Genomic DNA, 144,179 nt, shown 5'->3' with positions numbered 1-144,179 from the left:
TTGAATATGGAATTGGAAATTATGTTTGAGCTGCTGTAAAAAAGGGAAAAAAAATGAGATAAAAAGGCTGCTCACACAATCTAATCACACGTCCTGGTGCTTGAAGCTTCTCTGATTTCCTTTTGAGAGTCCCTGTTAATAGCTCTATTCAAAATGGGGGCACAAAAGTGCCTGTTGTGAACTCTGTTTTTGGGTCTACAACTGCATTTCATCTTTTAAACAGTTTGGTAAACTTGGTGTGGAAGGTTGTGCACTAGCTTGTTTTGTACAGCATTTGGCATTGTCCCTTCATAGCAGTACACATGTCAAGGAAGGAAAAGAATCCTTTGGTTGTAGCATATTGCAGATCAGCATGTGAAAAAATATGGCAAGATGTGCCTTATTTCTTTAGCTATATTTTGAGAATTAATGCAAATAAAGAAAACTGCATACTTGTTATTTCCAAAAATGAGTTACTTGGCATGAATATTACTAAAAATGTACTACTTTAGTGAGTTGAAATGATCAAAAAATGCTGTTCTGGTGTTGGGTGCATTTGTTAATTTAAACTCAGACCAGAATACCATCCTGGGAAGATGCTCCATGTTGACTATGATTTGTACAAGGGGAGTAAGATTATTAATAATGACACCCCAAACTAGCCACAGAAATACCCACCTGAAAAAATTAAAAGCAAATTGCACTCTATAATTTCTTCTTACACCACCACTCAGCTCAAACATGGTTTTTCAGGGATGTTTCCTCAGTTCACAAGTTGTCTGCAGGGGTGATGAAGAGAGTGGATAGTAGGAGCAAAGACAGAAATAGCAATAAGCAATTACAAGATTAATCATGCAGTGAACAATAACCATCCTAGTTTTTAAAATGCCATTCCAATCACAATTATAAACCTAATTCTCAATAGCCACTGCCCTCATCTCAGGAGTGCCAAGGATTGGACTGTTCTTTAATGGCTGGTGGATGTGAAGGATTCCTCAATGCTATGTCTGTTAGGTGTGGGCCCAGTAAGTCTTGAAATTAGCCACGGAATTACACAGCAGGTCTTGTTTTTTAAAACCCACGGAGTGGGATTCCCCAACACATCACGTATTAAAGCACGTCAGAGTGTCTACACCAAGTCTCAGGGGGATCTCCAGGTCCCGTAGTACAGCTGATTTCCTTTGCACACAGAAACAAGTGTGAATGGCTTTGTTGAGGAGGTGTGTTCACATACTTCAAAGACTTGAGAAATATGGTTCTCCTTGATCACATCCTCTTATAGCTGAAAGAATTTTATTGCTAATGCTCCTGCCTTGCTGGTTAGTTCATAAGCCACAAAATATTAACTGTTAGAGTTCCCTCACTTGCAACTGCTTCTTTCAATCTTCAGTGGAAGAGTGCAGCTGTAACCTAGAAAAAGAAAACAATATGAACTTCCCTGCAAGTTACCCCTTAGTGATTAAAGTTGTTTAACTGCTTCAGTTTGGTCTCTCTCAGGTGGAGTTTTAACTTCTCTTTCACTAAGTGCTTGCTGCACTGTTCTTGTATTATCCCCCATTTTACAGGGGAGTCTCCTCCATGTAATGTCATGTCTGGAGACAGTGAGGCTGTTTGTGAGAGCTGACAAGCACTTCTACTTGTGATTTAGGGAATGCTTAAACTGGATTGCTTTTAGGGTCAAGATTACCATTCTTCTGCTTCTCACCCAGAAGCCATGAATTAGGCTTCTCATTTTGGCAAATAACACTTGCTCTGTTTACTCTAGTGATTTTTTACTCTGCTGTCCAGGAAGTACACCCAGGTTCTTGGCATTCCACTGCATTTATATTGAATGGATTTGAATCTCACCTGATTTATGGCCAGTCTTGGATGTCTCGGTAGGTGTTTTAGTAGCTGTTTGCTGGCCCTGGTAATAGTTTATGGTTTCAGTTTTAATTAAGCATTAGCATGCTACCTCTTCATCATCAGATGTCAATACAAACGTTACAGTTTGCTCTTTATTAGAACAGACTCATTCACCATCTCTAAGCACCTCCACTGAACACGAAAGGTGTGAGTTACTAGACCTTGTTTCAGAGAACATTACTGTCCCATTACATCCTATGAGATTCTCTCTCTCTCTGTCTCATGCGTACCACAAAGTTCCACCTGGAGATTTTGGACATGATCACGCTTGGCTGCAAGCAGTGCAACACCTGTTTTTGAGCTCAGCAGCAAGCAATGCCTCTGCCTGCAGCTTTTTAAAAATTTTCCTCAATTTACTTAAAGTGCAATTATTTCACCAAATCTTCTAAAGATAGTATTATTTCATGTTCAGATTTCTTGAGTAACCAATTGCTTATTTTCCCAATGTTTTGCCCATACTTTCTGGGAGTGTGAAAGCATGGAGGGAGGGGCATTTGACATTCCCTACTCTTTCCCTCCTGCTGACAGCACAGGCAGGGATCAGGCTTGAATTAATGGCATGGGTCTCTCCAAACATACAACAGTTCTTTGCATGAAGCCCCACTTTCACACAAGCCAGTCTGTCATGGCTGCATTCACTGCCTTCTCCTGTCAGTGTTGTGACTTGGAGTTGGGCTTGCCTTCTGATTCCTGCAGTCAGAACTGCTGCAGCTGGCAGAAGTAAAGTCTTGGATTCATCCTCCCAGAGGTATAGGGAAAAGAGGAAATACTGCTGTATCAGTGCTTTGTACTCCTGAGACAGCTACCTGCAAGAAAAATATTAATACGTTTAGTGCTGTCTGTTCTAAAACTGTTGCCTCTGTAGAGAAAGGGTGGGAAAACCAGGAGTCTACAATCTCAATAAATTATTGTTATTCTAGGGTGGCTTGTTAGTTTGAATGATCCTATTAACAGTGGGCACAAAAAACAGCATTTGGATGTGAGAACATTAAAGTGCTTATTATCTTTTATTGTGCAAAGATTGTGCTGGATAAAATAGTTGTGCTTTGTCTTAGACCTAGGTTAGTGGAGAAAATTCAGTCAAAATTTCATAACAATGTAAGGAGGTGTTCAGGTCCTGTGGGGGCAGAAGTGAGAGAGACTGAACTTTACTATTTTTGTAAGCCTAACAATGAATTTGTGGGGATGTGAGGCTGTATGCAAACTCATGGTGTCTGGGATTCTATCACATATTCAGTTCTATTGTCTGTTTCAGAGACCCAAAACTCCTTCAAACTTTATTTTGGAGGACAGAAACTGCACACATTGGTCCACCTTCCCCCTCTGGCTATGGAAGAGGGAAAAGAGGAGAGTTTTATGTGGTCACTTCTATAGTTTTGTATTAGATCTCCCTCTGCAAACATAGCTCTTCTCTAATTCATAATTTGACCTGCCTGGTGCTGAGTGATCCCAGAGGTGGGAAAAGTGGCCAAATATTTCAAGACTCCTTTTATAACACCCTGCATTCTACTATATACCAAATATACTGAGTACTTCTTGTGATCTGGATCAAGCTGTCTTGTCCAGATCTGGTAACTCATTTTAGTATATGCAAACATAATTTCTTTCAGTTGCTGGGGAAATCCCACCAAAAAATCAAAATTCTTTGGTGGCAGAGCTTTCAAACCCATCTGTGGAAATACTAGGGGTTTGTTTATGTGTTTTTATTTCCTGAGAGTGAGTTGATATTCCTTGAGGTACAGAAGAAATGCAAAAAATAATGGCTTTGCTTGGAAGCTGCAACACACCCCTGGTTGCAGATGTGCAGCATTTGAGAAAGGACTTGTTAAACTGTAGGAAATGATGCTTCCTGTACTTATCTCTTGGCAAAACTGGTTAAGAGCACTGGAGATATTAGAGCAGACATAGTTATTGAAAAAGGTTTGTGCTTGAAATTTATTAACTGTTGAAACATTTTTTTATTTTTTTAATCAATGGTTATTTTTTTTCATTAACTTTGTTTCAAACTCTGAAGAGACCAGCCACAATGTATGTAAGGAAATGCAGTTAAAACTGAATTGCTTTGAACAGGAAAAAAGCCAGATTCTTGTTTTTCATTGATGACTTTTTTTTTTCCAATTTTCTAGTACACGTTCTTATATAGACTTTCTCACATGGCTTCATAAACTAGTGGCTTTTTAATATATCTATTCAATTCAGTACTCGTAAAAACTTCATGATAGTCTCTCCTGTTTTTATAGAACTCCAACAGCGGATATACTCCAATTTCCCTTCTAAATGCTTTTGGAAGGTTAAATCCATTTTAATATCAGAAGAAAAGAAGGGTTAACATTGGAACAAAATAAGTGAAAAAAAATTCCTCAGAAGGAGCTAGAGTAGCATAAAACTGTTTCAATGGTGTAGGTTAGATGATGCTGTCACAGCCTTGGGTATGAACATTCCAGTCTGTCAAAGTTTCCTGGGAGCCAGCAAAGCTTCCTGTGCTAGAAATCGAGCACAGCCAGAACAACTGTGGGTATTTCTTCTTCTCAAAATTATCCACTTCTTGATACTAGCCTCTAACAGACATAGAATTGTCATTAAATTAATAGTATCTATAAGTTTTATGCTAATTTCCTTGGGTCTGTTGCTCAGAACCATATATGACATATATTAACAAATATGCACTTTGTCTCTTCAGCAAGGAGATGAGGGGCTGGTTTTGAGGAATGGAACGAAGGCTTCTCTGTTCAGAAGCAACCTGTTTACTTTTCCTCAGTGTGTGAGATGCACTCTAAGGACAGAAAGAAAGACAGGAGCCATCTCTGAAGACAGGAGAGCTGAGAAGTATTTTTTGGCAGGAGCTAGATAAAGGAGATAAACTGAACCAAAGTTCTGTTTTCTTGCTATATTTAAGGGCCTTTCTATGGATCCCAGCTTGCAGGAGTCTGTCATACCTGTCTGGCCAGACTTGCTAAGGTGATAGATTATTCCTACAATTTTTGACTGTGCAGGGTGTAACAGTAGTCCTGGTGTGAAATCTACATTTTGTATAGCATTGCTTAAACTGACCATCTGAAACAAAAATAGAGTAACTAGAACAGATGAAGAAACAAAATACATGTCTTTCATCCTCCCTGCCTGTTCTTCCCAATGTTTTTAGCTAAACAGTGCAGATTTGCTTTTCACTTAAATTTGGTCCATCCCAACCCTTTAAATAATGATTTGTCTGGTTTTAAAATACTAACTTGTTAAACATTTTGACTTCTTTTTAAATGCTTCTTGGGTTGTCATAGTTCTTGGATCATTCCTGTGGAAAAGAAAGAGAAAAACTATGAGTTCATAGAGAAAGCTATGAGTTCAAGGAAAATGCTGTGGTTCCAGGGTTTCATACTGCATATTATTCCTTGTGATTCCAGGTTTTCATACTGCATATCATTTCCCTTATTTTAAGGTACACACATGCATATGTATGCGCATAAAAGTTATAGGAGCTGGCCTAATGAGGTAGAGAATTATGTTTCAAATTTAGGTACTAGTGAATTATATCTCTAATTAGGAAATAAGACTAACTGGGGATGGGCGAATCTGTGTCTAAAGTAACATACTGCACTTCAGTGTGATCTCTTTGATTTAAAATAGTACAATGAGTATACACACAAATATACACAGAAAGCACATTTTATAATCACAAAAGCTGGTTAAACTTTTTCTCCTCCATTTTCCTCTGTGTAAGAATAGCATGCATTAACTGCTTGGCATCATATTTCTCAGGCAGTTTCTACTTCCAGAAAATGATTTATTAACTAGAGTTCAGCTGCTTTTTGCTTTTGTTGCTGTTGACAAAAGGCATGTTTAAGCATGTTAAATGGGCTTAATGCAGTGGACAAAAATTATGGCTATGAGTGGCAGAACTTGCTGCCAACACATATTTTTTCTTTGTAACATTTATAAGGAATAGTTAATCTGACCTCAAAGAAAAGAAACATATGCTCCACCAGATAAGGTGCTAGAGATGAATGAATCTGTCTGCTATGGAGCATTTGTTGGAATAAGAGAGGGAATAAAATAAAAGTGGAGCATGAGGGAAGGAAGACTAAGACTAAGACAGCCAAGACCCAGAAGGAAAAAGTGAAGTAAATCTGGGAAGTGACAAAAATAGTGGATTGAAAGAAGAGAAGGTAGATTAATGAGAGAAAGGTAAAGAATCAGGTCTGTTGGCAGTCAGCTCTTCCTTTCCGGCTTCACTTTTTATTTTGTCCTAGGCACTAGTTCAGGACTGTGGCTTGCACACAGTGGATCTTCTTAAGAATTGGGCTAAAACAAAGTGGTGCTTCTTAAGGGGTATACTTTTATAATTGCATAATAATAATAATAAACTGCTCAGTCTGGATCTCCTGCCCCCAGCATTATATACCAATACATGTGCATTTTCTGAAGGGATTATTCATTTTCATTTCACTCCAGTGCCAAATATACAGAAAAAGAGAAAAAATAGCTGCCTGGCTAGAAGCTCGAGATGAAGTGTAGGGTTTTAAAAGGAAGGAAATTAAAAATAAGAGAAGAATAAGCAGAAAAGAAAGAGGAGAAAATGAATCTGAAGCACAAATCAGTGCGGCTGTGTAGAGGCGGCATTTCATATCCAGGCTGCTGACGTCAGTCTCCTTCAAAGGCAGTGGTAAAGATAAAGGAGTAAGATGATAGTGGTGATGGACCTGATATCTGGACCTGATGTTTGGACCTGATGTGAATTTCAGCTTCTTTTAAGCAAACAGCTTAGAGATTTAATCTCTGTCATGTATTTTTGGTATTTCTCCTTATCCCATATATGTGACCAGGGGAGGTAGTGTTATTTGGCCTTAATATATATGACCAAGATTTTGCCTTTTTTCTCTGCATTTTAATTGTTTTCTCTCTTCCTGCTATTACTGTGAACATTCAGTATTTTTAATGCATTCTACTCTGATTGGTTATGTTTTCTCTCCTAATGGTAAATGTTTTTTACCATTAGCTTGTAAATATGATTTGTGAGGTCATTTAAAAATATCACATCTACATACTGAATTTCAGTGATTGATCTTGTTAATGAATTCATTTGCAAAAATTGTTACTCAAAAATAACTTTAAATTAATGTCGAGCTGAAATTGAATATGTAAACTTGCATTTGTACTTTAAAAATCCTGCTGAGTGTTTGTATCTTCACTGTGTTGTTCAGCTTCTGAGTGCACTCTGTGGCCACATGTGATCCCTCAGTCACCTGCATAAGAAATATGAACATAACAGTGCATGTAAGTGACTTCTGCTCTGTATCACAACACATGGTGCTGTCACTAAGAGTGGCAGTGCATGTGTCCTCAGAGTGAGGACAGATGGGTGGCCAGCAGTTCTCCATGGCAAGGCTGACTCCTGGTGCACTGGGAAGGGACTTAGAATACTTCAGTGGTGGTAGGAAGTAAAGCAAATAAAACAGGCTTTCAGTCTACCTATAAAGAGAGCTGGGTGATTTCCATGAAATGGAATCAAGACCTTGCTTTTGAAGCAGGCTATGAAGCAGGCTAGTGAATATTTCCTGGGTAGGAATCTGTCAGTGAAGGGAACTGCACCATAACTGAAGTAGCCCACCCTGGCTGGCTGAGAGTCATCCGCAAATTACGGTCAGTGTGATTATAACAAAAAAATCAATTAAAGCAAAGGAGAAGCAGGGCAATAAAAAGAATGTGTTGATATCAGCACTGAGCTTGGGTCAATCCCTGAGGATAGTGCAGCCTGAGGCTAAGCCAGAATTAAATGTTTTCATGTTTAATAGATTTTCTCTTTCCTTGTTTTCTACTAGAAATGCTGCCATGGTGCATAGTTGGCAGCTGTGACCGGACTGTGGTTAAACAAACTGACATTCAAGGAGAAGAAAAATTGCCCTGGAAGGTAGACACAAGCAGTCAGAGTCCCTGACAGGCAGATGTCACTATAAAACCTCTCACTCAATGATTGGCGTCGGCAGCTGAAGTGCTCAAAGCCAATTGACAAGTGAGAAGGACTAGATAGCAATGTCCATCTGCCAGTTCAGAGCTGCCTGGGCAGGGCAATTCCAACTGACTGCTTGGTTCAGCACTGTGTAGGCAGGAAAAAAGGAGAGGGATCTGCTGACACTAATGTTTAACTTTTACCTGTTTTTTATGAAAAAAATAATGTTGGTAATTAAGTCATTAGAAGAATTGTTAAGATTGGTACTGGAAATGTGAATTTGAAGAATAGATAATTTCACACAAATGGTATTTCTTTCAAGTTCAGATTGGCAAATTCAAATTTGCATTCAGCTGTGAAAGTAGCAGCAAATACTACAACGTGTAATGTGCCAGAACTTCAGGCTGATCTTATGTAAGGGAAACTTTTTCTATTTGTGACTATTGGCAGGTATGATGCTTTGAAAATTGCAAATATATACAGTGCATTGTGTCTGCAGACAATTACTCTGGCATCCCAGTGACAACATTTTCTGTGTCAAAAAGCATTTTCTTGTTCAAAAGCATGGTCTAAATTTAGTAAAGTCTGTGTTAATATGTAAAATATAGATTAGTTCCAGTTGGAGGGGAAACTGATATGAATGTTCCACTATTTGACTTTTCATTTATGTGGTTGTGTGGTGCCACAAAATTTTTATATGAGACCAGTTGTTGCAATTGGAGTTGTGGGATAGTTGGAAATAGGAAGAAGAAAATAAAAGCAGTAATTTGCTCTAAATTGACTTGGCACTGTTAACTCAAAGTGTTTGTGCCTTTTCTTTACTAAATTGTCTGTATAGACATCTCAGTTTTAAGTAGTGAGGCAAATCATGCACTTTAAGCAGAAGCGGCATTGACTGAGACACCATTAGCTGAAGCTCCTGTGACTCCCAAGTTCTGTAGCTGCAGAGCCTGACTGTGGGAGGACAGTTTTAAAACTTTGTTTTTGAGGAAAATCAATCTTGTTTTGTACAGCTTCTTCACTATTTTGAAGTGAAGAAATAATGGGGTTGTCTCCAACTCTATCAAACAGTGAGAGAGCTGCATCCCAAGTTCTCTCTGCTCTCCCAGACAGCATAAATATAATGCAGAAATTTATGAGTGTGGACTTATTTTCATAATTATAGAAAGTCTTGAAATAAAATTATTTTATTGTTTTTAAGGAAAAGATAAAATAAATGTCCCATGCTTTCCCACTTTGGAATGTGGGAAGACATCTGATGCAAATGTCTTGCACCAGTCCTTAGGGATCTGAATCTTCCCTTTGAGGAAAGGCTTGGTTTCCTTGCACTATTTTTCAGCAGGGGTAAAAGACAGGCAGATTTGTAAAACAGCACAAAGACCTATTTGCCTTGCTGTGTCCCTTCCTATCTATAGAAGGTCTGCCTATATCTTTAGTAGATTTCAGTAGACACTGAATTGTTCAATTGCACTGATTTGTTCTCGGTCTGTTGGGTGTTTTTTCCTCCATGTACCTTTGGTGTTTTGGCTTTTGTGGCAATAAGACCTTTCTTAAAAACAAAACAACCCCCTCCAACATGGGAACTCTGATGAGGAATGCCTTTTCCGAAGCCTTTGAATAAATACCTACTTTATTCCTTTAACACTGTCTAGCCTCTGTTCTAGGTAGCCTCTCAAGGCATCATTCTCTTCCTTGCTCCCTCCTTTCTCCCTCCTCCCAGTTTCCCAGCTGGCAGACCTGGCATGGTGACATCTTGTGTCAGGTTGCATCAGTCATGTTGTCTTCTGTGACATTCTGGCTCAGAAGGAGATGTGACTGATGAGAGGTGATAGTGTCACATCACAACCGAGGCCTCAGCTGGAGAAGTCTGAGCAATTTTCCCATCCATCATTAAAAGGGACACGGGATGGAGCAGCAGAGCTCTGCCTTACATCCCTTCTGTGCTCTCTGGTCCCCTTCACACAGCATGTTTTGCTGTGCTGCCCAAGTTAGCTTGGATCGAGAGTTGTTCTTGCTGAGGAAGTTTTGAAGGCATGTAAAAAGGAGTTCTATGACATCTGTGCTGGTGGCATAAATTTATCCGTGGGCAGCTGCAGTTGCTCTGTGTCTGATGAACCTTGTCAGCATGTCCTCCGTACTGTCCTGACTAATCACAGCCATCATGTTGTGAGCTATTCCCTGCAATCAGGGAAATGAATTAAAAAGCTCACGAGCTTCCCTTAGGCACTGTCAGAGGTCCGCAGCTCAATAACGCTGCTAAATAACAACAGGCAGTTCCTGCTTGTTCCTGTGTAAAAGGAGCAGAGGTACATGTTGCAAGGCTGGAAAAGGGACTGTCTGAAACAATGATAGCCCTTGTTAACCTTCCAATTATGTCTTGAATAAATAGCAGAGGTTCCCTCCCTGTCTGCAGTATCTCACCTGCAGCAGCTGTAGGAAGTGCTCTCCCTACTGCATATCACACATATATTTTCTGTAAGAGGGTGTCAGTAGGCTTCTGAGCCAGACTGGGCAGGATAAGTTTCTCTGCTTAGATGAGTTCCACTTTTTCAGATGAGTAGTTGCTTTTCAAACTATGTTTTTCAGCTGCTTTTCAGATTGACAGCAATACAGCGCTCATTGGTGAGCTGCCCATGTTGTAAAAAACATTATTCTGCAAATCACCTAATAAAGCTGTGGATTTTTTCCTAATATGTGACTGGTAAATAAGGCAATTTTGAGAAAATGAAGGCAGCATACTGCTTGTTACTGCTAGGAGAAACTAGATGAATCATTATTTATCTTTTCCTGAATCATGACCCTGGCTGAAAAATTCTCACCACTCTCAACTCCAAACACCACTATTTTTTCCTCCTCTTTTTAGCTCATTTTCTTATGCCAATAAAATAAAACACTTCCCATTTTCTACCCCTTTCTTATTTTTGTTGCTTTTCTAGACCATGATTTTGGATTTGGGGCTTATGTTTTTTCAGTATAAAATGTCCTAAATTTTTCCCCTCTTTTCACATACCTTTTTGTTTGACCATCTTGGAATAGGGTCTTCCTTTCTTGTGACCACGGTATCCTTCCTTAAATTAATTGCTCTTTTTCTGTCTCCAATTCTACTTCTTCAGCTCTCCCTCACCACTTTTCTTCCATCTTCACCAGTTATTGTTTATCTCTGTATTGTGGAAAGAGTCAAGCTGTCATTTTTTTTTTTTTTCCCCATATTTTCCAAATACCTTCCCATTTATGAAAAGAAAGTTAGTCATCACTTCTGCCTCTCTGCCTTAGGTTATACTGACTATGCACAGTCTGGAGACACAGAGAGAGGTGTTTCCTAATGGAAGCACTCGTAGGAGCTGGTGGATCTGTGTGACACCCACTCTGCCAGCTAAGCTACTGTGAGGATGGATTTATTGAATTACACTGTCAAATTGCTGCAGCAGGTTCAGCTGACAAAGACTTCATCGTTCAGAAGCTCCTCTAAACACTACTTGCAGCATTCAGTGCTGCTGGTCTTGATGTTTTCTCTTAGACTAACCGTGGGACACCCTTTGGCATTGGCAGCTCTCATGTAGGAATCTGCCTGGTATAAATGGGTTTGCTGTGCTTGCAGGGAGCAAGCAAGCTGAAACAGGAGTGTTTGTCTTTCTTTTAAGAAAATGAAAGGCCCATATGTTGCTTTTCATGTTTTTCTTTCCTCATCTCCTCCATAAGTGTTGTTTTTCATTTTTCCCGGACTTGGAATTTATTTTCCTGGAAAAACATGCTTTATATCTTCTTGGGCACTGCAGAGTCTCAGAGCTTGTAGAGCAGAACAGTGGAAGACATGCCAGCGTTCTCCAGTGCTAGTTTTTTATTTTGCCCTGCTTTTTCATGTCCTCACATATTCATGAGCCTGTGTTACAGATACTGGCAGGCTCCACTGTTGAGAGCTGGATTTTCTTTGCTCTCTTCTCTGGGAAGCATACCAGGAATATGGGCAAGGATGGGGTGTGAGGCAGTGCTGAGGCTTGTTGGGCTGGAGACATGGCTGGGCTGTAGAATAGGCGAGCAGGTTGGAGAGTGAGGGTCCATACACAGGATATCAGTCTCTCTCCCCAGTCTGCAGCTTCTGTTTTCTGCTTGGCTGCACTCAGTGCCTTCCTACTGCCCCCTGGGAATTGCCCTCTTATTACCACAATTACAATCTGTACACATTTCATTAAACTAATATCGCTTCGCGCAGACTTTCTCCACCAAAGTGCACAGCTGGAGGCCCATTTCTTTTCCTCAGCTTAAACACTTTGACAGGTTAAGAAAGCTATTATGCCTGAATAACAGGTGTTGCAAAACAATGTGCATTTGATGTTTAAATGAGAGAGCTTCTTTATTGACTGCCTTTATTGCAGCAAAGACTCTCCTTTTTCAAGATGACTGGATTTTTATTGGTTTTACTGCTTTTTAAAGTGTATTCTGTTGTTTCAGAATAGGTCCAGAGTGACTGTCTGCCATTATTTGTTATTCTGATGTCTTTTGTTATTTGCGCATCTTTGCTGCCTTATCCAGGTGTGGGATACTGGTGCTAAGTAGAACAATTTTATTTTGTCTCTGCCTAACGCCAGTCCTAAGTGCTTCTTGTTGCTGGGCAGCTCCCAATGGAGCTATAAGCATTCTGCATCATTACTTGCTTATTATTTCAAACCAGACTTGATTCACATCCCACCTATTTCATATAGCACCATTTAAATATATATATATAAATGTAAAATATACATCATAGTTTACAGATTTAAGTTAAAGCTGGGCTTTAGAATGGTTTGCAAAAATTTTCAGAATGTTGCAGAAGACTTGGGCATACACTGGCTCAAGTAAATCTCATTTGTTTGGGAATCTCATAATTTGTTATTACTCTGTGGTGCAGTGCAACTTGATTAATAGAGTGTGTTCAAGATGATCTAAGAATAGCATGGCCCCAAAAAAGGAGTGTGTGACAGTCAGGTATTCAATGCAATATGCTGTTTAATTAAACACAACCAATATATTGTAACTGAAAGAAATATTAAAATGATAGAAAAAGAGGGGGGAAAGTAAGACTTTTTATGTTGGCATTAAAAATAGAAGTACTCTCTTAGAAAAATAAATTCTTTCCTAAGTAATATCGTGATCTTCCCTCTTCATGCCTTCCACCTGGTACTCAGGATGAATTTTAGTAAAGCTTTCTGCAAAGCAGGAGGGACGTTTTCTTTTGTATTCTCACAAGTAGATTTTGCCTAGTGCAAGCAGTTTGGAGAAGGTTCAGGGCAGAAGAAAATATAACTATGTGTAACAGTAGAGTAAGGACATCATGATTCTGATATTATATTTCTTTCCTATTAAATATTTTGTACTCCAAAATTGGAAAAGAATAAATTAATAACGTGACCTTTTAGCAGCCGAAAGTTCAGAGGAGATGAAGTCTTGTATTGAAAATGAAGACAAAATCTGTTCAAGCTAGCTTCATTAATATGAAATTTTTACCCTGCCTGTAACTCCTGCCACAAATCAGGCACGGATGCAAGATCTGGCACACTGAGAAGGGAGAGAGAGTGTCTGTCTGTTTTGAGGGCACCATAGGCAGTACCGAGGAAATCTCATGGGAGGTCTTGCTGGCTGGGCTTATTACACCATTTTTTCTTACATGACTGATGTGAATGCCACATGAATTATGTGCAGCACCAAACTGAAAGTAGAAGGAAAATTGTGTGCAGATGAAGAAGAAGGTGGGAAAGCAACTTGCTTTCACCACCACCATATATTTTTTGCAGTAGGCAATAAATTTATTCTGTGAGCCTCGGAAAAATTACCTGTAATAGAGGAATTAGCTGTTACTCATTATAATGTTGATATTTGGTATATTTAAATTTCTCACTATGCTGAAGAAAAGTGAAATGCTAATTGCTACATTTTTTTCCATAAATGACTCTGTCCATAACTGCAAAAGTCTGTCAGGATGTTGTCAAGAGAAAATTGTGCTGTTTCTTTTGTCGCCTCTTTTCTTCTCCCATGTTTCAAAAGTCAGCCTGTGAATATTAAGTTGCTGTTGCCAGCCTGCCTGTTCAAAAGCTTGTATCTCAATGCATGTGTAGTTATCTTAAGTACGACTAACATATAACCCAGTCTCTACAGTGCAGCGTATGATAACAGAAAGGAAATTTTTTTAATATCTAGTGGAATTGTGCTCCATTTGGAGTAACTGAACACACTGCAACTTATCTGTATAATGGTGTTAGTGAATCTCAGCTGTGTTTCTTCTTCTCTTGTAACAAAACCCAAACAATTTTTTTTCTCTAAGCTTAAGTCATATTTACGGTTTAGCTATTCTTGCTTTCTGAAAATACAACTCCCCTCTGCAGTTATTGGTTGTTCCTTCCATTCATTCCCTATTTGAAAGGGCAAGAGATGGGATCAAGGCACAGTCAGGAGGCCAGTGAGTTTCCAACTACTCCTTCCTCTCTCAACTTCTCCTGTTTGTGCAGTGTAACTTCAAGATAATCAGGGGAGAGGTCAGAGGAAAGGGACGTGGCTCTTCAAAAGAGGGATGCCTGGATTCATGTTCTGATGGAGATGAGACAGTGAGGGTGGAGAAGGTGCCTGTAGGCTGATGGAGACAGCAATATAAGGGAAAGAGAAAAGGCAGGGCTTATATATATGTTTGTATTGCACACAGCTAAGAAAACAAGGGCAGAGTAACAAAAAATTAGGAGGCACGCTCTGACTATGGAAAGAAACCAAAGAAATAGAATTAAAATAGCAGCTAATGAAGAGAAAAAACAGGGAGGGGAAGGATATGTTAATCTATATAGGGAAAAAAGGAAAGACAAAAGGAGAGGAATAGAACAAATTGAATGAAGGTAATGAATTACAAAAGAAGTGTTGTTACTCTGCTTTCATTTGCATTTATTTCTCTCATGACTGACTGAAAAGAACGAATTACAGTAGATGAGGTGATTGGAATGGTAGAAACAAAATGTGGATAAGAAAACCTACATACTGTAAAAGTACTTGTTAACAAAATAAAAAGAATCAAAGTGTCTCAGTAGGAGCTTGGGGAAGAGTTAACAGTGGGAAGGAAAAGAAATAGTAATTCCCAGCTTGTAAAAAGTTTTTGTTTCTTTGTTTTGTTTTTTCTTGTAATACTTACGTCACAATTTTTCTCCAACTTCCCCCCTTCCCCATAAGCAGTTTTTGTTCTGCCACAGTTTTTGGAGATCTCTTTGACCACTAGCCATTTTTCTCTTCAAAACACTTCCTAACTTGGATTACAGCCACTTGCGCTTTGAGGATATATCCAACAGCTTCCAGGAGGTCTGGAAATTGCTCTTTTTGTGGTCACACATGTAACAGAACCTTTTCTGTTGTTCGGACACACTTAGTTCCTTTTTTAACCGCCTTGACCATGTCACTCCCATATGTCTCATCAGGTGCATTCTAGCTTTAGCTGTTTTCTGTGAGAAAACACAGAAGGGCCATGCATACCTGCACCCCTGACTCTTTAAAGAGCTGTTCCCAAGAGTTAGCTGCACCTGCAAGGGCCCACAGACACTGCCCTGGTTTTCGGTGTGGTTTGTTTCCTGTCCCAGAGTGTGCCCTCAGTGCCTTGGGAAGTTCTAGGGTCAGGTTGCTTGTCTTGTGGCTGACAGGATAATAACAGGAGTGTGAGGGCAGGTGGGCTTAGGCTACGTGCAGTTGATGCAGGCATGGGGTGGGTGCAATGAATCAAGGAACATTTCTGTGCCAGGGGCCAGAGCTTCAGAATTTCCTCCACTTGTACCTATTAGCAGCACAGGCTATTTGCAGATACAGGCAAACTCCAGGTAACACACACAGGGGATGAGGCTGTGTTTTTGAGCTGGCTGATTTGACAGTAGTGTCTTGTGTCCAGGCTGATCCATAAATTGTTAAAAGTAGCAACAACCACATGCAGGTGGTGTGGCTCTGAGCTCTGTATCCTGGTATAAATAAAGTGCACAGCTGATGTATTAAAAAAAAGAATCAGATCATGAACTCATAGAGCTGAGAAAAGGAAATCCATTGATTCATTAATGGGAATTTTTGTGTCAGCAGTCTGTGGAGGGACAGAATGTAAGAAAATAAAGATAGTACAGAAGGCAGTCTCACACCTGAGGAGTTACAGCTGCACTAATCACCAAAGATTAGGAACAGGCCTGCCCTTAATAGGCCACAGCTGTGTCCAATAAGAAGGCAAGTGGTACAAAAGAGTGGGTTAGCTGGATGAGGAGAGAGTTGGAGTCTATTGGTTGTGCTGTGAAGAAGGAGTCAGTGCTGTGAGGAGATGCCCATGAGAGATTACCAAGAAAGGATGGGACTTTTGCAATAAGATGACACCAGCACTCCATGACAGGTGTCCTCAGAAGCACAGTTTTTTGTCTTTGGAATGCTGTCCAAAACAAGGATATGCTGATAGCCTCAGTTGCTACCGTGTAGGAATTAAATGTCTTGGGCTCTTTCATAATCATTCCAGTCAAGGCTTGGAAAAAAATTGTTGTTCATAAAAAGAATCTCCTATGGGCCTTCAACATTAATAAACTTGTTAATGGAATTATAAATTCATAAGCATTATAAAACTATAATGGAAAATCCAGAAAAAATTCTGCTTAGAACTGTTTTTCACCTTGTTTGCGTTTTTTTTTTTTTTCTGTAAAAGAGAGAAAACATGATTCTGTGGGGCTTCGGTAGGCGCGTAGATCCCACGTATATCCGGTAGGCTCAGACTGGGATAATTGAGGGGCAGAGAAATGAATACTGGCTGAGAAATTTGGTAAAGGGTTTATGTATTATTTACACTCTAATTTCAAAGGAAGTTTAGTAGCAGTTGCATACAGTTGGGGACCCTGAAGTTTAAAATAGCTTCTTAAATTGTAGAAGATAAAGCACTGTGGAACACATGTGTTTCTCAAATCAGGCTGTAAAATCTTTAATGGTGAATGAAATGTATCAATATAATGTGCTGACATGTTTAATTTCTTAGAACACACTTATTATGCAGATGTTTCTTGCTTGTAATGTAAGGTGTCTTGACTTACTTTTGTGTAGACCAGCAAAATCCAACTTCAGGGTTTTTTTGGAGCTGGCCTTGGGCATATTGCTTTTTTGTTTTACATGGGGCCTGCTGCTCAGAAGATTTAAGGGACGATTCTCTTAGACCACAGGTAGTTTGTGTAAGTTTAGAAAAATCCTGCTCAAAAGCCTTTAAATTAAGCATGCTGGGAAATGAACAATACCCAGAACTGTAGTCACTGACTCTGATCTTCCTTTGTGAATCTCCATCCCAGCAGTGCATAGTGATTCTTTTGGATTCATCATTGTCTTTTGCCTCTGTCTGGTTTAAAAATGTGCATTATCCCACTTACTAAGTGTCCTTCTGGGTTAAAAGAGAAGAATTGATACTGACAGAACACAAGGAAAAGTATTTTAAGCTTCAGGTAATGGTCCTAAAGAAGTTCTGGAGAATGGAAATTCTTTAAATTGTCTGAAATATTCACTGAGATAGAATTTAGGATTTTGGCTGTGGATGATTGTCAGGAAGAAATAAAAGTGCTATGAAAGTCACCTGCTTTTTTAACATTATTTGACATTTATGAAAGGACAAATGAGCTTTGTCATGCAAGTATAGAACTGTTATCAAGTTTTTGGTTCTTCCACAAACTTCCAGTAGAACTTTATAAATGGCTTTAATCTATTTTTTTCCTCCTTTATTAATCTCCTTGCTTCTTTTATCACACTAAAATGGAGAAAATGTTACTTCTATGACACTTGCACACTTCTTCTGAGCTACAAACTTTTAAAATGGGCATTTTCCTCCAATTTGTTGATGTGGTCTTTGTGGACTAGATACAATTTGGATTTATGGCAATGAAAAAGTAATAAAATATTTGCTTAGTTTTGGTTAGTTAAACAGACCAATGACATCTTCTGAACACCACCAAATGCCAAAACGTGGCATTTCAAAAAAGGAATATATTACAGGAATCTGCCATTTTAATACAAGTTTAATTAAAAATAGAAGGGCCTATACATTAAAAGGTGTGGAAAACACCAAGCTCTGCCTTTTATTATAGTGAGATTGAACACCCGTGATGATAAATTGCACATGATAAATTTTTCAGGAAATTAAAACACTGAATAGTGGGCATCAAAGTGCTATCAAAAAGACTCTTCTGTCCAGTGGGAACATTGGCCCTAGTGAGAGGATGCCTGTGATGTTATATAATTTTAATTGAACTGTGTCATGACAGGCTGACCAGATGCCAAAAAAAAAAGCCTAGGAAAAAATAATATAAAAGGAAGGAAAGATAATTACTTTATATATCTTCCTATTTCCTTTAAACTTGCTGACAGTTTTAAATCACTTTGAAATGTGTTCTGTTCTAGATGTGGTTGTTTTGGGGTTTTTGTTGTGATTTATATTCTTTGTTGTTTTTTTTTCAGTGATCAGTACAGGGTCCTCTGGTGAGGAGCTGGGTACAAGTGGACAATGGGTGCAGTGCTCCCATTGAAGAGGAGGTAGGAAGGGCCTGCTGTAGGATTTCCCTGCAAAATCTCCTGTTAAAACCTCAGTGTCATGGGCAACTGTGCAAAGGGATACACAAAATATTGATGCAAAGCTTGAGTTAAAATCCCTTTGTGAAATCACAGTCTTAAGCCAACAAAACAATCCCTTGTGTTATTGTTTCTGGGCTTTGATGGTCTTTGGGGAAAGACAGGGGACCTGGGATGTAAGCATCAGCCTCAGCTGTTATTTCAAATCTGCATGAGGAGGCCTCTGAGGCAGAGTCCCACACCTCAAGGACTAGGGAGCTAAGCCCAACCTAATCTGGTAGGAAGGCTGTGAGAAAATTTTTCAGAGATTGTTTCCTTTTTTTTTTTTTTCTAGTCTCATGACAAAACCACAAACAACTTCCACCTTGTTTCTCTTTTGTGGCCTGTTCTCAACTCATAGATGAGACCCAAAATCTAACTGGTGCATCAAACCTGAGTTCAGAAAAGATTTTCTCATGTTCTGCTTCGTGTGAGCTTGCATCTCTCCTGATGCACATCACTTGGTCAGAAACTGCACAAGAACAAAGAAAAACAAATTTTTCATCTTCTACTTTCACAGAGTGCAAACTAATATCTCCAGCAGAAAGCTGTGTCTATGGTGTACTCCGAATATAATCACTTTATCAAACACTCTACACTGCAAATTGCTGCAGCTCATATCCTGTTCACCAAAATGTGTACTCCTGTGGATTCTAAAGCTTGTGCTTCATTGTTTGTTATGTTGACCCAGGATCAAGTTTTGTGTCTGTAAGATGAGCATAACTTATTTAAAAAGGAGCTCTGCTTTATCAGTTATTGGTGTTGTCTGTAATTTCTGGTGAGGGGTCTTGGTTCTGTTCCAGGTTAGGGGAGTGAACATGTGCATTAGTGTATTGGGAGCTCGTTAAAATAAAATAATTTAAAAAACCTGACCAAAACAGATGTACTGGAGCATCAGAAAATGGAAGTAGTATGGTGTAAATAGAGTTTCTACCATGTGAGCTCTTTTCCAAAATAAAAGATGTCATTTTGGTAGTTATGATATTTTTCATTGATGCCTTCATTTTGTTTCGAGCCTCGATATTAGGCAAAAATAATTTAAGCCCCTTAAAACATCATACTACAATGAGGAGTAATTGAAACAAGGAAAGTCAAACAAATAATAAAGCTTATTTTATTGATGGAAACTCATAAGAAAATTTGCAGATACACTTCTTTAACAACTAGCATACATTTTTTGAAACATCATGAAGTAAATTTGACAATTTGGCCCTAGGGCTTGAAAATATGTCTGTAACAGGGTCAGCTTCCTCCTTCAAAAGTGCATGCGTTATTTGCATTATTTAGAAAAAATCAGTGCTAAAGACAAGGGAAAAGAAATTTCAACTCCTGCAGATCATGGTGTGGCCTGAGGTGGGGAGATGCACTACCACACAGCAAGAGAGCAGAAGCAGGAGGTGTGGGAGTCTACTCTCCTGTACTCTGGCAAAATGGATCTTTGTCTGTAAGAGTATCTAGTCTTTCTCATCAAGCTCCCACTGCTTGGGAATATCTTCTCTTGGCTCTTTATACATTTCCTTCAGTGAGGATGCCATCACCTCTCAGATCACTTGTGTCTCACAGTCAAACTCTGTATGATTATATAGATGTGTATACCTATATATACTTGTATACCTATTTTAGTTTTTTGAAGTTGTATAACTTTCCCCCTTATGCTAATTTCTCCCTGCCAGCCTCCAACATTAATATTTGAGTTTCTGACAATCCTGCCCATTTTGTGCTGCTAGCCACGTTTGGTGAAGTAACTCCTTGACTCCTTGAACATTGGCACTGTTGACTGTTCTGTTGCACTTTCCAGGATCTACAGTGTGATCTGAGCTCTTCAAAAATTCAGGTGAAAAGAGCAAATGTGGCAGTTGGCACATTTGAAATCTGGAGAATATGGAAAAGCTTGTAGGGTGCCTGTGCTCACCTATAGCCACTCCACATTTGTCTGTGGGCTGTGGGTTGCTGTGGGCAAACACTGGGGACGTGGCCTTGTGTTTTATACTTGCACTCAATCTAATTTGAAATTAAGCCAAGATGATTCATAAAGCTCTTTTAGAATGAAAAAGGTATCTCTTTCACTTATTATAGAACACTGCAAAAACCATCCTTAGAATCATTCAATGGAATGGAAAAAGCAAACCAGAGCTGCACAGGAGTGCTTGCTCTTGGTGAAGCAGGTGGGAGAGGTGTGCAGGGTGAGGTGTTCCCTGCCTCCCCCTCAAACGGCACGTGGCAGGTCACCCTTGGTGGCCATGAGCCCGCTGCCACAGCAATTATTTTAAAATGATTGTCTCTCTCAGACCAAAACCTGTGGCACCCTTGTTGGTGCCACATTCAATTAGAAGGACACAGCTGAGGCTCTCAGGGGGCTGCAGGGCCCTGTCTGATCTCATCACTCAGGAGAGTGGCCTCGGGGGCTGGCTCTGCTGCCAGGTGGCTCAAGCGTGTTGCCCATCGCAGGGTGGCTCGGTGGGGTGATCCCTGTGCCAGGGCAGTGTGTGGCAGCAAGGGGTGGCTGTACTGGGGCTGGCAGGTGGCTGCAGTGAGGGGCTCAGCCCGGGCGTGGCTGGCGTAGCGGTGACTCTGATTGCCGCCATGGGTGCGCAGATGTCACTTTCCACACCACCGCTCACAGCGTGTGACAGACACCCAGCGCTGCTGCACAGCCAGGCACGGCTTTAGGAGCGGGGAAACAGCCGGAGGGCTCGTCTGAAATTGGTTCTTCAGCAGAAAACCATGTGTTGGGGATGGTGCACCTGTGGACAAGCAGGGAATGAGCCATCTGACTTTTCTGCTTATTGTTTCTCATGTCTTGCCTTGAATTCAGTTGTTTAGTTTTGTTGGGTTTTTTGCCCCACCAATTAGATCACACTTGTTCAAAACTCACCTCAGAAAGTGGCCATGTGAGCCAAAATGCCTCCTGCTGATACACACAGGAGGGCTAACACTGGTGAGCTGAGCTCTCTCCTGTGATCATTTTTTCATGGCAGGGTAGAAAATTTGAAAGTGAATGGTTACCATTGTGTCAAGTTAGGGTAATTATGATGTCTTAGATGGGGTGAACATGACTGTTATTTTAGAAATTAGTTTGTCATCAAACTGAAATTTGGACCAGAAGTAGACACATGAGTAATTCTTTAAAAGTTTGTCATGAGGAGTGAAAGGAAAAAACTGATGAAAACATTCACAGAATCACAGAACTGTTGATAAGAAGTAGTTTCTCAGTTTCTTAAGCTTTAAAGAGTTGAAAATTGGGTTTAGATGTGAATTTTGGGCTATATCTCAAGCTATTGTGTTGAATAATATGAGTGCCATGATATCTATTACTATTACATGGCAGATTTTTTGGATTATCTCAGGAAAATCTTGCTGAAACTTTTGGATTTTTTTCAAAACTACAGAAAGAAAAAAAAAAAGAAAAAAAAAAGAAAAATCCCAAGCCAAAACAAAAACCAAACCAACCCAAACAAGAAAAAAAACCCAACTCCACTAAGTGTAAAAATAAAACAAAAAAGTACTGCTTTCTGAATTTAGCATAAAGAACAGGCCATTTCCAGAAAAAAAAGAGAGATGTGCTTTCTTTATCTTTTTTTTCTTTTGTAATTTGTCTCGGTCCCTCTGGGAGCCTCTCAGGAGCCCTGGGCCAGTCCCGAGTCGGCAGACACCGGGGGGCTGCCCCGACATGGCCGACAGCGGGGAGACACTGTCTGTGTGTGCCCCGAGGGTGCTGAGGGCACCTGGGCTGGGGGGAGACACTGTCTGTGTGTGCCCCGAGGGTACTGAGGGCACCTGGGCTGGCAGGGAGACACTGTCTGTGTGTGCCCCGAGGGTACTGAGGGCACCTGGGCTGGCAGCAGGGAGACACTGTCTGTGTGTGCCCCGAGGGTACTGAGGGCACCTGGGCTGACAGCAGGGAGACACTGTCTGTGTGTGCCCCGAGGGTGCTGAGGGCACCTGGGCTGGGGGGAGACACTGTCTGTGTGTGCCCCGAGGGTACTGAGGGCACCTGGGCTGACAGCAGGGAGACACTCTCTGTGTGTGCCCCGAGGGTGCTGAGGGCACCTGGGCTGACAGCAGGGAGACACTGTCTGTGTGTGCCCCGAGGGTACTGAGGGCACCTGGGCTGGAGGGGAGACACTGTCTGTGTGTGCCCCGAGGGTGCTGAGGGCACCTGGGCTGGGGGGAGACACTGTCTGTGTGTGCCCCGAGGGTGCTGAGGGCACCTGGGCTGGCAGGGAGACACTCTCTGTGTGTGCCCCGAGGGTGCTGAGGGCACCTGGGCTGGCAGCAGGGAGACACTCTCTGTGTGTGCCCTGAGGGTGCTGAGGGCATCTGGGCTGGCAGGGAGACACTCTCTGTGCCCCGAGGGTGCTGAGGGCACCTGGGCTGGCAGGGAGACACTGTCTGTGCCCCGAGGGTGCTGAGGACACCTGGGCTGGCAGGGAGACACTGTCTGTGCCCCGAGGGTGCTGAGGGCACCTGGGCTGGCAGGGAGACACTGTCTGTGTGTGCCCCGAGGGTACTGAGGACACCTGGGCTGGCAGGGAGACACTCTCTGTGTGTGCCCCGAGGGTACTGAGGGCACCTGGGCTGGCAGGGAGACACTCTCTGTGTGTGCCCCGAGGGTACTGAGGGCACCTGGGCTGGCAGGGAGACACTGTCTGTGTGTGCCCCGAGGGTACTGAGGGCACCGGGCTGGCAGGGAGACACTGTCTGTGTGTGCCCCGAGGGTACTGAGGGCACCTGGGCTGGCAGGGAGACACTCTCTGTGTGTGCCCCGAGGGTACTGAGGGCACCTGGGCTGGAGGGGAGACACTCTCTGTGTGTGCCCCGAGGGTGCTGAGGGCACCTGGGCTGGCAGGGAGACACTGTCTGTGTGTGCCCCAAGGGTGCTGAGGGCACCTGGGCTGGCAGGGAGACACTCTCTGTGTGTGCCCCGAGGGTGCTGAGGGCACCTGGGCTGGGGGGAGACACTCTCTGTGCCCCGAGGGTGCTGAGGGCACCTGGGCTGGTCGCCTTTGCAGCACAAGACACCAGAGACATCGGTAGAAGAGAAAGGGCCGACTCTTAGCTGGGGTTAATCCAAGGTTTTATTAGGATCCCAAAGGAGCTCCTGCACCTCAGGGGGCTTCCTGCCGAGAGCCCCGGGAGATGTGCCAAGGTCACATTTAAAGGGAGGTGGAAACCAAAAGTAGATAACATTTTACCAACCAATGAGTGACCCTAAGGGATGGGTACTGGGGGGATAGACATTTAGGACAGCGTATGGGGCAAGGCCTGGGGGGCTGACCCCTGGCCTCTGGCTCATCACTCAATGACTTGGACTGAAACTTCTGGATAGGGGGGATGGGATGCAGAGTGATTGACAGAGAGCCAGGGTGGGGGTTTGGGGATGATCTCATCCCGGGAGAGGGATAACACAGGTAAAGGGAGGGGGGTACAGTCTGGGATAAACCATTTGGGAAAAATATGGGAATACAAAACAAAACTACTTCAAAGTATTACAAAATATAAAAACGCACTACAACAGTAACTGTTGATTTACAATGATATCTGTGGTTACTTTTGGAAAGGTAAAATGAACACACTGCTGTTTATTACTAGAGCTGGCAACTGAGATTTAGGTTGTATTTCAGATGTCTAATCTGTGTCAGTAACTTGTCAATATTAACACTGTTGGTAGAGCTGACTATTGTGCCTATCAAAAATGCCTATTTTGTTGTCTTTACCTCACTTTTGAATACTCTTAGCTTTGATTGTCATCCTATAAAGTTGATACCTACAAAGGAACAACATTATGGAAGCATTAAAAAGTACTATGTAGGATCTGGAAAACCACATAAAATAAATGTCCATGAAGGGACAATTCTTCTGGATTCATCCAGTGTTCAGCAGAATTTATTGTGTTTATTTAAAATGATTTTTAATTAAATGAACTTGCAATTTCCCATGTATATATAATGTACAATTAGAGTGGTGATATATTTTTAGAATTGACTCTTGTTGGGAAATTGCATAACATAATGTATGACTAACTATTCTGCAACAGAAAAATACAGAAAATTCAACTTCCTTGGATATACCATTATTTTTTTGAAATATTTTTTTTAATGTTTTGTAACATGAAAACATAAGGCACTTACTAGTAATTAAAAAAACAAACAACAAAAAAAAAAATTAAAGGGACTGTGTTAGCTCTTGACCCCAGTAGAGCTGCTACATGAAAAGCATCTTTGGCCACAGTCATTAAAAACAAGGAATTCCAGGCTAGGATAAAAATGAATGTATGTTTGAATCACTTTGTGTTCCTGAAATGTTGTTGCTCTGTCTGTAGATACCTTTTTGCTGTCTCCTACCACTGAGTGTGTTTCAAATGAAGTGGTTTTTTTTTTTTTCTCTCAGCCTGGGAAAATGAGCAGTCCTGGAAGGAAGAATGTGAAAACAAAATCTTTGGGCAAAAAAGTCTAAGAGCAGTTATAGTGTGCTGAAGTCCTGTTTGGGTAACTTAGAGAGTAGGCTTTGAATAAGTCAGTTGCAGAGGAAAATATTTCACTGGAAGTGGTGATGATAGAGTACAGCACTGAGTCAAAATGAGAGCTCTGATTTAGCTGCCATTATAGAATTTTTAAAGCAGAATAATCTTTAATAGTGTGACGTTATTCACATTGTATTCTTCAAAACGGTCCAGTTCAAGAGATGTTTAACACTACATCATTTGACAGTGAAGATGCAGAGCATTTCTGTTGATGCCTTATCAAGGCTGACCTAGAACAGATGCAAGGCAGAGTTAAAGAATAAAGTAGGTGTTTATTAAAAGGCCTCAATGGATACACCTTGGGCAGTACAAGAGCCCAGCCAGGGCTACACCCAGGGTGAACCCAAAATGGTCACAAAATGGATGACCAGTCATGGGGTCTCTCACTTTTATAAGTTCTGGTCCATTAACATATTGGAGTTAATTGTCCAATTACACATTTAGCCCATGAAGTCCCATCCTTCTTGTTTTTCTCTTTTCAGTCCACTGTTGTTTATGCTCTTGGGCCTGAAATTTGGGTAGTTTTCCTGGGTTCCAAGCCAGGAAAGGAATTGTTTTGTGTACCTACTCTGGGAAGAGAACTTACCTACACTAATATGAAGCTCAGAACTACACACTAAAGCAGCACAGAATCTGAAAAATATAAAAAACTAAAACCTAAGGCATCACAGTTATAAAATTGACAGTGCATTTCACTTAAGCACATTTTACATTATGAATACCCTGAGTTTCACAATATGGTGTTACCACCACTGTGGAAACGACCGACTGCTCTGCTTACTTCTATGAGGAGCAGAGAAACCTCCCTCTTGGGTAATGTGACTGCAAATATAGAAAAAGAGGAGGGAAATCAAAACAAAACATCCCCAGAGTCCAACATTCCCTTTCAGTGATTCTAATTTGGGAATGGGCATAAGCACACTTCATGTTTTGACTGATTGTGGGTATGCTGGCTGCCTGTAATGGCTGCTTCCCCAGTATTTGCTGAAATGGTTCAAAAGTGCAAACCCAAATGCCAGAGTCAAGCATCCTTGGCTTGTCCTTAAGACTGTGGAACCTGAAGCTCTGTGCCTTACTTCCCTTCCTGTTGGTAGGATTGTGTCATTTGGGAGAAAACCAAGGGTGGCCAAAATGCATCCTAGGACCAAAAAGTCCAGTCATAAGTGATATTGAATCTTTGCAACTTCCAGCAGAGCCTGCAGTGCCTTCTCCAGTGTATTCACCATTTTACAGCATCAGGCAGCAAATGTGGGTGTATGTGCTGATGTCTACAATGAGAACTTGTTCTTGTGTGATAGGCACAAGGCTGCAGACTCTGCTGTCTGCCTGCCTTCTGCAGAGAAATCTCCTGTATTGGTCAGCAGTCAAAGAAAAAAACAAATGGCAGGCTTACAAAGTACTGAAGTAATAAGGGAACCTAAATAATACAAGTGACTATCATACAGATGCTTTTTTATCTCTCTGGAAAATGTCAAAATGCTGGTTTCACTCTTTTAGTGTTCAAAGTGTTGAAGAAAATTGCAGCATCAGTTTTGTCTCCATTCTTTACAGCTCATGTGCTTCTGTTCTCTCCACCTCCTGACTCCACACTTATCCATCCACACACACATGGTTCCCATGTATCCACCTCTCCCATTTACACATTTTAAGTGTTCTGTTTTAACCCATCACACAACTAATAGGAAAAGTATTAAAAAAACCATATGTACAGCAGAAGCATTTTAGATATCCCACACTACTTCAGAGTATATGAATTTTTCATGCATTTTCAAAGTTTTCTTCTCAGCTGTCAAGATGAATTATATGGGTTTGTTGTACTCCCTGCCGTAGCTGGGGGAGTGGTAGGTGAGGAGCTCTGGTTAATAATCTCTGTTGTTTTCTTAGATTGAAGACAACTTAAATTCATAAGATATCTTGATACTCTTTTTCTAGATGAGAGAATTGAATGTAACACAGTGAAATGCACAGTCTGTATTGCAATGATACTGTATTCCAGCACTGAAATGCCAAGGAGATTCTTCCCACCAGTTTAACACATGGAAGAATTGAGAAACAGAAAATTACAGTGGCATTTCCTCCCTCTGAGGAGGTGAAGGTCAGTTAATAGCTCCCCCACAAAGTGAGAATATTAATCTATAATGTAAAAAATAGTGTGTAGTGGTCAGATGGAGTGCACTAAGGAGAATTTTGGCTTTTTTTGTTCTCTGTTTTTCTGGAGAAAATGATTCTTTAAATAATGGGACTATGTTAAAAACTCACCACAGATGTTGGAAGAATTTGATAGCACACAGAAGGGGAGAGTAGGCAAAGTGCATTATCTAATGCAATATACATTCCTGGAACAGACTGGCAAATGGAAAATTCTGACAGTTTCAGGTCTAGAAATAAGAAACAGAGAATTTGGGACCTTTTTATCTTCTCTGAGGGACCAAGGCATTCCAGGCACAAAACTCAGTATTTTCAGTAGGTGCATGCTAGCTAACCTATAGTCCTTCTCCTTACATGGACAAACAGAGATGCCAGTTCCTGAAGCCATGTAGCTGTGCATGCCCCTGAGCAAAACACTGCAGGAAGCAAAGGGAGTACAAAGTACCAAAGGCAGATGACTGTGAGCTCAGCAAATACAAAAAAGAGGTATTTCTAATCAAGACATAAATATTCAGGAAGTGGCAGAAATTATCAATATGGATGACTGAAAACTACAGGGGGAAATGAAGACCAGGAGAAATGTAGGCAAGATGTTTACATATTTTTTAAAAAAATTGTTTTGACATAAAACCATTCCACTGAGAGCTAACATCTAATTACCAAGTAATCCCTTAGGATAAATCAGAAGTGTTAGGTCTGAAAGAGAAGGTATAGGAGGCAAAAGAAAAAATACAAGGACGTTATCAAAAAATCTGAGATCAAAAGTGGAAGGAGAATTACATAGGATATGAATAACAAATGGCTATACAAATGTAAATTATAAGAAGCAAGAGGTTGATGAGAGAGACTGCAAGCACTGTGGGGCCATAAGGAAACTTTTCACAGAGGATATGATATTTGTATGAAACAAAGGCATTTTAAAGCCGTGTTCACTTGATTGGCAAGGAGGCTTGGAGGCTTTGTGCTTTGAATTATAAACATGATTTTATTTTTGACATGATCTGGCTGTCTTGTCCTTGGAGGTGTTCAAGGCCATGCTGGATGGGGCCCTGAGCAGCTTGGTCTAGTGAAAGTGATCCCTGCCTATGGTAGGGTGGTTGGAATTCCATGACCTTTAAGGTGCCTTCCAACTCAAACTATTCTGTGACTCTATGATTTTATGTGGGTGGTTGGGACAATAGCCTCTTCCACACAGCTTTACATGTTCAAGTATCAGTTGACAAAAACAGAGGACATCATGGAACTTACTGAAAGACTTTTGTCGTCATCCTGCTTCTAAGTAGAAATAGTAATGAGCAAAACTCCAGTTCTGGAAAACGTCTTTGGTCCAGGAGGATTTAAAAGCCTGGCAGAGCACAGGGTAAGGGTATTATAATTTTAATTCAAATGCCTAATTTAGGACAAGTTGGGGGGTTTTTGTTGGGTTTTTTGTTAATTTTAAAAACAGTTTTGGAGCCTGGCTTGAGGAATACTGGATCTGTGAAGCACTGGCTTAAAAATAAAAATAGATTTGATAAAATCTTTATATCAAAGCTTTCAGTACTTGCAATGTTTCTTCTACAGCCATAGTAGCCCAAGACTACAGATGTCTTCCTATTAATCCTATAGGATAGATAAAACCTCAGTAAATCTTCTGGAAATGTCAACTGGATCTCAAGATATAAAAGGACAGTAGAAAACATATAAAACCATAAAATTGAGATGATTTTTAAATGTGATCCAAGTCTAGAAACCTTGGATCAGGACACAGGAAGCTGAAGGAAATTTCCTTTCAAGAAGGGAAACAAAATCTTGCTATTTCAGTGGGGATCAATTTGGTAAGCTTTGGTCCATGTCCCTGCACTTCCTAGCACCCCATGCCTTTTGATTGCTTTCACTCTGGTGAAGATTTTTTTTTCCACTATCCATGCCATGTCACTCATGTCTTCCCCTCAAAGTTATGTCTTCCTCCTTGATTTTTCCCCTGCTTTTGCAACATCTGTGAGGTTAGTTTTGGCCTGTTTTGGTCCTTTGCACTGCACCTCATGTAATCCCAGTCCATTTTCTTGTAGACACTAAATTTCCCAATTTTTTTTTCTTCAATTGCATTTCCTTTGATCATATCTCCTTTCCAGAGTGCTTGTAAGTCTTTCTTTTCTGTTTCACAAGATTTCGTTTCCCTTCCTGAAAGTAAGGGATATTTAAGTTGGTGATTTCAGTACTGAAGTTCACTAAATTTCAGATTTATGTTCCTCAAGTACAATATCCAGAAGCTAATTAGACTTGCTGGTTGTACAGCTTTATAGTAAATGAAGCTGCATTATTAAAGTACCTTAATATAGTTACAGAAGTCAACTTCTGGCAAATGTAATATCAGACTTCTGTCGAGTGTGATTTAATCAAAATATGCTCACTTGGTCTGAACAGTTCTCTCTTTAATCCCTGAAGCTTTGGCCCTCCTGTGTGACACACTGCTGATTTGCTATAGAATCTGAACCCTTGAAAACCTTAAGAGAGATATTGGCCAAGCAGGTAATTTAACTGCCAGCATTGTAACATAATGTAGGCCTGCTGAGAATAATAGATTGATTATCTGCTAATTCAAGATAAATAAGATTTCTTTTAGCTTAAAAAGTGATCCCAGAGTTTAAAGAGAAAGTGGCTTTTTTCCTATTTGTTTTCTTTGCAGAGTGTGTGTGTGTGTTTATGCATAGGAATAGGAAAAGGGAGATACCTTAAGATGTGATCAGTTGCGAAGTCACCATGATGTAAAGATTTTAGCTGGAAAAGGACCACAGGATAAATGAGAAAATGGCATATGTGCACATGTAACCTTTGAATTAGGAAAGATTCAAGCCACTAATTAAAATAAAGTTGGGGAAAAGCTGGACACATACGGGGAGTCAGTGCAGGTTAATGAAAGGAAGGTCATGCTTCACATATCCAATTAACTTCTCTGAGAAGGAGAGATGGTCAATGGGACTTGACAGGGGTAAAGAAAATGATATAAAGTGTTATGGCTTCAGGAAGGCTTTGTGACACAGTACCACCAAAAAGGCAAGTACATTTCATTAGCCAGTATGGGATTGATGGTGGAATTAGTCACTGGATAGAAAGGGGTTTGGGGCCTGGATCATGATGAGCAGCAAACTGCTGTTCACTGGTTTACAAGAAGTGATGAATGAGCTGCTGCAGAACTGGTGTCCAGACTGGGTCAGCTTTCAGCACAAGGAGAGCTCGAAGTAGAGCAGAAAATGAAGCATTAACACTTGTAGTAAACAATAATCTTGGCCTAGAAAATTCTCATCAGTTTGCTAAAGAGTCCTGGCTAGAACTTAATTAAAAGGTAGTTTTCTTTTTCTAACATATTGAATTATAATCTAATGGAAATTTTATGTTAAAAATGAGAGAAAAATAAAAAATTATTTTATTTACATTGCTTCAAGCTACAAGTCCTGCTGCACCTGAAAGTTGTGTTAAAAGAAGATAACAGAGTTGCTGCAGTATTAGAGGTTTTCAGGCCCAATGGACAACAGGTGCTAATGATTATATACCTTGAAATATTGAAAGCAGATTTAATAGATTTCATAGCACTTGGATTCCTGAACTCCAGGAAATACTGAAGAACTGAAAAACATGAAGTGTGAAACAGAGTCATTGCTTTATTTTGAGATTCCCTTAGGGTGTGTGGAGGCACAACAATTATGCTCCTTGTTGGACACTGCACTTCACTTTTGGGAAAGTATGAGGTATTTCTGTCTGCATGGGTTAGTGCTGACCCCTTTTTGGATAAAAAGAAAGGATATTGAAAAATATGGTGCAGAGTAGTGTTCCTTTAAAAGATTACATGTGTTGTCAGCTATGATGCACTGGAAAATCTGTGTGAAACAAGGGATGCCTGTGTTCAACCTGCTGGCTTTCTTCACCAGCAGGTGCTATAGGTTTCTGCAGAAGTTGTATCCTGGACAGGCAACAGGCCTGAGACTTTTATCTGTTTGCCCTGTTGTGATATTGATATTATGCTACCAGCAATACATACAAATTAGGGATGAGACTTTTCTAAGCATTGGCATTTGATTTATCTGTGCTCCTTGCTGAAAGTCAAAGCTAAAATTCTTTTTGGCTTCAATGGGGCAAAAGTACTTTATACTTCTAAAAATTCAGCACTAATGCCTTTTTTCTTGCCTTTGGTGACATATAGAGATGCTAAATCTGTTGTTTGATTTCAGTGATAGTTATCCATAAGTAATCAAGGGCAAAATTGGCTCCAAAACTTATAGAAGTGATACCACAGGTCTGTGGGAATTAGAAACCTCAGCCTGATGTTCTTCTGTGAGTCTTTTATTGAAACCACCAATATTATACAGCTTCCAACAATGTCAACTGCATAAAATGAGGTGTGTAAAGATATATACATCAGGCAGCTGCACACCACAGCTCCTCTCACCACCCCAGGGGAATGGAGAAGACAATTAAAAAAAAATGTAAAATTTGTGAGTTTAAGTATAGGTGATGTAATAGGACAGAAGAGAAAGGGAAATAAATAATAATAACAAGAAAAGCAACAACTATAAAAGAATTAGAATATAGAAAACAAGTGATGCACAATGCAGTTATTCACAACCCACCAACAGATGTCCAGCCAGTTCCTGAGCAGTGCCCCTCAGGCATTTTTCTCCCTACTCTATATACTGAGCAAGGCATGATATGATATAGAATATCCTGTTGATAAGTTTGGGTCAGTTATCCAGGTTGTGTCTCCTCCCAGCACCTTGTTCTCACCCTGACTATTCTCTGGCAGGACAGCATGAAAAGCTGAAGAGTCCTTAATCACTTAGGAACAACCTCAACATCAGTGTGTTACAAATCTCGTTCTCGTATCCCAAATCCAAACCACAACTCTATATATAATCAGGAAAAATATTAACTTTATCCCAGCTGAATACAGGAAAAAAATGTGGTATTTCTGCACTCTGTGCTCTTGTGAAAGCTGCATTCCTAATTGAAACTTCGGCCTAATAAAGTTTTTGTTTTTTTGCGGAGTGATAACATTCCAGTGAATTGTGCTTGGCTTGGCTGGAGGGTTGGCACATTAGTATTGATCTTTGTATAGCCAGAGAAGCCTGTTTTGAGGCTTTGCAAAGTACTTAAGATGATTATCTGTTCTACTATGGTGTAAGCTGACCTTCAGTATAACCTCTCAGTTTGAGAAACTTCTGTTGTGTATTAATTGACTTGTGCTCTGGAGCTTTGAGAAAATTAAATAAAAGAAAACATTATCTTCAGAAAAAGTATCTTATCTTGTCATGGCTTGGTTGCAGAATTTCCAGATGTAGTGAAGTCCAACAAGATCCTGTTACCAGCAGGCATCTCACAGTGTCTGAAAGCAAAACTTGAAGCACTTTAATTGAATCCTACAGAGACCAGCAGCTTCTGTTTCTCAGTTCAGTAACAACATCTTGTTTCTTAAGTGATATTTTCCCACTCAGTAATCAAGTAATTATTAGGCTAGTTGTTATCTCTCTTTTTGTCTCCTTTCCCCTCTTGCTCCTGAGTGCTCTGTTTTCTCATTCAGATCAGTGCTGGTGGTTGGTAAGCAGTGGCTGCTGCTTTGGATAGCTCCAGGCTCTGGAGTTCCCATTTCCTACCGTGCTGGCTATTTCTCCCATCTGTGCCTTCTTGTCTTGTGCTTGCAGCTGGTTCTCTAGCAAGACCTAAATCATGTCCCAAGCCCCGAATATTCAACTTGGCCTCCATTTTAGGAAGCAGATTTTCATGCTTACAGTACTCAGGAACACACAAATTAATACCTGGGTTAAAAGTATAAGCATTATTAATCTGTTCGCTTGGACAGTCAGAGAGAGATGCTTTTATTCAAAACCTGAATAATCTTTAGAGTGTCTGTAAATATTGCCTAAGAGCTTGATTATAGGCGGTGAGCACCAAATGTTAGGACTTTTGTATCCATACTAATAATATATGCAAACCCCCAAAACTGTTGATAACTGTTCAGAAATTGGTCTGACTGTAAGAATAGAATCATTAGCTTTTTGTTCTGTAAAATTACAAGCATCAGCTGGACTACAAAATTTTGCATGGTGTTGATGGTTGTTTTATGATAAATAATACTTTGGCCAGAGAAATTATTTTACAATAAAAACTATTTTGTCTACAGTATTTCTGATGTTAAATCCCACCAATATGAAATGTTGCTTATTTGAGAATCAGATTTCAATCCTCAGTTGCAGTACCCTATGGAAAAGAGGGCTTCTGTCTTCTTTGGTCATAACTGGCTGCAAGTAAATTTAAACAAATAAGAAATAAAATTTTCAGGACTGGAATATCTTTTGTTTTAGGTACAGTGTGTTAAGGAGCAAAACTAAAGATAACTTCACAGGTATTAACATTAAAAATATCTTATATTGATGGTTGCCCCCTCCCTCCCCCCCCACCCTTGCACACTAATGATTTCAAAATTAACTAGGGAAGAGGCAAAATGCCTCAAATAAATGCTCCTGGTTAGACTGATACAGTGTGAGAGCTGAAAAATCTCAGAGTGCTGTATCTATCAAAACCATAATTATTTAATTTAAAGGAAATATGAAGGTATTTAAACTAATTTTGGAGAAAAAATATACTGAATTGCAGCCACACAGTCATAAGACTGTATTTTCAAAAGCAAGGAAATCAGGATAACTGATTGAATTCTTCACTTGCCCACACAGACAAGAATGACTTGACTGCCCAGACTGTACGTTTTGAAGATACCCAGAACACTGCATTAAACTCTGAAAGAAATCCTGTTCAAGTGAAAGAAAGAAATGCACAGGCAAGGACATACTTTCTGTGCCTGGTGAACTGTCTAAAGGTTGAATTTTAAATCTGCTTTGTATCTCTAGATTAGATTTAGGATTCTTAAATACTTAGTAAAAATTATCAGAACTAGTGCATCTCTAAAAGAAGTTTTTCCAGCACCAGTTTGCTTTCAGAGTCCAGTAAAATCCAAATGTACCATTAGATTTCCAGGACAGTTTTGGGAGAAGGCGGTGGTGTAACCTTGGTGAGGATTTCTTAGAAAATACAAGTTTTTGTTGGGGAATAGAGTCAGAGTTCTGACTTTAGGTAGAAAAATTTGAACTGATTAAATTTTACTTTGGAATGGCATTTTTCCATCCAAGATTAATTTTCATCCGTCGAATACATGCCTCCCCCCCACACCTCCTCTCTGAATTTTTCCAGTTGATAACTGGATTATATTTTTGAGTGAAATAGATAACATATATCCAGTTCCAGGGCAGAAAGGAATAATGAATGTGAATATCTCATGGGCAAGTCAAATGTCTTACATCTGAAGCTGGAGGAGGTTACAGAACCTCGCCTACAGAAGGAGGTGTGGGCTTTTGTTTTGATTTGCCTTCTGAAAAACTTCAAAGTGTCCTACATTCTTTCAGAAATCTCTTGCTGAATTTTTTTTACTTTTCATTTTTCTCTAGCTGAATTGTTTCCTGTATAGAGGAGGAAAAGAAGTCAGCAGATGAATTAAGTATCTACGTTCGGTCTTAAAGGTAAATAGCAGCTGGAGGTGGCAGATGAGGAATTAGGCATTTTTTCCTAGCAATGTAATGGTCTTAGCACAAATTTATGCATACGGGAATAGCAATTCATGACTTTGTGAATAATGGAAATCTGACTGTATGGATGTCTTGTGTATTTGTCGTCAATTACTTGTCTGGCCCAAGTCTTCTTTCAGGATGGCTTTTGAATCTTCTGGAAATTTCCAGAGGTTGGCACATAGTCATAGAGAAGACTAGAACTTGGATGGGGCATGAAAGTACAAATAAAAATGTACATGCTACTTTCTATTTTAAGTAATTTGCTAGAGTAAAGAAGGATGATAAATTAATTAGCACTTCTGATTTTTGCTGACTACACTATCCCTAATAACTATTGCTGTCATCAGAGATATTGCTGAAAATTCCAAATTATGGCTTCTATTTCCTTTTTTAACGTATATTTTGCTATAGACGTATCTTGTACTCCTCCCCTCCCTTCCCTTCCTTTCTTTCTTTAGTTAAGGACGTATGGGATACATTGGGTCTGGCATAACTTCTGAGATATCTGACCTTGTGTGCCATGATTTTAGTTTGAATTTTGTCTCTGCCAAAGCCAGCCAGGATGCTCTTTGTCTACAGCACTGCACCCTAGCATCTGCCCATTTTCTGGGAAAAATTTGTGGTTTGTATTTTGGATCGACTCAACTCCTCCAGAGGAGGAGTGCTAATAATAAATAAAATTATTAGCACCAAAAAAAAGCAAGAAAACCTTAAAAACCCAGCATCCTTTATGGAAGAGAAAAACTTTTCTATCAGCACAAAGTCAGCTGTTCTGAATCCCTTTGAACTGGACTTTGGTTAAGTTGTGTGTTTTCTGTTACTGGTTGGAGAACAAAAGCTATGTAGCTACAACTTAGGACCTTCTCAGTAGTAATGGTGTCACAGGATGCTGGAATGGTCAAAGTGTGCTGCTGAATATCAGAGCTTGCCAATGAAATCTGATTAACACAGTAGAAATCTATATAAATTTATTCTTTTATGCAACTGAATTGCTGCTTCAGTGTCCATATTCAAGGGGCCTTCTGGAAACAGTTCCACTCAAAATCATCTATTTCACTGCCTCAGATTAGTCCTCCCTGTTTATAGAGAGGATCTAAAGGGTGTTATCATCTTGGTTCATTCTACCTCTCATTATTTTAGTAGTCATCCTTCTGTACCACTGACTATCAGTAAAAAAAGCCACATTGTTTTGTTAGTTTCTGTGCATATCTCAGCCTGTGTTGTGTTCACATTTTTTCCTATTCAGGAGCAGTCTCTGCTTGCTGTACATCTGTTGCAAAACAAAAGATGACAAAGTGGTTTATGGTTCAGTTTGATTTATAGATAAAGACTTAAATGGTAACATGGTAAAACAGACAAAACCTGCAAGAAAACCTGGCAGATGAGATGCATTAAATGAAAGAATGGCTATAAACAGCTCAGATGACATGTGTGTGTACCAGCGTTGTCATCAGCATGCATGAATTTCACTGCAGAGGCTGCTATAATAAGATGTGTGCAGAGCTGATGACTTGAAGAATTTTTCTTCTTCCTTTTTTCCTCTCCAACAGAGGAGACATTTGCCGGGAGCCTATGAAGTAAAATCTCGGTACGAAATCATAAGAATTTGTTTCTTTTCATGTCTGTGTGATACAAGCAGGGATGTGACAAGGCACACACACACACAGAGCTCCTTAAGAAGACAGTCTGTCTTTGGTGCTTGATGTTGTGGGTACGAGTCTGAGGTTTGGTGAGAAGCCCTGTTTTGTTCTCAAACTTCTCTCTGATGTTGTGAACCACTGATCAAGACCGGCACCTCCAGCTCCCCCATCACACCTGAAGATGTGGCATCTTTTCTTGTCACACAGTAGGGGAGGCTGATGTGGAGCAGTACCCCACTACTCCTCTGTCAAGTGCTGTCTCTGGGCAGCGAGTCTCAGCTGGCAGGGTTGGAAAGGCTATTGAAAGATGTCACAGTGCAGTGCAGGGGCTGTGAGACTGCTGCTACATTCCATCAAAGCCTTTGCTTCTCCATCCTGGACATGTCTGCTTTCCTCAGCCTTCCCTCACACCTGGAAACATCTCACTGGTATTCTGCTGAGCATGTTCCAGTTGTAAGTTCTCTGCCTTCTGGAAACCTGGTGAAGGTGTCCACAACAGGGAGTGCTCTCCTGTGTGCAGTTGGGTGGGTTAGCTGCACAGATCTGACTCAGATGGTCGTCATTTAAATAAAGCCACACCACTTCTTCACAGCTCCTTAATTTTTGCACATGCATTGTGATGGCACAACTTCAGATGAGACCCACACTGGTGTACACTTAGGGGAAAAGCAAGTGGTCCATCTGCACCAGAAACTTTACAAGCACTAACTGAGTATGATTTTCCTGCATCTTTATAAAGCAGGTACTACCTTCCCTTTACAGATGAAGAAACTGGAGATGGATTAAAGATAAATAAGAAGTATCTGCAGAGGCAGTGTGCATCACAGCTGGAATAAGAGCTTGGCCATTCAGTAACCCTACTGTTGTGACTATACTTAATAGACTTCTTTCTCTTAAAAGTTAGTCACATATTATTATTAGTCTTAATTGCTAACTATACAGTAGAATTCCATGACTAAAGAACCAAAGGAGGAAGAGGTGTCAGTCTGATACTTTGAATTTTTTGCCAATATTACATTCCCAGTAAATCCTGTAGGCATGCAGTTTCCTAGCCATTTGCTCCTGTTCTCATGGTGACAAGCAGCTCTGTGCTTGTATCTGAAGGGTCTCAAAGCCTGGTTTTTCTTTTTATTGCATCATCCGTAGTGTAGTCTGGGAGACATCATCTAGCTGTGCCTGTCAAGAGGCATACTTGTGTGTTGAGTTTGGGCTATTTAACCACTGGGATAAGTGTTCTCTCCTGTTGGAACACTGCTAGGGCACTCATTTAGGATGTGAAAGACTGACTGTAAGAGTGTTGGTCACCCAGTCTGAGAGAGGAGGTTTGAACTGAGCTTTCAAAACATTAAGAATATCCAAGCTCCGAAAAGAAGAAGAATTTTTAGGAAAGGTTTTCTTTATTTCTTCTGGAGAAGATTTTCACCGTGTATGAGATCTCACAAAGACAAATATTGTTAATATTTGGAAAAATGGAGGCAAAAATAACCTAGAGAATCAAGTAATTGAGGCAGTCCTGAGTGTACTGATGCTTTATTCTGCCAAGGTGACTCTGCAATGCATGGCACAGGTCCAGCAAGAATTTTTAGCCTCATCTGAAGGGCAAACAGCCCAGATCTGGCCTTGCTCTATGTAGAATTTCTCTGCTTCATCCTGTGTATGATGATGATGATGATCTGTTTCCTGTAGGGCAATGCAGATGTACTTGAGCCGTCTCTGTTGTGCCTCGAGTGAGGTCCAGAGCTCTGACTGCCTTGGGTCACTGCCTGCCAGCAGTTCAGCCATGCTCACACAGTGCCTGCAGGAGCTGATAAATCTGCACATCCAGTGGAGCTATGCCTGGCTTCTCTGCCTTCATCACCTCTCAATAACCTGGAGGGAGAGGCCTTGGTAGAGGTCAGTTGCCTGTATAACAATTAGGCCAGAGGGAAAGAGAGGAATCACCCCATATTGCTGCTGTTAAGACCACTTGTCTGGAAGAAAACAGGATCTCCCCTTTCCAATGAGTGTGGAAGTATTCCCTACTAGGATGTGTAGGAAGAGTGACTAACGCATTTTTTTTTCTTCAGGAAATCAGTTTTGGTGCAAAGGGCTAAACTCTGCAAGTCACAGAATCACTAGGTTGGAAGAGACCTTCAAGGTCATAGTGTCCAACCCATGCCCTAAAACCTCAACTAAACCATGGCATTGAGTGCCACATCCAGTCTTCTTTAAACACATCCAGGGATGGTGACTCCACCACCTCCCGGGGCAGACCATTCCAGTACTTTATCACTCTTTCCGTGAAAAACTCTTTCCTAATATCCAACCTATATTTCCCCTGGCACAGCTTAAGGCTGTGGCCTCTTGTTCTGTCAGTGCTGCCTGGAGAAAGAGACCAACCCCCACCTGACTACAAATACCTTTCAGGGAGTGGCAGAGAGTGATAAGGTCACCTCTGAGTCTCCTTTTCTCCAGGCTAAACACCCCCAGCTCCCTCAGTCATTCCTCACAGGGTTTGTGCTCCAAGCCCCTCACCAGCCTCATTGCCTCCTCTGAACACGCTCCAGCATCTCAATGTCCTTCCCAAACTGAGGGGCCCAGAACTGGTCACAAGGAGGCACATTGTGACCATGTTCACAGGGGTTCTTGGATGAGGGAAGAGATGAGAATGTTGACTCCATGTTCAGAAGGCTTGATTTATTATTTTATGATATATATATATATATATTACAATATAACTGTACTAAAAAGAAAAAGAAGGATAAGGTTTCCTCAGAAGCTAGCTAAGCTAAGAACAGAATAGAAAAGAATGATAACAAAGGCAGCTCTCTCGGACTCTGTCCGAGATAGCTCAGTCCTTGATTGGCCATTAATTATAAACATCCAAGATGGGCCAATCACAGGTGGACCTGTTGCATCCCACAGCAGCAGATAACCATTGTTTACATTCTGTCTCTGAGGCCTCTTAGCTTCTCAGAAGGAAAAATCCTAAAGAAAGGATTTTTAGTGAAAAGATGTCTGCAACAGCACATGGCTGGGAATTTCTCATGGAAGTCAACCTAAAATCTGCATGAGGCATCAGTCCTCTCCATAGCATTTTCTAGTGCTGGTTTAAAATGATTCACCAAATACCTGAATCCTGTTCTCAGGTATTTCTCCTTTTTCCCATCCCTTCTCCCACATGTTGTAATAAGTAGGCTCAGGATGTAGCATCTAAAGCCATCATAATCTTTGCCATTGTACTGCCTGTCTCTTGTGTGGTTCATAAAGTTTCACTGAAGCAAAGTTTGTTTACAGTACTTGGAGGCCTCATCAAATTTGGTAATTTCTTCTGTGAGAGTCTGAGCAGAGCATCTAAAAATGACAAAGTGCAGGAAATCCTCTTTTTATGCAGTCTAGCGAAACAAGGGGGAAGTGGCCCATGGTTTGATAAGAATTTCTTTGTTTACCATTGCAAAATCATCTCTATGGTGAGAAAGCTTCTAAGCTTCTGTTTCACCTGCCTATATTTTCCTCTATAGCTGATAATTTTATTTTGTTTTTTTGTCTAGATGTGGCAGGTGTATGTCCCAAATAAGATTCAAGTCCTAGTGTGCTGTGCCTTGTGTTACTGAATAGTGTGAGAAAGTCTTTGATCTAAACAGCTTAGTTTAGGGACAAGGTTGACACATGGTGAATGGAAGGAAATGAACCCCCCTGCACTCTCCTCTTGCAGGCACACTGTTTATAGAGAGATGGAGATTATTTGAAGAGAATGCCCTCACTGGGGGTTTTGGCCCTGGTATATCAAGCTGAGATATTGTCTTCCTGAAACTCTGAATTGATCATGCAATGCTAGGAATAAAAGCAGTGGTACAGATGGTAACTATCATGCTGGAATTCTAAAGAAGAATAATACTTTATTTTTAAAGGGAAGTGTAAACATGAAAATTCTTTCTTTTTAGTGTTCTACAAGTTTCAGCAGAGAGAGGAAATTTAATTGTGTCTCTAGTCTTTGGTAGTTTTCCCTTAATGGCACATTCCATTGTATTTCTCAGAACTACCACAAAAAGAAACTTCTATTATTTGAAAATATCTTTATTATCTGTTATTTCATACAGAATGCTTTTTAAGAGTAGGTAGAAAATATGACTGTTGAATACATTAAGAAAAGAGACAGGACAAATAGAGGTATTATTCAGTGATTTTAAGGAGATGGTATACTATTCTTTTGTCCTTTTCTCTGTGGAGCATGCTAATCTTAAACAGAGTGAAGAACTGTCTTTTAGTTTTTTATGGATACTTTTGAGTAGTTTTTTTGGGGTTTGTTGGTTGTTTTGGTTTTGAATTCGTCATCACTGTTTCTGCAGAATAAGTATTGTTTCTTAAGTATGATTCTCAGGACTGCTGCCTCACAAACTAACAGTAATTCACACATAAAAATGTGCAAAAACTACCCCCAGTAGCAACCACCAGCAGAAAGAGAAGATTTGTACATAGCAAAACAGCTTTTCCAGCATTGGAAAATGTAAGATAACTGTCTCAAAGATTCTTTAATCTTCATCTTCACCCAGTAGACTTCTATGACTGTCCTCTGAGCACGGGGCTTAGAGGATAACCTAGATTGGAAAGGGCCTCAGAAGATCTCCAGTGTAACCTCAGGTTCAGCTGTGGACTCAGTCCAGGTTGATCACAGGTTTATTCTCCTGGGTTCTGAAAACTTGCGAGCAGAGCACAGCCTGTCTGGGAACCTGTGCACGGGTGTTCTCCCAGAGAAAATGTTTGCTTTCAAACCAGTCCAAATCTCTCTATGCTCAGTTCAAATACCATTGCCCAGAGTGACATTTTGGTGTGACAAATATTTGGTGGCAGAGAGGCTGGAAAGTCACTAGCCTACAGTGTATTTTCCTTTTTTTTCCCTTTTTTCCCTTTTTTTTCCTTTTTTCTCTTCCCCTCCCCCCTTTTTACCCCCTTTTTCCCCTTTTTTTTCCCATTTTTTCCCTTTTCCCCTTTTTTTCTCTTTTTTTCCCTTTTTGCTTTTCTCTTTTCCCTTTCCATCTTTCCCTTCCCTACAATGGGAGTAACAAACTCACTGGTCACAGTAAAATGTAATTAAAAACCTCCTAGATAGGCAGCAGGCAAAGCACCATCTTTAGCCTGATTTTGATTCTCTGTCTATAGCTACACACAGAGTGAATTGAGATTGGTCAGAGAGGAAAGGGGAGGACAAGAAAGTGAGATGTGTAAATTGGGATTGGTCAGAGAGGAAAGGGGAGGACAGGAAAGTGTGATGTGTATAAAGCTCTCTTGCTTTATTTGGAAAACAAAGTCAATGGAGTGCTAATTAGTGCCTATGGTAATTGCATATGGCCTGTCAGATACACCATCACTGTACTTTGCCTGTATTTTCAGTAACTGCAACCTGCAAAGGACGACATTGCTTCAATGTCCCCTCTCTTGCAGGGCCATCCTGACTTGTTAAGCAAGTGATTGGAGTCGTATTTCTCAAAGATGAGAAATTTTGGAAGTACTTTAATTTGGCACCAGCGCAGTGCAGTTGTACAACGTAGGCAGGACTAGAAAGAGACATTAAATTAAGGGAATGACAAAAATATCTGTTTCTTTCAATTGGGTTTTGAGAAAATTTTCAGAACTAATATTTTTGTGTTTCAAATCTGTATGACTTTTGAATCTCAGTGCTGGAAAATAATTTTACAGCCAAGACTGATTCTCTAATGGTTTGAAAATGACCTAATATAAGGGAAAAGATGGGACTAATATCAACATAACTGATCTGTCACTCTACAGGCAGATACGCCTATTAGCATCTGTAAATTACAAATATGTCTTTAATGGAACACTGCAAGGTAATTATTATGAACCATCCAGTGTTACTGATAGCTATGAAACCTGTATTTACTGTTATGAATTATTTTTATATTATTTATTATTATTTTTTTATTATGAAACATAATTATGAGTATTTAATTTCCTATGCTGTGACTTGTCCTAGAGAAATCAGCAAATCTAATCCTAGCAGGTAGAATTAGGCTCATGAATGGGCTTTTTCTGAATCAGGGCCTGCAAGGTGACAGTGAGGCTGGCTCCAGATCTGAGAGCTCTGGAGTCTCTTAGTGCTGAACCTCCACTTCCTTTTTTTTTTACTTTTTTTGGTTTCATGAGGGTGGTGAGACACTGGAACAGATTGTTCTGTGGATGTCCCATGCCTGGAAGTGTTCAAGGCCAGGCTAAATGAGGAGTGTGGTGTTGTGAAAGATGTCCCTGCCCATGGCAGGGGGAGTTGGAACCAGATTATCTTTAAGATCTCTTCCAATACAAACCATTCTATGATTATAAAAAATGTCTTGTTCCCAGCAAGTTACTGCATCTTATGGGCTATTTTCTTGTACCAGAAATGTTATAATGACCCACTGTGCCAAGAGTGTAAATGTGTGTGACTTCTGTGGCACCTATTTCCAGTGCAACAGGAGGAGAGAGGGGATTCTCTCCAGCTTGGGTAGCACTGGCTTCATGCAAGCCAAATACTTGACGTCTCAGAAAGTTTTTACCAATTAATTCCTCTTTTCTGATTCATGGGTTAGAATTAGAGACAGTAAACAGGTGGCTGCGTTTATAATAGAGACAATTTCTTTACACATTGGCAGTATTTCTGCATTTAAAGTGTGTGTGTACTGTATTTATTGCTAATACTAAAATGCTTCCTTAGAAAAACAGCACTCTTTATGGCTGCCTGTTTATTTGAAGCATGCTCTAATATGGTAGGTGTAGAATAGAATAAAGCTATAGTAGAATAAAGTGATATCCTTGGTCATTGAGCTCTAGAATATTTCTTTTTCTCTTGTTTTTTTCCAATTGAAGGATTGAGTCTGCTGTCTTAGTGTTTAGGGGATTTACAGACAGAAGTGTTTTGCGCATGTTCAAAGTGTAAATTATAATTTCCTAGCTCTAAATCTTCATTGATATTTTTGTTTCAGATTGCAGGGTGCAAGGTAGAATCGTGGGAGTTTTTTTCCTATTTAAGATAATTCAACCTTGCTGCACTTTGCTGGCTTTGACTATATTTTACATAATCATCCAGCAGGGCAGTTTAAGCACTTGTGATGCCAAAATTCCACCTGTGAAAAGATAATAGAGAGTACAGAAGTACTAATAGAGAGTTAGAATGCTTCAATCTGTTTCCCCTGTTTACATGACACTGGGTAAAGTCACTTACAGGGTACAATCAGTTCAGATATCAGTTCTGCAGTAAAAAGGAAAAAAAAAAGGCAAAACATATGTGAGAGATTAGAAATACTGAATCAGCCCCATTTCAGATCCTCGTGCTGGGAGAAGAAGATGTATATGGTGAGGGGACAAAAGGAAACATAGGAAGGTGATGATGAAGGCTGGGCAATTATCTGCAATTTTTTCGTTGCCAAGATGTTATAAAATTAACCTGTCAAAGGTTAATAGGGCAGAAGAAAAAATTTTTGCAGGTGGGGCAATGGGAAAGAATAAAGGTGTGGAGAACTCAGGGAGAGACATTTATGGAAGCAATAGTCTCCTATAATCAGCTTTTCATCACTTCTGAAGAGTGGAGATTGTTCAGCATCCTTGTTCCAAGTTCCTGAGAACACCTTAGCTGTGGCTTTTTAGCACCTTCAAATTCACTGTTCATTATAAATGTTAGCCACCTTTGAGCTTTAGTTTGTTCTGCCAAGACATCTTCCAGTGTGAAGGCATGTTCTGGGTGCATCATTGTGTGGTCGTTTTTTAAGGAGTTTTTCAGCTTCTCTCACTTGAAAGTCTCTTAACAGGAAGTTGCTCAATTGTTTTTAGCTGCATTAATTTTTTGCTAATTTTCATCTTTTCTTACTCATCCCTCTAAGATGTAATTATTCTGCTTCTTTCTTTAAATAATTTAAAACATTTTAAAACTCTTGGCCACTTCTCATTTGCAAGTTTGGGGCTGCCTTGTTGCATCTCTGTAAAATGTTATTTGGTGCTTGGAGGTGAGATGATATGAACATAATATCTGTAACATGGAATCTGCAAAATCTGAATCTAAACCAGTAATGTTGTTATTAATGGTCTGTACTATGATATAGATGCTCTTAAATCCAGAGCATGAAATAAATGCTTCTCCCATCCCAGTTCCTTCAACCACACAGTGATTCCCTGTGTTTCAGCTTGGCACAGAGATGTGGTCCATTTTGGATTGTTCGTTAGCTGAAAGAAACATGAATATTCATTGTTTCCTCATTTGTTTGACAGAATAGAATTGGAAGCAGTCTCTGTAGCAGTGTTTCTGTTTAATAAAAATGAAGTCTATGAGGCAATATTATTAGTAAAATTGTACTGAGTCTATAGTTGTGTCAGGTCTGTTCTCCCTGAAAATCTTGATATCAAAAGTGGGCTGATGAAACATCTCTGCCAGTTATTCAAAATTGACTACAGAAATAGATCAGCTCTTTCTGAAGAACAAGAGTGAACTGTACTAGAAAGTAATGACATTGTTTATTTTTCTGAGATACTTGTGGCAGAGCATCAGAAAAGAGAAAGTCAAGTTATATTTGCATTTTTGGTAATGGAAAGCCAACTTCTTTGCATAAAAAGTGAAAAAAGTCTAAAAAAACTGAAATGTTGCCTTTCATTTTTATAGTGAGCAAAATAAAAAAGCAAAGCAGACTTTTACTGATAGCATTTGGCTTATCAATCTCATGAAAATATAAATGTTTCAGAGGAAAATTAACAAGCAGTTCAAACAAGACATTTGGATAACAATGTGTGAAGCACTTGAAAGAAATTTGGAAGTCGTAAGGACAGGCTGTCCCTGAATCTACACTGAAAACAGACTCAAACTTCTTGTAGTTGATGTTATACTTGTGGTTTCCACTGGGATTTGAGTAAGAGGTGTTAATAATACAACAGCACATGCTGCTTTTCCTTACAATTCCCATCCAGTTACACAGCTCTGATGAGTGGTAAATTGTCTGCAGGAAGTTAATGTCTGGTGAGATGCTTGAGGGGGATATGAGAGCGAGACCAGAAAGTTTTCAACTAAAAAAGAGAACCCAAATAGTTTTGAATCTTCTGCCCAAGAGAATACTTTTGCTTCAATCTGCACTTGCTGACTTGACTGAGAATCTGACATGACTGAGGCAGGGCAGAGCGCCAAGTTTCCATACCCGTAAGGAGGGGTGTAACCTAAGGTGTAGCCTCTGAATTGGTGAAGGTGATAGGAATTTCTACTAGCAGAAGAAAGAATTTGTTCTAAATTGATCTATTCTGACATGTAAAGCCATAATTTTTAATAAAAATTATTTCCATCCTTGAAGATCTTGACTGAAAGGAATGTGGTATTTATTTAAATTTCAGTAGGTCTGAACCTGGAATTGTTCAGGAATGGACAACCCGTTACCTGCATGCTCTGATTCTTACAGGACTTTCAGTTTTTGCTTCTTTCTGTGTATTCTTTTTGGTTAATGTGGTTTTTCTGAGTAAAAAAAAAAATCAATTTATGAATTATTTTACTGTTTTCCTTGGAGGATTTATGCAGTGTTGTATACAGCACACAGTAAAGTCTATAGAAAAAAACCCAAGTAGTTCTTGTTTCCTAGTCATGTTTACAGCTCCCAAATAAATTAATAATATGTCAGAGCACAGTCCTGCTAATCTGTACTCAGGAGAAAAACAGCAGGTTTGATTAGTGTGATTTGAAATCTGCCCACCTTGCATAGGGTTTTGGTGTGCAGGAACAGGGAGTTTTTCAACTAGGAAGCTTTTTCTACTGCAAAATGACCTTTTCTCAATCCTGCCAGCCTTCTCTGGACTTCTCTCCTGGAAGCCTGTTAGTGCTTCCACACTAATTATGAAACTGCCAGGGTCTCCTGCCTGCTGCTCCAGCACAAGCAGAAGATTTGCCATGGTTATCATCACTGACCCCACAATGAAAAAACATCTTCCTTCCCAAAGCCATACAGGTGCCTAGATGCAGATGAGAAAGGGTTGTGGAATGTGTTACCAGTTGAGGAAGTTTGAAGCCTTCCTGGAAAACTGGCAACACAGCTGGGAAGCTGATGTGTGACCAAATGCCTGCGCTTTGAGCAGGTTTGCAGAAGCTTAGTTTGTGAGTTGACCTCAATTTTAATGCATTTTCCAAACTGTTTTAAAAAGGCAATAGGCAGGGGAAAATGTTAGGTGTCAGTGAGAGATTACTGAGATTATTATAAAAGGAATGAAATTATGATTGCTTATCTAACCATTGATGAACCCTTTACTATTTATAAAGTTTTATAAAGAGGAAACATGACCCTTTCATTTGATTGGGGGAAAAAAAAAATCCTGCCAGGACCTAGATCAGCTGCATACCACTGATTTGGGGGTTTGTTAGTGATTATGAAATGTAACAAAGACAACAAAGAGAAAATAGCTTTCTCAGTTATAAAAGGACTTTTCCTTCTTACCATGTACTTATATACTGATATACATGCAGCTATGATAAGTTGTGCAAAATTGCCACCATTTCCAAGAAACAAAGCAAAATGAATAATCTGCTTAGATACTGCAATGCTGAGAATCAACAGAACATTCCTTGTGAAGGCTTTCCCTAGGACAGGATTTAATTTTTTCTAGCAGTAGCATTTGAAAAGCTTTGCTGGCTGAATTTCAATTTAGTTAAACTGAGGCTCGGTAGGCGTTGTGCTGTGCTCTCCATTGCCATGAGCTGTTTCCCCATGCTGTCTCACTCTCTGTGGGATGAATTTCTAACAGCTGGGTTGTAAACCTCTTGGGACAAGCACCATAATTTCTGTGTGCCTGTGACCTATCTTACAGGGGTCCTGGTACTGTGTTATAGTCTTTTGGTTATAACCTATAATTTGAGTAGTGTTGCCACTGTTTAGCTACGACAGTTGTAAAGCAACAGTCTTTGTGCAGCATGCTTCCCTCTTATCTGTTGTAAAAACTAGGCTAAAATTACTTTTAATTAAACTCAACAGATGTTTTCTAGTTAGGCTGCTAGTCAGTAATAATCTTACAGTAGAATGCACACATCTACAGAAGAATACATGGTAGTTCTTCCTAAGTCACATACATCACACACCAACAAATTTCAGATGATTTATGGGAGCTGCACATAATAACACTTCTGCAGTCAGTAAGCTTGGGAAAAAATTGGTGAACTTTTGAGGAAGAGTGGGCAGAGATCTAATGATTTATCCCAGAGGACGTCAACAGGGCCCTTTTGGTTTTATAAGAAATATTCATTAGGATACAACAACAGAAGTAAGTTCTAGATGGTATTACTTTTTCAATAGTGCTTTTAAAATTCTTTGTCAGAGAAAAAGGAATTTTTTTTTTCTTAATGAGCAAAATGTCTTAAAAGAGACACACCTTTGAAATGGCACAAAAGTGTGAGGAGACTGAATCACATCCTCTGTTTTTGAGGCTGGTTTGTGAGGAAGATGTAGGAGTTTCTAATCTAATGCTATTAGATTAGGTGTTCCTAACCTGAAGTTATTAGTCCAGCCAACGTGCTGCCCTGTACTGTAACTCTTCCATTTCTGTTAGAAATTGTCATGTCCAAGAATACTTCTTTAGCACAGTAAAACCATCTAAGGAAGACCAGATTTTTAGGAGTTTCATCTCTTTGATTCCTGCCATATGTTTATGTTTTTCTCCACTTTTCAGTTATGAATACATCTGTGTAACCAGCCATGCATACTTCTAGTTTCTTAATGTGTACAAAAAATAGACTTGTTCCCAGTCCTAATGCTTTTGGAGAGATATTAACACAACTCAGGCATACATTGAACTTGCAGCTGCAAAATAAAGAAAATCTGTGCTGTCCCAGCATTTTGTGGGCACAGCTAAAAGCTGAGTAGAAAACTTATTTAAATTGTTGTAATATTTTATTGCTCCAGGAATTTCTTCTTTTTAATGGAGAGTTGCATGGCATTACTTAAAAGAAAGGCTTTTACAGTCAAATATGTGGCTCATGTACGTCAATCTGTCTTAATAGTTTGAAAAACAATCCTTTAAAATAACTGTGTAATTAGACTTTTACAACTCTAAGTACTAGTGATTATCAGCAAATAGCATTGATTTCAATTGGCTGTCAGTTCAAATAATTGTTTTCATTGAAAACAAAATGTTTAAGATGTCTAATTTTTTTGGTTTATTTTCCAATTTGTTAGAATTATCCCGGGTGAAAAAACAAAGCAGCCTGACCACAAAAATTAGATTGACAGGAAGTTGTCCAGTCAGTGTGAAGTATCACTTCTTGTAGATACACACAATTTGTGGTGACTGGGAGTGGGGCTGTGTCCAGCCTCATCCCCAGTGGGCTGCAGCTGTGAGCAGCAGGTGAGCAGCATTGACAGCAATGAGCCATGGAGTGCCCAGGGGCACTGACCCATCACCAAAGGGAGCAGAGGGCACACGGGTGCAATGCATGGACATGAGGGGTATAAAAGGCTGGGCTGAAGAACAAGACAGGGCAGATGCTTGCAGCCTTCTGAAGTGGCATGGTGTTGCTGTTTATGGGTTGAAGCTTTCTGGCATTGTATGGGGACGCTCTGTGTATTGTGGCTGTCTCAACTGTGACGTGTGCTGGGACACCTCCTCGCGCTGCATTGGTCCGGTTAGTTGGGTGCTTCTTTTTTGATTTAACTTTTGCAAGAAACTATATTTTGGAGAAGTTGTCTGCCCCGGATATTCAGTAGAATCCACTGGAATCCCTCTGTGAATACTTTTGAAAATGAGTAGGGCATCAGCTGAGGGAATGAGTACCCCAAGCCCTGTCCTGCAGACCCAGCCTGAGTTTGGGTCACCATTGGGTTGAGTCACCTGAGCTCAGGTGTTTGTACATCATCAAGAGGTCCTTGACAGGAGTAAGATATTTACAGCTGTGTGAGAAACTGGATTGACTCTCTAATGGAAACAAAACTTGCAGGAGTCTGTAAACTACTGGTTTACCTTGGCCAGAAGGCAGATACGCTGCCCATCTGTCAAGTAGCATCAGTGTATTTGGAAAAAGGTGATCCCACACAGGAAATTCAGAGGCACAGCTGTGCTTGGGGTGGCAGTAAGAGCTGAATGATAACACTGTTTCTAACCTGGGTGGTGCTTGTTCAGAATAGCAGTCTGACAAGGAAAGGCTGAGCATTCCAGCAGGCAACTTGCTCTGCTCTGATTACTTTATATTCTCTCACGAGAGTTCAAACTTGCAGCGACTTTGTACTTGAATTCATTTCTCCCTTTGGCATTTTGTGTTTTCTGCCACTGCAGCTGTGAGTGCCTTGAGATTTCTTGCCCCCTTTTATCAGAGCTCTGCACTCAGGCTGACACTTGGCTGCTCTACATGCTATTCTGAAGGCTGTGGCATAATGGATAGGAAAGCTAGCAAGTCTGAAAGTTGTGGAGTAGCAGTCTGCATAAATTATTCTGGAAAGATGTATCTAAAATTATTATTTTGAAATTGTAGTGAATTTTTGAGTTATCAACTTTTTATAGACTATAGATAGCTTAAGTATCCAAGTAAAAATTTGTGTTGAATAGAAAAAAAAAAAGAATGTTTTAAGCCAAGCATAGTATATAATGCAAGTCATCCCACACTCATGAACTCATTCAGTTTTCATGAGTGACGGTTTTAGAGTGAAAAATAGTTATTCATGAAAGCTGTCAGAGTAGCTGTAGAACCAAGCTGGTTTGCAATAATTTAAGCTGAACTCCCAGGCTTGATTGTGGTAAGAGTGGGGCTCCCCTCTTTGCCTAACAAGAACACCAAATATTTTGATTTCATTGTAAATAAAACAAGGAAGAAGGCTTTCATAATTTACCATCACCTGGGCTCTGCCAAGTTTTATATAGCCATAGCATTAGAAGTAGCCAGGTGATGCTTCTGGGGTGTTGGTGTTCTTCCTTATTAGCTGGTAAACCCGAATTGTCTTGGACAAGTAAGTACTCTTGCCCTTCTGATGTTAGCTGTCGCTTGTTATCCACTTTATCTTTCTGGAGTTTCCCTGTTGTTTGCAGTTTTATTTTCTTCTGTCATCTTTTTCCACAGGTTTTTGTTTTGTTTTTTTTTTGAGTAACATTTTCTTCCAATTTCCCTTGCTGCATCTAGTCCCTGTCACAAAGGTGAACATGAATGCTCAATCTCTTAATGATGGCATTGAGCTGTAACTGTTTAATAGTAAAAAGATTTATGTGTTATTAGTGCTCCTGTAGTGTGGAGCTGGGAATGGCATAGTTTAGATAGGAGCATTTTCCATTGAAGATATATTCCCAGAACAGTTGTCTTGCAACAATCAGTCATGTCCTGTCACTATTCACAGCTTTCTTCCTGTCTAAGGACTTGGTATTCACAAAAAAAAAAAAAAAAAAAAAAAAAGGAAGCAAGACAGACATTTTGGATTTTGGAAGGTTTGGCTACATTGTAAGTAGAAATATACACTATTTCCATTACTTTTTTCTTTTTTTTTTTTTTTTTTTTTTTTTAATTAGTGGGTATATGATACAGAAATGCCCTTAGGATGTTATTTACTCTAATGGAGGCAGTTGATATTGTTTCTAAGAATAAGTTGCTATTCTATACCACACCTGTAAAAAAGTTACCATCTATTCTTTGCAACTCTGCATCAAAGGATTTAGTTAACATTAGCTTGTAAAGATCTGCTTCTGCAATGGTGTATGAAACTATGATTCAAGCTTTTATATCTCTAGATTAATTTCTTATTGTCTTCCACAAAGGAGGAAAAATATCTTCTTTTTATAGCTCATTCATTTTTTACATTTCCTTCTGTGTCATACTCCTTTCTATTAGCACAAAGGCTCCTTTTATTTTATATGCTTGTAAAAAGCAGCAGGCTTCTCTCTTAATCAGTGTTGTCTAGGTTCATTGCTGGAGGGCCTAGGTCATTAGTAATAAAGGTCATTACTTGATGTTTCCAACACACAGACTTTCAGATGATCTCTCCCTTCCTCATTTAATCTCCTAGTGACTGGAAAACAGGCCTGGCTTCATGTTATTAAAGTTATTTTATTTTGTTAAATAATAAAATGGGGAACTCCTGGAAACAAAAGCTTTATAATTGTGCTGGTGTGTGCACAATAGATGCAAAGATATGACAGAGCATGCAAGACCTGAAAGCTGAGGCATGGGGAAAGAGAAGGAAGCTCTCAGATTCACTGCAGGTTTCTCCAAGGGGCTCGATCCAATCTTGAAGGAAAATCCCACGGAGCCCTAAGGCTGCCATGTCATGCCTGCCCTCATTACCTTACATCTTATCCTCCTCTGAATCCTAGCATCCTAATTGAAAAGACACTTTGTAGTAAAAAGCTGTGTTTGAATCACTTTGAAAGCCAAGCTCCTCTGGTATTTTTCCCAGCAAATGTTTTTCTCGAATCTTTGAGCTTATTAAACAAAATGATCTTCTGAAGCTTCTTGAAGTGCAGGCCTAACTCTGCTGCCCCTGAATAAGGGCAAACATAGCAAATTCTAAATACAGTGTTTTGTCCAGGGTTTTAATCATCTTGGTTTCTGAAAGTTAACTCATCTCTCTTATTTTTCTTTCCCTTCTTATTTCCTTATCTATTTCCATCGCCTTTGTCTCTCCAGTTAAGCAAATGATATGTATTTAGTGGAGTACTTGGTTTCAGTTTTAGTTACTTGTTTGTTTTTGCTTGTTTGGATGTCTTCTTTTGGGACTTTTTTTACACTAAGAAGAATGTAGTAAACAAAACCCACAAACAACTGCTGTTTAGGTGTTTTGTTTGTAAAGAAAGAGCAACTTTGGAAAACACAATTCTGTCATTAAAGAGTTTTCAGATGCCCTCTCTGGAGGGATAAAGGTATTTGTAGTAGATGAGGATGAAACCCTTTCCTTCAAGTTCTCATTTGGTAAGAGCAAGATGAGAGAAGAGAATGCAAACCTAATTCTTGTTTTAATTCTTCTGCCCTGGCTTCTTCTGTAGGCGACTGGTGAATTGTACAATCTCTACTGCGGTGCGCACCCTCAAAAGTTATTCTGAGAGTTATTAGAATACCTTTGAGGAGCAGTTTGGGAAGGTGGCAATTTAAATGTGCTTAACTTGAGCAAAGGGTCAGATTTAAAGGGCAAAAGGTGACTTGAGGCAAGCATTAGTAGCTCCTTATTTCTGCATGAAATTTTGGAAAAAAATTTATATTTGTTTTGCCACCTGTGTCACTGCTGTGAATTCTTCAGCTTTTTTAATGGCCCCCTTTCCCAAGAGCAACAGAGGAGTCTTGCACAAGCTGATCTTATTCCCTTTTACTTCAACCATTACTTTCCTCAGTGCTAGACTGTGCCAGCCAACCCATGGCACTTTGCTCCTGAGCCAACAGGACAGACCCCATTCTTCAATTCCTCAATTGCTTTTATAATCCAGGTTTTTAAAAAACATTGTAACTGAACATTGCTTGATGGAAAATAACAAAAGGAATTGTCAGATAGACATGTGAAAGGCAGATAAACATCTAACTCTAATGACTTCCAAGAAAATAGATGTTTTGTCAGTTTAAAGCCCCCTTGCTGCTCCCATGGCTGCCTTTTAAAGTATTGCTTCTTAAATTGAATTTCTGGACACACAAGCAATTTCTAAAGATGAGTGATAAATCATAAACAGTCACACTTTGAAGAAAGCTTTCTTTCTTTATTAAGAAACATGGCAGTATTCACAATTGCTCTGTTATTGCTTGGTATATTTAGAGGTTGGCCTCTTGAAGACTTAGAAGTGAAGTTTTCCTTATCAGCATACACTTAGGGACCTTGGAAGGGCTTATAAATGGAAAGCCTCGCAGAGCTGTGCTGAGGTAGTTTGATGTCCTTACTGTGCAGATGGGTCATCTGTGGCAGAGAGATGATAAATTACCTTCTGTTTCATATAGCAATCCAGCTTGCCAATTTACAGTCTTTGCTCATTCCAGATTTCAGTATTTATTTCAATTTTTTAATATTCCAGTTTTGTGGAGGAGAGATGTTAAGTGCTTGGTGGAATGTGAGTCCTGGAAAACTCCCTATCAGTCCAACAAAAACCCCAATACTACTTTTAAATTGTTTGATCCACATAATGTGCAAATATTCAGTACTGATTTGAAGTTAGAGGAATAAAGCAAAGTAAATTAAGTTATTCTTTTGTGTATTTTTTTTTGCATTCCTGAACTTGATATGGAAGATTAACCATTCTCAATGGGAATACAGAGGATATGAATTTTAACAAGTAGATTTCTGAAGGCACTTCAAAACTAAGCATGAAGTCAGTTTCTTTGTCCTAAAACACAGAGGTGCTCATTCATTGCAATTTTACTCTGTTCTGTGGCATGTAATTTCTTTGAATGGAAACACAGTGTAGAACAGCCCTGGGGTATTAATTCTTAAAATCATTGGTAGAATTAGTTTAATTTGAATGATTTCTTATTGTATTACGTTACCACTTCTATTTCTGTGCAATTAGGTTTTGTCTTGTTTTATGGAATGCTTTATTTACTCTATATACTTGGGTTCATTAATGAATAATAAATTCAAAATAAAGTGCAAAATTATGTGGATATTAAAAACAGAATGCATTTTTATCGTCGGCATGCATCCACCAAGCCAGGAAAATTAATAAAATATCAATGCTAAAAGCATCTTTCCTAAACAAGAACTCAAGAGTTCTTTTCAGTTCTTTATAGCAGAGAAATCCTGATTTTATTTTAAAATTATTAATTAATGCACACTTGCTGCAGAAATAAGAGAGTAATAAAAATATGCTATTGAAAGCAGAAATATTTCTAGCTATGCATGGCTTAAAAGAGTCAGTAAATGCATATTTTAGAAAATACTATTTGAAGGTTATTTTTCCTGATTAAAACCAAGCTGACTTTAACCATCCCAAGAAAATCTAGATCTGTTGGAAGAAAAAAAAAATCACTTAAGCAGAGCATGTGCTACTGCCCTTAGGTGAATCTGTAAGTGTTCAGAGAGAAGTTCAGAAGAGGAAGCTGAAGAGGGTAGAATGATGTGGATTAAGGAAGAAAAGTTCCCTTTGACAGGAGCAGCCTCTGTGCACAGGGGCCAATGAGAAACCCACCACCCTGGGTGCAGAATACAGCAAAGCTGTAGCAAACCATATGATGAGGAAAAAAATCCCACACCAGGGGGGTGATCTAACTCTAATGTCTTTTTTTCTTTTTAAAGCAGCATGATGCTCACAGAAAGGTAATTAAGTCCAAAACAACAGGGAACTTACAGTAAGCAATACGTGGAAAAATGAGTATTTAGAATAGCGCAGGATGTGTTTGCTGTGGGCGTAAAACTGGCTGCTCGGGCAGAGCTTTTAACAAGCACTTGTGCCTATTAAATCACATAATGATTTACCTCCAGTGGGTTAGGTCAAACAGGATCCTTCCAGAAAAACTTAAAAGCCAGATGATACATGTCAGGCTGTAGCGCTGCTGAGAATGGGATGAGGGTGTTGTTTTTCAGAAAGCTGCTGGATTTTTTGCTTTTGAAATACACAGGCTGGTGATGCAATACCTCATTAAAGCTGGCTGCTGCAGGAGAGTTCCCAGCATTTACCTAGAGTCTCATGGGGTTTCTTCTGATATGGCTTCTGATTTTTGTGGCTGAAAAGGACAACAAATATAACAAATGTGCCCAAATCACACTAATATTGTCTAACCCAGGGAGGTGAAAAATGCCATGAATGTGCTACAGTTGCATTCATCTTTGTGAGACTGCTTGCATGCAATCAAAGTATTCTGTATTGTAGGAAAGACAGAAATTCTTGACCTAGGAGATATTTAAGGATTTAACCCTGCAGCATATTCCTGACTGATAACTGCTTGTTGGATGCCTATCAGATCAGAAAAATATGCTAATGTACACTGTTGTGGACCATTATCATCATATCTGAGTATTATCATGCAGCTTAGCAGACACTGTGATGCAGGCTGTCAGATCATTTGCACATCTAATTCCCACTGAAATCATAAAAAAAAGACCTTTCATCCAAGTTCATCAGAAGAAAGGATTCTGTGTGGAAAGAGTTGGTACTAAACAAGGGTCGTGTAGTACGCAACACTTCATAATTGATCATGGCCTTAAACCAGATTTTTATGGGAGCTTATATTTATCCAACCTTAGAAACCACCAGCATTGCTGCCAGCTGCTGAGAAGGATCAGAATGAACACCAGGATTTAGAACTGAAATAATCATCTAATCCAACTGGATTTTTGTGTAGGCTTTAGGACTCGATCCAGAACTCCCTGTTCACATTGCTGGAATTTGATTCACATCTGTTACCAGGGGAGGAACAAATGTAAATTTTGAAATGTTTTTCTCCTTCTTTCTCTACTCTCCCTGGCACTTAGAGTTTTGCCCTTATAATGTTATTGATCTACCACACAACTGCTGGGCCATTAACAAGCCCTGGCTCTCAGAGCTAATGAGCAGGGAGGACTTAGAGGGAGAAGTGAAGTAATGAAGATCACATTAATGAAATCCATCTCCAGAGCTGTTATAGATTTCAACCAGAATGTGAATAATGGAAAGTCAGGATTTTGGAGTGTGAGAATCTGTAAAAAAATGCATTATTTCTGTTTTGTTTGGAATTGCTCTGTCCAAATACACAGTTAAGGAAGTACTTTTTTGTTCTGTTGGCATTAGGGAATAACCTGTATAATTACTCACAAACTCTTATTGTGACTGGGGTGTTTTGCTTTGTTCCTTCTAAACCATGTGGCCTTTTGGTAGAATTTCAGCAAAGGGTTTTTTAATATTAAATGTGCATAAAATTATTTTTGAAATCATTGTCTTCAAATTGCACCTGTTGAACATGTGACTGTGATATCCTGCAGAATCCATCATCTATTGAAATATCTTGATAAATTACTAGTGCCTGCCACCTGAGGATGGATGGCATAATTAAAACCAAAATTTAATTGGGAAAACCCTGAACATCTACACACAAAACAAACATAACTCTAGGTCATCAACCTTTTGTTCCCTTACCCGTGGACTATTCCTGTTGTTGCTAGAGCCAGATGAAAGATAATTCTTAAAAAGTTTGTGAAGAAAAGACCACAAGGTTTTAAGTCCATTTTTAAACTTCTTTGAATCTCCTGAAGGGGCACAGAGAGGAGCAAGATTGGTGGGGGCATCTCATGGACTCAAGAGTCACTCACAGCAGGTGGCAGCTGAGGAGGCTTTGGTGGATTGTGGGAAATGGATTTGTAAAGAATTCTCAAAACCTGCCAGAAAGCTCACACAGTCGTGTACATCTGTGTGTAAACACTGAGATAAAGTGTCCTGACTTAGGAAGGCCATGGAATAGAGATGACATTGTTGAGAGAGAGATTGAAATAGAAACAAGATTCACAATATGACTTTGCAAAACGACCGCGTATTTTGAGGAATTTAGAACTGTGAAAGATGCATGTAGTAGAACCATGTGGAGAAAAAATATAGGTGATTGGCGTTAGAAGTAATAGCAACACTGTGTGACAAAAGCTAATAAGCTGAAAAATATTTATAAAGTATTGTAACCAGGAAATAAGTTAGCTTCTGATAGAATGGTGTTGAGATTTACATCTCTTGTGTCTCACTATTCATCGAGACTGATAATAGAATAAAATCCTTTAAAACACCTCTCAGTTGCCCCATCTCTGTAAAGGCTGAGAAAACCAACAGTGGATCACATTTCTAGTTGTGAGTGCTTCCAGGAATATTTGGGCTGAATGGATCAAACTGGCAATGCTGTACCTGTTAATATTGCACACATCAGTACTCCAGTAAATAATTGCATGTAGATGTAAATTGAAAATCCATTGATTAAAAAGCAGGATCAAAATCCAGGTGAATTATCCTAAATGGGCTTTTTGAAAACATTTGATTTAACATAGAATTTTGCAATGTATTGAAGCTTTGTTTTTTCTATGTGAGTGCATGAAGCCATGGTGAACTCAGTGACCAAGACATTAACATTCTGACAGCTTTCTCTTAGGGCTATCTGGCCAGCTATGACTGAAAATAACAGAGAGGATCTAAATTTAATTAGAGCTATAGAAACTTGATGCTCCAGTAAAATGTCATTCTCTCTGACACTGACTGCCTCTCAATTTAAAATAAAGAAAACATTTGCTGACAGGAGGCAGAAGCCAGCTCTGTGTTAAAGATATAATTTGGAAAATAGAAACACATGTATTTCAAAGAAGCAGATGGACTCATTCCCAGTGGGCTTTGTAGCTGGTTTTCATCTCTCCTGTGCTTTTTTTCTGCCTACAGAATTTAGAAGTAGGTATAGTGAAAGGCGTTTTCCTGGTAGATTCCAGACTATGCTGTGGTTGCTTGCTATCTCAGTAGCCACCAACCCAAGGTTTGTACTTTAATTGAATGATAATGAACTTTCTCTCTGTCCATTTACTGTTTCCAAGTTATCTCTCCTGCACTTTTCAGGGTTTATTTTCATTACATTTCCCTAACATGGCAGTAATATAGGACTTAACAAAAGAATTTTCCTTAAATATTTTTGAGGCAGGTACAGAAAGGCAGCTCACACTTTTTGAGGTTTCAGGAATTATATTTGAAATCAATGAAAAGCATAATTCAAAACAAGATTTTATCCGCTTTAAATTTCTGGAGGAACAATAAATATTACTCATAAATAAATAAATAAATATTACTTTCCAGACCCCAGTAAGAATGTGGCATTAGTGTTTAGCTCAGGTTCCAGTAGGGGAAGAGTTTAGCATAAGCTGTAACACAACAAATAGTATTTCTTTCATAGAACATTTAGATTTTTCTGAAATAGGCTCTGGAATTGGTAAAATTCAAATGGCTATATCAGAATGACATCAGGTAGAAATGTGTTTTTCTGGTTTTTTTTTTGACAGAGGGAAGCAGAGGGAAGAAACAAGCAGTTTTTTTTTGTTAATTCAATCAAGCAGTTTGAGTTGTTTCAGGAGAGTTTTGAATGGCAGCCATCTCTTTGCAAATTGTTATTTTTATTATTGTTAGTATTCTACAATTAGTTACTTCTGAAGTGAATGCTACTATGCTTCTATTATACAGGATATATAATAGATGTTTTATTTCAGATCACAACAGTGCACTACTTGAGATTATAATCTCTTGAGAGATGTGATCACAACAGTGCACTACTTGAGATTATAATCTCTTGAGAGATGTGTTTGCTTTGAGAGTAAAGCTGCATATAGCTACAACATTTATTTTATACCATAAGTGTTTGTGTGTCTGTGTTGTGCACAGTAGTTTTCCATATTAAAATGACAGATTCGACCCTCTGTGTTTATTCTATAAAAAAAGCAAGTCTGATATGAAAAACAGTATTTGTCTAGTCAAACCTAAGACTGATTCTCTGTACTTAACTTTTGGTCAGAGCATTGCTGCATTTCCTGTAACAAGGATATTTTCTTATTTTGGTTACAGACTGGTGGCATAAAAGGAAAGGACTGAGGAACAAAAAGCCACTAGGATGCTGAGACAGATATCTTTATTTATTTATTTATTCATTTCCAATACATTGTACTTGGCTCTGGCTACCTGTAGAAGTAGACAGCAGCTCCCAGGGTTCATATGTCAGTCTTGTCAAGCCATGTTGGCATGAGGACTGTAAATGCCATGAAGGAGAGAGCTGGAAATGGTAGAAATATGCTTGAAAGGAATAGAAGGAAAGAAAGGAAACCAAATTAAAAAAAAAAAAAAAACATGAGATAATTGAAGAGAAGCATTATATGTAATATCTACTGATTTTTACATGATGTCTAGTGGGACTAGACTTCCCATGGGAAATGTGTAACAAAACTGAGTGGATCCAGTTATGAGCAAAATAAATTAGTAGCTACATAAAGCTCCTCTCTTAAACATTGTAGTTCCTTGCATTGGGAAGAAATAGAGATGATATGTGAGTATGAAGTAAAAAAGGAATATTCAATGCCAGAATGAAGTGTTCTTTGTGTTAAATGTCTGTAAAGGATATGAAATACAGGACAGTTGGCAGCTGAATAATGTAACAGAGCAGGAAGTCTTGAAATAGCACACATTTCAGAGTCATAAATATGACTGAGATATGCTTAAAGTACCTTTTATAACACTTATCTGCCTCTTTTTTTTCTTAACAAAACATTATTCCTTTTGAAGAGATGAAAATGTTCATGAGAAAGTTCCATTTCCCTCAAGACTATAACTTTACAAACACAAAGAATCTCTCTTGTTCCTGGGAGTTTTTTCCCTTTCCTCTTATAAGAATCAAGCTGCCTGGGAGTAGGAAAAAACTTTAAAAATACAAAAGCAATGGAATTTTTTTGTTTACTCAAAATCCACCTGGGAAGAATATGCATGAAATTAAGTTTTGGTTTAGTTAAAAAGTTTTGGTTTGGTTTCAAATTTGAAGTAGTTTGTTTCCGGCCTCCTTTGAGTATTTTTTTTTTGGGCTTCTTTATGTAGGAAAAGAAAAGGTGATGAAAAATTTTTCTGAGTTATATAGTACATCCATTGCAAGACATGTATTAGTGTTCTTGGAGAAAAAAAAAATAGAAGTAAGGAACAATTACATCCTAATTACCCATGCAGGCAATACTACCCATTCAGTAGCAGAAAGACTCTCTGAATTTAGAAAGACCAAGAGACACAGTTTATATATGTAGATATGAACATAAATTTGCATTCATGAAGTAGTGAATTTTTAGATGTTAAATATTAGGCTGTGCTCCTTCTTTCAGTTACATTTTCCAGCTGATTAGAGGAATCATCACTTATTTATACAGTGGTAGTTTGTTGGAGCATGAGTCATGGACCATGGTCAGACTGCTGGATGAATTATGGGTAGGAAAAAAAGATGACTCGAACATTGTTCTTAGAGTTTAAAATTATTTATGCACATTGGCAGGTTTTTCTTAGGGAGCTGGAAATGTAATGTGATAATTTCTGGGATCAGTTTGCTGGAAATGAAGCCACACAGGCAGATTGCTGTGCCTTTGTAGCCTTTGAATGAAAAGGACTGAACTCAGCAGGTATAAGCACTGGCAAGGATGTAGCTTTTCAGCTAGGACTAAAAACATCTAGTCTGACTAATACTGAGATTATTGTTAATCTTCTTATGAATGAATGTTTGGAGATGCTTACAGCAATAGAAAGGGAGAATTACTTCATAGAAGCATAAAACTGCAGGCTTTCTCAATGGAAACAGGCTAGTTCTTGGAATTTAAATTAGGATGCACACTTATTTTTAAACATTCTGAGCTGTGTGACTGCATAAGAGCCTGCCATGTCAAGTGCACAGGGACAATGTCATGACAGGAGAGGCTGGATTGACCACAGTCTCTAAATAACAAATGTATGCTCTGATTTTCCAGTGCCTTTAGAGCTCTGCTTTCACGCAGCATCACAAAGAGTTTCTTTGACTGCAAACACCAGTTCCAGAATTAAAAAGTAAGGCTGTCAACAGGCACCTCAATATTTTCCTAAATGAGAAAATAAAGGTCAGTAGCAGCAATTGCTGAAAAAATAGCGGGAAAGCTTTGGCAGGGCTCACTGATCTGTGAACTGTTTGGAGAGGTTGGTAGAAATGGAATGAGAAGATGTGAAAAGGATTTAAGTATTTATAACAGCTTTTCCCAAGCTGCATTCTCAGTAGCATGAGGATGGCCTCTGTTTCTGGATGATAAGTGTGTGGGCAATGAGGGTGAGGAGCAGCTCAGAGGCTGCCAGCTGGCCAGTACAGGGTTTTCCCTCACAGAGACAGTGACCCAGAATCATCTGTGGGAGAACAAGCTTCTCCATCCAGCTTGTCCTCCCAGAGCCATGTGTCAGCTCAGAGGGATTATTAGTTCCTGTTGTGACTGTGGTGGGACCCAAAGCTGTTGGCTTGTCACTGCTACCTGTGGTCCCACTGCTTTAGTGCCAGGCTGACAAAGTTTTCCTCAATAATGTTCTACTAATAGAACTGAAAAATTGCCATCTATGAATGACTGATATGCTAAGAGATAAAAAAGTGGGGTTTCCATTGTCTGCCTGGGCTTTTTAGGGTGCCTGACCCACTCAAACCTGACTTCCTCCTGTGTGAAGAGCTGGCTTGAAAGGAGCTCTCCACCAATAATTGTTCGACATTGGTGTGTTCAACTTGCAGAACTGCTCCTGTTTCATCTGTGAGGTCTTCTCTGTCCTCTCTGTACCCATAAGTTTATAGCAGACCTATCACACCAAATTCAGAAAGGCTAAAGAAAGAGAAGAATCTTGGTGTTTGGTAATGCAGCACATGGTAGATGCTTCTCTCTATTGCTTGCAGAAGGAGTTCAAGGACTGAGGGTTGCAAAGACTGATAGATATGGTATAAGCACAGATGACAGGCAAGGAGAAAGCATCACTTACAAAGGACTGCGCTTTTTTTCATAACGTTTGTCACTAAATGCAAGAAACTTCATATTATTTATTAGCTTCCCTCCTCCCCTTTTTGTATTCTCCTTCTGAGGGAAAAAACCCCTGTGATCTGATTATTTTAAGAAGCTGTTGCTTTGAAAAGGATGCTAAGTCCCATGGGCCACATACTCATAGCAAGGGAGTTGTGTGTGCTAGGTGAAAGCCTGACACTAAAATCAAGGATTATTTCATTTTCTTAAGTCTAAAAAGTATTTTTCCAGTGGAAGTTGATGGACTCGAAATAAATTAGTTACCTCTGGCAGTCCTGCAGTTCACCTTGGATGCATATGTGCACTCAGTAGTGTTTAACATTCTCTCCCCTTGCCTTTTGTCCCTCCCTCCTGAGCTCCTCTCCAGCCTTCCTTTGTTGCTGACTTCAGGCCTTGCAGTTCACTAGTTTTATTCCCTTCCAAGGACACTCTGACACAATAAAGACATTGGGCAAAGTTTCTGTAGGGTTAACATTTTTGTCTGGCTTCTTAGAAAGAGGAAGGCTCATAGGAAGTGCATGGAAGTAATTCTTAAACTCAGAGAAAGCTGACCAGACTAATTTACAGGGACTGAAATCTTGAAATGTTGCAGAGGAAACAACGAAATGCAGTGGGTATTGTGCCAGGAGCACTTTGTTTTGCCAGCTCTGGTACCCAGGTGCAGGTGCCTGTTTCCAAGCTCCTGGCCATTAAAGGCTGAATCACCAGCGTGGTGAGAGAGGCAGAGTCTGCAGTCATTGGAGCTACAGCTGCAACACCAACAAAACTCTCCTGCCAGCCAATGCAGGAAACAGCTTGGTTCTCATAAAAGTAAACCTTTTCCAGGTATTTTCTTAAAAACTGGCTTGGAGAAACTAAATCAGTACATACAGTGAAAAAACAGTACTTAAAACGCTAATGAAATAAAAATAATAATAAAAGAGGAGATTTTCTTCTCCAGTATGTTCTAGTTCTGCAAAAGCTGTGATATTCTTCTTCACTGTTCTGCTCAAGAACAGAGGCTGTATAGGAAGCTTGTTAAAAACTGTGTGTGAAGAGGAAAGACCACAAAGAGACAGGCTTTTGTTTTAATTTATTTTCATTCCTCAAGGGATTGTTTATTTATTTTATGTAACACTCCCAATTGAGGATCCTTGAGGAAAAAGGGCTCACCAGCTATGTTTATCTCTTCTGGCTTGCCTGAACTGCTTGGCTTTCAATTTTTTTTATAGAAAATGGACTTATTAAAAAAAAAATATAGCTCAAATTGCCTTTAGCAATTAAACTCCTTATCAGTGGCATAATTGACTTTATGTTTAATGGTGATGATCCTGATGGAGGAAGATGTGGATGGCACTGGATTCTGTGGCAGAAGGGAAGAGTGCAGGTGATTGCTCCCTAGTTCACTTGATTTTTACATGATGATTTACAAGGTATGTAAATGAGCAGACAACCACAGAAGGTACTTTTAATGGCATCTTAATGCATCATGGAATTTACGACAGGGCATGAATAGCTTGTGCACTCAACTGTTGAAAGCAGATGCTGCTATAATTCTACTTAATTCTTAGAAGAAAAATAAAGCATATTGTTTTCTGTACAAATGTTTATGAAACGTTAATAAGAATAACATGCAGCATTCAATGCTGAACATATAATAGGAAATTCTATCTTATAAATATTTATAAGTGTGACATTTTGGTTCACTCTAGATGTTGATTTCAAGTAGCACTTTGGTGATTTTCTGTTTTTTCCCCATCTTAGTCACACTGCTACCCTAAAGAGAAAGGAAAAGTAGAAATAAGTCATTCACATAAATATCTAATATAAAAGCTGATTTCAGTTAGGAAAAGACTTACACTCTATTCTGTAGTAAAATAGAGTGTTCATAAATTTGAAACCAAGACTTTTTACTTGTAATGCAAGTTTTCTGCTTCTGTTATGAGAGGAATTAGTGAGCTTCATTAAATCTGGTGACATGTATATAGAGATCCCAGATCGTTTTGTGATGGTGCAGTTTTCTACAGGTAATTGAAATGTCTGAGTTACTTGTTGACTGTTAATGGTTCTGGGTTTTTCAAGGGGTAAAAAATATTAACAAAAAAAGTCTCTATCCCCTTGATTTATGAATTTGATTTACTGGTTGCAAAAATTTATAGCTTTTCTTTGCCTTTTCACTAGAATGACAAGGCTTTCAGTCACTCAGTCAAGTTATTTTCATTAGGGTGACAACCTCTGATACCTAGCAGCCAAAAATATGTTATTATAACTTTTTCAATCTAAAAGGAAGAGTCAATCTTTAATTCTTCCAATTTATATCTTTCTTAATCACTGAATACACCTTTCTATTTAGGGTCTGGTATTTCAAAATATCCTGAAATTGAGAAAAAAATATTAAGCTTCTGCTAGAAATTGCAGACACATCTTTATTTTCTATTAAGAATTTACTATTGGAACACTTTTAGACTAAATATTAAACTTTAGAAGCATCAAAGTGGTTCACTGAAGTTTGAGGTAGCAGAAGTTGTGGTATTTATGGACTTCAAATGAATCACAACAAAAAAACCTGAGGGTTGAATGAACATTTTACTACAAAGCCTTGGAGAGACATCTCTAGTGATCCTTAAGACATTTCGGCAAGGTAAAAATTCTAGTGGAGTGTCTTGCACTGAGATCTGCTGGGATCCATTCTAAATGTTATAAATCTTGATGATTTGAAGTGTTTGAAAGCCAGGGCTTCTCCTTGGAAATGACTGAACTTCTGGTGAAAAATCAAATCTCAGTATTTTGGTATTAATCTTTAGTATTTGTATTTGGTATTGATGTCATGGTATCTCAGAGGATTCTTATTTTAGTGCCTAATGACTCAATTTATCTGTATCATGTATGCCCCCAATTTACATGTTCCAGAAGAAATCATTGTCTTTCCTTAGAAGACTGAAGGCATGGGGCAATTTGTCTGTAAGTGCTGTGAAGCATTGCAGTGACATGTCTAAATAAAAAAAATAAAAATTGTTTCCTAGTTATTTTTTGATGGAGAATGTGTAAAGCAGACACTTGAATTTAGTTGAACTGACATTTTCCTATGAGGCAGCTTGTTTTTGTGGAAAAGTCTAAAGGTGCTGCTGCTGGCAACATCCCTGCCAAGCTCCAGGTTGGAGAGGGGAGGGCTCAGACTGCATAACTAGTGTTAGTAAATAATCTTTTATTTATGTAAATAACCCAGGAAGGAAATTAAGCCTATGTTTTCTTCCTGGCGGTGTAGAGGTGAAACTGCAAACATACAGAGTATTCCTTGTCTGCTTAGTTCAGTGGAAATGCCACTAAAATTGAAAGTCATAACTCAGCATTACAATACTTAAATTCTCTGCCTTTAGATGTAGTTCCATTAGGGAATCTGCACACTTTTAGCAAAACTGAATATTGACTTAATGATACTTTATAACAAATTTTTGTTTCAGAATGGACAGACTTTTGCACTTCAACTATAATTTATAACTTGGTGTGTTGAGAATTTTTCAAAGGTAAAATTAGGCCCATTTCAAACACACAGCAAGGAAAGCCTTGAAAAAGCAGCTGGGTCATATTTTATATACATTTCCAAGCAGTATTTTTTTACTAGTTTCTTCACTGATTTAATGTTAAATTATTTGTTTGCCACAAGGAGTGTGAAATGCCCTAAACACAAATAATTCCATGCTAGTTATGACAAAACAACATATAACAGAAATTAGGATTTAGAACTCACAGGTCATATAAGAGGGTAGGGAAATTTTCCTAAGATGTTTCCCTCTTTGCTTGTAAAGATTCCATTCTCTGATTTAATGAAGCCCAGCTCCAATATGAGGGTCTTGTGAAGCACTTTTTGAATCAGTCTGCCTCTGATAAAATCTGACTTTTTCCTCTCTCTTTTTTTTTTAAATTTTTTTTAATTATTATTTTCTTTTACCCCTTTCTCGTCTTTTCTCCTGGTAGGAGATGGAAGGAGGGACAAGGCAATATGGGTAGTTAGTTTACTGTAGCCATAATAATGCAAGAGCTGAATTAAATTTAATTAAATAAGTTTAATGACCAAAATGTTAATGCTGTGCCAGTTTTTTATTAAGTTCAAGACTTAATGGGATTATTTTTTCTAATTAATTCTATAAGACTTTAGTTTGCTTGAATATATGGTCAATGGGGCAAATAATCTTGACTACAGAACCCCCTTGAAAATGAAAAATATCTACCAGTGTTTGTGGACATTGCACTGAGTTTCAGCAGAGTTCTTGAATGTAGGATCTGACTTATTCCCACAAAGAGTTAGAACAATTTAGCAAGGAGGAGAAAAGCATTGTATCACATGCTCTTTGTGGGGATTGTGTGTGTGTGTGTGTGTAATAAGAGAAATTCAATTACTTGGTGAGACAGTCAGTTTAGCATTATACTGAATCCAAAACAAAGAACTCCACGTTACAAGAAAGGAATAATAAAGCCCAAAGCAACATTCACTCTCAAATAATTATTGTTCTCATTAACTCTTATTGAATTCTGCAAATGGTATTAACAGGCTGATATGGTAATGCTGTGAAAATATTCCATTAGTGGGATATACCTGCTAAGAAAATTAACACATTCTTGCTGCTAGGAAGACTATTATAATTTCTGTAACTTTCCTGTTAATTTTTTTTTAAAGTGCAATTAAATATTAAAATATTTATTAATTATTAAATAAGGAATAATTTCAAAAGGTACACATTTTTATAGCACTGTGTGTACTTTTTTCTAGTTGACTTGTGTGGTTAAAAACAGGCTGCATTTCTTCATTCAGAAGATATTTAGAAACCGAACCTCTAAATTTACTGTGAGAGTCCCAACAGACACAAATACTGAGAGAGAGAGAGATGTTCAGGATGTTCTATCATACTACTCAGAGTGTTTTTGTATGGGATGTCCCAGAGGAGAAGGATTCCACGGAATCAGGAAGCTGTGGGACAGGAGAGGTACCTGGCAGACAAGTCATGCTGTAAGCAGAAGTACAAACAGCTCCCCCACCTCTGATGGCTCTGGGTTGGGTTTGGTTCTGGTCACTCAGCTTCTGTTCTCTTCTATCTCATCAGTGTCAGTAAAGTACATCTCACACTTCTGACACTCCTATTTTCCTGCTAGCACTGTCATTTTTCTTGTACCATTATACTTCCTACATTTTTTTGGTATATGTTGGCACATTACATAGTGCGAGCAGCAGTTTTCTATGTATGGAGTGTATGCTGCTTTAGAACTGGTTTAATTGAAAAGTCAAAATTAAGGCAACACAGCCTTATAGTGTGGAGTTCAACTTTCTCATTCTTAAATTGTTATATTAGTCTAGGCTGAATAAGTGCCTTAGTCCTTCACAAGAAGAAAACAGATGGCTTGTAACATTTATTATGCCAGTTTGATTTTTAAATTATAATTTAAGTTTTGGAAAATTATCTAATATTTAGCTAGGTCTAGGAGCCTATTCTTTCTCTTTCAAATACCTCTAGGACCCAGAAAATAAGTACTTTAGTGTTATCAGGACACCCCTCTTCCTCCCCAGTCACTCAAGGTCTTGAAGGGACTACAGGTTTCCTCTTGTCTGCCATACAGAGTTGAGTATAATCTTATAATATGTTAGAGCTACAAAATTGGGTTAGAAATCTTCACAGAAAAGACTGGAATATTTTTATAACTCTGAAGCTTTTCTGTTTCTGTTCAGATAAAGAAAGCTAATGTGGCAACAACCCCTGAGGTGAAATATTACAGCTGTGACTTCCAAAGCTATGCTTTAAACTGTAGCATTTAGATTCAAAAGGTTCTGGATTTATGCGTTTCTGTAGCTGTAACCCAAACAATGAAGTTGTGCATCTGCTTATGCACAAATACTGACAGAACACTGGAAAAGGAATATTGTTCAACCCACATGGTATCTGCAGAAAAATTTCTGATCCAGCTGGATCTAGTTTAGGGCAAGATTTTAACTCATTATTTGTCAGATTAAGTTTGATTTTTTAATGACTTATCAGATTACATTTGATTTTTAATCACAATGCAAGTGGACTGAATAAAAAGATGAAGTATGAAAATATGTTCAGAATGTAGATATGCTGCTATCAGGCAAACTGATACCAACCTTGGGTAACAGAATTTTGATCACCTTAGTCTCTTGGTTGAAATTAGAAATTTTTTTTTAACTTTTCCTTGTTTTACTTTTTGTTGTTTTTCTCATCTTAATATTGGTATATCAGAATCTTTGTATTGGGAGCACTACATTATTTTCAAGTAACCCAGCAAGTAGAATTTAGCAGACTGAAGTTTATATCAGGCTCCTCCTTATTCACTGCTTTCTGTAATTGGCAAACAAAATGAAGTAGTTACTGCTGTGAATTTTTGTTCTAATTTTTCTGAAGATTTATGCATACCTTGAATAGAATTTACTAACATTTCTCAAGTTTTTTCAGTTATAGTATGAGACAGTATTCAAGATGTGCATTGTACTGTAAAGTTATAGAATAGTGTAAGAAAGAAAGGAAAAAGAGGAGAAGGCTCTTTTACTCTTGAATTTTTATTTGCATCACCAAAGTGCCAGCATATCCTTTTTCAACTATTCCATGTCAGATCCAAGTGCTTAGGACAACACTGGCATCCAAACTCTTCCAAGGGCTATGAATTTCAGTGCAAATGGGAAATTTGCATAATGGACTTGGCCCCAAGGGAGCTGTAAAAATCTCTTTTATGAGGCAAAGCTAGTATCAATCTGTCTTTAACTGTAAATTCAATATCAGACTACAGTCTACTGGCCTCAGTCAAATAGTTATCCTATATCTGGGGAAGCAAGAGCATATTGTCAGCTTGAGGGAAGAGGTTTTGGCTGTTTGCTTGCTCTTAGGAGGAAATATATAGCTAAACCAGAAGCATGTCCAGTTTAAATGAACTTCTGAAAATAATCTCAGAATATTGAAAGTGTGGCACTTTTTTCAGATGCCTTTCTCTGATCAGTTGATATTTCCATTTGTAATGTCACGCATGGAAGCAGGAAGCTGGCCGTGCCATTTGTAAGGGAGCAGCTAGATTACAAATTTTCAGCTTTCATCTATCTTTAGAAAAATCCTCAGAGCATAAAAAATGTCTCTGGCAGATAAAAGTAAGAGCCAGTGCATGAAATTTTAATCCAAAGGGGACCTATGAGATCATCTGGTTTGATTACCTTCATGATGCAGTCCAGAAAAACTCATCCAGTTATTCGGATTTTTGAAAGAGTTTTGCAATAAAGATAGAAAGTGATCTTAGCACGGATTTGCCTGCATCTGGCAAACACACATTCCACCTGCTAAAGGTCATACAGTTTCAGAGCAAAAGGTACACCTGGGGCTGTGTGGGTCAGTTTTGCTTCTCCCAGGTAGCCAGTTATGTTTTTCATACAGCTAACTTGAGTCTGTCTAAAATATATTGGGGTTTTTGCTTAAGATTTTCTTACAGAAAGATATTGGATCTTGATCTGAATTTGTCATTTTGTCATCACTTCCTCTGGTAATTTGCTGCATTGCTTGATCTTCTCTCATTAAAAGCCTTTGCATAATTTCCAGTGGCATATTGGGATGGGGGTAGGCATGGAAAAGATGCCAATTTTGGTTTTAATCTACTCCCTTCAATTCAGTGTAAATAAGACAAAGAAGGACAATGTCTACAACCTATTGGATAATCCTGGTCTGTAACCATTAAAGCATGTGAAAAAATAGTTCTATTCCCAATCTAATATCGGAGTGATTTTTATTTTTTATATGTATCAACACTTAGAGGAGAGGGTCACTAATCAAGGAGCCTCCAAATTAATGTATAATTTAGGCTAAATACTTCTGTGCAGTCTTGCACACTGTCTTAAAGTTAAATTTTATTTTTTATATATATATATGTATATATGCCCACATACACACATATATATGTTTTTAAAGAATAGTTTAGTAGTTGCACAAAGAGGAGGTGCCTGCATCCTTTCTAGCCTCCTAGGAAATGAGAAATAGTCATTGGGGAAGCCACAAGTGCTCTGGCACCTGTAGTTTCAACATAAAAATTAAAGGTGCCTAGACTTATACAGGTCTAGATGATATTTGACAGTGGAATTTGAAAAGCAGTTTTCTTATTGGGCCATCACAGTAGGACTGGGGTTGTATTTAGGTAACTGTGCCCTTTATGTAGCTGTAGACTGGATAAATTTATGTGGCTCTGTGTGGGGAATTTGAGTCCAAAATTCACGTGATTCTTAATAATAAGACTGAAGAAGGGATAAGGAATATGCTTTATAGTATGTCTATGAGCTAAGAAGCTTTGAAACAACTCTGAGGTATTTTTAAAAGTATCTACTGTCACTATTTGTATCTTCAGATGGGATTATTACATGTATATGTGTTGTGAGATTTCTCTATATGCATTTGTGTATAGTTATCTGATATGAACTCATAAATCTGCACTGGATGCATGAGCAGATATGGAACAACACCAAGCCAGTACTAAGAAATTGTTTTTCCTAAAAATTGACCCCTATGTGTTTCAATTTTAATACAGTGAGGACCTAATTCAAATTTATGTCTGTCAATGGGAAGATTCTCATTGGCTTAAATTGGCTTTTAATGAGACTCACAAATGCCTGGGGAAGAAGTGCTTTAATTTGGTAAAGAAATTTCAGCATCAAGGCCTCACTTAACCACAGGAATTTTATCTTCATTCAGACTCATTACATTGTTCTGTCATTAATAATCACAGTGCAAAGTAATTGAAATCGTGGCAATACCATGTAACAGTATCACATGGGCCTGTGTCTAGTCCAAAGTGTGAGAGCATGACTTTTTCTTTTGGTTTGGTTTGGCTCCCATCACAAGGCACAGGGAGCAGTTTTATTGTGCTGTTTGTCAGAGGGTGATGAATTGCTATTTCCAAACAGGTGAACTGTGACACGCTGGGAATGAATGTGGGGAGGAGCAATGCACATCTCAAATGACATACATACTCTGTTATGGAGATTACAGGTGGTAGGTGGTGAGTCCTACAGAATGGATGGGTTGGTTAAAAATTGTGCCAGTTCTTTGTAATGCACACCAAGAAGAATCATGAGTAAACCTGGGTGCTCTAAGTTTGCAGGGGGTGCTTATAAACTTGCTTTCTCTTAAATTAAAGAAGAAAAATCTGACTGAAAGTATCCAAATGTAAAGAATTACTTACTATCTCCAGTTTGCTGGAAAGGAGAAGGAAATAGATCGTAGTTTTTTGGCTGGTTTTTTATTCCCATTAGTAAACTGGAAAGTTGCATTCTACACTGTATAAACAATCCAAGATAGTTTCACACAAAGCCGGTTTAACAGATACAAGTAATCTAAAAGTGTGTATTTAAATACTTTTATGCGTGTGGGGGTGTGTGCCTATGTATTTATCATTCATTAGGTGACCTTTTAAAAAGCAGAATCTTTAAAAACATTCTGAAGGTGTCCTGAGGAGAATATTGGGATGGGCTTTATGTCAGCAGGAAAATAGATGTCTCTTTAAGAGAAATCCACTTTGTATCTTTTACTATTATTTCTTCCACAGTGTATTTGCTTTTATTTACTTAAAAGCTGCCCTAGTGGAGAGCTTCATGCGATGAGCATCTCTCTAATTTGTAGTCTCAAGAGGGGCTGGCAGCTCAGAGACTTATTTCAACTTGTTTCAGTTGAACCCTTATAATATCAGACATTGTCTTAATTAGTAGATAACAGCAGTGAGTAGCTGCCCACTCAGTACAAGGAATAGGGAAAGTTCTGAGAAACAAGAAACAAAATGTTTCTAGAAATGAAGCAACATTAGTGCATGGTTAGTTAAACTAGCAGCTTGCTCTACCTGCTTGGATGTGTAAACCCCCTGAGTTTTACAATTTGTGTTTACATTTTTCCAGATCAGTAATAAAATTGTTAAGGCTTTATGCACAAAGCTAATGAAATTATCACACAGGGCATGTTTGAAGGCCCTTCCAGCTCTCTGGTATGCTGAGTAAAACTGTGCCCAGTTAATGGCCCATGCCAATGACTTGTGGTTGTACAACAGCCACAAAGAGCAGAAAATTCACACTGGAAGCAGACCTGGGGAAGTGTCAGCATTCCTATGGGAAATGTGCAAAGCATAGCTCATATGATTCTCTTTAGGTCAACACTTCACTATCAAGCCTGCAGAACACCAAATGCTGCAGTAGGCCTGTTCAGCCATTAGTTAGCTAAATTTTGCTGTTGTTTTACTGGTGTAAATTGAAATAACATCAGGATAAAACACAGGGGTATTCTCAATTTACAATGAATGAGGCATATCATGGACGAAAATGATATTTTCAGTAGATAAATTCAGTAAGCAAACATAATGCTAAAGTAATTCGGATATTTCAGTGCTGATTAAACCACACATGCAGGAAGATGAGTGTTATAGCAGGCAGATTGTTCTCTGGCTCCATTCAAATAGTCAAGTGGTCAATAAACAGAGTTGTCTAATTTGGATTCTGCACAAAGTATCAGAGACAACACCAAATTATTTGTTCAGTTGGAGCAGAAAACATTGAATTCAAATATCGGTGCTCTATTTTTCTGGTTTTCCCCTGTATTGCTCTGTGTCTTACTCAAAACGAAAAAATATTACTGAAAATATTTGGTGACTTGTTCCTTCAGAATCTTCTACAGAGATGGAAAAGTGAGCAATGGTATTTTCCTCATGAAATTATGTTTGTCTGGGGAATATCTGTGAAGAAACTTTTATGTATTTCAGTGCAGAATTTAATAATTTTGACTGTAAAAAAATGTAGTGGTAAATATGAAGTGATAGACTATGTCATAAGTTTTCTTTCAAGCAATTATGACACAGCCCAGAGTAATAAAAATATTTTGACCTCTCAGAAAACTTTGTTTCTTGGGTTCTCAGTCAGAAAAACCTGCGCACTGGAAATGAAGATCAATGAGGTCTCAGTGTCAAAACTGGAGGAGGTTGTCTGAATTATGCCTGAGAATGATGGAAGCTGACTCAGTTCAGTTGAACTTTATAATAGAAGCCTAACCAGAGGAGAAAAGCAGGCATCTAGCTGGGAAGCTGGGAATTGAAGGTTTCTATGTTGAGAGGAGAGCTCAGAACAGTGACCTTGCTGCTTTGAGGTCATGCTGCAGTTTTTGATCACTGGGTGTCTTTTGCCAGTCTTACAGGCCTGGTTGAAATAACTCTGCTGTGGATGATCTTTGGTGTGTCAATGGCTTCTGTTTTGTGATAAAGTAGGCTAATGAAAAATTAAAAAAAAAGAAAGGAAGAAGAAAATGTAACTTCTCTGGTAGCTGAGGAATTTAGTGAAGGCCAGCAGGCTGAGGTGATCCTTCCCCTCTACTCTGCTTGATGGGACAGCATCTGGAGTGCTGAGTCCAGTTCTGGGCCCCTCAGCACAAGAGGGACATGGAGCTCCTGGAGCAGGTCCAGCAGAGGCCACAAGGGTGATGAGAGGACTGGAGCATCTCTCACAAGGAAAAGCTGAGGGAGCTGGGCCTGTTCAGCCTCAAGAAGAGATGACAGAGGGGATCTTACCAGTGCATACAAGGATGAATGTCAAAGGGATGGGGCCAGGCTCTTCCTAGTGGTGCCCAGGACAAGGGACAATCAGCACAAATGGAAACTCAAGAAGTTCCATCTGAATATGAGGAAAATCTTCTTTACTTCAAAGGTGGCAGAGCACTGGAACAGGCTGCTCAGAGAGGTTGGAGAGTGTCCTTCTCTGGAAATATTCCAAGCCCACCTGGGCACAATCCCGAGCTACCTGCTGGGGCTGAGCCTGCTCCAGCAGCAGGGCTGGACTAGAGGATCTCCAGAGGTCCCTTCCAACCCCAGCCATTCTGTGAGCATATGTGGGATGCTCTTGTATATAATTGTAAGGGAGGGAAATTCAGCTCTTACTGAAGGCAACAGTGGCATTAATCTAAAAATCTTATTGATCAATCTACAGATCAAAAAATCAAGATAGGATTTCATATTCTATCTTGAAATTACCCAGTATAGCACCACCTGTGACAAATGATGAAGAAATAATATTCAGTTGTTCTTCCCCCTGAGAAGCATGTCCTAATTCAAGAGCTTAGTGTGCAGCTATTAGTATACTTCATCCTCATACTTGGATGAAAAAAATGTGTGTGTTAAATTTGTTATGGGATTTAAAGAGTGAGTACTGAGAAGAAAAAAGAGGAAAGAAACTGTTGGTCTGTGAATAGCAAGGAGTGCTAGCACATTGTGGAGGTGATAATATTCTTAGCAGACAGTACTTACCTCTGGTTTTCTGAACAAGGCCTGATATACTGGTATTACCAGGTAAATCCTGCTTAGGCTTTTGCAGCTGCTTGAAAAAAAAAAAATCCCTTTTTCAGTAATCACCTGCCAGCTGAAAAGGAATTTGATTGTTTTCTTATATCTGGAGACCTCACTTACTGCTTCTTGTATAAGAACTCAGTAGCAGTGCTGGTGAGTTTATGCTGATGAAGTGAGAATTACTGTGGTATGAGCATGAATGGAGGGAACTTCATGGATTCTGCCAGTTTCTCTCCCAAATTAAATCTTCTTAACAGGCATTAGGACCTTGGACAAAGACTCCTGCCTCTACAGAAGTGTTCTCTCTTTGTATCATCTTTGCCAGATGGGAGCTGAGAGCACCTTGGGATGCTGGAGCAGAGTTGGGAGCTGCTCTGAAGTGCTCTTTTTTAGTTGCAGTAACTTCCCAAGCACCTTTAAAAGATGTGATAAAGTACCCTGAGAAAAGTACCTTGCGGAAAAATGGTAGTACTTATGGTGGCAGATTTCTGGTTTTCTTGATAAAGGAAATACTTCTATTTTTATTTGGTTTTACAGTTATTTCCTATTTTGCAGAACCAATATAAGAAATTGTAGGTTAGACAAGTTAACATTCTCTGAAGGGCAAGAAATCATCGTTGAATATATTATAAAAAGCCATAGGATTCAGCCATTCTGGAGGTACATTTTGATGGTGCCCTACAAAACAACTTGAGTGAAGGTCAAGTATAAGCACCAGAGACTTCTGAAACAAGCAGGGAAATTCGAGATGCAAAAAGGAATGAGGAAGAAAAAAGCCAGTCCAGCCAAAAATTAAAACAGTTGTGTGAGTGTAGCCAGCTCCTGTGCTGGCCTGAATTTTGTTGGTGACCCTGCTTCAATTTCATTTGTTTGTGTGATGGAGAAAAAAGGGAGGGATTTGTAGGATATGCTGGTGTGTCTAAGTGTGCAGAGTCATCAGTGAACATGAGGACATAAAGGAACAGTTGTTTTCTGCTATTTTAAGTGTTTTTAGAAGTGCATAGGTGAGTTTATCCAAGGAAAATAAATCTCATTCAGTATCCTTTGATTTGGTTCAGATGACTATGAGATTGAGACGTTGATGGCAAATTCCTGCTTGTAGGGTTTTCCCTGTTTAAACGTGGGGGTCTTTTATCCCCTTATTTTTTCCCTAGGTTTGTTCAGGTTTAAAAAAAATTAAAATCTGTTTCTGTTAGAAAAACCCTTTGAAAGGGTAACCACTTTACTTAGAATTGGTTAAGCTTTTCCATGTTGCTGCAGCAGAGAGAGATTGTATCTTTTGTTTCAAAATCTCCTCATGAAGGAAGAAAATAAAACCAACCAAAACCTGCAGAAAAAAGAAGCACAGCATTGTTGCTGATTCACAACAGCCATGGCAGCAGCAAAAGCCAGAGGATTTTTGCTAAATCCAGTAAAGAAACCATTTGCCAAGTGATACTGGCTCATTTTGTGCTCAGGCTGCTGAGCACAGGTGCCTTTGACAAGGTGTACAATGTCCTTTATTTGACCCTTGCTTGATGTTAGAGAAGTCTGCTTGGTTTTCTTTTATCTCTGAATTTCTGCTTGCAGTGAAAAATAAAAATAAATGATAAAAAGAAAATGAGAAGATTAATTTAAAAAGAAAAAGCAAAGAAAAGCTGAATGAAACCTAATTTCTTCTTTTTCAGCTCTTTGGTTTATTTTGAGCTCCTAAAAACACCCTCCTCCTGTTCAGGATGAGTCCACACAATACTATCTTCCTGGTGGTAGTGTAGGAGGAAGGATCATTTTTAAAAGGACAATCTGTCCTTGCTGAAAAGAAAGATTATAAGCAGAGCTGTATATGAACGACTGAACAAGGGAAAAAATAAGGAAGTAAAATGGCAGATTTTCTTATGATCTTTTTTTCCTCTGAAACTGTTTACTTATTTCATCTTTAAAGAATGCAGCATTTTGACAGCCAGGAGCTAATTTGCAATTTTCCCTCTGAATTCCAGTTTCAAATAAATTTTCCCTGCCCCTCCTCTTCCATTGAAATAAAGTAAATCTCAAGCTGACAAATTTTACTATATGCAGGCACTACAGCTTCTCTCGGATTTGATGGATTTTGGACAAAATGACAAAAAAATTCTGGCATAACAAAGAAATGCTGGTGTATACCAGAATGCTCCATGTAGGACACTTTGGAGTTCTGGATTTGATATATAGTCACAGCCTGTAAATGCTAAATATTTTTCTAATAACATTTTCAATAGCGAAAAGCATAAACAGACTGGAAAAACTAGGCTGCAGCCGAAATAAAACTGCATTTTCTTTGGCAGATGTTGAAGTTAAGGATACATTGGCAAAACAGCTAGGCTTGGCTTGCACAATTTTTCTTCCAAAAAACCCCATTTAGGTAGGAATTGCTATTGTTTTTCTTATCAATTGGTAAAATTGCATGAAAGCTTCATTGTCATTTGCTCCCTTTAGTACCCTTTAGTTTGTTCTGATAGTTAAGACTGTGCTGTTACTAACATTGCCTTCCCAATTTGTTTTGCTTTCAGTTACTTATGAAAGTAAACAGTTCATGAAGTCTAATTTTTTTTTCTCAGAAACAGATGTTAGGTAAGGATAAATCAAGCAGTGCATATCCCTGCATGAAAACAGTTGTAATTTGTTTGGCTGTGCACTTTGTAGGCATTATTTAGAGCTTTGTCATGGAAATTGGGACAATATCTCAGCTAGACTTCGTTGTCATGTTTTTTTGCTTTGTGTGGGTCTTGGGATGAACATCACTGTTTAGTGACTAATGTGATGTTAATGTTAGTTAAGAAATCCCTTCTTTCACCTGGATGCACACTTGACTTTCCCAGTAATAACTGGAGGTTCTTTTAGCTTCTGTGTACTTTAGTTTTCTTTTTGTTGACTTCTGGGCACTTATATAAATGACAAAATGTGGGAGAGAGAAACCTTGAACCAAAGGACTCCAACATTCAATAGAAACAGAGAAGGGAAGTTGTGGTTCTGATTTCTGAATACTGTAAAGGTTTAGTTTTCATTCCAATATGGGATGAAAAAGAAATAAAAAAATCAGAAACTGTCTTGGGGAAAGCTAGCGTTGCCCAAACCATTTGAAAGTGATATTCCACATAGTCAGTAATAGATTTTATGTACAGATATCTAAAATCAAAATATTATAGTACTGGAATGGAAAGACATATACAGATGGTTGTCAGAAAATAGGAAGATACTGCTGTAGCTGCTATATCTATATCTGCCTTGCTTAGTACCTTTGTGAGGGAAACTGAAAATATAGGATTGACATTGCAGATGAATGATTTCTCATATTTTTAGGGCACACTTCCCTAATAAGGATCATTCACAGAGATCCTCTTCCTGTCACAATTTTATTTCTAATCCCAGAGAGTTTAGGGTTGGTTTGTAAACAGAAACATGAGGTCTAACAAGATAAGATTGCAAAATTGTGAATAGTCTTCATGTTGTCCATGTAAGAAAACAACTCTCTTGAATAAGTAGGCACTCTGCTTGCCAACTGACTCGAATTTTATAAGTATTTTTACAGGGAAAAACAAGCCACTTCTTGCATTCATATCAGGGAAAAATTTGAAATGTCATTTTAAAATTCTGGCTACTGTGATCTGATTGATAGCATTTCCTGAGGTTTTTTGGCTTGTAATTTTTCATGCCGTGTTGCTCAGCAAAAACATATAAGTGCCATCTGCCATATGTTGTACGTGCAAATCAATTTCTGGATCTCTCATATTACAAATATCTGGATAACAAAATTATGTGGTGTCCATGTAAATGTGTTCGAGATAGCAGCTCACATTGTGCCTGCCCATGTCAGAGTAGCACAGGTGCTCAGGCAGTAGGACATGGGGGTGTTGCATCTCTCCTGGGCTGTCCCTTTGCACAAAAGTCAGTCCAGTTGCTTTCCTCTTACTCTTGGATCTGAGCTGTTGGTATGTGACCACTGGCGTGTCTTGGAATGATGCCTGGAGGAGTTGTGAACCTCTGAAGTACCACTCATCTGCATTCTTTCTCACCAGAAATGCAAATTTGCCCCTGGATGTTTGTTAGCTTTCATGTAGAGGGCTGGATTGTAAGGTTGTTTGACTCTGCAGTACTTTATGTGTATTTTTATGTCTTTAAAGGGTGAGGAGTAAGGATATTCCTAACCAAAATGAACAGCGGTCTTTCACAGTGTACCAGCAGTTCAGCAGCATGAAGAGTTCTCCCAGTGCTTCCTGGGAGTGGGTTTGATATAGTTAGACCTTATTATCCATTTTGGGACTTGAGCAGCTGTACTTCAGATTTTCCATCATTGAGCAGTAAATTTTCTTTAGGCATCACACTACCAGTTTTCATTCATGATGTTGGGGTAGTAGGGAGAATTAATTCAGTTATCTTTCAGTTATCTTTCAGTCTCTACCTCTAAAAATTAATTAATTATTATCCCCCTTGGATATTGTTCTAAAGCCTTTTAGTGCTACCTGGAATGGTTTTCATGCCCTGTGTTGGGCTCTCTGGGATGGCTGTTTGCTGCTTCAGTTCTTCCGTGGGCACTTTGCAGCCTGCCCCAGTTCTGGGTGCACAGGCTTCCATCTCATCGACCTTGCTGAACAGATGCTCATATTTGCTACCCAGTCAGCATAAGTGGGTTTTTGTGGCTTTTTCCAGTGGGACAGTGCTTGTTGAGCTTGTGGGCCGAGGGTTCTGCTGGAGCACATCATGTTTGGTTACACGTGACCATGTAGGGAAGAAGTCCTCACTACCATTTTGTTCTGAGGATTTTGGAGTCTGTCGTGTACTTGTTCCTTGTTAGCAATTCACTCTGTCTTGCCTTTTTGTGCTGTTTATGCAGCAGCAATGGCTGCTTGGAGATCCACTGAAGTGCAACCACTTCTGCTGCCAGTCCTCTGCATTTCCCTATAAATTACCAAACCCCTGCTGAGATCTGCTGGCTGCCATCAGACTTTAATACAAAGACTGGTACAAAATAAGACTATTTAATGTCACCCTGTGGAATTATTCTGGAGGAGAACCAGTGTTTGTGGAACTTTAATCACTTGTGAGACACCTTTTAAGCAGATATGCTCCAGTGGTCCCTATTCTCACCTTTTTGATGTTAATGTTAAACTGCAAAAATGTTACTGAAATTAATAGAGCGGTTCTGGATTTCCAAGAGTGTCATTTGGAATAAGTTATTCTTCACTTGATTCACTACTATTATTTGTTATTATTTACTTTAATATGAGATCAAAATTAGTCCTTTGTATTCTTATAAAAAGTTTCAGGAATTTATGGTTGGGTATAATCTGTGCCCTTCAGTCAGGCTCTAATGAGAGTCAGAAGAATTCACTTTGCTTCTGGAGCTGTTCCAAAAATATGATTTTTTCTTTTTAATTTAGGCTGTGATCTTGCAGTTGGTGAAATTCTGCCCTGGTTGGAGGTAGGTCTTTTATTTTTCATGGCATAAGAATAAAAAAAGACAAAGTTTATTTTAACAGCAAGTGTAATTAAAAAAAAATTAAAAATTAATGTATAACTAAGAAGAGTTTTCCTATGCTGTACAGCTCAAGAGCTGCTTGTGATGTTATTCCGAAATGACAATTTTGCCTAACAGTGATTAACAGAAGTGAATTTTATTCTCAGAAAACACCAAAGTTGCTAAAGACTGGGCTTCAGTTTTGAAAAATGAAATTACAAAATATAGCTGGCTTTGGTCTTGATTTATAAGTATCTCAAGAGGATAAGGAAAAATACAAAATAATCTACCTGAAGTTTCACTGGGATGCATTTGGATCTTGCTGGGTGTTTTTGTTTGGCCCCAGCAGAAACTAATCCCTACTCAGCTGCATGGTCTCTTCTCCCTTGTTGTGATGGGGGAGAGAACCAGCAGAGTAACAGAGAGAAAACTCCTGTGTTGAGATAAAGGCAGTTTAAAGGAAGAGGAAAACCTATGCACGCAAGCCAAGCAAAACAGGGACTTCATTCACTGCCTCCCATGCCACCCCAGCAGGGACAGCAGGGTTCTGTCACTCAAAATGGTGACTTGGGAAGACAAAGGGAACATTCCCCCCTTTCTTCTTCTTCTTCCCCCAGATTTATATGTTGTCAGCTGTCTTGGCTGTCTCCCCCCAGCCCACCCTCCTTGCTGGTGGGGTGGGATGAGGACCAGAAAAGATCTGTGCAAGCCCTGCTCAGCAATTGGGGAAACATCCATCTGTTATCAACACTGTTTCCAGCACAAATCCCAAACACAGCCCTATACCAGATCCTGTGAAGATAATTAACCATCCTGGACAAAACCAGCACACTGGGTGTGAAAGTTTATCAGCATTTTTTTTTTTTTTTTTTTTTTTAATAAGCGGGGTACTTGCTCTGGCTCCAATAAGAGGAGACTATTTTGGACATCTTTTCATAGCGTTTCATCCTGGCATGCTCTTTGTTCTTTATTGGGACATCATGTTCCAAATATATTGAGTTTTGCTCACTGAGGGCTGCGTCCCTTTGCCTGTGAATGCTCCCTGGAATGTTCCCATGTTACTATCACGTGGTAATTCAAAATGCAGTTAGGAGGGGTCATCTTTGCCGGTTCTTGGCTTCTTTTCTGCCTCTGTCAAGGTCGGGATTGAAGTGCTCAAGATGATATTTCGTATTCAGACTCAGATGTTTATTATTTCTTATCTATATTACAGTCTTACAAGTCATGAATTCTACAGCATTTCACTAACAAGCTACAAAAATGGCACCAAATCTATCTCTACAAGGTCTTTTAAGGAAAAACTATCCAATTAAACAATGACACCTAAATTATTTTCACTTTTAACTCAGTAACTAATCCCTTGAAGTCCGCAATGTGGACTTTTCTGTCCAATTACAAAATAACACCCAAACCTATGAAGAAGAAGGAAGAAGAACCAGCCACCACCCAGGAACCTCCATCTTGCTCCATAGATATTGCTATATTCTAAAACCTTAAACTCTTAAGTTTTCCACCCTGTGACACCACATACTTCCCTTCAAAGTACACACCTGTAATCCCAGTTCTATCAATCAATTTTGGAAACCTTCTCCATGAATTCAGGTTGAATGTAGTGTTCTCTTGAGGGTCTGTGCCTCTCAACATAACTTCTTGTAACAACTAGAATGTTTTGTATATGATTATAATTTAAAAAACTTTGGTGTCTTCTAGTAAAAGGATTTGTGTTTTAATGATGAATATAGACTGCTGCCTGTGAAATCCAGACTAAATGAGAAACAGTAAAAAATTCTTTGTTTACTTCAACCTGTTTTTGTTTAATAGCCAGTTTCTAATATTAAGGAAACATTTTTTTTAGAATTTTGACGGTAAGAATTTCAGAAAAGATATCTCACATGTTTTCAAAGACTATTGTTTTTCTGCTTCTTTTAGGGACTATGCTAGTAAGAACATACAATTATATGTATTTGTTTTCAAATCCGTGTTTTTCTCATAGTTTTTCAATATTTAAATACCTTATAGTTATAAATAAAGAAAAGCTGAAAAAGACTTTTTCAACCAGTCAGCCACAGTTTTATATGTTTAGTTTTAGGATTCCAGGAGGTTAGAATTTGGAGGGGGATTGCACCTTGATTTGGAAGTTACTTCTTCAGAAAACACAAATTTAGGAAAACACAAAGTTCATAATTTCAATGAAATGTCTAAGATGTTTTAAAATCACTTTCTAGTTACTGATATGAAACTCCAATAGTGTTAAGAGCCCAAATATGAATTTAAATACTTGAGTTTGGACTCCACAAAGTATTTAATTGAATTCTATAAAACCAAAAAATGTTTCTTTTTAAAAACAAAACAAAACAAAAAAATCTATCATTCTCAATTTCAGCCATTGTTCAACAATTCTCTTTCAAAATGGCTTTTATTCCTTATTGCCAATTTTCATAGATATTTGCTTTCATTCTTATCAATTATTTAAAAAAAAATATTTATAGGAAACAGTAATTAGCATCCACTAGACGCAGAGACCACTGGTTAATTTCCAGTCCTAGAAAGCTTGTTAGAATGAAAAAAAAAATTAAAAAAAAACCAAAACCAAAAACCAAAATCAAAGGAAAGTGTTTTAGATGTTACACAATGATGATATTCCGCTGAAATAATTTAGAGGGGGAAAAGTTTTGTACATCACCATTATCTTTGAAACCAAAGCCAAGCCCATTTATGACATCAATCGTGTATCTTCTGGAGAAGCTGAAGAATCACTGAGAACATGCCCTGGGGCATGACCTGGTCAGTGATGAGGAAGCAGATAGGACATGTATGCTGTGCAACCTGCACAGTTCAGTCTGCAGTCCAGCATTCCTGTTATTTGTCTCCTAATAAATCCCAAGGATGGTGATAATAACGTCCACTGCTCTAGCCGCACATCAGTAAATTGTAATTGCTTTCGTTTTTATGATTTGGCTGTCAGAAAACGCTCCGGGAAAGTCTGAATGATCCGGAATTTATAAGTGGACTCTTATTAAGCAGGGAGTTTATAGGCATGCTGCAGATGATTACAGCAGTGGAGGAGCTGTATCTCACAGCCTCTAATGTCAAAGGAGTTATCAGCAGTGACAGCCTGAGCATATGTCTGGGTAGTTTGGAAGTTGCGGTGCATGTGGAACATCTATGGATGCAGCTCCCTCTGCCATGGCTTCCTCTCAGGCAGTGGAAGCCAAATACTTATTTCCTGCTGCTAAAATGAGATCAGGTCATAATGATGTGACATTCATTGTTTCAATAATAATGCCAAATATGCCCAGGCTGAAATATAAAATGAACTATTCTAATGTTGCTTTTGGAATTGTAAAAGATGTTTCCTGGTGTGCTGTGCTTAGGAGTGGTAAGATCTTGCTAACACTGCTCATAGTAAAACTTACATTTACTCCAATAAGTGGGATAGGACTGTTGGAATATATCTGGTGGCAAAACTTTGTTAGAATCCCACCACTTAAATGACAGAGGTCTTTTTTAATATGATGATGCATTAAAAAAAAACCAAAACCAAAATCAAGCAAAAAAATTATGTACTTTCAATTTCTAGATTATTACAATAATAACTGAGGGATAGAAGCAACTCCTTTTCCTTCAGGACAACTGTTCCAAGAGTATATTAATACTTTCAGGAATGGATTACCAGATTGGTATCCTAAAGGGAATGAAGGCATTTCTCAGACATCATTAGGGCAGGTGCCTAAGTTCGGGGATTTCTCAAGCACCTGTATGTTTAGTATTTCTTAGTAGCTAGTTCTAGGTAACCATGCACATATTTTTGCTGATTTTTCATGCACTGTAATAGGTTCTTAACCCTAGAGATCAGAGTGTTTTTCACTTTTGAGTTTCTCTGCTATGCTAACCCCTAGAAACTTCCTGAATCTCTCACTGGACTCAATCTGTAGGCAGAGAAAATATCTCTCCCTATCACCTGTACAATGCATGAATATTTTCCCTGTCTGTCTCTTACAAGCTCACACACAAATTAAATTTTAATTATGAATCTCCATCAGGCATTGAATCAAAATGCTAGCTAATAAACCACAGACAACAGCAATAATCCTCCCTGCCTGACAATCCCTGGTCCCCTGTGGACAATTGGACCATTTATTACTCCACTAGTCTAAACAATTGTGCCATAATAGCTGGAGTGAAACATTGCCTCATCACTGAGGGGGCTTGCCTGCTCCAGTGTCTGCAAGGCATTCAGCTCAAGGTGATGTCAAACTTCCTAGCTGGAGTAGAGACATGTGAAAAATGTCAGGGAACTTGCTGTATGCTGAGTGAGGTGCTGAGCAGAAATTAAATCTTGGTATTATGTTGTACAAAATAGACATTAATGCTGAAAGCAATGAGGGCCCAAGAAACAGGGCCAAATTGTTTTATATTATTTTTTTAATACACACCTGGTACAGATTTTTTCTGTGTGCAATTGCACCCTACTCCTCCTCACCTCTTCCACCACTATGTTTACCTCCTGAAATTCTGGGGAATATATCCAGAGGAATTGTGGTAAGAAGAGATAATTTGAATATTGATGATGCTCCATTGATCTGGAGAAAGAGAGGCTTAGTGGACCAGGATCTGATCTTCATTAGAATGACAGGAGAAAAAGAGCAGCTGCTGATTTCAGTGCAGCTATTCTGTGCTGCTACTGATGTACAGAGGAAGCAGAATGAAGCCTAGTCACAATGTTAGGATCTTCATTTCTATGGCACTACTTGGTGTATTTCCAAATTTTCCCCTGGATATAACTGGTGAAGATAAAGTGGGCCAGAAATATTAAGTAATGTCATTTGGAAGAAACTGTTTTTAGGATTCTCCTGAGCACTGATGAGCTGAACATATCACAGAGAAGGAGGAAAAAAAAATAGCTTACAGAGGCAGGATCCAGTGAAAATTGGTTTGAGAATGAGCTATAAAAATGTTTTCACCTTTGTTTTTTCACTTTTTTCCATGCCTATCCTGCCAAGATCTTCCTAGTCTGTCCCTTTTGCACACTCTTTACCAGTGCAAACTTGTTGCTGAGTCCATGAAGGCAGGTAGAGCTTTGTGCAAGGATGCTGCTCTGAATCTGAGGGGGCTGCAAACAAATGGAGGCAAGAAAAGCATTTTAAGTGCAGACTTGCACTAAAATCAAATGCAACAGTACTTTCTAGATGCTTTCTCAGTGAGTGCTGCCCTGAAACTCCAACACTTTGAGCAAAACAGCTAAACAGAATCACCTACTTCCCAAATCTGCCCCTAAGTACATAAGCTGCATTCTCTCCTTCAGCTCCTCTACTCTCCTCCTTTTTGTGTCCCAAGGAATAGGCAAGTCAGGATTCCAGGTGCTTTGGTCTACACCTACCCAGAAAAACATCAAATTATTTAGGTTTTATGTTGCTGCTACTGCCTCTCATCACTGCCGCATTGCTTTTATTTTAGGCATGTTTCCCAAAGGATAACATAAGCTACTCCTTGGAGAACAGGTTCAAGAAGTAACTAATGGTCAGGTTCATTAGGAATTGTGAACTGTGAACACTTTGTAGAAGAAAGGTTTTTCCATAGCCCTTTGCCAGAGCAAATGCATCCTGTGAGTTAAATTTGTGACTTAATTTGAAGTTGAGTTTTGTTCTATCACTATCAGACCATTCCCCCACTTTTTCATTTCCCGTGTTTCTGATAGATTTATGGGAAAAAAGGTTTATTCTCTATTAATGCAAAAAATACAAACATAATAAATGATCTCCTATAAGATGTCTGGTTTATTTCATGGATTTTGTCATGAATATAATGTCATAACTTATTTAAATTTCCCATCTATATTTCCAGCACGTAGTTAATGTCAGCCTGGGAAATATTCCCCTAATAGTTTCTGTGATCAAAAAGTTGATCTATTTATCGCAAGACTCAAGTTCTAATGAAATTAAAATTTCTCTCTTTTTCACTTTTTGGTACTGAAATCCCAGAAACATACTTAATTTTTTCTTTAGGAGGAAAAAATGGGCAGAAAGCCAGCCAGGTCTCTGTGAGTAAGAATAGGGCTTCATGATGAACCAAGCCACTTAGAGTAGGCTTTTTCAAGAGGCTTCTGAAAAAGTGTTCAAATAGGAGCCTTGAATTGACTTTATTTTCCTGATGGTTACTATGCTTTCCAGATTAAAAGATGTTTTCTTTTATTGAAATCGAAAAGTGCCAAACATTGAACTTGCTTTGTAAGACATACATCAAGAGAGAAAATATTTCAGTGCAATGACATGACCTGACATTTTAAAGCAGATAACAAATGACACTTTGTCAATGTCACCAATTTATTTTTCCCTCTCTTGTACCTCTGTGTCGCAGTGGGGTACCACATTCGTTTTAATCATGGGCATGCATTAAACAAATTTTTACCAGAAAAGCATTTAAAACTCCCCTTGTTGCTTCCCATCTCCTGACCTTACAACCATCCCACTGTAACGTATAAAGACAAAGGCTGTGTTAAATTTTTCATTATTTTATCCAATTTCTGATCCAATTACATGAGGCTCTTCCATCACTAACGTGAATGCATATGCTATAATGTCAACTGCTGCACATTAATCAGGCCTTTTTTAATTCAGTGGACACCGGTGCTAAATCATCTCTCTGAAAAAAAAAAAAGAAAATGGGACAAGAAAGAGATGCAAATGAATGAGGAGGAAACTCCTTTTTGAGCAATTAGAGCAGGAGTAGGTGGCTTTCCAATCAAAGCCCCAAAGATCTGGAAATACAGCAGGTTGTTTTATGTCTTTTGTTTTCACCTAATTAAAAAATAATAGATGCTTCTTCTTGTGGCTTCACTTTCCACTACTTCTTGCAAGCCTGCATGAAGAATTTGACCTGTGGTTGGCTGCTAGTCTTAATTCCTTTAACTGAATATGTCACTCAGCTGAAAATGCCTGGTGTTGTTAAGGTTGATTTCTGGACATATTACAGAAAGAAGACTTCTACTGGGATGAGAGCTGCTCTCACCAGAGTTTGGAATGGTTTTTTGGTTATTCTGCAGTTTTATGGGTGAAGGAGGGGTAGGCTTTCAGATGGGAAATACACAATAGTTTCAAAATTTTATATTTATTTCATTGAACTGTAAGAAAAAGATCCCCCATGTGATTTCTCACATATAAGGGACCTGGTCTCAAATTCAGATCAAGAATGTACTTATGACCAGCACTGATAGGCATAAGCACTGCAGAAATTGGATATTTGGGATTTTCCTAGGTCTTCAGTGTCAGATCTAGGGATGTCTTATGTAGAGGAAAACAAAGGTTCAAGAGCACAAAGTCAAACTGGGTTAGGAAGACCCTTGAACTTGCAGCAAAGCCTGGTGTTAGAGGAGGTGTGCATGTTTTCTTAGGTCTTGGTAGAGTTATCCAGCAAGTTGAAAGGTCAGGATTAGTTTGAACAACTCCATAGCTTCAGGAATATAAATATTTGCTGGATTTTACATTATTTGGAGAAGATTGTTGTTTACAGAGGTGTTGTCTTGTCTTTTCCCTTTGATGGTCCATGGATTGAAATTAACACTATTTTATAGTTAGATTTGTGGTGGTTAAGAAGTCTTATGTGTCCAGCATCACCTCAGGAAATCTTTTAACACAGAATGTTATACTACATATCAGGACTACTAAGCTTCCTTGTGGTTTTGATTTTTTTTTCTTTTTTTTTCTTTCATTTTTTGTTGGCTTTTATTCCCTGATTTTAATTTAGCATAAAGTCTGACATAGGAAGGAATACAATTTGCATTGTAAAATCTATGTATCTCCAAATTGCTGGATGCATATTTGAAAACTTTTTCATAATAATGGAAAAAATTATGTGGACATGGCATAGAGTAGAAAATAAGTGTGAGGACTCTCTGGTTTTCAGCCTTGGCAGAGCTTGTGTTCATATTTTTTACATTTGGAAATACCCAAGGAGGTCTTTAATCATAGATATAAAAGCCATTAGACATTTGAATTCACTGAAAGCAGTGCTAGATTTTTAAGAAATGAAATCATTTGGAATTCATGTTTAAATCGTGGAGTTTTATTCATTTATGGATCAGAAACTTTCTGTGTTTAAGACTATCATGGCATTTAAAATGTAGTTTATGATTTCTGTTATTTCTTCTGCATAATTCTGACATCTTGACTGTCACAGTAAATGCAGAATTTTTAAATTTATGTTGTATTCAATTTCAATCAGCTGTGTCACACCACAGCTCTATTACATTGCAGCGCAAGTAAGTATATACACAATATGGCAGCTTACAGTTAAACTACAAATTATAACCGTGCATATAAAACAAAATATAAAATCAAGCAATTGGAATGAAAGGTAGAGTTATGATTTTTTTTTTCTTTTGGCTGAAAGTGAAATCCTGGGTTATTAACTTGGGGGTGGCTTTTCCTTAGGGCCAGGATGGCCCATTTTCACCGGAATTTTGAAGACCTTCCTGCAGCAGTGTTTCATTGTTATCTTGTCTCGAAGGTGACAAGTAGAGGTATCAGATCAGAGGTGACTGCAAACCTCCTGCATTTTGTTGTAACACCTGAGCTACAACATGTAGAATTTTCTTAAAATACATAAGAGGCTGCAAGGACATAATGCTGCATTTTTAAGTAGCAGAATTCTCCTGCTGTCCTGCCCTTCTGCCAGGGCCCTCAGTGGGGTTTTTGCTGGCTACCCCCAGGCTGGCTGCAACAGCTATGGGGCAGTTTGGGTCAAGTGCAAGACACAGCTCAAAGGAGGGATTTACAATTACTTTCCTAATGAAATGATCATTTGCTTGGTTGTTGCTGTTGTTGTTTTCCAGTGTATAGTAACCATATTTTTTTTGTGTTTTAATATTGTCTGAATAAGAAGAAAGCAAGAGCATATATTCCTTAATACCTTCCCTTTAACCCATCAGACATGGTTCCTATGGCATTCTGTGAGTTAAGCATCATTTTGAGAAGGCTTTTATTTTTTGATTCTTCTGAAATGGATGTTATTTCTGAACAAAGAAAAAAAGGGTGTTTCTTAAAGCTGTCTCTGTAAAATAGGACAAAAACATCTTGATCACTTTTAAGCTGGCATGATGGTGTGACAGCAACCAGGAGAGAGGTTTCAAGAATGGAGTAGAGCATCAGATTGGTGTTACCTTTTAGAAGTGACCAGGCATGACTGACTGGTTTAGACTGGTTTAAGATAACTAATATTTAAGAACTAAGCAATCTGTGTCTCTCATTCCTTCAGGTTTGTCGGTTTAGAAGAAATGCTACTGGGTGACAGCAGTGTGGTGTATTTAGTGGGAGGTACACTCAGTGAAAGGGTTAAAAGACTCCACAGCTATAGTGCAAAAATAACACAAGGACACATATAAAAAAAGAATGAGTTGTCTTATAACGAAATAACATTTCTCTAGCTCTGCCGTCCTTAGTGTGCTGGGGACTAATATCTGTGGTACAGATATAATATGGTATATGAGTTTCCCCATTTAGCTAAGCCTTCCACAGAAGTAAATGTCCCTCGTGCAGCTTAGCCTGACCTGCTAAGGGTAAGAATGAGTGAGTGAAATAAATAACTCCTGCTTCTTTAGGAGTAACAACTTTCTGGCAGTCTTGGTAAGAATGCAATCACAAATGTGTGCAGTTTAGGACTTCTCATCACAGAACTGAAATGAAAAGATTAGATGAGGTTCAGGAGAGGACAGCTGAAATGCAGATAAACTAACATGCAATTATGCCTGGTGTTAGAGACAAATGTGGTTACAAGCCACAGTGGTGGGGGTGATAAAAGAGCACTGGAAAGGCAGTGCAAACTTGCTCAATATATGCAGAATTTTGTGGTAATTAAACTTTTATACATTTTGTCAGAGGGAGATTTTCTGTCTTCAGAAGTCTTCGAGCTGAGAATTACTTAATCAAAAGTAGGCAGGATTCATATACCTGTAACATAAGTACCTTTACTAAAGGGCATAAGGAGGACTTGTTTAATAATGGTGACAGAATTAGGAGTAGAAGCTTCAAGAACAATAAGAGGAATAAGAAAGATAATTTTTGTTTATTTTAATAATTGGCAAAACAGAATAGAAATTCAAAATAAAAATGGTTACAAATAAAAGAACTTTTCCTGAAGGCTGCTCCTTTCAGGCAGGATACTGTGGTCTGATTAGCCCTGATGTCAATCCAGGTCCATTTTGCTGAAGCCTGGACTTATCCAGACTGGTAATGGAAAGCAAAATCTGTCCTGAGGAGATTTGTTCTGCACAATAATCAGGATATCAGCTGCATAGTGAGAACTCAGCAGTTTTGTTATGGGAAATTTCTAAAAGATCCAAGGCAAAATCCCACTGATCTTAGCACTAAGGAGAAATCATGGTGGGATACAAAAGTCTGAACTCACTTCAGGGCCCTGGTTTTGATGTCCTCTATAACCTCACCTTTTTTGTGAACTGTGCCTATGTTCTGTTTAACAAATCCACTTTGTGCTTTCTATTTTGTCTTCACATTTAGTCCTTATCAGGTTCCAACAACACTGCTTCACTTGTAGTTTTATCAATTTTCCCAAAGCGTTGTCACTGGAAATATTTGCAGACCTACAGCTTCCAAATTCTCTGCATTCATATTTTGTTATCCTATTAAAACAAATCTATTTTCTGTCATAGCAACATAACCACTTTATAAAAGCAGCCAAAAGTTCCAGAAGATAGGCTGAAATCGATGATTACAACAGAAAAAAGTCAATAGTGTTTATATGATTAATAGCACCCTGTGAAATATGGTAGCCTAGATAGGGAAATGAGGAGGCCAAATAATTTGAGAATTAGAAGCAGCACACCAAATCCTTGAAGTCCAGAGAGGGTACATTCAGGGGCCTGTTATCTCCTGTCAGGCAAATAGATAATGAAATTTTTTTTGTCAACTTTGGTGGCATTTATACTGGCATAAAATCGTGTAAGGAAAGATTTCTCTGTCTGGTTTCTAGAGCTCGAAGGGAAAACAGGAGTTTCCTGTGCCATTTCTGAATGCAGGTCTACCACTCAGAGTGCTCCAGATATCTGCAGCTGAGCTCACACACACACACACAGAGCTTGGGAGGGTGGGAGGTCACCCTTTCTGCAAAGCCTCTTACTGAGGGGATCTTGTTAATCCTTACAGCCCGGTTCCAGCTAATTAGGATGGATATGGGCAGTGTAAAGAGCAAAGCAGACCGCCCGTCCTTGAGGGATCCCCAGGGGTGTGGGAGCACAGGGAGAGCTGTGCCATGGCTGACTGCGAGGAAGGAAATGCCACAGGCTGCTCACAGCCCTGCTCCAGCACCTCCTGGCTCACCTGATGAAAAGCCACAGCTCCCAGCTTTTAAAGGGGAACTGAAAGAGCAAAGCAAAAATTAAACCTAACTAAGCACCAGTTTCTGTGCTGAGCTCTTCCTCTGGAAAGGCAATGTGGGACAGGCAGAAGAAAAAGGGACAAAATAAGCAGCTTATTTGAAAATTATTTTATACACAGAGACTCTGGGTTCTGTTTGCTTTCCTAACAGGTCATCACTCAACAACATAAGCATGCTTTGGGTTTTATTTTTTTTAATTACAGTGAGTATGAATGTAATTTTGACTTCTAGTTATTTTTTACTAAATATACTTCTTCCTTTTTATATATAGAATGAGAAAAAGAGTCATGGCAGTTTATCTAGTCAGTTCTTGCCCCAAATTCTTCTGAGCTGAGTAGGATTTGACCCAAAATTTTCAAAACCAAAGGGTAATTTCATGAACCTTGCATAATTTTCTGAGGGAAGAGATGTTTTAGTTCTCATTAGCCAGTTTTTGATGATGTCCTCTTGTCAAGAAAACTTAAAAACTCCTAATAGCTCAAAACCACAGTTCAATATGAGAAAAAAAAAAATAAATTAGAGAATATCTGCCCTCGGTAGGTCACAGTAAGCATGGGTCTGCAGAGCAGAGCAAAATACACACTTTTTATTGGGCCATTTCTCTGCAGACTTTGAATTCCTCCAAAACTGGAGTTTCCACAGCCTCCCTGGGCAACCTGTGTCAAGTCATCCTAAAAGTGAGTTTCCTGCTGTTCAGAGAGAACCTCTGAAAGGAGTGAGATGCTCCATCCCTGGAAACATTTAAACATCCTGTGCTTCAGTTTGTGCCCATTGCCCCTTGTTCTGTCAATTCAAGAGGGTTTAATATTCCACAGTGAACTAAGAAGAAAATTAATTTATCATTTTGTTTCAGTCACAAACAGAAGCCTGTAGCACAAGGTCATTCCTGGAAATATCATTTTGTTCAGTTATGAGAAAAGCAGACATGAGTCCAGCTCAAACATCCTCAGCACTGTCAGCCACTTGCAGCTGCAGTTTGGCACTGGACAGATTTCACATTCAAAAGATGTGAAATATTATCTTCAGTCCACTCAAAATGCATTTTTCTCCCTGAATTAAACCTCAAAGTCCACAAATCTCAAGAGCAATTGCCATGCAAATCTTTAATATTGGGCAGTGAGTAGGACCCATTTCTCGTAATTCCCTTTTAACCATTGCTGAGCTGGTGTTCCTTAAATTGCTGGTTATTGGGTGCTATTCTCCCCTTTTTACTTTTTAAAACATCTTCTTTATTTAATTTTTTTTTTTAATTGCCTTCTTCTCACTCAGGTGGAAAAAGATAAACAGCTGTGCCACACCGATGTGGCACCGACAGCCCTTGAGATGGCACAGTGGCATTAGAGAGAGCTGCTCCCAGCTTCTGGGCATGGTGTGTCTCTGTCACTGGGAACTGGTGACAGAAGGGGCCCAGGACAGATGTCACCTAGCTGTCAGGGAGATGTGGGATGAACAGCCTTGATCTGAGGAGAGTCCTGTGCAGGCAGGAAGGGGCTCCTCAGGGTGTAAGGTGTCTGCTACAAGTTCTTGTTTCCCTGGTTTTGACATCCTCAGATCTGGAGAGGGACATGGCCGCATCGTGACAAGCTCCTGTCCCCACCCTCCTCCAGCACTCAGCCAGAGCACATTGCAGCTTTCTACAAGGACTGCTATGGGTAAGAAAAAACATATAGTCCCAGTATGCACCATGCCATAGTCCTACAGGCTTTGTGAACAAAGAAAGCTCCACACCACCTGCCTACTCTGCAGCTGTCATTGTTTCATGAAACAAACAAACAAAACATCTCAATGAGAAAAGAAGAGTGCACAGCTCAAATGAAAGTAATATTTTAAATTTTTCACCTTTGTGCAAAGAGTATCCCGGCTTTCCAAGGCTGTTCAGTAGTATATTAAATATTCTAGGTGGTTCAGCACTTTTCTGAAGATCATGGCTTTTTGCTGTGTTGCTGATGAGAAACATAAATTCACTGGTCACCTTTGGAAATCTTGGTCGAAGCCTGAAGAACTAAAAAAATTGTTATAATTTAAAATTTATTTTCTCCCTTTATAGATTTGTCCTTCCTTGTGTTAGCATTTTCCTTAAGAAGGACTTCAAAGCACGTGAACAAAGATGCATGGGGGATCATGCAGGTCACCATGGCAAGTTACAGGTATAAATTTCCTCTGAACCACCTTCAGCTGCACTGTGCTTTAGCATCTCCACTGCTCTAATCTCAGCATTTTGGTGAATATGAGAAATTGATATCCTGACCCCCAGCTGATATAATTTTCACGACTCCTTTAAACTCTTTGCCATTTTATCAGTCTGTGTTGTTTGGACCATAAGGACTTGTGAGTAAGTTATCCAGTAACACTCTCAAAAGCTGTTTTTCTGTCAGCAGTCTGTAGGATCTAATTATCACATGAGCACAGATCATTTGATCAATGGTGCCAGTCAATGAAACCAGTGTACCACAGAGCAGCACAAACCTAAAGAGCTGGAGAAGGCTAGTTCTGCAGAAAGAATGCTTTTCATGTGCAAAGCAGCACATGTCATCTAACAAAAGCTCAGACAGGGACAAGGAGTGGAAGAATATTACATTTATACATTTTACATCTAGATGAGAATGTAGAAAATGTGAGCTCTTTTGAGATTTTTTTTCAAAATCTTACAAGTAATTATTCTGTGTTTTGCATAAGCAAATTCTTGAATATTATGCAAAATGCCACTGCTCGTCTTAGCTGAAGTGTTGATGAAAAGCAAACGCAACAATGTGATTTGAAATCTGAAGTACAAACAGATGTTACTTTTGAATGAACTTCCATTGCTTAACCACTGGCTCTGGTTATTGCCATCTAAAGAGAGAGATGAAGCAACTTTGCATGCTGTGGATGTGGCTGTAAATTTTCAGCATGCAAATGAAATTGTAGCGATTCCTTTAAAGACAGCGCCTCTAAACACGATGGGTGGGCTCAATTTTCAAATGCAGTTTGGCTCCATAGGACATTATACCAACTCCCCATGTTAAAAACAAAAAACATAAGGTGGGATATATATTTTAACACTTGTACTGTGGTTACCTGATATAACTGCCAAAAAATAAACATTTCTTGCTCCATACCTGCTTCCTTCTTAGCACATCTTGTATGTGCCTGCACTGGGCAGGGCATTCTGGCGTAGGACAGGCCTGGGACTGGGACAAGCCTGTGGTGGGTGGACCTTGGCTTGAGCTAAGGACAGAGAGAGATCACTTACCAGTAAGGGCAAAACAAACTTGACCTGGCGAAAATGAAATTAGTTTTTTATCAATCAAATCAGAGTAGGATAATGAGAACTAAACACAAATCTTAAAAACATCTTCTGTCCTCCATCCAGGGCCAGCTTTTAGTCCCAATTCTCTACCTCTTCTCCCCTAGTGATGCAGGGAGATGGGGAATGCACAATATGATTATCAGCTCACCACATGTTGTTTCTGCTCCCTCCTGAGGTAGAGGAGTACTTCCCCTGCTCTAACAAGAGCTCCCTCTCATATGAGACAGCTCTCCACACAGTTCTCCAATGTGAGCTCTTCCCATGAGCTACAGCTCATGAACTGCTCCAAGGTAGGTCCTTTTCCATGGCGTGCAACCTTTCAGGCACAGGCTGCCCAGTGTGGGTTCCCCTTGGGGTCACAAGTCCTGCCAGCAAACCTGTTCCAGCATGGGCTTCTCTCTCTGTGAGTCCACAGGTCCTGCCTACTCCAGTGCGGGCTTCACACGTGGTCCTTCCTTCAGGCATCCACCTGCTCTGGTTAGAGTGCTCCAGGCTGTAGGGGAATCTCAGCTCCAGCACCTGGAGCACCTCATCCCCCTTCTTTTGCACTGACCTTGATGTCTATATAGTTGTTCCCATCCCATTGTCTCACTCTTCTCTTCTCTGGCCGCAACTTGTTTCTCAGCAATAAATTTTTTCTTTTCCCTTTTAACTACATTATCCCAGAGGCAGTGCCACTGCTGGCGATGGTCTTGGCCAGAGGCAGATCCATCTTGGAATCAGCCAGCACTGGCTCTGTCAGACACGCAGAAGATTCTGGCAGTTTCTCAGAGATGCTCTCCCTCACTATCAGAAGTTTTGGGTTGCCACACAAAATGAGTATAAAGCCCTAATTCAGAGTGTAAAAGTAGATAAATAAGAAGATGGAGTGGCTTAAGTGCTGCTGAAATGCCAAGGTCTTTGCTTAGAATAATTGTTTTCTGAAGGCTATTGCAGGCATATCTAAAATTTTAAATTATGCCGAGATGTGGGAGCTCTTAAAGATGACTTTAAGCTGACTTTTTCCGTATTTAACTGCCCTTCTGTTGTGTCAGCAGATCTTGGATGCAATCAGTCATCTGGCCTAAAGTACTTATTTGTAATTAAGTGTCAAAATAAAGTGATAATAGCAGTCTAATTCCAATGGGTCTGTCTACCTGAAATGCAAATCTCTCTCTATTTGAGTAATTAAGCTATGAAATTTAGAGTGCTCAAAGCTTTTGATGTTTTGAAGTAATTAGCAGTATGGAGAAAGATACTGCTCTCTGCAAGTACCAACAGCTGATTTGTAATGAAATCGATGTGTTTGGTTTTCTGTTATTAACTAAGCTATATTACTCATTATTTACCAGTATTTTGCCAGCTGCAAGCATTTGTAAAAATGTTTGTGTAGCCCAAATGCACTGCAAAGATGAGCACAAACTCTTCAAATCATTAATTACCATTTACATGAACAGAACATGTAGGCATTGATCCTCATAAGGCAACAGAGCCCTATCATGCAAGAAGCTGTACAAACCAAACCAAAATTGTTACGAGTTTGATAGCAAGCAATACTGAAAAATGAACAAAGAAAACATTCTGCAGAGAATTTTAAATCCTCTATTCCTATGTTTATGGGACTGTGTTAAAATGCTGCCTGTGCAGAATCACATGGAGCTGTGCAGGCACTCAGTGGCTGCCAGGTAGTTTGCAAGCTGTTGTGTATTGCATTCCTGGGCCTGGGCACAAAGAAAGCACTTGGAGGAAGCAGGCTGGCTTTCTTCACTGACATCACAGTTGTAGGCAGGCTCTGCAGAGTGCTGGGCACAGAGAAAGGGAGCAGAGGTGGTGGGGCTGGAGACAGAGTGTGACATGGTTCCTAGTGAACCAGGTACAGGAGAGGCTTCACCCAGCTGCAGGATTGTGCTCCTTGATGGCCGTTTTACATTTCAGTAAGCTGCATTAAAAAATATTCATTTGTCCAGCCCAAGTGCTCCCTCTGAGTTTTGTCAGGTGCCTGTGGCAAGGTGAGGATCTGTGGGCAGCCACATGCATTGGGAAATACTTAGAACTGTTTCCTTTTGTGCCTTAACTAAAATGCAAACTCCTGGCCTACAGCTCACGTGTATGTTTAAGGATTAATCTTTGAAAGATGCTTCTTCATACCAGCTGGACTGGTATGCTTAAAACTTATTGTTCTCAAGTGGGAGTATAGGAACTGCTGTTTTAACCTCAGAATAGCCGCACTTTCATCTGGAGATTTCCTAAAGAATCATTTGGAAAGATAACTGGCCTGGGAGCATGCATTTCTTGCTTGCGTTTTCCTTGATATAAAGTATCTGTTTCCTGTGGAAGTAGGAATATTCAATTATTTGGTGGTTTTTTTTTTGTTATTCTGATTATTTTATAAACGGTCTCTAGGAATCACAGACCATTATCAGTCTGTAGGCTAAGGGAGCAATACCAACTGTTCAAATCCTGCAAAGGCAACGTGTTGGCCATCATAACTTCATCTTTGTTTAACCTGCTCTTAAAATCTTGCAAAAAAAAATAGACCTTCCACATTTCTCTAGGGGACCTGTCAGGTATTTAGTTACTGTCGCAGACATCTTTCATGAAAAACCCTTTCTTAGGATTTTTCCTTGTGAGAAGCTGCAGTTTCAGGAACCAAAGTAAACAATGGTTATCTGCTGCTGTGGAATGCAACAGGTAGACCCGTGATTGGTCTCCTGTGGGTGTTTGGATTTCTTGACCACTCATGGCAGAGCTGGCTCTTGCTCTGTCTGAGACACACATCTTTGTTATTCATTCTTGTCTATTCTTAGCTTAGCTAGCTGCTGAAGAAACCTTTTCCTTTCTATTGCTTTTTAGTATAGTCTAATGTAACATATATCATAAAATAATAAATCAAGCCTTCTGATCATGGAGTCAACATTCTCGTCTCTTCTTCATCCTGAAAACCCTTGTGACCACAGTCACAAGTTACCATTTCAGGACATAAACTGAGGCTAACAGGCTTGTGTAAAGGCTCAGCTTTTACCTGAACACTAAACTAACCACCAGGCACTGTAACAGGCTCTTCACAGAAGTGATCACAGTCCCAAGCCTGACAGAGTTCAAAAAGTGTGTGCATAACACCCTCAGGCACAGGGTATGATTCTTGTGGTGTCCTCTGCAGGGGCAAGAGCTGGACTTTGGTGATCCTTGTGAGTCCTTTCCAACTCACTTTACTTTCTCTGATTCTACGAAAATATTCAACAAGGTTATTGAAAAGTAAAAGCACAATTATTTTGTCAGTAATGACATTATAAACCAATTTGAAAAGATGTTTAGAAGTGTTCTGAGCTGTTTATGTGTTGTTTTGTAGAATAATTAATTTGAATGTTGATATTGCTATCTACCACTAGAAAGAAGCATGTTTAGGTAGGGATTTGGGCCTGTGAAACATTGTTCTGGTCAATCACAACAAAGCTTAAACTTGTTTGTGAATAACACAAAATGAAGCTGTTTATAATCCTCTTCATGAATCCTGGGAATAGATTAGACTTGAATCACTTACACAGCAATTTATGTTTCTTTTATTTTGCACTTTTTTGCCTTATTTTCAAAACAAAGTCAGAAAATACCAATTTTGCAGAGTTTCGCTCGTGCAAATGGTAGTTTAATTAGCAGTGTAGTGAAGAGATTCTGGGAATAGCATCTGCCCTTTTAGTGTGGCAGGCAGGGATGAGGGAACATGGTTTACACCACAGAGCTCACATACAGTCCTTACTGTGAGCACAAAAGATGGCTGATGGTGATGTCAGTATGCTTAAATCAAGCAGGTGTACAAATTTGTCATCTGTAAATTTAATGAATCAGATTATTCTCTTACTGAGTATTTAAATCCTGCTATGCCTGCAAAATACCCTGATACATTTTTGACATCATACACCCCATGCATGCAGCCCCACTGTGGGACGCACATGGGGCCCACAGGGTTGCAGTAATTGTTACCTTTTGTGACTGCACTGACATAGGTAGGAACAGAATAAAAGGCTTGGAGATACTTCCCAGGATGACAGATAATGAGAAAAGTTTAGATGGAGGTTTACAGATACCAACTAAATCACAGTTTCTTAACTCCCTCCCTGTCTCCTCAGTATCCCAGAATCAAGATCTTCACAGGTTTTAGAGATGGATTTGTTTTGTTGTTTATTTGTTTTTTGGGTTTTTTTAAATTAAAATTTCACATTCATACCCAGGCAAAGCATTTCACACTGGAAACACTGTTTCTGATTATACCTGCAGGTGCAACATTAGTGCATAAAGACTGGTATTTGCATACCCAGCTCCAGAGATACAGATGCAAATCAAGCTCAGTTTATTTGCACACGTTCAATTACCTTACTTATTTCATTATTCTCCTTTAGTTCATGGACCAAGTGCTGTAAACACTATGGCATCTACAGTACTTCTCTGCTGGTTTCTTCCAAGATGAGTGTCTGGCTTGCTGGTATAAAAGCTTGGAGCTCACTGAGAGTCTAAAAGAATCAAACCAATTTGAGAACGGCTGATGAGATACTGGAGGTAAATAAAATTCTTTCATATTATATTTTACTGCCATTCAGGTGAAATTTAGTTACTTTACTTTTGCAAAAAGCGAGTTTTTATTTTGTATCCAAAAAAAACCCTACCGCTGTCTCTGTTGTGGGCAAAGCTCTTGCACGTAGTCTGAGTTTATTTTCAGAGTTGTAAATCTATTGTTTAGATGGGCTGTGTGTTAAAAGATACTAGGTGGCCTGTGAATCCTCAAAGTAAGGAGGAGGCATTTGAGAGGTTTTAAACTCCTGGATGATAAAGAAGAGGTATAAATAGTGGCTTGTAGCAGTATTAAAAAGCCTCACCTACATAGAAACTGGCACAATATTTACTACAAGTAATAAATATTTGTAATTGTTATGTGGTGCTTTTCAAATGATATTTCATGTCTAGTTTTATTTTGAGTTATTTTTTACAACTTCAGTTCTTCATGAAAACAAGTTGTATAGCTTATGGTATTACTCCAGCAAAATGATTTCCATAAATAAAGCAAGAGGCAATAGAAAGGAACATATATAAAGATTAATGCATCAGACTTTTAAGCCTACACTGACTAACAATAATTTCTGAGACTTAAGTTATTGTGAAGGAAATCTCTCATATGGAAACAGGCAACAAATCCAAAGCTACCTGAGCAGTATAGGCAATTTACTTTCCTTCCACTTAAAGAATTGCATTTTTATAGCCATTTTCCCTGAGCTTATTGATTTTGTATGCAATTTTCTTCAGAGACAGAAAGCAGCTAGATTTGGCGCACAAATGGATGCAGGCAGCAATTAATGCTTGTGCTGTTTGTCAGCTGGGGAGTGTTGCTGTGGGGTTCCCTGCACAGGACAGGGGGTGCCCCCTTCCTGTGAAACTGTGTGGGGAGGTGACCATGCAGCTATGGAGGGCACCAGGAAGGCAAGAGTGGATCAGAGAATCGTGTCAAAATAAGAGAGGCATCTACAGAGACAGGCAGTTAATATATCCTTCTTTAAAAAGAGAATAGTCACAACCAAATGCAACTGGAAAGTGACACCTTGCCTTGTGTCATTTCCAAATTAATTTCCACTGAGTCAAGTGTGGAAAAAAATGCGGAGCAAATGTCAGAGAATGTAAAGTCAATTTTCTAATTAAAGGCAGTTAACAACCTTACCTTTAAGTCCTAGATGTTGAGACACAAAAAAAAAAAAAAAAAGCCAATCAAAAAACCTAATATAGCCTGGATCCTAATTAACATCTGTAGCTTGTAGGAGCTAAAACCCATCAGTTTCTTTTAGAAATTGACATTTCATTTCTTAATGCAGTAAAAATAACAAAGTTCATTAGGAATCAGGTTAAACCCACTTTAGACAGAAATGCATGAAGAATAGGGGCCTAAATTACGAATATATTATTATATCATCCTTGAATGATAAGTAATTCAGAGGAAAAATCTAGAAAATTTGTTAAGCTCTTCCTTTAAAAAACAAGGAGAATATTAATTCAGATCTGGAAAAAAATGTACCTCAATTTTTATTTCATTTGAACTTACAGCTCTTCATCACAAAAGACCTATAAAAGAAGACTTGATGTGTTTGGAAGGTACTGCCAGTTAATGATGCAGTTGTATCACCTAAGGTGCATGTTATCAGTGGAGCAAATCTAGAAAATTCTTTGCTACAAACTCATTATGTATGATGCACTCCATAAGTTACTGAGATTCTCTTACTGTACTTAGAATGACAGAGATGTCAATGCTGCAGCTCTGCAGACTGGAAAACACTGGCATCCAGTGCCAGAGCATGAGACACTAATGATCATTCTTTTTTGTTTTCCATCTAAAAAACATGTTCTGTATAGCTGGCAATCAAAACAAGAATCAAAATTGATACCTAAACTTCCAATTATGAACAAGCTACACACATTTTAAAACAGCAGCCTGGAAATACTAGAGGCCAGGTGCAACCTTTCCCCCTCCAGATCTACCCATTTGAAATCCTTTCTTGATTTCTGCTGCCTTTCCATTTCCTCTGTCACTGCATGGTGATCCCTTTCAATGGGCAATAATTCAGTGTGTTTATCTCACAGCCTAAAGAATTATGCCAGATTGGATAGGTACAGTTCCCACACCACATACCTTACTAACTTCAAATGAAACCAACAGGGCAAATTGTGATTAGAAATCCTTACAAAAATGCCTCACACCATGGAGAATCGGGAAATTCAGCTATTCTCTGTGAATTGCAACATTGAAAAAATACATAAATTTAGAACTCCTGGAGAGATGCTTTGACATTCTCAGGAACCTGATTTCCCTTTTGTTCTCCTTGTTTCTGCCAGAGCTGTATCTTCCATTATCTTTGGAACAAGGCATTATGTTTTTTCTGATGGGCTACAGGAAGCCTTCATCTGTGGCTTAGTTTGTTAGAGCCCATGTTTACATTTTGCAGGGAAATGAATTACCATTTTTAAGCACAGAACCTTGGCTTGAGTTGGTGAAAAGGGACTTCACAATTAAAATTCTAAAGCAGGTATATTTTATTTCAGCTGGGATGCATGGGGGATATTCCCACCTTACATGCATACCTGGTGACACAGGTTCCAGGTTTAAATAAACATTGATCCCACAAGCCCCCACATCCCTGCCCACTCTCTGCCTCCTTGTGTTCATATTATAATTAGTCTTTGGTGGCGCCAAGCCTCCTGGGCGGGGGTCTTTGATGAAGTTACATCATCTTCCTTGGTGTTCGGGTTTGGCTTTCTCCCAGCTCAGTTTGCTCTGGCCAAAACCAGGAGCCTGGTTCTTGCTGGCTCCTTAAGCAAAAGGTTCTGCTTTATGGGTTTCAACCATACCTGAGTCTTGCTTTACTGAGTTTTCTTATCTTTATGGCCTTTACCTAGCAACTAAATTCCTATGTGTTCTGTCTGAATTGCATAGAGACAAATTGTCTCTACCTAGCAAGTTACATTCCTGTTACAAACCGTGTTCTGTACTTTTGCAAGCTTGATGAATTAGCTATATATATATATGTGTGTGTGTGTATATATATTTCTATTTTTCTCCATCTGCCTAAGTATATGCTTCTAATGCTTCTAAAATTCCAAATTTTCATAAACATACATGTTTCCCATATCAGGTTCATGTCGCATTAGAGCAAACACATGCTCTGTACAGTGTGTATGACACTCATGCCGCAGAACTGAGCCTGGTGCACGCTTCTTCTCAGGACATCACTGCTTCCCTGTGATGAACAAGGAAGGGAGGAAGGAGACAGAAGTGTTGCAATCAGAGGAGAGTTTTAAATGTGTCTCATGTTGTAAGCAGTGATATTTTAGGACTTTTCTTTCCAACGAGTACAGCATTCCAAGGTCTAAATTTTACAGGGCATCGAGTGCAAAAGGCAAAATGTGGGTAGTTCCTTCTGCTTGAACTGCCTCTAGGTGCCCTAAGGCTCTTCTCATTTATTCAAGGGTCTGTGCAGCCAGCTTTGCCTTCCTGTGTCCCTTCCACACACTCAGGAGCCAACAGTTCCAGAAATGATTTAAATCTTTGCATGTGGAAGGTCACTCTTTGGCCTCACACCTGCACAGAATTGCCCAGGCAGCACTGGTGAGCAGCTCCATGGGGCAGACAGAGCATGTGCCAGCAAAAATCACTGCAACGAGTGAATGCAGCAGCTCAGAAGTTAGACACAGAAAGTTTTTAGTTTACAGTGGAGTCTGATAGAGAAAAGAATTCTTTTGGTAGGGAAAAACTTTCTTTGGCATGGTTTACAGAGACAATTCTCTTATGGCCTGGTGGATACACTTGAAAGAAAATGCTTTGTCTGGCAAGACAGCCACATATACTATTTCCTGCAGAAACTAGTGGTTCTATGAAAAAACACTATTAGATTTGGGACTTCATAGTATAGAAATATCAAAACCAGTTTAAGTGAAAGGTTCTTGTCCTCATCTGGATGTGGCCTATGGAAAGGAAGAGTGTGCTTTATTTGAACTGATATCCAGTACTGCTATTTCAATATTTTATTGTTGTGCATATAGAGTTTCCTTCTAATGAAGGAAACTAGATGCTTATTGTGTCTTTGAAATGTATGTTTTCCTGATAGGAAGGCTCTTGTCACTGTGCTAAAATATGCTTGAAGTAATTCATATGTGATATGTATCAGAATAATAAATTCTGAGGTTTTGATACCCATAATCCTTTTCTAGAAGAAATCAGAGAGCTTTTGCAATTTTTCTATGATAAAGCTCATCAATCATACTTGTATCATCTGTTTAATCTCTCATTATTGCATTGTGAATTTATTTCCTATAGCTCCATTTCTTCCTGGTGTTCTGCAGATGCATTCTTTGTCCCTAGATTTATGAATTTTGGTCTTGACCTTTGCAATAGTTTAATGGGTATTTAAATCAAATTATTTTAAGTAAGCAACAGAAGCCATTTATTGATTGTGAACCCGAAAAGGCAGGAGTTCAGAGGGTTGTAAATTGTATGTATAAGTGATTCACCTATGTGAGCATCAGACTAATGCCCTTCCCAGGTGGGAAAGGAGCATGCCTATCCTATGTGTTCCAGTCCAAGGCATGAGTTTAAGCACACCCAAAATTAGGATTCTCCACAAATCATGGCTTCCTTTAGGCTCAGTTTTGCTCTCTGATACCACTCTTCTACCTTCCCCTACCCAACAGCACAGGGGGATGGACAATGGGCAGCTGTGATCTCCTGATATCTCCTTTTTGCTTCTCCTTCTCTCTCACACTGTTCCCCTGCCCTGGTGTGGGTCCTCCAGGACCTGTTCCACCATGGGCTTTTTCTTCTAAGGAAATATTCCCCTATTCCACCATGGGTCAGGAGCATGGATATCCTCTCCAGTGTGCTCTCTACAGTGATTGCAGGTAGTCTCTGCTTCAGAGGTGTCTGTTGTCAGGAGCTGCACCTTCAAACAGCATTTTACACCAGCCACACAGAAGGAATCCTTGTAGCTGAGCAGGATTTGGCATGGCAGAGCTGTGGGAGCTCAGATGTGGAAGGGATAGCTCTATTCCAGGGTCACTCAGAGCCAGGGTGTATCATTAAAGCAACGGCTCACTTTAGGCAGGAGTAGGACATCTTTAAGCTTTTTATCCCTGCCTCAGTAGAGGTTGAGTTTCTTTGCCTACAGTACAGCCCTCCTTGCAGGTACTTGTTGCAGTTAATTTTGCTGACGCTGCTGAGCTCTGTTTGCAGATTGGCAACATCCTGCCATTAACAGTCGTGCCCTAAAGCCCAGTGCAAACCTTACCAACCTGTCTAAAAATGTGTCCAGCCATCATGCACAAGTCCATTGTGAGGCTGCTTTTGGCATTAGTGCCTGTTTTGCTTTTAATTAAAAGCTATTATTGATAGATTTTTGCACTCTCTAGTTCAGATGATTAGGAAGCACATTCCTAAACTCATGTTCCCTGCCTTATAACACAGTGGGGCTTATGCTTGTTTATGAACCAAGGGATGGATATATGAAAACCCTCTGTATGGATTTGTATGTTTTTATTTGTGGACAGTTTGTAAGATTAAATTACATATCAATATTTGCTTACTCTGCCATTTGATTAATGCACTGCAAGCAGATTTAGAATCTTGTTTTCTGTAGGTTTTTCCAGAGCTGCTTAATATGTTTACTCTTGGAAGTACTTGCCCATTAGACTGAATATACACAAAATAAATCATCCAAACGGTGATTAAAAATAAAGCATATTTGACCATCATATCATTTAGTTAAGACCAAATATTTCTGTAGAACTGCTGGACTATGGCAGATGAAAAGAGCAATTCCTGCCTTAACAGCTCACCAAAGTGCCATCACTGCAGTGAAAGATCAGATGGATATCACCTAGGTAATGTGCCTTGTCAGTTGCTGTGATGTACTGTGTAATGCAGGTGGTTTCAAGAGGTTCTCAATCTTGTTATACCGCTACCAATACACTGAAGTGGTCCTTTCTCAGAAGTGATGGAGGGGCACCTAAAGTCAGCCTGCTGCTGAGGAGCTCTTCATGTTTCCCAAGGACATTAGGGAGAGTGGGACACATACCAAGACCTTACTAGGTTTACACACAAGATTCAGTGAGAATAAAGTCTCAAGGATGAAAATGTGCTGAATGTGTCTGCACTGCAGATCAGAATATCAGTAGTCTTCAAGAAATGATCATTTGTTCCCTGGTGCCATAATGACAAAATTCCAATAGAGCTGGTCAATGCCCATTGTGTCATGCTCTTGCTTGCTCTTGCTTTTTCTTTCTTTTCCCAAAAAAAAGCTGTAAACCTCTAATGTCCTCTTTTACAGAATCCAATTTGTGACCTGCCATAAGGGGCACTATCTCATTAATCAGTGAAAGCAGAAACAACACGCCAAGCCCACAAAGAATTATGGGTGTGCCTTGCTAACAATTGGAGCAGCTCTCCTGACAAATAAGACACACAGTTTGTTCTCAAAGCCTTTGACAAAAAGCCACCTATTGTAATTAGGCACAGCTGCCTTTACACTGTGTTTGAGATGGTGCTGGCTGCACAAAGAATATTTTCTCTGTATTATCAACACAAATAATGTCAGCACACAGAGTGGTTCTTGAAAGGCTTCTCATCTCCACGGCTCAGGTATGGAGGGCAACAGGAAACAGAAGGGTTGTTTGACTTAGACATTCCTTTATTTAGAAATAAGAGCATAGAATGTGGCATACCTAGATCCAGTCAAGAGACAAGTATGCAAAGATAGCAGATCTGACTGTGACACCTTGTGAAGGCTGACCTAGAACAGAGACTAGATGGAGCAAAAGAATAAAGTAGGTATTTTATTAAGAGGCCTCAATAGATCCACCTTGGGCAGCACAACCCAAAATGGATGACTCATCATGGGGTCTCATTCTTTTATAAGTTCTGGTCCATTTGCATATTGGAGTTAATTGTTCACTTATAGCTTTAGCCCATGAAGTCCCACCCTTCTTGTTTTTCCCCCTTCAGTCCACCTACCATTGTTTATGCTCCTGGGCATGAGATCTGGATTGGCTGTCCTTGGTCCCCAGCTAGAAAAGGAATTTTGTCTACCTGCTCTGTGAGGAGAGCTTACTATCCCCTAATATGAAGCCTAGACTTGCACACTAAAGCAGAATAGAATCTGAAAGATATGAAACCTGAGGCATCAGCTGAAGTGTGCAGTGTTTGTACTGGTTTAGGCCACTGATCTTCTTGCTTATCTATTTTTGAAAACTCACACTATATGTGTCTCAGTGGCTCTCCAAGACCCTTTTTGTCACAACCATTTTTATACTGGTTTTTTTTTGAAATTCTCTGGAACACACTGACTTCCCTGATTCATTAGAAGTGAATTCCAGAAAACTCTTCCAAAGGTTGTAAAGTTAAAAATAATCAAGTGAATTGAATTGAAGCTTTCCTACCAACTTTTGGCCAGCTACAAAAGTACCAGATTTCTCCAGCTAGACCTAGAGGTGGCAGAGAGAGACTGGGAGAAGTTTTCAAACAAAATTTGATTCTCCTAATTGTAGGGATTTTTTCTTTTTTTCCATTTATGCCCCTTAAGTCCTCACAGATCTCAGGGAATGCCACACTTGTAAATGTTATTGACTACCATGATTATTCAATTTATGTTTCCAATTTTGCAAGTTTTGTTCCACTTTTTCTTTCCTTTATGTCTCTCACTGTTTATTTGTCACTCTGTTGCTCACAATCTTTTGAAAGTGTTTTGTAGCTCTAAGTCAACTAGAAAATGGTCAAGTGATATAATTTTGAACCTGTTTATCTGAAGACAGCATTTCACCTCCTTTTTTTGTGTGATCTGAAGTAGGTTGTGAAGCTTCTTTGGTACTTCTGTCAATGGGCAGGTCTGCATCATACCTCGGCCACCGCAGAGGGCTTTTGCTTTCCTTAAGTCATGCTGACTATGCTGAAGATCTATGTTTAGATGTCTTATTTGTTTTAAGGGATAAATGTCAATTATTTTAATTCTTCCTGCCCCAATAAATAACCTTAAATGTTCCACAACTATATCATGGCAAGTTGAAAATCATACTCTCCCACCTACCTCCTATGTGATACCTCTCCCCTTTTTCTACAATAGTTAGAAATACAGTGGCTCACATTGGACAACTGAAGAACTGGTATTATCTTTTAGCCAAATAAATTACAAACAATGATTGATAATATTTCTCTGTATCCTTTTAACTTTTTCCTCTATTTCTGCAGAATGTCCCAAAGGCTTTTCTGTGAGAATGAGGAGCTATGAGGCTCACGCTTCTGCTCTTCAAATGAGTCCTTGGAAATTACTGAGTTGGTTTTGCTTGCAAAGTGTGAGATGTCAGCAGTGGACCAAGTGCAGTACAAGAAAACAGTGAAACAAAATTTCCGTTTAGATGGGATAAATGAGACAATTTATTGATATAATAATTAGACAGTGCTCTCGAAGTCGAGGCTTAAGGTGGTGTTCACAACTGGTTCACCTTTTTTTCTCCATTCATTATACTTCACTTTTTAGATTACCTTTCCAAAATGAATATGCTCAGTGCTCAAACTGAGAAGTATGGATAATCCTACGTATTAGGCACTATCTTCTGTACATATCTGAAAGAGATAAATAAAATAAATATAAATAAAAACCTATGCTGCTAGCTCAGCATTTCAGTTCATTTAATGAGACACATGTGACAGCCCCACATGCTTTACAGAGCACATCTAGAAGGGGTATCCTCTTGTCAGCTCAGCAAAAGTATCTGTGTCTTCCACCAATATGAGTCTGCTCCAGCCTGGCAGTATTTTGAAGACTGGAATGTGGGAAAAGATTGTGTTTCTAAACAAAGCACACCTGAAACAATCAGTTCCTTTGAGGTTCTCTTGAGTCAGATTGTGCTGGCACATCAAGCTGTTGACAAAACTTGTTACATCAGATTGTGTCTGCTATGACTGAAAAAAACCCCTTATAAAACATATGGTAAAAGAACTGGATTATGTACCTTTTCTCTTTTTGTTTTTTGTCTTTCTCTTTTTTTCTTTTTCTTTTTGTTTTTCCCCCTAAAAGAGAATGTTCTGTCTTCAAGACCACTGTGTGCTGACTTGTCTAGCTTTCATTCACCTGTAAAACACAGACTCAAGAGTAGTCACACATTCTCAAGGTACTGGGCTTCTGTTTTGTTTATTCATCCTTTCATTCTGAGTATCTACTCATGTTTTCCTTTCTTTTTATTCTTTTTTCTTTGAAGCTTTTATTAAGTAGCAGTACAAAAGATCTGTGACTGAAAGAAAACAAACCCTCTGAGAAGGTACCAGACAGCTCTTGCAGGGTATTTGCAGCGTGAGGCTGACAGAGCATCTCTCCAGGATGCATTGCAAACAGGACTGGGAATCATATTCTGTGGGCATTTTTTAAAGTTGGGGAAGAACCAGGACAGGCATCTAATTCCATTTTTTGCACAATATAAGCCAAAATACCTTTAATATTTTCATATTCAAGAGACTGAATAAACTTTCTTTCATTCCAGATATTCATGCAAATTAAGGACTCCATGTAATGGGGCAACACATCTGTACAATCTGCTGGTAAGTACCTCTTATATACACTTAAAACTGTTGTGCATTTAATTCCTAGCTTAATATCCCCATTACCAACATAATACATTAAAAAGTTGTGGAATTTTTTTTTTCATTCTTGTTCTGTAATTTAGTCTTCAGTGTTCATAGTTGAAATGTATTTTGTCTGAAGCCACTGAGGGATAGAAATAGTTTTGGTTTTTTTTAGTGGAAACACTGATGTTAGAAGTGAAGTAATTGCAGCAGTTGGAGGCTTTATGAAAAATCTCGATATCATGAGACTTGCATTAAAGGTGAAAAAATCTCATCAGTTAAATCACCTGAAATTTATGTAGCTTAGCTTCTGTTCTCATGCACTGACAACACCTTGCAGTGTCATCTTTTGTTAGCTTGAGGAAATACCTGGTGTTCATTTTTTCCCCCCTCTAAATGTTCTTAAAACCAAATAGATCCTTTTTTAATCTTCTTATGGATAAACTAGCTAAATCCAGGATCTGTAGTTTCTAGACTTGTCACTTGGCTGGTATTAAGCAATAGCTGCCTTCAGAATCATTGAAAGCTCTTGCATGTGTGCATTTGCCCCAGTGGTCCCAGGAAACACAAGAACTGATGCAATCACACCCAAAGTGCATAGGCACAGCAACTCTACCTCATTCTGGCTGCCCTCACCTGGCTCAGGTCACTTGGACAGGGCTTCTGACTTGGCAACACCCTGTTTAGAGTTTAGAGGAACTCTTCACATGATCTAGCAAGGTAAAGTACAGGGCCTTTTGTGATTCATCTCTTACAGGTGTTAACCACAAGCTCCCGCCCTTCTGAGGGAGCCATTACGTCCTGTCCTGTAACTCAAGTACAATTTTAATGAAATTCAGCACAGTGCATTTAGTAGTTTCTGTAGTTTTTCGTGTAGCTCATCAGTCTTTCATGTAATCCATTATGGTCAGTTGAGTTAATCATACCAGGTGTTGCTCTTAACAAGCTATTTTTAATTTTTCTTCTTATTTGCAGAGGATTCTGCAGTGTCAGTGTTAAAGCATTCCTTCAACATGGGATAACAATTTGCTGTGCTTCAAAATTCTGTTGCTCCAGTGGGTAATCATGTAATCCTTACCATCTTATCTGTAAGACAGTAATAATTTTGCTGCTATGGGATGGGAGGGAGCATTGTGAGGATAAACCTGTAACTACTTGGAATGTAAAGGGATATTGCAATTAGAGATACTAGGAAAGATCTTACTGATAAAAAGTGGAGAATTCTTCCTGAAGATACAACAATTTAGAGGACTGAGTTCAGATTTGAACAGGACAATGCAAAACAGCTTTGAAAAATGGTTTGGTTTTTGTTTCTTTCTGCTGTGGAAAACTGCATACACAGTAAGGAATAAAATGAATGGTTCATAGCAATAATGTGCACTTCACAGCTCTTTCGACACTGAGCTTTTGTGCAGTTGTTTAAGGGGGTAAATGCAAATTTGGCCTGTGGTAAAACTGTGAACAATGCACAGATTTGTCAAAAGTTTCAAAGAATTTGTTTCCTTAAAGATATTTTTCATTAGTTAAATCAATGTGTCAAACCACAAGATGGGGTTAATGCAGTTTGTCAGAGAGACTTGTGCTTTGTTTTATGCCAGAGTTGTCAAATTCATGTCATAAGAAGATTCCAAGTTAGCAGTGGCAAATATTAATGAAATTTGCAGTAAAATACACTGTGCTAGAAAAGAATGAAATAAAATGTTCTGGTTCAGGAGTTAGTCAGAATGGAATGCACCACATTTGTAAGTAAATGATATATGAGGTGGAGCTGAAATGTCCCAAATATATTTTATTACTCTTTGGAACTGTCTTTGTTTAAAATTCCTAATTTTTGCATAAATGTTTTGTTTCAGAGAGAAAGCTGTAAGATGGGAAATGATGTGACAGGTTTAATTATATTTAAGAGAATACAGAGGAGATCAAAGCCAAAGAGATAAAAGCTGCAACTACTGTGTGGGCTGGAAACTTCTTGTGCATCATAAGCACCCTTAAGTGTAGTGCTTCAGAGGCAGCCGTCCTGAATTCAGGACAGAGGCACAGCTGAAATGGAAATTCTCTTTTTACAGTGTTTTATGACCTGTATTGGCTGCTCTTGGTGAGTCCTGTACTTAGGCAGGCACCAAAATGTCTGGGAACATTCACAAGAAAACAGTAAACCCAACAGTGCCACCTAAGTCAGTGGTTCCAAAATAACCCCCCAGGGGCAGAATTGCTGTGAGCTGTTTGCAGAGATGGCATTTTACTGTGGGCCAAGAAAAATCTTGTATCCACAGAGGTAATCAGAACCCCTATGGCAGTAATGACTCTGTCACAGTTTTCATTAGCTATTAGGAATTTGGAAGGAATGGGCTTCCTCCCCCACCACCTTTTTTATGGGTGCTATATGACCTATCACTAAAGCAAATTTACCAAACTTCTGCATCTCCTTTTTGGAAGACAATACTTAATAAAGGAAGTGTAAGCCAAAACAAGGTCCTGCTAGTATTTCAAGCAAAAATGCATCTCCACAGTTTTACTTCTATTGTTTTACTCTAAATCCACGAATCCTATATCCTTTGCTCTCCTCAAAGCATTGCTGCTGTATTCCCCCTCTTCAGAAGAAAAAAAGCCAGAATCCCTACATTTCTCCCTGGGAAGTTTCTCCCCACTCTGTTCCCCAGCCTCTGCACCCTGATCCTCTAGACCTGAAGATCCTCCAGATCCAGTGTGACTACAACTCAAGAGTCTTGAGGAAATTCCTTCCTTTCTTGTAGACGGGCCTGGCAAGATGTCTGTTGCTTCTGCTACAGAAGAAGAAAAATAGGCATTAGGCTGCCTTGGACATGGGGCATTTGATTGAAAGGAAAGAGCAAGTCTTTTTCTTGGAGGGTGGAAGTCAGGTACCCAGTGAGGTGTTTTGAGGAGCTGGAATCTGTTGTTGGTGCATGTGGTTGAGTAAAGCTGCTTTAGAAACAAATTCGTATTCAACGTTACCAAAGGATTATTGGAAGTAACTCACCTCTGAGCTGCTGTCCAGGGTATTTCTCTTCTCTTCTGCTGCTTTTTAGACATGGAGTAGTTCAGTTGGCTTCTCTGCACATCTGAAAAGCCCAGTCAAGAGTATGAAGTAGAAATGCTCATAATCATCTTAGTTCAGTCCCAAGCTTATAAAAGTCATCACACCAGGAAGCATGGCTGCATGCATTCTATTTTTTTTCTGTTCCTGCTGCTGTTTATTAATGTATGTGTAGAAGAAGATGATAAGGATGAAACACCTTTCCTATGAGGAAAGCCTGAGAGAGTTGACATTGTTCAGACTGGAGAAAACAAATCTGGGGTGACTTTTTCACAGCTTTTCAGTACCTAAAGGAGGCCTACAAGAAAGCAGGAGAGGGACTTCTTATGAGAGTATGCAGTGATAGAACAAGAGGGAATTAATGGCTTTAAACAAAAAACAGGGCAGGATTAGATTGGCTATTAGGAAGAAATTCCTTAATGTGCAGGAGATGAGATTCTGGAAAACGCTGTCCAGAAAAGTTTTACATACTCCAGCTCTAGAAGTGTTCAAGGTCGGATTGGATGTGTCCCTGAGCAGCCTGGTCCACTGGAAGGTGTCCCTGCCCATGGCAGCAGGGAATTGGAATTAAATGACCTTTCATTCCCTTCCAATCCACACCATTCTGTGATTCTATGACAGTGTAAACATACATGTCTGTCACATGTTCTTGCAGTCACTTGAAATGTATACACAAAGACTGAATGTTTCTCTTTTTTTCCCCACACAGCAGACTATACTCAGCAGGAGTAATGGTATTGCTGCAGAGGGAATTCCTGGCTTTCTGGGCACTGGAGGCTTTTAAACTGCAAGTAAAAAAATTCTGGATGCTTCTAGGAATTATTTGCAGCATGTGCAGTGAGAAGAGTGTGTGTGCAGGTACACCAGATCACAAAAACTGCCACGTCGAGGCTAATACACATAGAGCTATTGATCTGTTTTTACAGGTTAGACCAGCTCATCTAAAGTGTAATGAAACTGTGCAGCCTTGAAGCAAACACATTCAGAGTGGTGCCACTGGGGTCTGTGTCAGAATCTACCTCTTGTTTACTCACGTAGCAATAAGCCAATTTCAACACAAACTGGCCAGGGAAAACCCTGGGTAGACTAGAGGACCATAGATGTTATGATTTTGTACTTTTTTCAGATAAAAGAGAGTGATTTAATACATATAAATTTTGGTTAAGGTTTGTCCAACTCTCTGCAAAATTTGGTGCCTGTCCAGAGTGTTCTATGCTGCTGCTCAGAGGCTTCATTTTGTTATTCATGTTTATGCCCAGGGGGACTATCTAATCATTTGAACATTGATAACTGGGCAGGAGAAAAAGGATCAATCTTTGTGATGTTTTTAGTAGTACTTATTTGCAGCAGTCATCCTGGAGAGAGGTTGTTATATGGCATATCAATACCAGTGGTTGTGAAGAATGTGAAAGTGGATGAAAATGAAAGCCCTAGGAATTTTATGAAGTAGAACTGATAGGGATCACTTCCAGTATCAGACAAGAACATTTTTTACACGTGCTCCTGGAAAACATTGAAAAAAACTTCAGAAGCATGTAGTATTTTTAATGTAGCTTTTGCAGACACTGCGAGATAAAAAGTTGTGTGCACAAACTTTGAGTGGCAAAATATGTACTGCAACCATTTCATAGATAAAAGGGGTGTGTGTGTAAACAAGCACAATATATCAAACCACTTTGTTTCCACAAGGAAGGCTGTCCAGGTTTTTATAAGAGGATTTTTTTTTTATCTCTTGTATCTAAACAACTAAAAAAAAGAGTCTTATGAATAGGATAGGGCACACTTCATACACACAGAATATACATTCCTGTGTACATAGAGATGGTACACGTTGAGTCACTTCTGCAGCTCCAAATTTACATAGCAGTGTTCCTAAAGCCATTAGACACAGCTTACAACTTCAAACCAACATTTTAGCATCTCTGAAGCACAAATAGTTTTTCTTAAAGCTGTGTGAAAACCTTCATTTTCACAGTCCCTTTAGGTTAAACCTTCTGGAATCAATAAGAGCTTTTTCCCTGCCTTTCCACTCACTGACAGCATCAAGAAGGCTAAAGCTTTGGCTTTGTGTCAAATTTAGGAAAGACTTATCCTTTTTTTCCCAGAAGGTGTCAGAGGAGATAAAATGATATTTCCAAGTTTTTTTCAAAGCCAAAAGTTCCCTTTCTCAAGTACCTTACTGGCCATAGGGTGGGAGATAAGAGAAAGCTTGGAGTGTGGATCTTCAGAGTAAGTGCCAACAGAACGCTCCATGGGACTACCTGTGCTCAGCATTTGTCATTCCCAAGTCCACTGGGGCATATAGTCCAGTATTAAATCTAAACCTCCTTAAGACTGTCCAGCTGTTTTGCAGGAACAGCCTCAAAGTCATGAAAGTGGTGGTGTAAAATGGGGATTTTAGAGCGAAACCAAGATCCAAGCCTTTGGTGACTTGAATACATGGATATGCTACAGGAGATTTTTAAGAAGCAACACATGCTGCAGAAAACTCTCCTTAATATGAGTAGATATGAATTAATTCTGTGCATCATTGGGTACTTTTTCACCTCTATTATAAGACATCCATAAATTCCATTTCCTAAAAACAAAGGGAGCGCATGGATTTATTATTTTCTCATAAAGGCAAGAACATCTGAAATAATGTGTCACAGCCACAGTCCATTTACTGACAGTGCTAAAATTTCTAGTAAACCTTTTTCCTCCACTCTGTCCTTACAATTTACATAATGGAGCACTACTCCTAATTGTTTAAAATCCATACTCCAAAGGAGCTGAACAAATGAATGTCTGGAAGTATTGAAAATACTTTTTTTTGCCATAAAACAATGCTGTAAAAAAAAAGGTTGTTATATATTTAGGAAAGTGGTTTTAGTTCAGTGACATTTCTCACACAGCAATTGTTTCAACTAAAAGTTTTCAGCCACTGCAAAGGAGTAGGTGAATGCTTAAATTTAAAAAAAAGGGCAAGTCCTCCAATTAGCCAGTGGAATTACAGCTAAAGCAACAAAACTTTTGTTTAAATAATGCTGTCAGAGCAAAAGATCATTAACTATAAAGCATAGTACCTTTTTATTTGCAAATTTTCTCTTAGGTGAAGGGGATGGGGTGGGTGTGTGGTAAGGAAATGCAATACCAGCTCTAGGATGAAATAAAAAACCATATAGTTTTCAAATGTGAAAAATAAAAGCATAATTTTCAGAAGACAACTAAATGCTAGAACAGGACCAGACCCCCAACTTCAGGCAGAGTAGGAGGTGCAGTTATAGGGATGCTGTGCATTATTGGCTAGTCAATGCAATGTAATGTCAGGCAGAGATACCACGGATTTTATTACTGGTGGTGAATGGCACGGCATGCAGTGGGTGGCTCATCACCAATAAGGTTCCCCAAGGCTCGGTACTGGGGCCAGTCCTGCTTGATGTCTCTTTTGATCTGGGTGAGGGGATCGAGTGCAGCCTCAGTAAGTTCACAGATGACACTAAGTGGGGTAGGAATGTTGATCTGCTGGAGGGCAGGAATCTCTGCAGGGGATCTGGACTGGCTGGATCAATGGGCTGAGACCAACAGAATGAGGTTCAACAAGAACAAGTTCTGAGTCCTGCCCTTGGGTCACAGCAGCCCCAGGCAGTGCCACAGGCAGGGGACAGAGTGTCTGGGAAGCTGGCCAGTGGAAAAGGACCTGGGGGTGCTGGTGACAGCAGCTGAACATGAGCCAGGGTGTGCCCAGGGGGCCAAGAAGGCCAAGGGCATCCTGGCCTGTGTCAGCAGTGTTGTAGCCAGCAGGAGCAGTGACTGTCCCCCTGTACTGGGCACTGGTGAGGCCCCGCCTCAAGAGCTGTGTCCAGTTCTGGGCCCCTCACTGCAAGAAGGACATTGAGGTGCTGGAGCGTGTCCAGAGAAGGACAATGAAGCTGAGGTAGGGTCTAGAGGGAAACTCCTGCGAGGAATGGCTGAGAGAGTTGGGGATATTTAGTCAGGAGTCCTTATCCCTGTAAACAACTCCCTGAACAGATGTTCTAGTAAGGTGTGGGTCGATCTCTTTTCCCAAGCAAGTAGTGACAGGATGAGAGGAAATTGCCTCAAGCTACCTTCAGCAGGGGACATTCAGGTTGGATATCAGGAAGAATTTATTCACTGAAAGGACTGTCAATGTTGGGACAGGTTGCTCAGGGAAGTGATGGAGTCACGATCCCTGGAACTGTTCAAGAAAAATCTGGATGTGGCACATAGTGCCATGGCCTAGTTAACATGGTGGTGTTAAATTGAAGATTCGACTTGATGTTCTTGGAGATATTTTCCAACCTTAATGATTTTAGGATTATTAATAATACTTAATTTATATTATGAATTAACTTACTTGTCCATTTTAACCAATATTTAGTACTTACTGCAGTGGGGCAGCCTCACCATGGGTCTTTGTTTCAGCATGGTTTTCTTTCCCTGTGCTGGGAAGGAAATCATGACGACAAAAGTACAGTTCCCTGGTTGGTAATAGTTGGTAAGAGTTGGTATAGTCCTCTTCTAAACAAATGTCCCATCACATCATGGCTCATGGATTTTAAATTTTGTTATTAGGAATATCAGTTCTGGTACTGGTAATGTGCAAGCATTGAGGGATTCTGGTTTGTGTCGATAGGTGTGCTGCCTGCTCTACTTGATCCTAGATCATGGAGTTTTGGAGTATTACAGCCACACATAGGTTCACCCAGGGATAACCCTCATCTGCTAACAAACAGTGTAAATTTTAAATATGCCACTTGATGTCTTTCTAGTAACAAAAGTAATGCTACTTTAAGTGAGAAAAACCAACAAAACTAGCATGAAGTGCAAAGCAGGGAGGTATTTTCTACTTTTCCCAGGAAAATAAGTTTTATCCTGTGTGCTCTGCTGGATCTTTGAGAAAATACAAAGCATTCCTGGTAAATCCTGACAAGCTTACTTAGGCTTTCAGAAGGTCTCTTTGTCTGATAAAGATGCCAACAGTCCTAATATCGGTATAACACAGAAGAAAAAGAGTCTTTGTTCTACCTAAGGACCTGAAGTCTTTAAGATACAAAATCTTTGTAGAGTTCACTTAAAAATAAAGTCTGGCAGCAAGTACATTGTTTGCAGCTTTTTCAGAGTCATTGGGGCCCTTTTGAGTAGATGCTTAGAGCACCTGAGCAGCTTTAGGAATGTGTATTACTTAAGACAGAGGGTAGCCACCGCAGGCTAATGAATAATATCAGTTCTGCTCTAAAAGACAGGTGCTTTTAACCTGTGTTTTTATCCAGCTCTCTGGCCATGCATTTAGAACTGCTGCAGGACTAGGAATGCCCCATTAGTGGCCAGGTGAGGTGGATGGTGACTGTGAGGGCAGCGTGCGTCCAGGGCATCACAGCACTAGGCTGCATCCTGAGAACTGCAAAGGTAAGTTGAACACCTGTCTTAAGGAGCTAGAAAATTTCTGAGTTTTCATGATTGGAGTATCCTGATTTTAATGAAATAACCTGTGTTATTTGTATGATTATGGGAAACCATTATCATCACAAAAAAACCAGAACAGATTTGTTTGTGAGTGTCAGAATTCTCTTTTTTTTCTTAAGAAATCCATTCTTTGGCAGTCCTAGCATCCTCCATGGTTTAATTTTTAAGGAAATTCTTTCTATAGTTCTCCTGCTGTTGCTGTAACAATGTGAAGTAGTGATTAAATAGATATCTCCTGCTGCCTAACACTCCTCTGTGATATGTTCTGGGATTGAATGCTATTGTTTTTAAATGTTGGGCAATTACATAGCAATAAGTTAAATATGAGAAATGCAGTAATGTTAAAATGAAAAAAAATAGTTTTCAAATTGCAGCAGAACAGCTAAAGCAAAAGGGGATTTTTGCACTCTGTAGCAAACAATTTATGGCATTCATTATGAGATAAAAACACATGGATTTTGAATTAGATTATAGGTATCTTCACTTGGCTATTTGTGGTGGACACTGAAAGACACATTTGTGATACTATTCACAGTTCTAGAAGTCTCCTTGAAAAATGTTTTGTTTCTTTAGCTATATTTAAAGCACTGATGTTGAAAGAGTGAAGCAGTACTTGCATAACAATGTCTTTAGGAATAGGTGATACACTCAGTTATCTCACTAGCTCTCAAGTATTCCAGATGAAGAGGAGGCACTGGAGCTGCAAGAAAAAAATTATTATTAATAAGAACGTGTCACAAAATAATCCTTAAAAATGCTGAAAATTCAGAAAACTTCTAGACACACATGACCCAGAAGTATCAGCCATGTTATATAAGTTTTGGACAATAGGATGAAGATTGAATAATGAGGTAGCCATAATAAAGAGGTAAAACACATTCAAGGAGCTCTTCACTTCTCCTAGTGCTGCTGATATGGCATCTTAGCAGGCTAGCACTGAAAAAAAGTGCTATTCTTATTTCATGTCTCAGCATTGCTGGAATGAGAAAATGTATCTATGTGCATGTATTCATACAGAAAAATATATAAATATATATAAAAGAATTAACTGCCTGGAAGAAAATGATGGTGGCATTAGAGTTTTCACTCCCGCAGTGTTGCCCAAGTAATCAGAGGGTTCAGTAGCAATACTGAAATTTCTTCCAGCTCATCATTAACCCTCCTCATTTGACATTCCCAGCAATTAACCCCCATGCCCTGAGACAAAGCATCACAGTGGGTGAGAGAGACACCACTGCCAGCCCTAAGGCTGCTGGTGCCAAGGACTTTGGCAGTGGTGTGCCCCAGCCTGAGCATCGTGGCAGTCAGGGCTTGGGATCCTGGCTCTGTTGTAACCCTTCAGCTCTGCTCCCTGTGCTGGCCTCCCCTTTCCCCCATGTGTCCCTTGCCCATTTAGTGATTTTCTCATGATTTGCTCAGTGATTTGCTCATGGGCACGCTCATGTTGCTGTGCCAGTGACTGTGCTCTCTGTGCTGTCCTACCTCACCCTCCTCCTTTCTTGTAAGAGCCTGCAGCTGGTATTGCAACATGGACTCATGACACCTTTTTCTGAGCTCAACTTTCATTTTCTGAATTATTTAGATTTAGTTATGCATCCGTAAATAGGGTGAAATCTACAATTCAATGCAAGAAAGAAGAAAGAAGTGTGAATTTTTCACTGATGCCTGAAGCTCCACTGTTTGCTCCTTTGGGCTGGGCAGGTGATACCATCCAGCTGGTGCTGGTTGAGCTGGGCACACACTTACCTATGTGGGTAGCTAGGGTGAGGCTTATTGTTCCTTAATTCAGGAAAAGCATCTGCTCTTTAGTCACACAACTTGGGAAGCAAGTGTTCCAAAGAACTTCAACTAAATGTTTGTGAAGGATGATGTGTAGTCTGGGCTCTACTCAAGGACAGTTTGAGTGCTGTGGCAAGGTCTAGGGACAATATGGCAAGGTTTCTCTGCTGTTACAACAGCAACTTGAGCACTGTCAGAGCCAGCAGCAGATATTCAGCCTTCTCTGTTTCCTGATGTGTGTGGCAGAGTCTCATTCAGTCCTGTACAATGCCCGCCGCAGGGCTTCCAAAGAAAGTGCTGTCTAGGAGAACAAGTGTTTTGCCTTCTTGAGAACCTTTCTGTGCTTTATCAAATGATAGTTAGATTTTATATTGTTTTTAATTAATTTTATAAAAGTTTACTGGCTCAAGGGCCGGCAAATAAGAGGATTATGGAAAATGGAAAAATAATTGGTTGTTTCACCTGATTGCCATGAAGGTAAATAAACTGAAGTTATACTTTGAAGCACCTGGAATACAGACTGTGGGTTTTCAGCTTGAGCCCATTAATGCCAAGAGTATGTGAAGAATCAAAACTTGCTCTGGGGCAGCAGTGCTGATACAAATTACCTCCTTTTATTAAAGAACACAACTAATGAAGGTGATTCAGTTACTGTGTTGTTTTGTTAGTGAGCTTTCTATCCAACTAACAATTCTTCATTTATTTTCTGCTTTCAATTCCTTTGTTAAATTGTAAAAAGTTATCTTGTTTCAGTACAAACACAGGAGTATCTATTAAAAAAAGGAAAAAGCTTTCCTTTTCCTTTTTTAATAGATACTCCTGTGTTTGTACTGTTTTAAGGTGTCCCACTGCTCAAAAGCTTTACTTTATTCCTCATAAAGCTCTTAAAGTATAGTGCCCTTTTCTGTTTGATTTTAGTTGAATGTCAATTTAACTTTTCCTCAGTATCATAAATGCATCCCATTTTATTGAAGGTTCCTGGCAACTAAGAGAAAGCCAAGCCAAAGCCATTGGTGAATCTTGCATTCCTCAGATGCAGATTTTGCTTGTTTTGTTAACTGTGACAAATTTGCCATTCTAAGCCATTGGTCTCTACCTTAATGCACATATAAGATTAAAACAAAGTAAAGTAATGTAGGATAAAGCAAAAAGTTATCATGATCATATAAAAACAAGCAGCATTTACAAATTTTAGCACTGCTGACCAGAAGCATTTTGGTTTGGTGCAGTTTTATTGTACTATGAAGAAAACTGCCTAACTGAACCAGGTACATAGAAATGATCCAGGATTAAGCCTACCTAAAACATTCACATAGAGGTTAAGGTATTAAAGGAATCAAGAATGAAAATGATGTGGCTTCTCTTATAGTTTTTATGTTTTTATTGGCTTTGAATTTAATTATCTTTCAGAACATCTGAAACCCTGAATGAGCATGTCTTTGCCACTATTTTTTTTCTCAGCAAAATGACATAAATGCATAGGTAGATCCAGATGGATAAGTAACTATCCATGACAATCCAGGGCATATTTCTGGTACTTGAGCCCACTGTCACTAAACAACATGAGAGAAGGCAGAGCAGTAACTCATAACATTAGCAAACTGCATCTTGAAGAGGTTCAGGGTCTTTGGTTAGAAACAGAACACACACCTTTCTCCAGTATGTCATCTGAACCTGTCATGTGCAATTTCTCACTGGAAGTGAAGGAACAAAGTGCTTACTCTTTGTTGGATGGGATTTGTTTGTCTTTTGCTTAGTGCTTTGATGATAGCTAATAATTTGCAGATATGTGAGATCTAGGTTTTATGAGTGACACCCTTTTTTCTGGAGCAGCTTCTAGTAAGGAGAGAAGAAAGCTAAGACATCTAACTGGTATTAACATGATTCTTGGTGCATTCATGCATGCTGTGTATACTTAATTTTGGCAGAAGGGACATAGGTTCAACCTCCAAATCATTGAGTTTCTATGTTGTAATGGTTTCCTTTACCATAAATTTATATATTTATATTGTTATTTCTCTGCCTTACTTCTTGTGAAGAAGTAGAAGGAAAAGCATAAGGAGATAAAGGCTAACATGTTATCAAATACATTTTCAAATTAAAATTGCGATACCTGAAAGTTTGAGGACATTTACTGATACAGGAATATAGCTAAACCTCACCACCTATAGCACACAGGAAAGAGCTGTTCCTTACCATAAGCCCCATCCTTCAGATTTGCATCCCTTCTCAAAGAAAATTCATATGACATTTGGAATATCTTTTAAGCTTTTGGAGTATTATCTGACCTGAGGCTTGGAATGAGCTGAGAAATAGGAGTCATAAATATTTTCCCAGCCCTTGCACTGACTTGCTGTGTGACCTTGAGCAAGTGGCTTGAGCAAACACTAGGGGTTCTCTCTGATTTTGTGTTATTTGCTTTATCTAGATAATCTTCTTTTCAGGTGTAAGTTACCAAAGGAAAAGGCAAGGAAATTATTTGTGTTTAACACCAATAGCAGCCAAAATGCTGGCCAGCATTATTGAAAAAATGGTGCATTAAAGTCTGCCTCAGTTGTGCCATCTCTAAAAGGGGGAAAGTAATGTGGATGGTAAACTGCTGGTGTTAAGAAAAGGAAAAAATAATCTCTGCACAAAATATTATTTTATTTTAGAGTTTCGGGCAGCTGTGTATAACTCAAGGAATCTTCACATTCTCATGAATGAAAAATCTATCTTCTATTTTTCCTCCCTCCTACAAAAGGGAAAACTTTGGCATGCTCAAGTATGCCTTAAAGGCAGCTCTGCTTCTGGGATCTCACATTAACATCATGATAAATGTGCTGTGTATTGCTTGAAAACACCGTGCACCAATGTGTCAGCATACGTTTTCCCTGCACACCTCTTGATTAGCATCTTATTTACATATTGGCAGGAAAAGGATTCTGAGAAAGACCTACAAAATAGAATATGTGTTAGTACATTCTTCTCTAAGGCCAGGGTATTAGTTCCAAAAGCATGTCTGGTGGCATGTCCTTCAGAGATGGTGGCTAACACATTTTGGAGTACTGAGCCCACGTGAGTTTCAGCAAGTAGAAGCAGTGCTCATGCTCCTCCCCATCTTATACATCTTAGTTTTGGATTTATTGTATCATCAAGACTCAATGCATACCTTGGACAAAACTACTTTCCCACATTCCCTGGTGTGTTACAGGACAGAATATCTAATCTGAGGGGAATTTTCTTCATCCATTCAAGTAGTATGAAAATGTGGAAGAAAATAGTGGAAGCATTTAACATCACTAGTAGTTTATTTCTTATTGCTTCTGCTTATGTCTAATTATATTGATTATTCTTTGATTTGGTTTTGTTTGCTTGTTTTGAAATAATTTTCTGTTTTTTCCAGTATCTCACATTATTTAGAGATACTGAATAATGTGAGATACTCCACATTCTCGATACTTATTTTAGCAGGGATAAGCATGAGAGTTTGCAGTCAAAAAGCCACTGAAATGATACTTGCTATTCCTTCTACATAAATTAAAGATACTGTTGACCTTGTAATTTATACTTGTGCTGTGCTTGTAAATCCTTGTTATTAGAAAAGCTTCAGGCTATGGACTGCATGGATCTACCACTCTATCCTATTGAACTGAGTCAAAATAAATTTCAATATACAACATGCAAATAATATGAACAGGAAAGAATGCATGCCCAAAGAATGCATGCCCAAAATAATTACAAAAATCATCTCACTTGAACAGACTGAACAATTTTGTGGCATCATAGAAAATTAGGTGCCTATTTTCACATCTGAGAATAGATGTGAAAGAAATTAATGAAGTAGCCATTAGTAAAGTAAATGTCATTTTCAGGAAGATGCTGCTTATTTAAGATACAATTTTTCAAAACCATTGAAAAGGATGTTGTAGCACTTGAGATGTGAAGTGATCAGAGTAGATGAGCTAATTAGGCATTGAGAGAAGGAAAAACCCTTCTTGTCTTGGAGTTGCTTTTATGATTTAAGGACAAAAAAATCTCAAACCCCTCTCTGAAGCAGATATAGCCTGGATGCCATGCCTGGAGATGCCAGATTGGAAAAGAATATGAAAGAGAGGATGGTGTTATGAGTCACCATCTTCTGGAAAGGGCAAAGCAGAGCTTGAAGAGGAATATTTGATAATTCAATTTATTCTTTCTGATTTTTATATGAAAATGAAAAAAAGTGGGGTGAGGTGTGCAAACTAAAATTGTAGTTCAGAGGAAAGAAGTCAAGAAAGGAGATAGAGGTTTCTGAGAGATTAATTCATGCTTTCATTGACTTTTACAGATGGCTCTGAGCAAAAAATTGGTTCAGGCTATGATAAATATTATTTTGAATGTTACAATGTAATGCGCAGTACAGTAATATCCCCTCCAGCAATGACTGTAAATACAGTTGTTGATATTAAATGTCTGGAGGTCATGTTATTTTAATTGCCTCTAGAGCTAGAGAGGACTATCTCAGGGAAGTTCTACTCTGATGTTGAATGTTACTGGCTCCTACTGGCAACTATGAAGTCTAAAACTAGAATATTTCTGCTCAGAAAATCTGGAGAGCTGCCAGATCCAGCTGAAGTCAGTGGATCAAATTCTGCTGGTTTTACACATGAGGAGTCTGGTTGACTTCATTAGGGTCTCATGTGTACAACACAATACTTTCTTCCAATATGATTACATCAGGAAATTGGGATTCAGCTGTAGCTGATTTATTATTGCATTATATATCAGTTTGCCTGCATCATACCTTGTCAATAACACCTTGGATAAAAAAAAATAATAACACTTGGAAAGAAAATAAATTTGGAAAACAAATGATGGCTTTGGAAAGTGAAATAGATTAAACAGACAAAAGAAGTGAAAAACTGATAAAAATGTCAAAGCAAAGTGCCAGGGCCAGACCATGAGGCTTAACATCTCTGCTGCCCTCTCATTGATGGCTTGGCTTAACAGCACGCTGAGGAATTTAAAATGCAGTAATAGCTGAAACAGGTTCATTACAGACAGTCGGTGGGATATTTCAAGCACAAGTTGAGCACTCTATCAAGTCCTTGATGTTTTAGCTTTGGTTTTCAGTAGGTGCACTGGGTGGGCCAACCCTGGTGTTTCAGACCTGAAGCTGGTGTGTCTGCTTCCAGCCACAGAGACCTGGCTTCTACCTCGTGTTGTGCTTCTGTAGTTTTCCCTCAAGCTTGCTCTAGACAGCCAGGCTACATAGGTGGACTCTCATCCTGCATCATTAACAGGGCTAAGAATTCAACTTGAAGGAGTTCTTGAGAGAGCAGTTTTAAATTGATTACTGTGCTGTTCAGAGGCTCTGGTTACACAGCGCTCATTAGTGACAACTAAGGCACTGAATAAAGCAGACCTGTCAGACTTGCTGCCTTCAGAAAGACAGATAAATGAGTCTGGGCAGAGTGCCATGCTAGTCTGGTTCTATTACTCCCAGTAGCTGAAGTAGCTCTGAGAGCTAGCTCAGGTATCCCTTCAGGAGAGGAGAGCATGCTGTCCGGATGTCTCCCGTGCAGACAAACAGTTCATAACACTTTGAATTGACTTTGCCTGCTCTGCTTCAGTTAAAACATTCTGGCAACTCAAAATAATAGGCTAAAAGTCACAAGTTTTGCTTTTTCTTGTTGGCTGTGCTGTACAGGAGACCTACTGCAGTGCAAATGGTGTGTGGCCTTTAACCTTTCCAGCTGGCTCTGCTATTACTCAGTCAGGTTCCTTCTCAGGTGACTCATTTGTCTCCTGGCCCTGGGGGCTGGTGCAAGTGCAGTGTTGGCTCAGGGGAGCTCAGCTAATGCAGAGCCTGACATTGAGGGAAGGGAAGAAAGGACAGAGTTTTCTTGCTGCTCTCTCTTTCTGTGCCAGGCTACAGCTGGACCCAGAGAGGGGCCATCAAGTTGAGTTGATGTAAAAGCTGTAGGATGCCTTTGCTCATCTTTTCAGTTATGTGGTATCTCCACAAATGTTATAAAAGTCATAGCAACAGATTAGCCATAGATTTCTAATTTGACCAGAAAGTGTATAAATTAATTCACTCAGACAACCAAGGGAAATTTGTGCTGGAAATACAGTTTCTCAGACTGTTTTCCCTTCCCACCTATACTTTATTATATATTTTCTCACCTCCAATGTCAAGATACGGTCAAAATATTCACAGTAATATCTTCTTTTTCTCCCTCTGCCCCTCAAATATGAGTGAAAGGAGAATCAAAGAGAAGGACAGACTGCCTAGAACTTCTGTAAGTTCAACCAGGGGTTTGGATCAGCAAAAATTTGCACCAAGGCAGACAAATCACAGCTACTTTATACAGGGTGGGAAGTCCCCAAAAGGAAAGACGTGTTTCCTTCACAGGACTCTAGCCTGGAAAGATTATGCTCTATTGAGTGGTAGGAAAACTTGAAAAATTGTTTCCTATTTCCTAAGGAAATCCTTGTCCTGTGTATATAGTTGGGCTGGGTAAGGCCAAGCTGGATCAGTTGACATTTTCTGATGATACCTGATATGTTTGGACATACCTCAGTGAAGCCATAGGAAGCATGACAGGACATCACACAGCAACCTTTTGCTCTTGAAGTACACATGTAATGCTCATGGTACTGGAGAGGTAAATGAATAAACCTGGGTAAAACTGACATCAGCCCTCTGGATCACTGGTCAGCATGCCCCTTAACAAACCATGTTTGATCTGGCTAAAACATTTGGTCTTGCAGATAAATGGTGAAATCTAGGGGCTTCTGGTAAACATTGATTTAACAGAATAAACTCAAATTCTGTCTATTTAAATATCCTGGTGTTTTAGTTTTTAGACACAGCTGGTGAATTTTAGAAAGCTGGGCAATTTTACCCAGGAGTCCTTGACCGAGACTCACATTGCTGCTCTGTGTGGATGGGCAGGAAGGGTGTTACAGAAAACAGCAGGGCTACTGCAACCTCTCATAACAATATTCACCCAGGAAGGACTCAAAAATCAACTCTCAGCTAAAGTGGACTCTTTGTAACACTCCTAATGACTCACTGGAGACTTGCAAGACTCTTACCAAATGCTGTTAAATAAAATTTTCTACTTCAGCAGCTTATTCAACCAGAGGGAATTCAGTCTGCTGCACAACTGAAAATATTCTTGTTCAGAAAATAGACATCATTGATTACCCAGCATTTGTGAAGGCATTGCTCTTGATGCTGCCCACTGGTCTGTGCTTTGAATAATCCTTCATGATTGCTACTGAATAAGTCGATGTTGCAAAAGCATCAAGCAGGGAATGCTTTATTATTATTACCATTTGGTTATCCACAGTTATTGCTACAAGGGGTGGGTAGAAACAACTAAGATTTCCTGTTAAAATGATACCAGGTGCATCACTCTAGAATTTGGGGGTTAACTAATTGCCATGTAAGGTACTCTTAATAAGCAATGCACTCCCATTTATAAGTAATGAGAATAAAGAAAGAGAAAAACCTTAGTGGAGGAGAAAAAATTCACAAGGGCAACTTGTAAAAGCACTTGACAATACATCTGTGAAAGGAAAAAAGCAACCTTCAGTTTTCAGGACTAGATAATGAGTTAGGTTTGTTCATCACACTCCAGTGCAACTGTCCAATAACCTAATGTTCCATCACCTCTGTGCTGATCCTTCCCTCCTTCCAGAGAATCCTGCCACGTTTCAGTTTCAGCATGACTCCAAAATGAAGGCATCCCTCCAGCACCTGGTCCTAATCTGTTCACTCATCCTGCTGTAGGTATTTCAGATAGTCTCATCTTATTTTACTCTGCTTATCTTCCACGATGCAAGGTTATCTGCAATAGCTTTTTCTGGGAAATACTCTGTCAATATCACCTCACAGTGAAGATCCCAGCAGAGTATTCCTGTTATTTGTATTGCCATAGTTCTTTGAAGGTCCAGAAAAGGTCTGACACCATATTGCATTTGGTACTCCCCAAAATTTACCTGAGCATTTCCATCATTACATAATAAGTATTCTTTCCCTTACTGTCATTTCATTCATGACAGAGAGGATTTTAAGTTCACATATATTAAGATGGGTCCTCAATCATCACTGAGAAATTCTGAATAGAAAGCCACAATCAATTAAGTATTTTCTGTCACTAAATTCCCCATGACCACTAAAATCTGAGTGGCTCCTTCATCTCCATTTATCTGACTGTACATAACTGGTTCATGCAGCTAAAGCAGCTGTGACCATTCCTTGCTCTTCTTACCTTAGGAAGGGGAAAACAACTTCTTACCTTCTCAGAGCCTTAAATTTTTATTAATTTCTACATTACAGCCGTATCTAGACCTTCAGGTCAATAAGACACTGTTGGCCTGAATATTAGGCAAATATTGGTGAAAATACAATGTCTCACCTTGAAAAACCTATATTCCAGGATGAGTGTCAGGCAGAGAAGGCTGAAGTCAAAGTCATTATACAAGTTATACTAATTTCAAACTTTTTTTCTCATTATAAATTCACAGGAAAAGTGTTGAAACCCACCACCTGTGCTTTAAGTATTAGGCAGGGCCCAAGGATGCATCTGTAAGGTGGCTGGCAATCATGGTTGTCCTCGGCATTTAGAATATTCCTGGAAGACTTTACAGAGAATTCAGGGGCAGATGTAGCTAGAAAAAAGCCTTCCTCAAAATATTCAGAAAGGAACAGTAGTTTTGAAAAGCCTTTATGAAGGGCAGCCTCAGAGCTGCTGTGGCTAGCCTGTCCAACGATATACAAGGATTTTTTTCAGTTTATCTTCAAGGAATGTGTTGTTCCTACAGAGAAGATTTCAGCACGAAGGCAGAAATTATCAAGGTGTCTCTGAGATTCTCCCTGCCAAATGAAAGCTGATTTTGCTAGAGAGGTGGGCATCTAAGACAGCTACATAGCAAAAACACTATAATTCATTCTTAAGACAGGCACACATTCAACAATAGGTGGTTTAATAATTGCATGAAATTACAGATGAACCTGTTGGTTTTTTACTATGAACTAGCAGAAGTTGCACTGAACAAGACAGAACAAAGTACTAGACAAGAGATTAAAATGCAGTAATATACAAGGAACCCATTTCATGCCATTTTAATCTTTATTTATTTTTTACATACTGAGCTGGATGGTGTTGTATGTAATGCTGCATGCCATGCAGTGTGTCTAGCTGTTGTTAAATGCCCAATAAATTAAGATAAGGGTTCAGTGCTGGTCTTAAAAATGGTAGTCTAGTCAAAGGCCTTTCAGTTTTCAGTTTGTTCTCTCACAGCAGTTGTCATTTTAACTCTTAGTAGCAAAGACTCAGAGGAGCTGCACTATGCCTAAGAGGCAAAAATTGTAAGCTTGGTTGTAAATGACGTGTGGGATTCACTGCCAATACAAGCTGCCCAAAACATAATGAGAGCATTTAATATTTTATGATTTTTTCCAATGTTCTACCAGAGATTAAACACTGGAATGAGTCTTAAGTGAGAGCAACTTACCAGATGAAGAACATAATGAACGTCTTTCATAAAAATTAATATTTAAGCAGTGTAGTTAGTTGTATTATAATTGTTCCACCTCACCCCAATAATGATGTTTCGCTATTATTTCCCCTAGTATAATTCTGATCTGAATATTATATACATAAACCTCACTGGATAGGAATCTATCAGGCATGGAATCAGCTCTTAGAAATGCAGCTTTTTGGGATGGTTACTCCAACCTCATTTTGAAGATGTTCCTTCAAGTCCTGACCCATTTCACTAAAGAAAAAAATCACCTTTACTGAGTGTGGCCATTCAGATCCAAACATACACACACACACACACACACGCACACACACGCACTTAGTGATAGGCAACAGAAACACTGACACAAATTTCAGTCAGGCTGGACTGGGGAGTCAAACCAATGTGTAAGGTCATCTGGGAACATTCAGCAGCAAATTCAGTTAGCAAAACTTTCCATATGAGTATCAGCTACCTTTCCACTTGGCAAAACTTTTGCAGCCGTGTTTTCAATCAGCAGCATATTTATCCTTCTGAAGAATCATATAAATTGTTTTTTGAGGACCATCTTGTTAAAAGAATTTTTTGCAGTTAGAGATCAAAATCACTCAGTGCTTAAGTCAGAGGCAACTCACAAATCTGTGTCTGTGCACAACAGGTGAGAATTCTCCCTGTACGCAGAGGATACCAATATGGGAACACCTTTCTCATTGGTGTGGATAGCCAGATGAGTAGGAATTGAGGAATAAATTATGCCAGAAAATGTTGTTCTGACCACCAGAAGAAACACAGTGGCACAGCACCTTTGGATATTGAGTGTATAATGAGATTTAACATTTTGAGGGCAGGAATACACTGGACACTAAGTCTGCCCAGTGCTGGTCAGCAGGAAAAATTGAGAGAGATGGATAAAGAAAGAAGAACAGAATAATTTTTGGATGAAGCTGGTTTATTTCATTTATTTCATTTAATTCACATGAAATAATCTAAGCCAGTTTTTTAAGGGAAGATAGAGCAGGATTTTGCTGTTTTGGAGCTAGTTAATTTTGAAACAGTGCAATTGCTCTTGAGCCACACTTACTAGAAGCATGCTGCATATCCTCAAAACCTCTCTTATATTTGCTTCTCTACATTTTCAAGGTTTCAATGTAATTTAAAGGATTACAATACTCTTCTGTGTTAGCACATGAATTTTTTGTTTGGTGAGCACAGAAGTAGATGGGGAGAGGAATGCACAAGTGGAATACTTAAATTAACTAAAACACATCTGAAAGTAAAAGAGGTAAGGTTTAAAAGAAAAAAGGCAAACAAATAAACAAAAGAAAAACCCACCAACTGAAAACCCCAAATCCCAAAAATCTACCAGGTTAAGCTGTTCCTCTTGAAAAATCATTACTGCAATGAAATCTCTGCAAACACTAATCCTTAGTAGATGGTATTTTATTTCATTTAACTGATTTTCTTCTATTGTACTTGTGTAAATACCTTAAGAATCTTTTTTAATATGCGCACCAATTAGCTTATTAACAAATTCAGACTAGAGAACCTTACTCTGAGATGCTATTCCAGCTATTTGCACAACTAACCACCTCAACCCACGTATCAAAAAAGGGGCAGGATTATTAGCACAGCTTTGTACATTTATAACTCTCCTATGTCGCAGACACATTTTATGAAAAATCTTTTTGTTAGGATTTTTTCTCCTGAGAAGCTGAGAGGCCTCAGAAACCAAGTGTAAACAATGATTATCTGCTGCTGTGGAATGCAACAGGTGCATCTTTAATGGTGAATGTTGGTTGTCTCTAATTAATGGCCAATCACAGTCAGCTGTCTCGGACTGTCTGGTCAGTCACAAGATTTTGTTATCATTCCATTCCTTTCCTTTCCTTTCAAGCCTTCTGATGAAATCCTTTCTTCTATTCTTTTAGTATAGTTTTAATATACTATATATATATAATAAAATAATAAATCAGCCTTCTGAAACATGGAGTCAACATTCCATCTCTTTCCTTGTCCTGGGATCCCTGCAAACCACCACACTCCTACTATCATGGTTATGTGGTGTTTGCTTTTATTGTCACTGAAGAACAGAGCAGTGCTGCTGCTGCAGCAAGGCATCTGAGAAACCACGAAAATCTAGGTCTTGCTAGAGCATTTTCCAGTTCTATCTCAGAACTGATGTGCTGCCAAGGCTCTTACCATGTTGACAATTGTATTGCCTCGACCAAGACAGCATCATAAAACCTGTGGGCCCCTACAAGGCAAGAGTAATGTTTCATTAAGTCATCCTTATGAGATATTCTTTGGCTTCTCCATAAATTTCATTACTTGCTCCTGCAAAGTGTTCAGAGGCTTTCAGCTCCCCATGGGCTCAGTGAAGGATAAGACTTTCTCAGCTCTTGGATGGATTATGCTCATGTGGACCCTGCAGTCAGGAAACTCCTTTGCTTCACTAGTGCATTTAATTGCCCCCAGCCATAGTTTTTACTCTCTGCCATGAGTACAGTCCCTTAAATGCACTTGACAGCAGCCACTGTGAAAAGCCTTTTTTATTCCCCTGCATGAAAAGTGACTGAGTAACACATGACTGGAGGAATGAAGCATTACCCATGTGTGAGCAGTGAGGAGATACAGAGCAAAAAGAGAGGGTGAATTTTGGGACAGATTGAAAGAGATGTGTGATGAAGATAAGTAGTGCCAAGAGAGAGCAGAGGGGGGAAGTTAAAGGACGTGATAGACTCTCCATAAAAAAAAAAAAAAAAAACAAACAACAAAAACCACTCAATGGAAACTAAAGGAGCTAAAAGATGATAAAATAGTGACCATCTGCAGCCATCCAGGGAACACTAACATGCAGCTTCAGAGCTCCCTTTAGGCAGGACACCCAGGATGAATGAAGGATAGATGCAGCAATTTTAAAATGAATTAATTGTTGATTTATGATATTGTATTTATGAAGATGCTGGTAAAGTATTTCATTAGATTCTTGCCTTGCGAAGGCAAATATACTCAATTTTAGCCAAGAACTTTCTTGCTCTCCTTTCTCTTATTTTATCTAAGGTAGATGACAGCCTGAAAACATTCTAAGTAAATAAAATAGGGGGGGGGTTTAGATATGGTAATTACTTATCTGCTAGAGAAGATCAACTTAGAAGTCACTAGATAGTAGAAATAAATTCTTGTTGGGCTCAGATTTAACACTTCAAATCTGATTCTTCCACCTGAATCCATACAGGATGTAATTTTGGACTTAAACTAACTGCTTTTACATCCCCAGTCCTTCAGCTCATGTTTCACTGAATAGTTCTTACTGTCTGGTCATATTAACAACAATATTTATAGCCATTCTTTTCATCTACAGTATTAAAGTTGTATTTTCATGTCAAATTATCTTATTTAATTGAAGAATTAAGATTCCAAATTAATTATGTAACATGGATCTTAATATTTTATTCTTTCTACAGGTTTTATTTTTATAGATATTTGGACCTATTGTACTGAGTCAAATCTTCAGCAAAGGCAAACTGCTTTGGGTCCAGGGAAGCTATGAAGTTGAATCTATTTAAACCACTTAAATATCTGGCCTTTATTTCTGCATTTTAACATCACTGACTTCACTAATGTACATGAGCTGAGAAATGCACGGACACACACACACAAACAAGCACAAGGCTGATGATCTTCTACAGAATCATATTCAAGAATTACACACACGTAGCTGTGGCTCTGAATCCAGCCCTTCCCCTCCTTCTATTTGAAGTCTCAGGATTTTCTATCTTTGGTATAATCTACCACACTAGCAACAACAAAGCTTGACAAAGAGCCTAGCAAACAAATAGTAAATTTTAAAAAAACACACAAAGAACCAGCATTACATGAATCCCAAAATAACAATTAATTTTAAGGCATTCTGTGTTTATTTTGGCAGCCATATCTGTTAGCATTTGGGGATGAAGAATTTAAGTTTCAACAGATGCCTTGAAACTCAAGGAAACCAAGGGATTATTTGAATTACAGCAACAGGACGTGGTTGTACTCATATTTTTATATTTTTCAGGTTCTGTGCTGCTTTAGTGTGTACTTATGAGCTTCATTTAGAGAATATTAAGCTCTCTTCCCAGAGTAGGTAGACAGAACAATTCCATCTCTAGCTGGGGACCAAGGACAAATGATCCAAATTTCAGGCCCAAGGGCATAAACAACAGTGGACTGAAAAGAGAAAAACAAGAAGGATGGGACTTCATAGGCTAAAGCTGTAATTGGACAATTTACTCCAATATGCAAATAGAAAAAAACTTATAAAAGTGTGAGACCTTGTGGTTAGTCATCCATTTTGTGACAATTTTGGGTCCATCTTGGGTGTAGCCCTGGCTGGGGCTCTTGTATGCCCAAGGTGTATCCATTGAGGCCTTTTAATAAATGCCTACTTTATTCTTTAACTCTGTCTTGCCTCTGTTCTAAATCAGCCTTCACAAGGCATCAGTTCTTAACAGTCAGCAGAGTGAATTACTACGAATTGACCTGCAAGGTACAAATAACCTTAGAATAGAACAAGAGACAGAGCTATGAGAGAACCACTTATCTTGGTGTCACAGATACCTCCCTAGACCATCCTCAACAGCTCTTCTAAGCACACCCCCAGACTTAAAATGGGGCAGTGTCAGGCAGCATCCTGCTCCATCTGGGTGCAAAGTCATTTACAGTCTGTTTTCATGCTGTAGATAAATCCTCTTTACTCACACATGCACCATTTGTCCTCTGAGCTATGTGGTACATCTGGCCTTGCTAACATCAGAACAGGCCTCCAAGTGCAAGCCTACAATTCAGGTAGTACCTCTCCTTTAATTCCAAAAGCAGTTCCAAGGATTAAAGGCGAAGCATTGCCTTCCTGGGACCCAAGAGGCAGGACCAATTCATTTTACTTTTGATGTCTGAAACCAGAACTGACACAAGGGGTCTGATACAATTAATATATTGTATTATGACTATGTCATACTACTCCAAGTGCCATGGTAATATCCACACATAGGAAGGGTGTCAGGAGCAATACACCTGCAGCGTGCTCTGACTATGAAACTGAGTTTTTGCAGGTCTGGTCATATGGTGAATCTTACCATGATTCTTTATGGTCCCATCAAATAGAGAAAGCAGGATCATGTTTATATTGCATCTGTATAACTCATTTTATACCAGCTTTATTAATACCATGGTAGCATGTCTTTTGGGTTTTTTTGCCTGCTGTTACCTAATAATACCAGTTTCCATAATTATAAATTCAGAACAACAAACCACTTCTAAACTTTTAGAAGTTAAATGCAGAGAAGCAAGTACAAAGCTTGGCACTTATTTTTTCCCTAATATTTTGTTGCCTAGGTTTTCAGAAAGCCCCACTAAAAGAATGCACTTCGATTTACAATTCAAGACCAGACTCAATCATGTAAGTTTAAAAATGGAGTCTATTATATTACTATGTGCACAAATCTGTGTATTACAGTGTCTACAAAATATGCAATCCCTTGGCAGTTTTCCAGCACAGACCTTGATGCCACTTTTTGGAAGCCTGCTGTGTGCACGTTTCGGAGCCCAGGAGACAGCTGTGAGCACGGATCCACTGTCACCTATGGAGTCACCCGCTGGGCTTTGTCCCAAAATAAAACATCCTGCAGCATCCTACCAGGGAGCATCATCACTGACATGTAGGCAGCACTTGCCTGACTGCCTGTCACCATTTCTAGTGATTCGTTTTTCTTTCATTTGGGAGAATTCTTGGAGCAGTTCTGGTGGTACAGGACAAGGCACAGGAGCGAGAGCATCCCTCTGGAGTCATCCCTGCTGCTTCCTGAACAGACACCTGAAGGCAACATCATGTGGCTATTTCTGACCTGCAGTAGATTGCTACTTGCAAACCTTTTTATGCTGTTATTCATCTCCTGAGCCATCTGGCCCCTGTTGCAGGATACCTGCAGATGGATTAATAAAGCAATCTAATAGAGCTGTACATATTAAATATACAGCAGAAGCAGCTGTTGGGTGTTTGTTGTGAGCTTTCTATTTCTCCCTAATGTTTCAGCCACTGTAATTTAAAGTTCCAAGCCAGTTCCTTCAAGGAAAGGAACAGCTTTTTTTCCTCAACTAGCCAAAAAAAACCAAAATAAATTTATATCTCATAAAAGAAGCCTGTCTTTGAAGAACAAGTCATAATCATCATAAATATAATTCTCTCCTTGGAGTAGAAAGTTTTGTTTCAGCCTTTGAATAGCATTGTCAGTTCATCTTATTATAATATACCCCCCTGACAGCTCTCACATTAATTGCACCAGATTGCCCACAGTGTGTTCATTTGTTTGTTTGTTTACTCTTAACTAAGAATGACTTTCAGAAAACTTTGCTTCCTTGCCCATACAAGGGCAAACCAAACCTGTCTTAAAAGACTTCAAATTGTAGATTATTAATTTTAATGATCCAACTAGTGCTCTTTGGTATAGTGCTTATAAATTTCTCAAAGTGGGCCTATAGATGTTGTTATATAAAACAACACGACAAGAAACATATCTGTACACAAATAATGAGAAAAATAAAAAATAGTATCCTTAGGGTGCCTCTGAAAAATACCTGAGAAAAAAAAAGGAAAAGGAAAATACAGCATACCCCATAACACCCCCAAACCAGGTTTTTTCAGCTTGATTAAATGGCTGTTTCAACTTTCCTCACCTGGTAGCTGCTGGTCTAATTACGCCAGCATACAAAACACGATTTAAAGATTAAGAGAAAAGTGCAGATGTGGGATCAAAAAAAAAAAAAAAAAAAAAAAAAAAGAGAGAATTGCTAACACCACCAATTAAAGGCTACAGAGCTGAAACTGAAGTGTGCTAGTTGCAGTAATTCAGGAAAATAAAAACTATCTGTGGCAAAAAAACCCCAACAAACAAACAAGCAGACCTCCCCCCTGCCCCCAAACAAAAGCTAAAAATGGTACCTGAGGCAGGGAGTAAGAATTTGAAGGTATTTAAATAAAAAAATACCCCCTCTCGTTATAAGCTCAGCTGCACTTCTTAAAGATCACAGAACATGAGTTTGCAGTTTTAAAATCTTGCAGAAGTGTTTCTATCGGGCCTATACAAAAATCCTAGGGAAAAAAAACCCTGAACCACTCAGATTGGACAACTTTACTTTTGCCTAAAGCCCATTATGAAATGTCATAAGGAACTTGTAGATGAGTTGTGGTGTAAATAGCAATAATTCTACATATCCAAGGAGAACCCTGTTACTGAACCCATTAGTGTTCAAGTTTTGAACACTCCCTACAAATTTTCAAGGTGAAGCCCAACAGCTGTCTCCAGAGCTCCAAGTATATCAAAGATCTCCTTTTTGCTCCCTACATCTGAGTTCTGAATTCCTTTTTCTCTTTTTTAAGCACCTTTAAGATAAAATAATCAGAAGTCCACCCTGTGAAGATCAGAAGCATCATACAGAGATTATGTAGGCTGAGCACAATCCCCTTTGACTTCAGATACTGCAGTGCAGAACAGGAGGCAATGTTACTTGCTCACTGCTCCATGTTCCTCTGAAAACATGTCAGCCCAATTAGTCGTTTTCTGAAAACCTTTTGTATTCCTTTTTCTTCCCTGTGCACGTACTGGTGTTCCTCAGAAGGACGTGCTCAATGTGATTCCCATTACTCAAGTATATTTCACCTTCTCTGTCTAGTGAGTCCAAATTGCTACAAACCATCCTCATAACTGGTCAGATTTATGCCAACCCAAGCCTCATCTCCATCTGTTTCAGTGGCTGCACTTAAGAGGGTCAAGTTGGATGCGAGCCATTATCCCAGAGGTGGAAAACCAAGGCTTTACACACTAAATCTATGGTTATCTTTGTCCCAGTGCAGTGGACAAAAGGATGCAAGCTAGACAACATAAAAATTCTTCACTAGAGATACACAGGAGACCATTTGGCAGGTGAATTGCAGTTTTGACACCTGTCAGTAATATACATGGCCATCTAGTGAAATGAGCTTACATTTTTCTCAAAGGAGAAAAGCATTCAAAACTCACTTCTGAAGTACAAGGATGAAGCAAAACTGTAAAACCTATAGCATAATTTGTAGGTATATTAAAAAAGACATTAGTGACATAAAGGACTGCCTCTCTTCTCTGAGACAGGTACAAGGATGCACCTTGCACTGAACCATAAAGTTGTTACAAAATTTTTCTCAGTCTAGACCATTGTAGAATAGTCTGCCCAGTTCTGGGGGAAAAGAGAGGCAGAGAAGCAGCCATGGATGGATACAGACAGGAGAATACCCTCCACTTTATACAGATCTGCCTCCCTAACTGCATGAAGTAAGCCCTTAAGCGCTCTTTGGTAATGAAATATGGATTTGTTTTTTCCCAGTCAGTAGAAAAGCATTATTGCCTCTAATTTGTACGGTGAAGTTGTGGGGCTGCAGTAGGTAAGGTGACTTGTTCAGGCTCATCAACTAACCACAGGCTGAACCTCAGAGAGGAGGGTGCTCCTTCCCTCCCAGGCTATTGCACACAGGCTTCTCCATCAGAGATGCCCCAGTCAACATGTGTTCTCCAGGAAGAAAAAAATAAGAGGCCAAAAGGCCACTGGACAAAGAAATCAATCCCTTTTCAGCTCTCACAGCTAGAGAACTATTGGGTTTCATGTTCTTTTTTTCCATGCAAGTATGACTTAGGTGTGCTGGAACTCATTAACAGCCATTGCGTTAAGTCAATTCGCTATCCAAATAATGCTTAAATAAGAGTATTTTGAAAATGAAAATACATCCTGCTACTCCAGTACAATGTCAGAAAACAGCATGAAGTGACTTGTTCCTTCCCAGCACTGCTGCTAGAGCAAGGTACAATTGCCTTTCTGTTCTTAGTGATGCAGGGAATATGAGAAGACAGATCATTTGCAGTATTTCCAAGGTTGTGCCAGAAAATTAGGAGTAGTCTGTGCCGGGATTTGGAACACTGAGCAAGCGTCTCCTGAATGTGGCATATTACAGTATATTTAACATTTGATTAAAGTGGATATAATTATTAGTCCCTGGATCAAGTTTCCTTTCTACTGGGCATTGCATATTATACATTGCTGTGAAATGTTTCAAGGAAGATAAGCAGTATAATTAAGCAAGTGAAATATAACTTCCATTTCTCTTAAGATATATCCTGCTGTCAATTCAGTCACTGATTCATATTTTCTAAAAATTGTAGATGTTTGCCAAAACAGTAATTTCCTGTTATTGTCATTCAACTACTTCAAAGCACTTCAACATGGAAGGCAAAGATCCCTCTTTCTAGTCAGGAAATCCCTCAGAAACCTCAAGATAGCACCTTCCCTATGACCACACTCTTCCAGCTGAAGGAAATCTCGGAATGTAAAGAATTGGCAAGTTTGAAGGTTATGAACTATTTTTTCCCCTTTTTTGGGATCCTGATACAGCTTAAAAAGTCCTTCAAAACCCTTGAAAATCGTGGCCAAAGCCAGTGTTACAGTAACCCAGAGACACCAGGTGCAGTTTTTGAACTTTTTGCCAGAAGCAAATATCAATTTTGAAATGTGGATTGTTACTAAGGGACTGGCTCCCACAGAACCATATGTTACACAGCACTTGCATTTCTGCTGATAACTTAAGGTTTCTTCCCCCTTTTTCTCCAGGAAAGGTTGATCACTGCAGAGCAGAAGCACAGATGCAAGTCCCTTTCACATGCTCACAGTTTCAGCCTGGGATTTCTACCTCAGGTCTGTGTAAAGAGCAGTCTGGCTTTGAGTCACAGTCTGAATGTGACAAAACTCTCTGGAGAAAAGTTTTTGGCCTCTGACCCTGAAACCTGACCTTCATCAGATTTTTGTCATGTGAAATCCAAGGAACAAAAACCAGCATAGCATAATTATGAGTGCTTGTTAAACAACAGCTCATTTCTACTAATTTTCATTGCTTTCCTTCACAACATTGCGATGTAAGCAGTGCAACGTTATCCTGCCCTTACATGCAAAATTTCTGTCCTATGAGTAAAATTTTCAAAAATCCACTTCATTGTGTTTTTTTGAAACAGGTATAAATACCACCCCTGTAGCACAGTCCACTCCAATTGACATGACTATTGCAAAATCAAATTCTTTATCCTCACTCCTGTGTTTAATGTTAGTGATGTATTTGTTATAGTTCTGATAATATTGATCAGAAAACAATCCATTAACATTTAAAATTGATTTTAAAAGGCACTTCCAGGTTCAAACACCCCCGAAAATTTGAGGTAACAGGGAACTGCATTGGATTTAGACATTAATTCTTGTGCACAACACAAAGTTAATATTCCTCACCAGCAGTGCCATGCAGTTCAAAATCTAAAGAGAGATACCATTAGAATACTTTAAACAATGGTTTTCTTTTTTTAATACTTTCAGATGCATGGCTGAAAAGTACATTAAATATGAGCAGTACATGTTCTTTATCATTGAGCAAATAGAGGCCAATATATAGGCCTAAGCTCACTTAGACCTGTGTTCAAAGTGTTACATAGCTCTGTTATGCCATAATCCATCAGCATTATCTTCCTTGGAAGCAGCATTTTCTACTTCAAGTTCCATAATGTTCTTGCACTAAAAGTCACTTGCAGTCAGAATTGCAGCTAAAGAGGTACCTGCCTATTTCTTTGTTAGTCTGTTTTATGACAGGAAAGAACATCTATTTCAGGAAAAGTAAATCCTGAAATACATACAGTGAGATTATTTTTGTGTTTTATCTGATATATTATCAGTGAAGATCTTGGAAGAGGTTTTTTTCCCTCATCAGTCATCTTGAAAATGAAACCCAGTGAGAAGGACAGATGGTTGTGTTGTGTGCATGTCTGCATTTTTGTTAGAGGAAAGTGTGTGGGGGTTAATGGATAGCAAAGGAGTGGAAAGGGAAAGGGCATGGCTTGTCTCCTGGTCTTTGATTCGAGCCTTGTTCATCCAATGGATCAGTGGCTCCCAGCGAGCAGCCGCAGGCAGCGCTGCCTGGCAGCACGCGTTGGCTCAGCGGGGCTGCTGAGCTGCTCGCCTTTGTCTGCTCGCCCACCCCATGGGCTGAGCACCTACTGTCACTCATTCCCCTTCCTCTCATTTAAACAAGTGTTTTTATTACACGTACAAGCATAATTATAAATAAATATTCTCTCACACAGGCACATCCACACAGGGAAGGAAAGCGTTCAGCAGGACTGAACTCATCCTTGATGGAAGTCTGCTTACTTCAAAGCATTTGTGCCATAGGCACACTCAGGTACAAGGGGCCTATCCATCTTTGGCAAGTTCATTCAGGAGAACAGAAAAATCCCATAGCTTGAAATCAAGATCTTCGATAACTCTTTTAAAAGTTATCATCGTCTGCTCAGCCACAGTGGCAAGGAGAAACAAAACAGTATTTGGGATGACCTGGAGAATATAACTCCACAATCTGTTTGCACTTTGAGAGAAAATTACTAGAAAAAGAAGCAGCTGCTTTTCAAAGCCACATACACTTTAGATTCAGGAAAGTCACAGAAATTATATATGCAGAACACAGCTTGTCCCAGAGACACTCTGAGTACTTGGTACAGCTTTAGAGCCAGTGAGGTATAGGCTTGCAACCAAAAACTGTATGTCTTAGTCTTGGTCAACAGAAGGTAAAGTTCAAGAGAAGGGGAAAACCTGTACTTGAGCAAAGTTTAAAAGAAATGGTGCTTCTTATTTAAAAGTTCCTTAGGCCCACCTAATAAACAGGAAGTTTGGTGTTCACAGCCAACAGTCACAGAAAGGGACTACAAAAGATACACGGTCATGAAGTATCAGACTCAGGAGCAGGTTTAACTGGTTTAGAAATAAGTACAACAGATCTTATTGCTGGACATTGGAAAATGTTCAGAGAATTTGGATTCAAGGTGGCTATTCATAGACATCAACAACTTATTAATTTGATTTGTGCCTCTTTAGATTCCAGAAACTAAATTGTCACATGGCAAATTTTGTGAATTATGATTTCTGCCTCTGGCTATCAAGGAAGTCCTATTTGATGGATAATAACAGGTTTTACTTCCTTGATCATCACTCAGCTGGATTAGATCCATACAATATATCCTTAGCAACACAACTATTTCAAGCACATCAAGCTTTTCTTCTGCTTATGGCAGGCTGTAAAATTGTGAGTCATTATACTTTCATCTTGATCTAAAATCAATATATAATAACATTACATACATATATCCCACACAAAGTATTTTTTAAAAATGCCCTTAAGCCTTCCTGTAGACACTGCGCTGCCCATACTTTCCCATTCGGAACAGACAAAACATCCTACAACAAGTGATGGCTTCAGACTGAAAGAGGGTAGATTTAGGTCAGCTATTTGGAAGAAATTCTTGACTGTTAGTGTGGTGAGACCCTGGAAGAAGTTCTCCAGAGTCATTGTGGATTTCCCATCCCTGGAAGTGTTCAAGGCCATGTTGGGCTTGGAGGGGCTTTGAGCGACCTAGTCTAGTGAAAGGTGTCCCTGCCTATGGCAAGGGGGTTGAAACCAGACAGTCTTTAAAATTCCTGCCAACCCAATTGATTCTATGATTCTGTGGTTCTATAAAGTGTTTAATATGTTTCTCTATACTTTGCTCTTCCAGTTAAGCATTAAGAACATAATCTTTAAAAAGCAATCCAGATTTCCTTTCTGCATTCTACAGCATCAGACTGATGAATGCTCAGGGGATTAAAAAATGTACAGCACTTAATGGCTCACATATAAAGACTGAGGTAGAAATCAGACAGCTTCTTTTCTTCTCTAACATTAAACATACAAGGCTTGTGTCCTTCACTTCCTGCCATAAAATATACTGATGGATTTTACTTGAGAAGTGTCTCTGCTTTGCAGAGGTGAGAAGGCAAGGAGAAGCTCAATGGAGGCTCTTTTCTTCCGTTCAGTATTGCTGTCACTGTGCAGCCACTGCAAATAAGTCACTTAAAAATTCATTAAGAAAATCACAGTTGCTGAGGGACAGAATGGCTCAGGTGAGAGGTGATAGGATACAGGTACAATTTTCTCCCTCATTCAACATCTATTTGAAGATATGTAAAAAGATTTTTAAAAAGAATACTTTGGTCATCCAGAGGACCACTTGCCATATTTGAAAATAAAATAATTCAAAGCAAAAAAAAAAAAAAAAAACACAAAAAACCATCAAATGGAAGTGAAAAGAGTGAAAGGAAAAGGTTAAAATATCTTCTTAATCAAATGATAGCACAATATGCCTCCCAGTCAGGCTGTTTCTTTTTTATTTTTTTTTAAACTTGCATCTTTTGAAAACAGTGTGCAGTTTTACTCAATCATGTATCAACACTGAAAATCATAAGAGTCTCCCTTAATTATTTAATGAGAAAATAAATTGGAGGAATAATATAACAGGTTGTAGAACAGATTTATAAGTGAAATCTATTTGGGTCCTTACAGACCTTTGAGTTGTACAATATATTGGATGAATTGCAGCCTATGACCTGAGAGGAGGTGCTTACGACTGGTTACGTATTGCAAAAGGAGATCAACTGGCAGCAGATTTATTTTCTGTTTTGTTTTGTTTTTTCATTACTATTAGGAAAGCATACAAACTGACCTTTAAAGTAATTTTTTTTTCCTCTAAAACTTCAGAAGTAATTTTAGTTTAAAAATGGAGGGAAAAAAAAGGAAAACTCATTTTAAAATCTCAAAGACTGCTTTGAAAGGGGACTGTAGTCCTTCAGTCAGCTCTGTTATGCCCAGGACAAAGGCATTTGACATATTATATTGATTTACCATACTTATATTGATTTTGCATCTAGAAAAATATAAGAACATGTTTCAAGCAGATAAACTCTATGTAGAAAAAAGGATTAAATAATAGCACAATATCCAGTATTCTGAATATAGGTATACTTTGAATTCAAAATCAGCAATAAGAATTTACAAGTTAAAAAACACTAAGAAATTAATTAAGAACTTACAAACAGTGCAGTCTCTACTGCAGTGGATATTGAGAGACTGCTAGAGAACCCACTGCTTAATGATGTTACTTTACTAGTAGTGCAATATTCAGTACAAAGGACTCTCGAGCCCCTCATTTCTTCTTTCCCTTCCTTATTTATTTTTCCTCCTTACTGCAAAGATACAATACACAAACAGGCAGTCATCCAAATGGCAGTGCCTGTAAAAAGGAAACACACACATATACAATTGTTAATTAGTTCCATAACTAGAACCCTTCTGTATGCTTGCATAGCTACCCTAGGGCATCATGAGTCTTCTAAAGCTATGCAGGAGGAAGGAGGTGTTTGAGGCAGATTTCACTGCTGGGGAATTCTCCAGCTGGTTCATGTTGTCACATTTTGTGTAGTTGTGTACAGCCAGGGATCTGCTTCTGAGGAAGCAGAGACATCACACTGGGGAGGCAGAGGAGCAGATCAAAAGCACAATGGGGTCATCCAGAGATTCAATGTTTTGAGAAAACCAGAATAAAAATGACCCAGCCTGTGATTTAGATGTATGTTCAAATACTTTTTCCTTACAAATGATGTATTTCATAAATCCCTGCCTGCTGTTCATTAAGTTAGATGCTGATGAAGAAAGGAGCAATCCCTACAGCAGAGCTTTGCTCCTGCTGAGAGTCTTACACAGCCTGAGGATGGGATGTTGACATTCTCCAGGTGCAACAGCACATGTCCAGGGAAAAGTAATCCTAAATCCAGTCCCTGCGAAGTCTCAGGAGAAGAACTTTTTCTACATGCTAAAATGTTTATCAATCAAAAGAAAGGACTGTCCAATAGGTAGATTGTCTTTTTACTTACTGTTTACAAGATCATAAAACTTAGGCATTATCAGCAATACACATTTACATTTTTACATTACATTTTTCATAGGCATCAATAAGGTCCCCTCTGAGTCACCTCTTCTTCAGGCTGAACAGCTCCCTCAGCCAGTACTCATAAGAAAAATACTCCAGCCCCTTCATCATCTTTGTCACCCTTCACAGTACCTGCTCAGGAGCTCCATGTCTCTCTTGTCCTGAGGAGCCCAGAACCAGACGCAGCATTCCAGATGTACCTCATCAGGACTGAGTAGAGGGGGAGGATCACACCCCTACAATAAACATAATAGAAAAGTCTAATGTAAATTATAGGACACATGTCCAAGTTTTGGATTTAAAATTTTGCAGAGAAATGAATCTTAGAGTCCCTCTGTAGCCATAGTGCCAATGCCAGCTGTTGAGATTTCACAGAATATATAAACCAGGGAACATGTGTGATTCATGTAATGGACCTGCCATTTTTATGATGTGACAATATCTTTTTCCTTGCAGATCATTCTATCTTTCTGCAAAGAAACAGTGACTGGCCACTGGACTACTTGGTTTTGTTATTTCTTCTTTTTTAAACTAAGTTCATGTTGAATAACCAAACAGTAACCAGGTGCATTATAAGCTTAGCAGAGTTAACCTTGGAAAAAAGTTGTGGTCTGCAGCCACCCAAACTTGCTATACTCATCAGCCTCAGATTACAGTTTTGCAAAGTAATTCTACTGTAAATACTTAAATAATGCATGGAAGTGTCATGAGTAAGACTGCTGAGTTACTGCTGTATTGCAGTAACAGACTGCTTGCTGTCTCTGTCAGCCAGCCAATCTTGATTACTATTCATCAAAAAGTTTCCATGGAAATAAAAGGTAATGATTCCAGTACTGCATGAGAAATTTTTAATTATTTCCAGTACTTAGTCATCGTTAGGAGTGCTCAGGTTATGTATGAATAGGTGAATCTGTTGCATTTGTGGAAGTCAAGCAAGACTCTTGGGACACAATATTGCAGAAAGCTAGGGAGGATGCAGAATTTTTCACTTACAAGTTTTTAAAAATATAATCTGGAAAAACAAGACTGTGTGCTGGTGGTGCTTTCAATTTAGGTTTATCAACCTGATATACCCCAGGCATGTGAGACCAAAGGTTACAGAAGACTGATGTCAGAATGATCAATAATACTAAGGTGACACTAATGAGAGTATCTTCTGCAAATATGCCGTTGGTCTTTTAT

General features: G+C 39.1%; 1 protein-coding gene across 4 annotated transcripts; it reads left to right on the top strand.

The window, feature by feature from the left end:
- Positions 1-79,437: 79,437 nt before the first annotated feature.
- On the top strand, positions 79,438-143,703 carry LOC143693943 (uncharacterized). Of its 4 annotated transcripts, XM_077177091.1 has the most exons (7): positions 79,438-79,479; positions 98,566-98,722; positions 108,224-108,281; positions 133,480-133,543; positions 137,776-137,859; positions 139,287-139,384; positions 143,454-143,703. In XM_077177091.1, exons 3-7 carry the CDS (start codon positions 108,253-108,255, stop codon positions 143,482-143,484), a joined length of 306 nt encoding a protein of 101 aa, XP_077033206.1. In that variant the 5' UTR covers positions 79,438-79,479; positions 98,566-98,722; positions 108,224-108,252; the 3' UTR covers positions 143,485-143,703. The 4 variants fall into 4 exon arrangements, 3 of the variants coding, with proteins under 3 accessions (XP_077033206.1, XP_077033207.1, XP_077033205.1); XR_013182022.1 differs by lacking the exons at positions 137,776-137,859; positions 139,287-139,384; positions 143,454-143,703 and adding an exon at positions 133,630-134,128; XM_077177092.1 differs by lacking the exons at positions 79,438-79,479; positions 98,566-98,722; positions 108,224-108,281 and adding an exon at positions 109,217-109,360.
- The last annotated feature ends 476 nt before the right edge of the window (positions 143,704-144,179 follow it).

This window comes from Agelaius phoeniceus, chromosome 4 (genome assembly GCF_051311805.1).
Source record: "Agelaius phoeniceus isolate bAgePho1 chromosome 4, bAgePho1.hap1, whole genome shotgun sequence".
Classification (NCBI taxonomy): Eukaryota; Metazoa; Chordata; class Aves; order Passeriformes; family Icteridae; genus Agelaius; species Agelaius phoeniceus.
Note: the sequence above shows the minus strand (reverse complement) of the source record. Positions and strands in the feature narration are given on the sequence as shown.

Bases quoted from the DNA above. Each gene is read 5' to 3' on its own strand.
- LOC143693943 (XM_077177090.1), top strand. From the start codon at position 126,239: ATGTTCCATCACCTCTGTGCTGATCCTTCCCTCCTTCCAGAGAATCCT. The intron at 126,367-133,479 runs GTAGGTATTTCA...TTTGTTGCCTAG, and splicing joins ATCTGTTCACTCATCCTGCT to GTTTTCAGAAAGCCCCACTA. The intron at 133,544-137,775 runs GTAAGTTTAAAA...CTTTTTCTCCAG, and splicing joins TCAAGACCAGACTCAATCAT to GAAAGGTTGATCACTGCAGA.